We start from the raw sequence: 144179 nt of genomic DNA, 5'->3' as shown, positions 1-144179 counted from the left end.
AAGTCCAGACAAGACGTTATCGCATCACCGCACGTGCGCCCGATGAAATGGTCTATTCAACTAATTTTTATATATTGGTAATTTATTAGATCACAAAATTGGTTGTGTTTTATATAAATGAGAGTTAATCTTACGAAACACAGATAAGCACCTTGATTTTATTTTTGAAACCTCTTCAATATGGCCTTTTTTCTCAGCACTTCACACACTGACTAGTGCTTTATTAAAAGTTGGTTGAAATGTACTGCTATTGTTTTGAACACTCACCAGGTTAATAAGTTAACCAGATCCTAAATGTTTTAGTGTGTCAGCGCTGTTGAGTTAGTGATGAGAACCAGAAGCCAAAACAAGACCGCAACAGCAATAAAGGTCAGGGCCTTCGTAAACAACAAAGTTGAGCGATGTTATACTGAAATAGCCCTCCTCCGCCATCTTGAGCCTTTCTGTTGGACTTCCCTTTGATAAAACACAAGTCAATTCCTTGCTGTGTGTTCGATGTCTCTGACTGTGCTGAATAAGACACTTTAATTGTATTTGAAAACAGAACGCCGGATGGATTCAATGTGAAGCCCATTGATCTGTTTACGCAGTGGCATGCCCAGAATATCGCGTCCCGGCCGTGAGATATTTAAAAACGCAGGTATTGATCACAGATGGGAGTGAGCTGTGATCACATGACCTCTGAAACGATTATCTGAAACTGGTTTTCACACGATAGTTGCGGTTCTACAGGCATCAAAGGACGCTGTTCTTCAGGGAATGTCGTCAGGAAAGTGTCGTATTGCACCACAATCTTTACGTTTCCCGATATTACAATTATAACAAATCATTGACAAGTAATTGGTCAGGTTCAAATGCCTTTAATGGTTTGTTGATCATTGTGTGTTATTTTGTACACTTATACACAGCAGACCTGTCAATCAACATATATAGGTCTGTCTCTTGCTTTCTCTTTCTCTCTCTCTGGGCTACAAGGACATGTCAACCGCATGTTGGGATATATACATTACATTGGGATGTATTTACACATATCAAAGCAAGGAAGAGAGTAGAAAGAAAGAGCAGTTTCTAAAAGCTACAAGATGGGTCAACTGACTTTTGTTTAGAATTCAGTATAAGCTTTATTTTCTTTTATTTCTGTATAATAAGCAAACTTCCTGATAGGCAGTAAAAAAACATATTGTTTAATATAAAAAATAACATACAAATCTTTCCCTTGTGTATTCAACAAAATAATACAACATAAATCTCTTTATTGAGTTATTGACTTTTCAATTACAAAATGAGTCTAATGACAGACTGTTTCCAGCACGAGAGAGGCGGACATTATCGTAGATTGACTTTGACAGGTTAATGCCGATCACACAGTCAAATTGTTATGCTTTTGAACACAGCTCAGTTCATTTTCTGTTCAAAACTTACAATACACAATTTCCACAGTAAATAAATTATAAAATTGCTAGTTACAAATACAATTAGGGTCAACATCTATTTCTTTCTTTCTTTTTGAAGATCGATCCTTATGATGCTACAGCACTATTGAAATATCAGTCCTTTCTGATCCACCCATCTTTACTGAATACAGTTATATACACTGTAAAAATGTTATAGAAATTACAGCATTACTGTCAGCTGTTTGCCAGTAACTTACTGTAGATTTAAAGTTATGCTATTTACTACACTCTTATGCTGCGTTTACACCAGCCGCGGTAGTAGCGCAAGCGCAAGTGATTTCAATGTAAAGTCAATGTAAAGACACGTTGACACGTGTCTGGAAGTCTTTGAACTTTGGCGGATTTTTGCACTGCATTAACCAATCAGGAGCCTGCTTGTTGCTGTGGAGGCAGCCCCGCCCGGAGTCACTCATTCAGCATGAAGGAACGCTTGATATTGTCCATAAGCAGTCACCTGGAGCTATACGACACAAGTTCTTATTTCTATAGAGACAGGAATAAAAAGGACCTTGCTTGAAAGAGTGTCAGTGAGGACATTGGGCAATCTGGTAAGTTGTAAATACACATTTCACTTTGAGTCACGTGACGTTTATCGACGCGTGACATTCCTGCCTTTTTTTAAAGCAATAAGCCCCAAGAAGCAGTGGGTTATCAGTGCATTTTATAACAGCTAAGAAGCTGTTACCCCCTTAGCTGTTATAACGTTTTTTTTAAGTTGCCACCCAGTTTTAGTTTAATGCCTTACAGAAAAATTATCTTCTTTAAATAAACATAAAATATCAAATGAAAGAACAGATCCTGCGCTTAAAAAAAAAACAAAAAAAAAAGTTTCATCCTACCTTCATTTGTTCTCTTATCACCTCTCAAGTTTTCAGCTAAAAGCGGAGATAATTCCATTTTTGTGAAGAACTTTAGTAAGAGATCAGATTCAGAGCTACGAACAAAAACACAGTGTTTTTAGTGTTGAGTGAATGCAGTTGGGTAAGATTGGCACCCAGTGGATAGTGGAAATGAATTTAAGTTAGAAACTCCTTAGGGAAAGTTTTCTCTTTATTGACAAGATGACTCAACAATATTTTTTGACATTTATCTGGATATCCCCATTAATTGTGCAATTGTAGACAATAGCGTGCTGCATTCATCTTCCACCATGACAGTGGATTTTCCCTCTTGGACAGGGGATGTTCTCCGAAATACATCAAGATCTGTGGAATAGTTTTGACAACAACAAAAAATTAAAATTGAGTTTTGTTATTTATCTTTTGCAAGTCATTTTCAGTTTTTTTCTATTATGGGTAATGCCTTAGTGTGAAAATTGTTAAAGAGGACTAAAAAACTGCCTACCTCTCTCTGCACAGCTTGGTTTAACTGCTGCTCCTTCTCTTCTTCATCACTGGAGCTGGAGTCTGATGTCAAGGAACGATGTGACCCTCTTGGCATGAGCTTCTGGGGAGTCGTGTACTGTGCTGGATGTTCCATTTTCACTAGCAGTGGGCTGCTTTGGTTGCTTTTTGGTGGCAACGGCAAGAGCCATGGTTTGTACTGTGCTTTGGACCTTGAATACTTGGTCAGCAGGCAAGAACTTTAGTTTTCGAAACCTTGAATCCAGCGCCGCAGCAAGCAGGGTGATGTTTGGAGATTCAGGTGTAAACTCTGTCAAGCCTTGCCATCTTGCTGTGATCTGTTCTGTTGCATGAGCCTGGAATGACCTCACTGGTGCAGTCTCAAACTCTGGAGTCTGTATGTTGTTCTTAAGTTTGTGCACTAGCTGTGGAAGTGCAGAGAGTGTAACATAGTGCTGTCCGCTCAGAAACACTGTAGCTGCGTCAAAGGGCTGAAGGACCTGGCTCAGCTCCTCTATCAGGTTCCACTGTTCAGGCTTTAGATCAAGGTAGTGTTTCCCTCTCTGAGTCACTGCTGGGTCAGAGAGTGCACCAGTTACCGGCCATCTTTGTTCTAACAGCCTGGACAACATTTGATAGGTGCTGTTCCAACGTGTGCATACATCTTGCACCAGCATGTTTGTCTTGGTGCCCATTTGCTTCTGCTTCTCCTTCAACTTGGTGCAAGCAAGTTCACTCTTCTTAAAATGTTCAACAAGGCATCTCCCAGCAGCCACGCACTTGGATATAGCTTGGTGGATCTTTAGAGAGCTTTGTACAACCAAGTTAAGGGTGTGCCCTGCACATCTCACTGATGCCCATCCATGTCTTTCTTGCAAAATCTTTGCTGCTGCTACGACATTAGCACCATTGTCGTGCACAACAGCCTTGATTTTTTCAGGTGGAATGTCGAATTTGGAAGTTACATCCTCAACCCACTCTGCAATATTAGCAGCGGTGTGTCTCTCTTCAAGGGGCATCGTCGTCAGGCAGTGGGACAGCATTTCCCAATCCTCCCCAAGATAGTGACATGTCACTCCCAGATAAGCCTCTGTTGCAACGCTCGTCCAAATATCAGTTGTGAGTGCAATGCTGTCAGTCTCTTTCAGGGATTTCTTTAACTTGCCTTTAATACATTCATAATTTGTCTCAATCTTTTTCATGAAGAAGGGTCTTGAAGGAAGCTCGTACTTGGGATTGAAAGTGGAAATCATTGCTTTAAAGCCATCATCCTCCACCATGGACAGTGGGTGCATGTCTGTGACAATCATGTTTAAAATACTGTCTGAAAACTCAGCTGCTTGCTCAGTGGAACATGAAGTAGATGTCCGCACATATCTGTCCATACGAAGCTGTGATGATTTACTGAAAAAGAAGTTAAATATAATTATTGAAAAATAATTATTAATGATATTTATTACTAAAACAAAATATCATTATCATACAGTTAGTTATTAGTTCGTTATCATGACTGTGTAAATATAAACCTTATTGCAATCAACCTAAAAGACCTGTGCACGGTTGCATGTAACTCCTTAAATGAGGTGTTTACCTGAGGGAGAAAAAATCCCTCAGGTAAGGGATTAATTTAAGAGAGTTGTAACAAGGTCTTAACTGTCACCCTTACCTAAGTATTTATACTAAGTATTTTATGATAGTCTCTGCCAAAACACAGCAGCGGAGAAGCGGTTGCTATAGTTACAAAATTTCACAGTGTAAACAAATCAACGCACGCAGCTCAACAGACGGCGTATTTGTGTACAATGAAACATTGCAAACAACAAAGTGTATAAATGTATAAAACCTCAAAGTAATTCAAACTTGAAGCACTTTTTTTTAACTTGAAGCACTTTAGATTGACGGACGATCAAACCGCTATTCTCCTAATAAATGTGCATCACTTTTCTCTAAGGGATTATTTCGATCGTTAGAAATGCGCGTTTGTACTTCATTTTCTTAATTAACCATAAAATCAGCCATCGTGTGTGACGTTAAGGGACCTGTTATAGCTCCTTAAGTTTTTAAGGGGAAATGGAACTTAAGGACTTTGTAGCAACGCATAGCAGAACCTAAGATAATACTTTTGCATTTAAGGGTAAATACTTATTGACAGCCTTAAGGTTCACTTAAGGGTTTTTCTTGCAACCCATTTTTTATTAAGGGCACCCTTAACCTTATATTTAAGGGATTTCTTAGCTTAAGGACTTTCATGCAACCGGGCACAGCTGTATTGAAGCACAGCTTATTAACGTTATTAACGTTACAACAATGTATTATTCAGTATTCAAACAAGTATTCATCCAAGCCACTGTATTAAAAAAGTATCTAGTAGTATGTCTCATTGTAAGAGCCATTCCCAGCTTTTTCTGGACGTAAATGTATTTCTTTACTAAGTATCCTTGGTATAACTTAGGCTGTTAAATTCGTCGTGCGGTACATTTTCACAGAATTGCACTGGCCATTGTGGTTTATCCCTTAACGTTTCATAGCATTCATCTTAACTAGCAATCACATTTATTTAATGATACATAAAATTGACCTCGTCTCGGGTGATGGTCCTCCGGTCTTTGAGTAGAGTGGATGTTTTCTGTTTAGATGCTGCAGCATGGACGACGTGCTGTTGTGGCATGCTAGCTCGATCTGGCAATGGACACACGCCACAGTGTTTCTTTACTTTTCAATTTGAAATGGTCTCAAACCTTGGACATTTTCTGTCGTTTTTTCTTGTTTGTTTCTTCTCCTTGCTCATTGCCATCTTTATCGCTCCCTTCCATTTTGCAGCCCGCACTAGCACGTGCCCTCAAATCAAAACACCGCTACCCTTGCGTCTCCTTCCGCTTTGTGGGGGATGTAAGCGCGTTGTTTCAAAATAAAAGTAACCATTTGCACAAGAATTTTTAAAATGATTATGCGAATGCATTCAAACTGTTCAAGCGGCAAACTAGGCGCGGTAGACGCCTCAAACGTGGCTGGTGTAAACGCTGAAATGATGTGTCATTTTGTGTTGATTTTGTGTTAAAATATAACAAGTTGTATTAAAATGTGTTGTTTCAATAATAACTGATAATAAATTCTGGGACAATGCATTTAGTGTGTTGTCCCAGAATCAACACTATGTGTTGTTTGTTTTTAACACATTCGTTCTAAGAGTGAAGCAACAGTTTGCTCAAAGTTAAATGAACATTAAACATTAACAAGTCTTTATCTTTACAGAATAAAACTATAATAACAGCCTCATGCAAAGCATTCTGGGAACCAAAATCTAAAGGAAAAAAGTTGAAGAAAAATAAAAAGTTGATGAGGATTTCTGGTTCCCAGAGTGCTTTGCACAAGGATGTTATTTTATAGTTTTATTCTGTAAAGACAAAGACTTAATGTTCAATGTTCATTTAACTTTAAACAAACTGTTGCCAGTAAATAACATACATTTCAATATTTAAAGCTGCATAACTACAGCAACGTTTTTACAGTGTATGCTGCTTTTTGTAATTTACAGTTATTATCAGGGACGTGCACAGGAATTTTGAGGGGCAGTTGTTCTGACCTAAAAAAAAGGGCACCCCCCCAAAATAAAAATTAAAACTCACGGCCTATATGAAGAACTGAGAATAACAGATGTACAGAATGTCACATTTTATTAACCTTTGTTTATGTTTCAACACATACATGCTTTAAAGAACAACAGCATTTAATGCTGATTTATGTGTGTTGTACCCAAATGCACATAAGTGAATCAAACTGATCCTACACATTTATTGCTTTTCATGTGTGAATAATTAATGCATCAGGACACAGCTCATCACTTACACACTTCTTAGTCAATGGTCTCAATTTGCCCAAATTAGATAGGAGTATTAAAATACAAATGTGTTGTTCATTTGAGGTGGAATATTGTCTATGTTAAAACAGGTAAAAAATAAATGTGACAGATTCTGTACTTTTGTCTCATGTTCACCTTTAATGTTTAGACATTTCTTGACTCCACAGCAAACAGAGGAATTTTGCCTGTATTTTCCCAATACTTATGAAGGGCACTTATACAGTACAGTATGTATGTGTAAAACTGCAACATACACAAACAGTACAGAAAAAAGAATACAAACACAGAATAGACAAGCATTACAAATTAACTCTAGTCTCAATTTTGATGTAGCTTTTAGCTGAAATATCAGACAAGTAAACTGAAAAGAGAGTTTTGCATTCACTAAGTTAGAGAATCTCCTAAGATGGTCTGAGGACATCAACAGTTTACACTTACATGATACAAACTGATTTTAGACAAAACTCTTTTCCTGTGAATCTCACGTCACGTGTGTGTTGTGAGAAGCCCTTACATCATAAAGTACAGTATACAGCGAATCAGACGTCCCGGACAGCACGTTCAGTCTTACCAATGTTGGCAATTGGAGGGCACCAGCGACAAAGTATCGGAAGGGGGTTTTCCCCTACACGCAAAAATATCATCGATTGATTTTCTTCAATCTGTGCTACAATGCTTCTGGAGGCTGCGCGCGTTTAACTGTGTCTGACGACGAACAGGTCGCGTGTATGGCGGGTAGATGTGTGAAGTTTTGCTTTTAGTTAAAAGATTAGTAAATTCATATCCATGTCACCCAACATTGTTTATCACCCAACATTGTTATTCAGTTTTTGCCGCAATCTGAACAATTCATTCAAACTGATTTGCGAACCAAATCAAAACGTTTGGCCCATTTGCTTTGTGAAGAATCGACTCAAAAGACTCACTTATTTGCATTACTTCGTAAGGAATCGACTCAAACGAATCATTAATTCGCGAATGCCCCAGAAATACGGGACGGAAATTTAAAAATAAGATACACATTTTGTAATTAATTAAAATACAGTAACGAAGGAACGCCGCACAAACGAAGTAAGGAAGGGCAACTTGAGTTGAGAAGGGCATATGGGCAGTTGCCCGGGCAACCTGAGCAACCCCCCTGTGCACATCCCTGGTTATTATACCCAGCTTCATTAAAGCCTAGATTTTATAGATGAATTTAATTAATAGGTTTGCAGTGCATTTTCTAATATGCTATAAAATTTACTCTTCTTCCAGCAAGCTATTTTGCATTTAAAAAACACGTAAAAGCTGTCCAAACACAGTCCAGACATCTAGACTAAACCTACCCAAAATTTGCGTTGTCAGTGGAAATTTAATAGACGTCTAAAGCTTTGTTTATTCTTGCGCCTTAATCTGCATCTTAAGGTTTATATTTAATTCCTTATCCAGCAATACATTTTATACATATAAATGCTGCTAAAGTGCCGATATTGATGAGGAGCTTAACCATAGCTCAAAACTAAATGAAATTAATAAATAAATAACTAAACCTTGTAATCACTAGGCCTGGCAAACTCGACTCCTTTTAAGGATCCGGGTAATTGTGAGTCACTCACTAAAGTGATCCGGGTTGTGTGAGTCACTTGAATCACTTGAGTCAGTATTGCTAAATCGCCAAGGAAACTCAGTACAGACCCACTTGTAACCGGCTGATCCACGCGACTCGAGATTCTCAGAGCCGGAAACATTGCAGACTCGCAGACCATGGGACTCGCTCTACAGATCCACTAACCGGATTCGCGTGGATAAGCCGGAGCCGGTTACGGTTATTGGATCTATAGAGCGACTGAAGTCTCCTCAAAAGCAAATCCACAAAAAAAGCCTTTCACTTCTGAGATAACATGCTTATAGGTTTTAGGTTTGGTGTGTATGGTCGACCATTTAAAAAAAATAAACCTAATAATAGCATAATAATATAGAAAAAAACTGTGTCCTGCTTATGTAGCTCACAGAGCCGGAGAAACAGTTCGCGCGGATCAGCCGGTTATGAATCGAGAGATTCTCGAGTCAGAGCAGATTCGCAGGTCTCTCGAGTTTGCAATGTTTCCGGCTCTGAGTGAGAATCTCGAATCATTTCTCGTGCAGATCAGCCGGTTACGAGTGGATCTGTAGTGCGAGCGAAGTCTCATCAATAATGTTGAAAGAGGTTTGTGTGTGTGGTGGCGCTGTTTATGGTTTTACATTTAATTGTAGTAGGGCTCAACTGATCCGGGTTAATGGCACTAGAGACTCGCGACTCATGAGTTAATTTAAAGATCCGGGTTAAAGATCCGAGTGAGTCACGACTCAAACAGGTCTAGTAATCACTGTTGACTTTGCTCACATGATGGAATATCATTAGTGTGACCACCCGTCCCGCTCTGCATTGTACTGCACAAAATTTCGAACCTTTCTCCTGCACGTCGCATATTAGGAAATGTCCCACGTTTTATGTGTGTTGGTTTTTAATTGTCATGTGGTTTCGTTCAACCCAATAAGGTTCGTTCGACTTCAAGAGGTGCTGCAAGAACTGACATCAAAATACTGCGAGAGCGATTTCAAAGCAGACTGTTTTGTATGATTTCTTAAATCGCACTCTTGCAGTACTTTGATGCAGCGCCGAAACAACCAATTTTAAAGCCTGGCTTTTATTCAGTGGTTGAGAGGAGTTATCTTTATAGGTTACTGTATCTTTCAATGTTTCGATGTAATGTCCCACACAAACTTACTACTTGTCCCACATTTGATTTGTTAGGTGGTGGTGGTCACCCTAAATATCATAAAACTCACAAGTAAATTGGGCAAAAATGACATGTAAATAAGTTCAAGTTTATTTTGGCTAGAAGTGACTAGACTCATAGCCAGACTACATCGGGTCTATAGTTAACCTGTCATAGACAGTGAAATGACGGCTATTTCTTGCTGTGCTACGGCCCCACTTACTTGCTCACTCAAACACAACAATGTTAATGATGAAACAACAATGAAAAATGTTATTTGGTTATGACGCTTAAAATTTAAGTGTATTAAATGACATTCAATTTGCTTTGACAAACCTTTTATAATGCATTTAAAGTATATTAACAATTTTCTGCTGTGTAGACTCAATTAGTGAGTTGCTGCCATGTATCTTCCCAAAACGCAAGCCAGAAGTGTGTGTGTGTGTGTGTGTGTGTGTGTGTGTATACGTATTGGGGTAGGGGGTGGTTTACAAGATAAATCACATTGCATCCTCCTGGCGTATCCCAGCATGCACCTGTGCTTTGGGCGGCGTATAGGCATGGCTCCAAACAGAGAGTACCAGCACTTATTACATTTGTGATTCTTCAAAGAGTTTTGCCTAGTATTGATTTTGTGTCAAGGTTGGGCGCAGGTTCAGCCAGAGAACTCGGCTTTTTAAAGCAACTGGACCAACTTGAAACACATTGTGCGTAAACGGATAGCAGGCAACCTTGAGGTGAAGACAGAGAAAATAAAAAAGCACAGAAAATACAAAAAATAGACTGCAAGCGCTGTGAGGCCTCGTCTTGTGCTGAGTCGAGAAACACAAAAAAGGAACTAGATAACTAAATGTGGAGTAAATATAATTCAACCACTGGTTGTGAAGTAATTGGCCTTTTTCTAGTTTTAGCTGAGGGTGATGGGAAGAGGTTAAAGGTGGATGCTGCAGGGCCTCGGTTTCTCTTCTGTCTGTCTGAGTGAAGCGAGGAGATTACCGGCGCGTTCATTCTGGGACATTGTGAATACAGCGCTGATTGTGGGTGTGAGGCATTTTCTCAGTGTTTCAGGCCTTCTGGGGCTCGCGAGATTTACTCTGAGCAGATGAAGCAGGTCTGCGCAGCGCTGGCAGCATGTGAATCAGCTGTGTTTGTGTGAAACAGGTCCCAGATCAAGGCGGGAAACAGCACGGCTGAAGGCGCTGACCTGAAACCTCATCAACTCTCTGCCAATGTCAGCCAACACTTTTCAGAGGAGGAAAAACAGAGCTGGATGATTCCTTGACAAGGTAGACGATTATTTCCAACAAGAAAACTCTGACGGCTTTGTGTGTGGAGTTGACTGTCCGAAAGAACATTTTTAAATAGAAAATAACAGCAGTTGTGTTCTTCTTTAAAATTGAAATATTAGAAAGCTCTCGAGTGTAAAATATTCCAAATTAAAGACTCATAGTTTTAGTTTTCTAAACATGATGATACATGTTCATACTTAATGTTTGCAAAAGCATTGCAAAATAACCCATATATACAACTACAGTAAAACCACACACACACACACACACACAATCCTGAATAAAAAAAAGAAAGTGAAATTTTGCCAAGTGGTTGATGTCCGCAACATATTGTGTTGACTCAAGGACAACATTTTTGTAAACCATTTTTGTAACACCTAAACCTACCACAAACCCCAACCATAACCGAACCCTAAAATCAGAGGGACATGATAAAGTGAAAAACAATGCTCTAGAAGCAGCTAATCCTGGTTGTAAGCTTAAACTTGAAACAAACTGTAAACGTATTTCTGAAATCTGATTGGTTGATTGAAAGGTTGTCCCAGGGTCAACACAATGTTTGCAACCCTCATACTAAGCAGGGGAGAACCGGGGCGAAAGTACTGTGGGACGAAAGTAACAAAGTGATTTTCTCCAAGCCCTGATTTGCATTCCAAACTATGACAGCATCTTAAGCACACAACCCTTGACAGAGCTGAGAAATATTGCATTATTTCGTCAAACTTGTTACTTTGGTCCCGCTGCAATACTGTTGCATTGTGTTGAAAATGTTATTTGATTGAATTACATTTTTAAGTGGTCATACTGTTGAAAATGTGAATTAATTAATGAGAAATGACAAAATATGTTTGCAGTTACCTATCAACAACGTCATAGTCATGTATATTTACTAAAAACACAAAACATTTGTATAACAAAAAAATCTATCTAGTTCTATTGTGTTACTTTTGACCCAGCTGTTTGTACTTTCGTCCCAGCTGACACGGTCAAAAGTAACAATGAGCTGCTTACGTTCAAAGTGAAATTGTACTGAAGTCATTTTACATTGTTTTAGATCAAAATTCCACCTGGTATTGATAGAACACACTTGTGAGTTATTGACCACAGCAAAAATATATCTGTCTAAAACATTATCTTTTATTTTAAGTTTTTCTGAAAACCGACCCTGCTCTCCCCTACCAGAGAGACTCACAACTGAATTAAATAAAATGTCCCTGCAGCAATTACTCAAATAAGCAAAAAAAAAGTAAAATTGCTGCTGTCACCCCTGTACCAAAGACTAATAACATGAACTTTGATAATCCAAATAATTTTTGTCCCATTTCTAATCTTCCATTCCTCACCAACATTTTAGAACAAACAGTGGCTTCCCCACTGCTTTCTCATCTTTCCACTAACAATCTTTTTGAGCCACTTCAGTCTGGATTCCGTAAACTCCACAGTACGGAAACACCATTAGTTAAGGTCACTAATGTCTTGTTAATGGCTTCTGATTCTGGCTGTTTATCTATTCTGATTCTTCTTGATCTTAGTGCCGCTTTTGACACTATAGATTATTCTATTTTAATCACCCATATAGAGACTATATTTGGCGTTTCTGATTCTGCATTAAAGGGGTTTAAGTCCTACCTCTCGGATTGTAAGCAGTTTGTTGTGATGGGTGACTGCAAGTCTGAGGTCGTTATGGGGCAATCGGGTGTTCCTCAAGGATCACTCTTGGGCCCATTGCTTTTAACTCTCTGGGGTCGACCGCGGCGGGGGCACTGCAAACTCTTTATTTTTCAGTCACTCCGCAAAGAGACTTAGATAACTTTGCTGATTTTGGACATACATATATGATTTATACATCATTTAAAACGTTAAAGTGTCTAGTTTTTTTCTGTCCACCCCCAATAAAAACAGAATGTTGTGCTTTTCGCAAAATTAGGAAAATATAAGTAATGCGCGTTCTGTTCTCTCTCCCTCAGTGAAGTCCTTTCAGAAACACGTCAGAAAAATTTACTGTAACTTAACGAATACTTGTCATACAAACAAAAGATCAATGTCTGCATAATGCTTGGAATGTCTGTAAGTGAAATCGAAAGCAAATATTCTTATTCAGTGTAAACTGTATGAGAAGGAGGAGAGGTACCGTCTTTCTCCTGTTAGCTCATTATTTTAAATGAGCTGAGATCACCACACCCCGCTCCATTGAAGTGAACGAGCAGATACATCAATATGCATAACTCTCGTCTCCTGCCTGCAGTCAATCCTAAATCCAGTCTCTCCATTCCTTGATATGCTGAGTTGTTTCATCCGAGTGCACCAAACATGACATCTAAATCCTTATTTACTCCCTTGTGTTTTTAAAAGTTATCTCCAGACGCGAGTGTTTTCTTTGTGCTACCGTCAAACAGTACAGACGACGCAACGGGCACGCACATACACAAACACAAGAGTCAGGAAATTTGAAGCACTTTTTTGGTATTCTTATAAAAGATGCGATTGCATACAGCACATCTAAATTCTTATTTGCTCACGTCTATGCGTATATCTCTGCACAGCAAGTTTATTACACACAGGATCACTTGCATGTCCACACATTCCTTTGTGCTGCTTTCACGATCTACACGTGAGTAATGGCAGCGGCTGTAAACAAACATTGAAAAGTTCGCTCGTCCCTTGTTGTGTTTCTACTATAATGATTACAAAACCACAAATTATGAGTCCAGACAATGATAGGCAGTTCTTCTTTTGAGCTTTTACAGCGCAAAAGTAAAACTCGCTGGCCAACCAAACAACCAAATCCTAGTGTTCATTTTTATGATGGTCAAACAGTACTTTTTCCAGAGTTCAATAACACTACACTACATACCTTACTAGATACCATAGGTACTATAGTAGGCTATTTGTAGCCAAAAACATGGTTGTGAAATTAATAGAAAATATTTCAATAGCAAAAAATGTATATATAATGTGTATATATAATGCTATTATAAATTCACAAGTAAACCTCATCATGGTTTTACTACAGAGTAAGTTGAACATTCCTAAGGCTCATTATGTGGCTCATTATGCAACTCTTTTGTTCTCCAGCTGTCAATCACGGAATACTCAGGAGCTTTCACGCCTCTTCGCATACAGCCTTTCCCAGGAAAAAGTGTCTTAGAAATTTTAAATCAATATATTGTTTTTTGTGAATAGACTACTAGATCATGTTTTGAAAAGTCTTGGGAAAACATGTTTAGAATGAGTTTTGTGGACTTATATCAGTGACTTAAAAAAACATGCATAAAACATTATTCTCTCAAAAATACAAACATGTACATACATGTTGATCATATAATATTGTAGCCCAGTTTGTGCTGAACACAGTGTTATGAGACTTTTGCCATTATTATGTTTTTAAGCAACGGAAAAAAGCACAAATGTCAGTGCATGTCAAAACTTCCCCAGGGCCCTAAAACCCCCTTAGACACCAGAGGGTTAAGTATTTACATTTTACCACTTGACCAGCCTTTAAGATCACTTGGTCTCAACTACCACTTTTATGCCGATGATACTTAGATCTATATACATTCAAAACCAAATATCACAATGTCTCTGTCTTTTTTTCTCAATGTCTTATTGAGATTAAGAAATGGATGACTGACAATTTTCTTTGTGTAAATAGTGACAAGACTGAAGTGATGCTTGTTGGTTCACCTCATCAGTAACTGTAAAAACGTAATAATGCTACAATTAAATGGCTGGTCATGTAGGCCGCCATTGTTGTTTTGATTGTCAAGTACTCATGCACACTCTTTGACCGTTGAACTGCATTCTGGGATGGCTCCAATGCAATGCTGCCTTGGATTTCGCTCAAAATGAGAAGCTTAGAAAACAGATTGAAGACATTTGCTACATCTAAAAAAACCTTCACAGCATAACCGCACCTATTATAATGCAGTTATAAAAACAAAGCCAAGATGTCTTACAACCTTGTTTCAGAAACTTGGATTGGGTACAGGACCTCCGCGCCTAACTCTTCTTCTCTCTCTTTCTCTCTTTCTCTCTCTGTCTCTCTCTCTGGTATTTTCGATTCCACCCCCCAGTGATAGTGATAGATTTCCTGCAGGCTTTATCAGGAATAAAATAGCAACAGTGATCAAATAATCTCTTTGAGGCTCAGTGGGTGCCGCCTTTGAGTAAAGTACAAAAGCAAGTGTTCTTTTCTTTTAAATGCAATACATTCATCAGGAGGAATGCTGGGCTCACTAAACAGGTCATGAACATGCAACAGGTCATTTTAGATGTTTATACCGTGTGCAGTATCAGCTACGTTTAGTATAAGAGACCTGATGTCCTTAATGCATCATATGATCCACACTATCTCATGTTGATGTAAAGTATGTATGTGCATGTACACTTTAAACATGCTGGACATATGTCCGCTGCTATTCTCTTACTTTTCCATCTGGTTAATTGATCCCTTTAAATTTGATCTTTTTGACAATATAACAAAACCTCTAAACTGTGTTTACAGTACGCTCGTATGTATTGCCATCTACTTGTGAACCAACCACTCAAGTTAAATATTCATATAAAAGAACTGTTAATAACTTAATTTCTGATCTAATTGTACATGTGTACTCTTAAATCCAAGCACAAAAAATTATTAAACTATGAACGTCACTGATCTTGTGATCCTAAGTGTAAACGGGGCCAGTCGTGAAGATATCGCTGTCATGTGAGCTCATAGAAAAATAAAAACAATTCTGCAAATTCACCTTATCACGTAACGTGAGATATGAACGATTGTTGAGTGCATGTGCTGTTATTGACGTCTGGCGGGGGGATTTTGTAGAGGCTAAAATAGCCCCGGTGCTCCAGAACAGACGGTCTGTTTTGACAGGGACCTTCTGCTGGACTGAAAGACCCTGAAGCTCTTATGGCCACATCTGTGTGCGTGTTAAATTATTCATACCATGAAAGCTGGTGGTGAGTGTGTAAAAGGAGCGGAGCTGGGAGGGGGGCTTTGCCGGATGACAGCGATGTCAGAACATGCTCCACCGATACGACATGACAAGCAGCTAACACACTTCTGCTGCTCTGAAGACTGCGTGTGACCCGGCAGACAGGGAAGTCACGTGACAAATTTGTGACGTTGAAGATTTGCGTCGACGTGCACATTACAATGAATTTACAACAATTCTGACAACCTTACTTTAACTGCTCTGCAGTGTGACTTTGCGGAGCTAAATTGTAAACACACACAAGAATTACACGGGCATTCAGCGCCATGTACACACGCACACGCCCCTTTATTCTCACACTTGCTGGGTCGTTCACGCCTGTCCCTGGATCAATATGAGCAATTCTGGAAGACTACAATGTTGCCATGGCAACCAAGCCACAAATTTGGCACAAACGCAGGAGGTGTGCGGGGGACAATAGCTCGTGGTATTTATACTGATAAAGTCAGAAGACACACAGCAGATCAAATACAAAGACATGTACAAAATTTCTTCTCCAAAAACCAAAATACTTATATTTCTCACTGTTTCAAACCTGTATGATGTCTTTTTTCATTTGGGTAACACAAAATCAGAGGTTTCGAGGAATGCCCAGGTGTCTCTTTTCCACAAATCAACAGATCATAGAGATCACATCTCTGTCATATTTAAGTGAACAAGTTTTTATTTTTGGGTACACTATTCCTTTAAGACAGATGGTCGCCTGGTCCTCAGGTGTCACTGTGTTACTTTGATTACACACTCGTTACGGCCCTAACGGCAAGTCAAAATTTCGGTCACACCAGGACGGGAACACACAGTGGCACGTTCATTTGTCAGAATGAGCCAATTGCATGTATCTATCTCAGCCCGCTTGCTGCTCGGACACGATCCCAGAACCCCAAGGGATTCAGCTGAGCATCAAGCAATTTCTCCCAACGAGGCCTCGAAATGCACAGACTGCTTACTGCACCGTCTGCCTATAATGTACAGGCATTTTGCCAGCAAAACCAAAATCAGATTTATTGGTTAAAAAGGGAGATTTGAGATTTGATTAGTTGTTAGTGTGTGGCTGTGCATCTACGATTGAAGTCGTCCTCATCTGTTTAAGAGATAAATCAGAAGGTTTCATTTCATTCCACCAAAATAGACCACATTAGTGTTCGCTTACGCCTAATACTAGTAAAATATGAAGTTTTCACAGAAATGTTGATGAACCTTTCAATGCAGCTCATAGTCTGCCACTGTTTGCATCTCAAAAGTCCCACTTAAAGGGTTAGTTATTTTTTTTATCATAAATCACTTATGTGTCTTTCTAAACCACCGAGTCCTTTGATTATCTTCAGAACACTTTTTAGATATTTTGACGAAAACCAGGAGGCTTGTGACTGTCCCATAGACTGTAGTTTGATTTTCACAACATTTTTGTTCAACATCAAAATCTATCAATAAAAAAGTTCTTAATTCATAAGAATAGCATCTATACAGCAATAATAAAAATACAGAAGATTGATATTATCTGATGAACAATAAAATACTGACAGCAAATTCAAATCTTGATGTGTATAAGTGTACACTGTTAGACTTAACTGTAATTTCTACAGTTACTTACAACAAAATGCCCAGTAAAATATCATCATTTTCTTTTCCAGTTCATTACTGTAATATGCATTGCTTTATGGGTATTAACATTTAATTTACAGTGATTTACTGTATGTTTTGAATTTGTGGTAGACTGCTGTAATACAACAGCAGTAGTGCTATTGTAGTTGAATCAAACAGTGTTATAGAAGCATATAAAATGGAAAAATAAAATATATCTATGAAAGGAAATACATTTTGTTTGTTATGCTTTTAGCAGTTAAGCAAATTTCAAAATGTGATTGTTTTTCAGCAGTGTAAATAATTTATTGAGAATTGTAGATAGAAACAAGAAAGGCATTATGGATAAATGCTTGACTGTCAGATTTGAATTTGATCTCAAGACTTCAAAACACTAGTGACGCCAAGATTTCACTCCTCGGAGTGTCGGGAGAGTGACAGAAGAGGCTGCTTGGGGAGTGTAGCGAGTAACTTTTACCAAGTGACTCTGTGCTGCTGTGGCAGTGTTACAGACCTATGACATGGGTGAACTGGGTTAAAGGGAAACTTTACCCATTTGTATTAAGCTTGGTATCGTTAGAACCCCAGTCATGTTTTCATTTAAATGGTAGTGCATCATTCCCTCAGTTTCTCCTGAGACGGGAGAAATACTGATTTCAGTGAGGCACTTCCTTCTTTCAATGATGTAAAAATCGTCATTTTGCGTAATTGAAAGAAGGAAGTCCTGTATCTCTGTTGAGTGTGAAAGACTACAGACATTCATTCCTCATTTTTCCAAGGTGGGGGCTATGGGTGGGACCCACTCACGCTAAAGACCTATTACAGATCAGTGGGTGGGACTTACGAAAATATACGAACACAGACGGAAAAAAACGATCAGCCGCCATCTTTATGCTAAGCTAAGCTAAACAGACTTTGTGTTACAATAACAGCGGAAGTTAATCAACATGATATAGAAGAGGGTGATTTCGCAAGCGTGATGCTCTAATCCACTGTTCATTGCACCTTTATGAGCCACAATACAGCAAAGAGCTGAGGCAGATGGAGGAACAGAAGCCCGAGGAGAAGCCGGAGCCTGGGCTTCGGTTGAGTAGAGGAGCCCGGGGAAGATGCCGCAACCATCGGCCTCTGCTGCGTAGAGAAGCCCGGACTGATAGTGCCTGTACTCTCGCTGTGTGCTTTCTTTATAACATTTCTGCATCAGATAAGGATATGGGCGTTTGTTTGGTGAATGTTTCCAGGCAAGAGAGCAACTTTGCGCGCGTTTGGACATGTTTATTTCACAGACGTGTTTCAACTTACGAGCAGACGCTCTGCGGAGTATATGAGCTTGGACGGACTCTCGCTGTGTGCTTTCGGTTTTACATTTCTCCATCAGATAAGGATATAAAAGTTTGTTTTGTGAATGTTTCGGGGCACTTTGCACGTGCTTATTTCAAAGACGTGTTTCGGCTTACGAGCACAAGAGCTGAGGCAGCGCGTCTGTGGAGAAATTGTACAGGGGACGCGTTTATGTGCAGGATGCAGGGATAAACTGACGTCTGACTGTAAAGTGAGTGTTTCTATTTTCTTTGTTATACTAACGTGGCATTTATGTACACAATAGCAAATATGTTTTATATGTCTATGTGAAAGCAATGAGGCTGATATTACACAGATGTAATTACAGTAAACAAGAGACAAAAAGAAAATTGGTAAAACTAAATAAACACGTTGCCAGTGAGTTATTGCATATATACAATAAAAAGTCTAACAGTGTATGCTTATAATAAATATAACCGTTAGCATGTATTTGTGGGAATGCTAATAGTTATTGGTATAGTTATAGTAGTTGGTGTGATTGTGAACAGGACATCTGGATTGAGCCGTCTTACTAACATGTGATCAGTCATAGTTGTGTTACTCCATATAGGGATGTGATTGACTACCTTTTTTTCACAAAGCATCCGCCATTTTCTCTGTGCTGCATTATAGATGGTTTAGCAGTAACAACATAAACAAATGGACGCAAGGTGCGCCACACTGCAGTCCGGTTGTTTCAAACAACTGTAAAGCTCTGTCACCACAACAGAAGACCCGCCTCTTCCCTCATTCGATTGAACAATGGAAGAATGCGGATGACGTCGGGAGCTTTTCCGCTCTCAGCACTCCTCAAAAAAGGTGTGCTGCAGCAGGTGGCAAAAAACGCAAACAAACGCTTAAACAGCGCATATAATGCTCTCTGTCCATGCAACTGCCATAAACGCGTTTGGTGTCATTGGCCCCTTAGAGTAGTTTATTTCTGATAAAAAGCAAAATACACAACAAGTAGATTAACTTAGTTTAAATCATAGCTAAAGCGTATCAAAAACGACACAACATAACGTTACTGTGTAAAATGTGTATACAATGTTAACTACAGATCAGCTGCTAAACCTTCCCTCACAAAAAGCGGTGATCCATGATCCTCATCTCCCCTCGTCTTTAGGAAACCAAAACATTTGTTATTTTTGACGAGGTATTTGTTCCACAGATCCGTTTAGCAACTAGTTAGACCATTAAACAGAGACTGGAAGTAAAGTTAATGCCAGAAACATAAACGCGACAACGCATGTGCGTCCCATGAAACTGTCTATATAAAAGTAAACATAAAAGTCTGTAGACGTGCTGTCTGAAGCTACAGCTACTGAATGCTACCTGTGCTTTTAACTCACTTGTGCCGTAAAAGGCAATGACAAAAATATCCTTCCAGCTATATCAACACTATATCACAGAATGATAGACAGAGCGTCCCTCTGTATTCTGAGCTTATATCTCGAGTTAAAGCTACTCATTAAAGTTGCATGTTTCTAAATTGGATACGGGAGGCAGCAAACATCAGATCAGCTATGAGAGGTCAGCAAATCCTAAGAGTCCCAACAGCAGTCTGAAGATTCACCAAGCTTTCACACTGACGTTCCCGCTCAGTTTCTAGGCTTTGAAGTGAGTCGGGACGCCAGCGCCGGCTTTAATTCTTTGCTCTGTGACATCCCTCGCGCTAATGTATGAGAGATCGACCTATGTGGTGGTGTAGAGTCACAAATCTCCTTACGTTTTGTGTCATGTTGTATTGAGCAGTGTTACATGTGAGTCAGATGAAGTCATAATCACATATACTAGTTCTCTCTAATAAAGAGCATAAAGAATTGCTTTGCAGTATATCAGTCTTGTATTTTGGCAAGCTACATTTGCAGATCGTTTTTCCCAAATCTGCAAGAACATACACACATAAATTAAACAAAGCATTTCCAAATGTCACGGTTTCCTTCTGTAGTCTGTGTTCTTCTTTGATTAAAAACCACGATTAAGACAACCGAGCAGCAGAGTCACGGTTTGTTTAAAACACACTAAATCTGAAAGACAATAAAGCTCATCCCATAGGAACAGCCACCCTCTGCTGACTGCCCATTTATAGAAACGCTTCAAAACAATCTAGTTAAGACTCACTTTAGCGCTGAGCATATCTGGAGAGACGAAAAAGAGGTGGAGGGGCTCTTTGGCCCCCAGGGTCCCTAAGGAGGCGCCCTGTAGAGGTGAGGTACTTTAGAAAGCCTGTAATTCCTTGATGTGGTTTGAGCTCCAGTGATTTGAGATTAGCTCCGCTGAGAAATATGAAATATGTGCTCAGAATTCTGATGCCAGGCCAGGAAGTCAATCAAATTGGCCAGGACTGTTTGACTCATGCAGAAGGCACAGTTACTGTATCCCCATACTTATATATCTATGCTATATTTATTATTTTCATGACTGGTACATTTACTTATGTTTTAGTGATGTTTTTTCTTATACAGGTCTAGGGTTAGGGTTAGGTTAGGGTTAGGTTAGGTTGACCCTGACATTTAAAGTGATGCATGTACAGTACAGTGGACTATTGTCTATTAATGTTGAATGCTTTTTATCGGCAAAAATGTAAAGCTGTTGTAAAAACATTTTTAGTGATTATTTGAAACAAAAACTTTGATATTCGAGTGATTTGCATCATTCTGTCTGATTATGCATTATTATTTCTATTATTCCTGCTGTAATTTGTGTGGATGGAGCTATATGTGCATCATGTAATCTTCACAGGGAGATATATATACCTTTTGTTTAGTTCACACTAGGGTTGTGCCGATAGACGATAGTATCCTGTATCGACGATCTTCAGACATATCGCCAATGACAGGTTTTAATGGCGATAGTCATAACGATAGTTGGCGAATGTTTACTATTATTATTATTATCATTATAGTTTACATTAACACCCACATTGCATGCTTTTCCTCGCATGAGGGTTTGTGGGCTTCACTTTACGCGGAGGGCTTGTAAAGAGAGAATTCCTTCTTGCACTTACCTGCACCTAATGCGCGCGTCTTGGACTCCTTCTAGCACCCGCGTCATGACCAGCTGCGCTTCTCTCTGTCTCACGTGCATGCGCTCTCGCGTCTGTCCGAAGTCTAAACATAAACTAAAGTAGTAATCCTTATGTCTTTGTTCAGTTTAATGCGTTTCATGCGAGCTGAGGCAAACTTTACTTTTTGTTTAAAATATGACCCGCTGCATGGCGCCTCTCTCACTCTCGCGTACGTGCAGAGAGCTGCGCTCTGTCTGAAGTCAGATCATTAGGTATTAATCCTGTTTATGATATGCATTTCAAGGAGGTTGTAGCAATACATCCGTGTTTAATATATGATTGTGTTTAAAATATGATCGCGTTCCGCTGGACCGATGCGTTTAAAAGGCTCATCTGAGAGCACCACTGATTGACACGTGTAGCCTTCTGAAACAGCACTAAACAAATGCATTGAATTGTTTGTATGTGCGCGCACTTGTGTGCATGCGCAGATGCATGTTTTTACAGTTATTAAGTAATCATGGTTTGGGTTTTAATGACGCGCTCGCATTAATGGCATCAGTTTTAAGAAGGTTGCGAAGGTTGTCATGACGGTGTTGCTCTTGTTCTTTTTTGTCCACCCATCAAGTGACTTGTTATAATGAGTAAAAAAAATAACAAATAAAAAATGAGTAAACTACTGCCCCGCCCCCGATACTATCGTGTATCGCCGATCTCACAGGCTGACGATAGGACGATCTCAAAATGGGGCATATCGCCCAACACTAGTTCACACACATCATACTACAGACTGTAAATGACAGGAGTAGAACGGTTCACTATAACTTTACCCTGAACTAGAAACAGGGGAACATAAGCAGACACTATGGCCAAAAAGCAGGGACTAATAAACTTTAACAAGAACTGATAGGAAGTGAACTCAGGAAACTATATAGAGAAAAGAACACAAACACAAGCATTCACTAATATGTTAACCCATTTGCGCCTGATGCTGCGCGCACTGGTGGTAGATGTAATGTTTTGGCGCAGCATCAGGAACAAATGGGTTAAATATTTTTAAAGAACTGCAAGGGGATGAGACCGTAAAGTTGAATTTGTTTTGATAAAATATTTAAAATGTATGAAATCAAATCAGATCAATAATCAAATCAAATCATCACAAAGATTAAAGCACATATTCTATTTTTTTTAAACATTCAATGTTTAATGTTTTGTCAGGCTCAAACATCAATGTTTGCATTGAATAAAAACTACTTTTTTAAAGTGTAAAAATCGTGCAATACATATGCCAAATTCCACTTTGGCATGCATATGATACGCCAGTCCTTCCCATTCACTTAAACTTTTTGTTATATAAAAATTACATCCTAACCCAAACCCCAATTCTAATTCCAACTCCAAGCGACCATGGCTTAAATATAGACAAAAACATGAAGAAACCTGTATATTAAATAACCTCCTTAAGTAAATCTAAAATCTAACCCTAAACCCAAGCGAAAATGGTTTAAAAACAGAAAAAATTGAGAAACCAATAAATAGAACGACAAAGAAAGATGTGCTGTTTAAGTGAATGGGAAGGACTGACGTATCATATGCACGCCAAAGTGGAATTTGGCATATGTATTGCCTGATTTTTACACTTTGTGCTATTTATACGCATCTACATGAGACTGGGTCGTTTTTTTTTCATTTTGTATTCTATAGAAGACTTAAACAATGATTACTTTTTTATAAAATTACCCAGACTTCAGTTTCTTAGTAATAGGATTAGTTTGGGCACCATTGCATCCCAAGTCTATTCTGTCCATCTTTAATGTTGCTCTCTGTCTCTCTCTCTCTCTCTCTCTCTCTCTCTCTGACACCCCTGCTGCACAATTTGTCATTGTACTGTTTCTGTAGTGTGTGGCTTTAAACGACTCTCACCTGCACCGTCAGTCTCCTCAGGGGTGCATCCTTCACACACACAAACACACACACACACACGCACACACACTTCCTGTCGGGAGTCTGGCGGAAGGCCAGAGCTGAAATACTGTCATGGTTGACCGAACTGGCGACTCGCTGTGAAGGATCAGTGGACAGAAAAGCCACATAAAATATTTGCTGCTAAATATAAACCTTACGTAGCCTCTCTCTCTATCTATCTCTCTGCCTGTCTCTCTCTCTCTTTCTCACTCAATCACTTACTCAATACTTTGTATATCTGTTTATGCAACGGGCTGTTGGAAAATTGGCTGAGAAATGTTCCACGTGTGTTGATTATTCTTCTGTAAACCACACACCTAACCTGCCAAATGTTTGTGATAACCGTGAATTAAGCAGAGTAATTAACTCCGGTCCTTTAAATTATTTAAAAGTAATGCACACTCGTTATAAACTACCTTCCGGTAGCGCCACCATTTTAGAGTGATGCGCATTCAGGATGAGAGCTTACGCAGCGTACAGAGTTTCTCTGCTGCTGCTCTGTCCCCCCACCCTCCGAATTTGTCATACGTCACTAAGAAAAGTGCGTACACTACGCTAATACTCTCTCCTGAGTCTAAGATGGCGGCGCTACCGGAAGGTAGTTTATAACGTTAATAACATTTTAAATATGGATATTTCTACAACAACACCGCACAGATTACCCTCAGAAGACCTTTGTTTATCATCCTGGAGCCGTTTGGATTTAATTTGTGAAGGATGGACACACTTTTTTTGGACTTGAAGGTCGTGGACTATTGCTGGACCCCGTAACATTACATTTAATCAACAGAAAGATCTAAAATATTTTCAAAAATATCCGAAAATGTGTTTGTCTGAAAAACGATGGACATATGCAACTTGGACAGCTTGGGGGTGAGTAAATCATGGGTTTAATATCGTTTTTGGCCGAACTATCCCTTTAACAATGGCCTTTACTTTAAATAAGTGATGATATTAACGTTAGATAGCTAACACTATACCCAGTTGAGCTAACATTCTGTCTGGGTGGGAGTTTAATATAAACACAGACATAGGATATGAGGCGTATCTAAAGTATGTGTAAACAGGCAGGACAAAAAATATCGGATATGGTCAAAAGATCGGATCTGTGCATTAAGATTTGAAGTGTAAATGCAGCCTTAGGTTTGTTGGTCACATGCAGGACCGCAGTGAGGTTCTGTAAGCGCTGCCACATTTACACTGTCAACCAATTCAGATTGTATCTTGGATATCTGGCAGAAATGGGATCTTGTTGTGTGCAAGGACTGATTATGGTCCTGCCAGGTCCTGGAGTATCAGTCCCTCTGATGTCCTCTCTTCTCACATGTATGTAATGTATAACGAGAAACATGATTGAATTTAAAAATCACAAAATTTAGATTTAAAATCACACAATCTGTCCATGTTTGCATGTGCATCAACAGCGAAAATACATTTGAAACGAGATTTGTTTTTTGTAACCAAACTAGAAATGGGATGTGCAAAAGCTTTCTTCACATACAGTACATCTTAGATTAGACCAGTGACTATGTTTACATGGACAGCAGTAATCTAATTATTAACCTTATTTTGAACAAGACAATATTCAAATTAAAGTGTTTACATAATTTGCTCTAAAAATAGTCCTTTCATGCTCCCACTTTACACTGAAAAAAATTATTCATTGAATTTAATCTATTTTTTTAAGGTAAGTGGTTGCAATCAATTTATTTAAGCTACATTTAAACAAAAAAGATTAGTAAAGTAAAATAAAATATAAAACTTTTGTTTAAATGTAGCTTAAATAAATTGATTGCAACCACTTACCTTAAAAAAATTGATTAAATTCAATGAATCATTTTTTTCAGTGTACATGCATACATCAATTTTCAGAATTTCACGTATTAACATACAGTTAGTCTTCGTTATGATACCATATTGTACCAAACTTGTATAACTTTCCTCTTTTTGTAAAAAAATAAAAGTAAAATTCTGATTCCATTGACTTTCAGTATGTGTAGCCTACTCATGTGAGCATGAAGAGCATAAATCATGACAAAACTTTCATTTCTGAGTAAACTATTTTTAACAGAAGAAGTGGTTTGTTGATGTTTGTTATTTTCAGAGAGTGCTATTAGAAGCAGTTTTCAGATGGCAAATCCAGTGGCGAGCTGTAAAAAGTTATTTACGCGATAAACTTTCTCACGCCAGTCATCATTAAGAAACAACACAACCACAGACGCTCTATTGAAAACAACATCCTGAAGATATCCCACAAAAATAGAAAAACAACTACAAGTTTGATTGCAAAGAGCTTTTCTTCAACAGCATGAACAAACATTGAGAAAACATCAGAGGGATCGATCAAAAATCCCCTGCAACCATATGAACAATCACATTTGAGTTATTACGAAGCCATTCCTATAGCCACCTGTCAAGCATCACCCCTCCCAAGCCGTTCCAGATCTGTCCCTTTGCCAAATACACAATAGTGAATTACTGTTGATTCAAAACAAGCCAATAAATATGGATAAGCAAGACAGGCCAAACAGATCAGCCACCGGTTCAATATTATCAATAACACATTTATTACAGCTAACAAAAATATTCAGCCTCTCTCCGCAGTCATCTGTCCTCTAAATGAGGAAACATTTCCATTAGCTTTGTCTAAACACTTATTTAGCATGTGGCTGCATGTTTGCCAATGAATCATGATACTGCAGATACTTGCTTTCCCTTTGAGCAAATATCTTTGAGAAATCCTATTCGTGGATAACTATTGTATCTCTGTTGATCAGACGTATAGTATTCACTTTTGAAGGCCTTTGTTGGGCTGCATATGAGATTTGAAAACATCCTCTACATAATCGATTTATCAACCCAATATCACGAAATTACATACCTATAGTCACATAAACACTGACACGCTTTTCCGCCTTTTTGCGTGAACATGTCACGCATTTCTGTTTACGTGTCACTGTCACGTATTTGTTACTCAACTGTTTTGTCCTATTTTCTTTCCATTGTCGCTTCAGTTTAGGGTTACATTTACATAAAATGACATCCTTACCCAAACCCAACTCGAACCATAATGCCAGGTGACAATGGTTTAAAAATAATAAAATATAAAAAAATAAATCATGAAAAAAGTTCTAAACTAATACTTAAAGTGACATCCTAACGCAAACACCAAATCTAACCATAAAATGAAGCATCAATGGTTTGAAAATAGGACAAAACAGTTGTGTAACAAATACGTGACAGTGACACGTAAACAGAAATGTGTGGCATGTTTACGCAAAGAGGCAGAAAAACGTGTCAGTGTCATGGAAAAGACTCACAAATTTACGTGATACAGGGTTGTTTTTATACAACACACTAAAGAGATAAGAAAAAGCTATAAAATAAATTATTTGACTGAAAGGTTCTTTGAGCAAACAAAATGGTTATTCGATGGCATCGCTGGAAGAAACTGTTAAGCACCTTTATTTTTTTAAGAGTAATACATTTGGTCACACTTTACAATAAGTTCATTGTATTAACATTGGGAAATGCAATAAAATAACCTAAACTGAAAAATAAACAATACTTTCACTGCATTTCTTGATCATAGTAAATGTCATTTTGACTTACTAAAAACATTGGCTTTCAAATTGCATAAATTAACATTAGAGAGCATTATAACATATTATTATAATTGGTTTATTAACGTATTATTACATGAAATAAGAACAAGCTAAAGTTTATTTATTAATTAACAATTACTTATAGTAACTAAGGGTTAATAAATAAAAGGTTAGTTTACTGTTGCTTACTGTTCCTGATAAAAAATGCTTTATGTTAATGAAGAGTTTGGTTCCAAAACGCGATAAACGCCATTTAAAAAAATTTTTTACTGCCAAAATCATTATTGTATCAGGTCAGTATTAAAAAGTAAATTCTTTATTTTATGCAAAATCTGATATCCCCCGTGTTATTCTGTCATCTTTTCTTCCTTTTTTTCTAATCACGACCTTCTTCTCTGCAGAATGCAATAAATCCGCTTAACAAATCACAGCACACCATTCCACGCATTGTAAACAACAATGGTGTGCATTGAATACACACTGAATCCTAGTTTTCCTCATCTACTTTGTACTTCGTGATCAACAAACAAACAAAAACAAAATAATACTTAAATGGCAATGATAAACCTGTGATGGTTTTCTGTGACGGGAAAGAAACGTAAGCCATCAACATCTAATAATTTACGCAAGAGGCACTCGGGTGCTTGTTCTCCCGACAGCATCAAACTTCTCTCATGCAAAAAAAACCTAACCTTAATGTTTATTTTTTCAATGTTGATCAGTGTATACCACTAGTCAACTAAATGAATATAACATGGCAAAGATGAATGCACATTTATATATTTATTTAATAGATTTATAGCATTTTGAAAAAAAAAACGTCATGGATTTATTGCATTTTGTGTAAGGTTTCATATGAAACCTTATAATAAAAGTACCATATTTTCAATTGAATTAATTAATTTAGTTATTACCATATGTCCCGATAAAATGTTTTACAGCTCATGGCATTTAAACATGTAAGTTTTATTGTACATCTTCATGATTTTCTCCCATTATGAGGTCTAATTATTTCAGCCTATAAGCCGTACAATCTGAGGTATCATTTAAGTCTGGAAAATAAACAGTGCAGGATGACTTATTTACTAATTATTATTATTATGGGTTTGATCAATAGTAAGATTCTTGCCTTAGCAAACTGCACTACTAGTGACATTGTAATTATATGTAAGTTTCTGGATATTTCTCTTTTCCTCTGTAGGCCTTATGATACGTGAGGACAGCCTCTCTCCACCCTGCTGGTATGAATTTGTTGGCCGGGCTATTCGTCATGGCAACAGAGAGAGAGAGAGATGGACAAAAAGATCCCAGAAGAGATCGATACTCCAAAGCCCATCCCCCCGACCCGCGCCAGTACCTGCACATCTCATAACAGTTTAACGCAGGACAACACAGCATGGACCAATTCGTACGATCTTACAGCTTATGTCGCCTGCCTGTACAGTTTTGAATTATAATGCACATCGCAGCATTGCGGTACAGCGAGGGCTGGAATGAAAGAAAGGCAAATAATGTAAACTACAATAGAAGTTTAATACAGACAAATGTTGTGCAGTTTAGATTTATATGCAAACACTTTTAGTGTATTATGATGTAATAGTAGTTTAGTTAGGAAGTAAATACGGGGAATGTCATTGAATGGTGCTTTTGGGAATCTTGAGAAGAGAGATATAGTGAGCCGCCCTGGTCACAGTGAATGAGAGAACGAAAAGCAGGACAGCTTCAGTCTTGTTCCCTAGAGGTCAAAGTGCATGTGTGAATAATGAATGAGATATACTAACCCTTTGACCCTGCAGGGAACAAAGGTCAAGAACACAAACTAATACCCACAAACAAACATCACACCGGAGAAAAATGCCCTCGCAAAATGCATGACATGTGAATCTTTTCCACAGAGAATTTGATGAGCTAATAACGTTTTATTTTCTGTGTTATGCCATTACAGGAAATATAAACATGAACATTCAGAATCATGGTCAATATGATCACGGTTACATGCTGTTTTTAAGGCACATATAGGAGTATGACTTTAATCTTAATACAAAATCAATGTTGCCCCAGATGTGTCATCTATAATTAAATGATGACCTCTATGCATGTTATAAATATTGTGTATTATATTGACACATCTGGAATTTATTGACCAATTAGCATCCAGGACAGGAATAATACACTTTATCATTAACTTTATCACTGCTGCAGCAATTGGCAAGTAAGTTGCTGTTAGTTTACAGTAAACTTACTGCAGATTTAATCACAGTCAAAATTATATACTGTCATTTATAAAACGGCTAGTTCCAATCCTTGATTTTGATTGGTCAACAGGTGTGCTTTATTCACAATAAAACACTGCTATGACCGCTTTACCCAACGGTTCTATTTAATATCACTGCGCCCTTAGCAACACCCTTAGCAACACATAAACATATAATGAGACAAAGGCTGTTTCTCAATATGCGTTCTTCAGTGATCTTGCGTCCTCGTGTCCTCGCTCTACGTCATCATTAACGGTCGAAGTTCATTCCAATTCTCAAGAACGCAAGGACAGAGGACGCATGAAAATACCCGGATGTGTTCTTGATATCAAGGATGCATCGAGTGCAGACTTGCTGAAATCACTTTACGCCCCAGAAGTCATTGCGGCAAAACTTCCGAGTTCGTTCTTCCAAGGTCGCCTGGCAAGACCGATCTCCATGAGGACGCAAGTCCGTTCTTTGCGTTCTTGGAATTGAGAAACAGCCAAGGTCTAGAACAGTTTGTTGTTTTTATTTGAGATTTCATGTTGTTGTTCGCAGTCAGGCACTATTTTTTCTAGCGGAAGGAATGCTTTTATTGATTTAACTTCATGAAAGTTGCACTAATATTTTTTTTACTTTAATATTGTGTGGTAACCGTTTTATAAAAGCAATAAGGTACTCGAGGCAAGTGCTGTATCGTGAATAAGTAACGGCTGAAGGGGTTGCAGGCACTCCGCTTCGCGTCGTGCCTAACAACGCCCTTCAGCCGTTACTTATTCACGATACAGCACAGCCTCTCGTACCTTATTGCTTACTTATATTACAGTCATAACCACAGTACTGTAATTCAGTGGCGGCTGGTCAATAGGGGGCACTGGGGCGCCGCCCCCCTAAAGTTGGCCAGAGAAGAAAGCTACTTTACAAAAAAGTTAAATATATAATGCAAATTAATACAAAATAAAATAATTTAGCTGTACCATTTCACTGTTAGTCATGTTATCACTTATTAAAAAAAAATCAAAACTGAGTTTGTTGTGTGTGTGTCATGTTTGTGTGTCTGGGGCGCACCCCAAACGAGTGTGTATGTAGGTCAGTAAAAAGGGTAAAAACATGTGACCTGAGACTGAGCTCTAAATGGCTGGTTTTGGATCTGCCCTGGGGCACAGGACTGTGCGCCCCAAACCCTCCCACTTATGTTGTAAGCATATCAATACTGTTTTTGACCTCATGTGATTAGATCGTTCTTAGAGTCCCATAACCGCATTCCCGATTGTAACTGCAGTGTCCATGTAACTACCTACCCAGTCTCACAAAATTATGAACCTATAGTCATGAAATTTTTTTATTCTTTTTCGTGATACTGTCACAAATTTCCGCGGTTTTTCGTGATCGTATCATGTCATGTATTACTCAACTGCTTTTTCCTATTTTCAAACCATTTTCGCTTCGGTTTAGCATTAGATTTGGTGTTTGCATTAGGATGTCATTTTAAGTATTGGTTTATAATATTTTTTCAGATTTATTTTTTTATATTTTTAAAATGTTAAAACATTGTCGCCTGGCGATAGGGTTAGAGTTGGGTTTGGGTAAGGATGTCATTTTACGTAAATCTAACCCTAAATTGAAGCAAAAATGGTAAGAAAATAGGACAAAACAGTTGAGAAACCAATACGTGACAATGACATATAGACCTAAACAGAAATTCGTGATACGATCACGAAAAAATTCGGAAATTCGTGACAGTATCACGATTTTATGCTTACAAAATCACCCTTTACAAGACGTTTAGTTAAAGAATAAATAAAGGATTAAGGAGCTTGGACCAGATTGAGCAGCAAGAAGTGATCGAGGACGAGTCTGTGCGCTTTTTCACCACTTATGGCAAACGGAGTTGGCTAACGTTAGCTGCATACTATGTAAGTCCAATGCCTTTTATTATTACCCTGTTGCGGTTTGAAAGTCTGCGTGATATACTGCGCAAAATTTTGTGCCGCATTTGAGCTGCCTTTGCGTGGACATGATGCTCAGATAATCCGGTATTCTACAGTTATACATTTTCTACGGTAAGGTTTTGTTCATTTTACAGCTATAATGCTGTACAGTAAGGCGTTGCTATAAGAAACGTTCACTTTAAAACATTCAGGAACGAAAGCGCTTTTATTGTGTAAAGGGACCAGACTGCTTTAAAAACGTACAGTTGAAAACGTTGTGTAAACGCCCCTTGAAGAAGGAGATATTTACTGCAACTGTTTATTAATGAAACTCTGTGACATTGGGTCACTGTCTAATTGTCCTCCACACAAAAATTGTGGTAAATAGAAAACTTCTTCTCTATAAATCACATTATTTGTCTTTGGCACAATGAAGCTTGACAAGTTACGCACAGAAGTGCAATACCCAGACATAGCAAATAAACTTGCTCGCAAAAGCCCGTCTGTCCACTCTTCCATCAAGGCACCTCTGGAGAGCTGCCCAAATGTATTATGGGATATGAAGTGCCTTCGAACTGTTTGCCAAACAGAACGTGTGGAAATATCATTGGTAATCCCATTGTAAGTGTTTTAACAGAGAAACATGCAGACTTCGTATTGAAATATTGAACCAGCTGTGTTGATTTGAAATGTTTCTGTCTGTCTGTTGCAGCCGTGGAAGCCGTTAGGATGCGATCACCGCACACACTTCAGGACCCTGGCATCAATAATGAAAGCAAATTTACTTTTATTTGATATATCACAGGATACTTCATTCATAGTGGTCTATTCATCATTGCCAGCGTTTGCACTTTCAAGCATGTGAGCTGAGAGAGGTGCATTAGAAAGATGGAGGCGGTTATTAGATTACACCAGGCCTCTATGTCACCCCACTCTTCACAAGCTCACAACTTCTCTTCTATTAGGCCTGCATGCATTTATCCACTCACATTCCCATACGAACGCACACACACACATTTCCATCTAAATGCAGACATACTGCAAAGCAATGCAATGCAACTTTTATTTCTTTAATATAAACTGTACTTTTTTTTTTTTTTAGAAATGACACAGGTTAACACTAACTCTTTTACAAATTGTTTATCCAGGTTAATGTGTCCCAAACTGAGGATTTGTAAGATTTATCCCATATTAAGGAACACATCAAACCTACAGTATTAGTAATATTATAAATTAATCCCGACCGCCACAAACAAACAAATGCTGTAGCTCTATACCGCACATAGACTTCACTAAAAAAGTCTCTGCTAAGCACTTTAATATCCTCAAACTCATAAACACAACATTTTAAGATTTAATAACCCTCATATCTAATAATCCCCATGCCTAAATCGCAAACAACAGTCTTTAATTCATTTCTAAAGAGGCTGATGGTGTCTGATGTAACTGTGTCAAGTGAAATCAGTGCTGATGTGTGTGAAGGTCTGTCCGCCTGGCGTCTCTCTGTTTCTCATCCTACTGATTGCCTGATGCAGTGGTGAGCGAACTTAAGTGAATTGCACATCTTCAATCTTTTCCAATCACTTAGAGCCGCAGTGCAGCGAACAGCCATCCATCATCTGTGGCCTGAAACATCTGGTACATCAACAGCTGAATGATAGTAGCAAATATCATAGCATTCAGACCCAACGGATGCCCTGAGCCAAAACACTGATTCACAGAAATCCCGTTTGGCATGTACAACGCACCCAGAATATTCAAATGCATACTGTAAAGATTAGACAAGAAAGTATTAAACCAATTGGTTTCTGCAAAAAATATGCTCTTTGTTATCATTATTTGTTGAAGTGTTAATATGGAGAAATTAACTTTTTTGAGCTTTTCTGGCCTTTAAAGTCACCACAACCTGGTGTTCACCATTCTTTTTATTAACATGACAATAATATTATTAGTATTTTCTATTGAAATAAGCTGTTCATCAAGAGGAAATGTTGGCTAGCATGACAAAAATGTGTGTGTCAGATCAAAATGAATCCAGGTGGCTGGAGGGGAGGAGTCAGACAATAAGAGAGATGTTTGGTGGAGCTAAGAACTTTATTTTAATAGAGTTTTTTAATGAACGTATAAACTTGACAGTGACGCTCTGCCAAGATGGAGATAACAGCAACTTTGAGATTTAAAAATGTTGTTCATAAACCTTTGTGTGACGTCACAAACACTACAACCATGTTTTTGAAAGTCTATGGGGTCCAAGCAGAGTAAACATGATATTGATCCTAGTTTTATTACGGTCACGGTCGCTTTCTATTTTTGTTTCCTTCTTTTTATTTGTTGTTTTCCTAGCTCTGGTTGTTAACCGAGGAATCGGAAGTTTGTTAGTGAATGTTCTCTTCGCCATCACGCTGCATTGAATCCAACACACCTGTGAACTTCAGGTGGATGCATGCAGGGCCGGCGTCAAGGGGGGGCATTCGCGGGCAGGACCCCCCGAACAGGTTGTTGTGCCCCCCCTACAAAGTTTTTATTACTTTAATATATATCAAGAATAATTAAAATAAATTAAACATTGAATGTTTCATGACTTGTAATGTAATCAAATGAGGAAAATATAGTTGATATATGTTTTCTTTAATTAAAATAGACCAGTTTCTTTGATTGGATGTATTGCGCGTCTCACCTGTCTTACGTCTTTAGCATATTTGTGACTTGATACTAGCAACGTGTTTTTTCGCGGCATTTTATGGATTGTGTAAAATATGGATATTAGAACATTTAGAACGAACCAGCACCGCCTGCTTCATCTTCATGCAAACACAGACTGGCTCAAACTCAGAGATTAGAGGTCAAGGTGGAATTTACAAATCTACAGGACACTGTTTTAAGGAAGTTTAATGTTCTTACACGCCGTCTTCAGCTATTTTAAAGGTAAGTTAGCGTTGTTTTAAATTACGTAAGCTTAAATGTGAAGTGTGGCTATAGACCGTTAACAGCATTACGACGTGATTATGGTAAAGCGGCTTTTTTAAAGCTAGGACGCGGTGTGCGCTGCGCTATGAAACCCATTCATTGCAATGGATTGCGCCGCGCTATGAAACCCATTCATTGCAATGGAATGCGCCGCGCGAGGGCGGTTTGTTGTTGCGTCGAGCCAAGCGGGAGCTCAGCTTGTGTCACGCCGCGGTCGAAGTTCAATAGTTTTGCGCATAGTTTGTGGTCTTTTGCACTTTATACGGGAAATGAGCTGACAGTCTGTACTAGTATGAGTGTGTGCTTGCTGTATTTGTTGTTTTAATGTCTTGTTTTTGCAAGTTATTGTTGCTATTGCGTGCCCCCCGTTGGAAGCCGAGTGCCCCCCTGTTAGTTATGGTCTGGCGCCGGCTCTGGATGCATGTGATATTGTAACGCGCGAGGGGGATCTGTGGCGCGTGCAGGAACAGTGAAGGACAGGCAGATTTTACACAGCCCTGCGCTGATTGGACCAAATGAACCGGGAGTGGTGGATTTTTGCAAAACAAATAACAGGCTCTAGGTGGAGCTAGAAGCGCGGGTTTTTTTCTTAAACAGTCTAATTTTTATTGTTCTATCGGAGCGTAGTGTTGGTTTCAGTGAATAAGATCAAAAAAGTTGCCGACCGCAACTTTAACTTTGTGTGACCAAGATATGTATGTAAAGTCATTTTTTATAAATAAACATTTGCGTTAAGCTGAGTAAAGGAAGTCGCATACACCTGGGATGAATAAGAAGAGTAAATTAAGATAGAATTTTCATTTTGGTGAAATATTCATTGAATCTGGTATTTTTAATGCATCATGTGTTTGTTGTTTATGTGTAAATGCTACAGCCAATAACAAAGAACATAGATGTATAAGAAGGATAAAGGGCAGTTTTATCATGTGAGAAGAGATGAGTTGTGGGTCATATCTCCTGTCATTGTTTTATAGATCCCTGTCACAGCACGGGTCCGGGTACAGGGTTCTTGGCCATATATGACACTAGGACTACAGTGGCTTATTACTAAATGCTTGACCTGCGTCCAACCCCTTTTACAGGGTCCGGGGAAGCTATCTGCTGATAACTTGCTCCTCATTTCATGATGGCAGACGCATAGTAGATTAATATGTTCCATAAAAAAGAAATGAATATCACTGACATGTCAAGCGGTAAGATATAGCCGAGTTAAAACTGCTGAATAAAAAGAAGAAAAAGGTGACATTCAGCCAATGTTTTCTCATACAGTTTTTATTGACTTAAGTTATGCTTGACAGATGTTCTGCAATGAAATGCATCAATACTGAGATTTTAACTCTTTACATGATCTGATTTCATCTCAAAGGAAAATGTTATTGCTCAGAAGTTGCACTTAACAGATCGCTCAGCTACTGTATGATTCATTTAAAGGGCACCTATTATGCCCATTTCTACAAGATGGAATATAAGTGTTAGTTGGGCCCAGAATGTGTATGTGACGTTTTAGCTCAAAATGCTCCACAAATAGTGTATTATACAGTAGCATGTCCAAAATGTCCCTATTTGGGTGGGGGCAAAAATGTGCTGTTTTTGTGTCTGTACCTTTAAATGCAAATGAACAAATGCTGCTCACTACCTTACCAAAAAAAGACCGTGGCTATGTTTACATGCACAAAATTTTGTCAATCAGATTGAATTTAATACGGTTGAAGGTTATGACGATACAGTTTACATGCACCCTCATGATTGCAATCTGATTAAAATGTTCGTTTACATGTACATTCTATAGAAACCAAACCGAACGTCTGCTCGGACATTCACGTAACCCCGCTGTGCGCATCAAAAGGTTTTTACGGCGGCAGATGAAGGTGAGTAGTCGCGCAACTGACGTCTTTACCTTTTGAATCGCGCGATTGCGCTCACACCACAGCCTTCCGGGCCTGAGCCCAAGTAAACCGCGCTCCAGCCCACCTCTGCAGCCCGGCCATGGCGCGATTAACCAATCCACGCTTGGGCGCGGAACAGAGCGATCACACTAGTCAAACAAACCAGGCTTTGGGGGTCAAACGCGCCCGAGCGCGGTTTGGTTTGGAAAGTGTGAGTGCGCCCTTACACTCTGAGGCTATTTTGGGGATTTCCGCCTGGATTTGGCCTACCCAATTTCAAAAGCTTCTCATACCCACAAGCAAAGGTGCACATACAAAAGTTTGGTATCATTTTACAGAAAACCCTTTGAAATTACATAAAACACTGTTAAAAGTGCTCAACATGGTTGTATGTGATGTCAGTCCTCTAATAAACACAAAAATAAATAGGCGCTTTTTGATGTTTTTTTTTCTAAAGTCTGTATTTAAAAGTGTATAACTCTAGCCCTGAGTGGGAACGAAACCTGCAGACAGTTTTGTTTGATTCCAGCATTTGCCAGCTTACAGAGGAAAAAGAAATGTTTTCTCTATCATAATAAATGCAAAAGTTATTTTACTCCAACTGATGGTAGGAATAATACCCTTTTTGTATTTAATTTCCGCCTAAAAATATTTGAAGTGCTTCCATTACCACATACAGTGGAATAAATGCAATATCTTTATATCATTTTGCAGAAAACCCTTTGAAGTTACATAAAAAGCTGCTGTTTGTGACAAATAGTGTTATTTATGTTGGTTTTCATATGATAAAACACCAAATTTTCTTTTTTATGTCATAAATACTGTCTTTGATAGTGTATAACTCTGGTTCTGGGTGCTCTAGCAGACTGCAGACAGTTCTGGTTGTTTCTAGCAGCAGACAGTAAACACCCCAAAAAAAGAATGATCTCTTTAGCATGTCGCATTCAAAAGTTATTCTCATTTTACAGAAGGGTGCGAAAATACATTTTTCATATAAATATAATTTTTTTGTTTTGCACATATAATAAATAGCAAGAGATTATTCATGCACACAACCTAAGAAAATGCTGTGAATGGACTCATTTTTTAGAGTAGGACCTAAGATAAAAGACGGTGTATCATTTGTGGCTATCTGTGCTGTCTGAGGCAGTTCACACTCGAGTTTCCCATATGTTTACAAAAGACGATTTTTTTACCTCATTATCCATTCGACGATTGTTGGATATGTGATGATGACAATAGAACAAAAATAACGATGTAGCCTTATTCCTGAGAGTGAGAGCTTTCATTTGATATAAGACTTGCCCATGTTTGTCATACTTGAAAAATATGAAATATGTGAATATTAAATGATATTAAAAAATATGGGGGGGGGGTGATAATGTAAATTAAGTGTAACTAACTTTCTTACAGTAAAACATATCTCAAAGTGATGCATATCTGCAGAAAGTAGAGAGTCTAAGCTTTCAAACAGTATCTCATATGTGTTACTGGGGTCCATGACAGACCATTAAAAATTAAAGGAATATTTTATATTAAGTCAAAATAATTCTGGACCCGGTACAGGGTCCACCGAGTCAAACAAGTCAAAGCGGAGTTGGAGAAAGTTGTTCTGAAGAAGTTTTCAGATATAGGTGATAAAAACACACTATTTTATTGCTTTAGCCTAATGTTTTAAAAGTACACATAAACCCAGCAGAATGTACGTTGCGTGACCCCAGTAACCTTAATAATGCGTGATGCCACTGCCTTGCTATTGCGTGTTTCTGTGACGAGAATCATGTGATATAAGACTTTAATATAAGACGTGAACTTGAGCACAAATGTTCTGCGCATGTGCACAATGTATTTTTGTATCCGATTGAGAAAATACTTCAATTCACGCGTTTACATGCGTACTTTTCTCCTGTGAATCGGATCACAGATCTAAAGCTAGTTCATGCATTCTGACTTTTTAACAATGTAAAAGAGTTTGATTCCTCATGTTAAGCATAAGCAAAGTGTCAAAAAGCTGTTGGATGTATGACCAAGCATTACTGAGTATTTCTGTCCCGAATGCATTTCGCCAGGGTTCATACAAGTTAAAAAAATGTTTTCGAACATCAGAGATTCATATGAAACAATCTTGCTTTATTTTTTTATGGCCAATTTTAGTGCAAGAAGTACAGTGAAAGTCCTTATATGCACACTGAAATAACACGCAAATACCAACCAAGAGCTGACACAAATTCAAAATCACCAAAGAAGTGTGTTGTTGTTTGTGAGGGAAATTTAAGCTTGTTTAGCTTCCAGAATTATGGAAACAATGGATGTAGTTTGTTTATCCAGGGAAGAAGCGGAGTTGTGCGTGTGTTTGTTTAAAGCTGGATTTTGTTGAAATGGGACGGTCCCAAATGGGTCATGAGTCGCAGGCGGTAAGTAAAATTGCATCAAATATCTGTTTTGTTGGCAATCGTCGCATAAGGGCATATAATGTAAATGATACGAACTTGTAGTGAATCATAAGTTATCCAGGGATAATGTCTTGTGTGTGTGTTGCTTGTTTGTGACCCCCTCCAGGGATCTGTCTTTTATAAATTTGATAAAACTTAAGACTCTTCGGAGATATGAAGAATGCAGTACTACTCTATGGGTACTCAAGATAACAGGGTGTGTTATGTGAGCTTTAAATGATTTTAAAATCTAGATAAAAAAAACTTACTGTCAGTCAGTATAACTATTTTCAAGACATGTAAAAACTGTAGATCTTTTTTTATTTTACTCTGTCCTGTATGACTCACTTTCTTTAGCTCTTTTGTGTGCCTCCCAAAATGCCAAGATTTTGCCTCTGTTTGGCTTAAGCGTTTGTCACACACACACTTTTATCCTCTACACTCAACTGTTATAAACCACCATGAGGTCTTCTGTCAGACACAGTTAACACAGTTACAAAGAGCCGACACACTCTTGGCACCTGCACCCGCACTGACCCACATTGAGACACGCGTACGTGAGGCTTCCCCTACACACCCACAGCGCCCGCCCGGCCCCAGCCCGTGCTTCCACACAATGGGGTTAGTGGCAGCTGCTCCGATGTAAATCTTGTTGGAGTCAAATGGCAACTGTTGAATAGCACGCAGGCCGGTGGGGCACGAGGACGGGGGTGTTGCGGGTGGAGGCCCACAAGCAGTTCATCTTCTCCTCCTCACCGAGAGCTTTCGGCTCGTGCTGCTCCGGCACAATAGAACATAATGGCCGGCGTCCGCCAGAGAGCCAAATCACTGTTTCCTAATCTCCCTTCATTAGGCCCCTCTCGTCCAGCACGGGCCTTGTTCCTTTCATCCCCCATCGCTTCGTCCCGTGGCCGGACAATGCTGGAGCTTCTGTCCTCACAAAAGACGCAGCGGAAGTTCAGTTAATCTTGCTCGCCTTCCTGCTTGATAAAGAGAGAGAATGTGGCTTTATACCTCTCCAAGTCACTTTACAGATCAAAGGAGATGTTACTCTCTCTCTCTCTCTCTCTGAAAGAAAGATGTTCTTCTTCATTGACTGATACAGTGTTTCAGTTATGCTAAAATACTCAAAACGGACACCAACTAAGATGTGCCCTTATTTACAACTTAGAGATTGCAAAATAGCTGCAATGCTCAAATTTAATCACAAACTTTCTTGTCTGTTGTTGTTGAACACAAATGACATGGCTGACCTCACAGATCAACACCTAAACTTCTCATATGAGAAATGTGTGACATTGTGATTCGCTGGAGCAATTAACCATTGTGGCTTCGTGTGGTGATGAGTCTGCAATGATTCAATACAACACTGAAGTGAGCCTACATAAAAACTTTTGATTAAACATTCTGTAATACTTTTGTTATCTCCTATTTCTGTTTAATATATAGAGACAACTTTACACTGCAAAAATTGACTTTCAAGAAAAATTGTTTTCAGTAAAATATCTAAATACAAGCAAAAAAAATCTGCCAATGGGTTAAGCAAAAAAATCTTGAAAATTTTTCTTAAACACTAAATTCAAGAAAAATTCAAGAAAAATTTCCTTACCTCATTGGCAGATTTTTTTGCTTGTTTTATGCACAAAATCACTTAAATTTGATATTTTTGGTCTAAAAACTAGACTTATTTTCTTGGGTCGTTTTGCTCATTAAGAAAATACATCTTCATTTAAGAATTTTTAGATATTTTTACTAAAAACAAGACTAAAATACTAAGAATTTTTTTCTTGAAAATCATTTTTTGCAGTGTAGTACCTTTAAGGAAAAGCATTATGGAATAAGCTGTATTATATCGTACATACAGACTCTTTACAATTCAATGCCATGAACAGTGGCGGACGGTGACTTCACTTTCAAGGGGCGTGAATTCAAAATATGTGTTCGTTGCATCATGTGTGTTGCTCATCATGTCAAAATATGTGTTTGTTGAGTCATGCCAGCCCTGTGCATCACGCGTCATGTCAAAATACGTGCCCGCTGCACACGCGTCAAAACCATTTATCATATAAGAGACGCTTACATTCACAAAATACTCTCAAGACACTCCCTTAACAGTAAACTCTGATTACGCATGAGATTATGCGAGGATCTGGCAAATGCGAGTGTCTCTTTTATCATAAACCTTTAGACGCATCTGCAGCAGGCACTTATTTTGACATCACACGTTTTGCACATAAGTATAAATGACGTGCCGCACACATATTTTAAAATAACGAACTACACACATTGGGATACATACATGTTGTGACGAATTTTGAATCGTGCAGCCTCAAAAAAGAAACCACTGACCGCCACTGGCCATGAATATGTTTACAATGTAGCCTCTTGTTTTTTATTGCTTAATTAAATTATTATTTAAAATTAAGAGAACCTTGGAATCACACAAATAAAACCTGAACTGAAAATACGACAGAGAAATCTAGTTCAGTGACTATCCGTGGAAATTTAAAGCCAGTGTGTCAAAAAGCCCCCAGTTCTCTTCATCTGCACTCCAGACCGAACTTCCCAACTGATAGAGTTTCTATGAATGAGCCGTCCTCCCTAAATCTATTTGAGAGTATAGATGTATGTGAATGGGAAAGAGGAAGTGCGATGTCTCCAGCTTGCCCCCTTGTGATCACTCCTGCACACAGCACAAAATCTCTGAAGAGCCTCACAACAAACGGTCACAATAATGGGACAGACAAAAAAAAACAAGGGCACCCTGGGTGTGTGTGGATATGTTAGTATATGACTAATAGGAGGAAAGAAATGTTGGTATTACAGATTACGCATGCACATATTGCACAATGAAAACATGATACTGTGAATGTCCGTTATGCAGTTCTTAATTTAAAAACTATACATGATGAATTTTATGTGTAATACATTTACAGTAATGCGTTCAAATAATGAGGTTTTCACTGAGGGAAATAATCCAAACTATAATCTATATTAGTTAAACTGTATACAGTGAGTCCTTGTAAGTACAGGACAAGTTGCTAGCAAAAACTATTTTTAAAAAATAAGATTTTGAGAATAAAATAAGAAAATCATAGTGACGATGTTAAACAAGTTAATAGGACTAAAAAAATCTAAATCTTCACTTCAGAAATGATGCAGAAGGATGATAAAACAACTTATTTATTTTTAAATAAGTTCACTAAAATCAAGCATCTAACTTCAGTGATGAATTAGATTTCCCAGCAGTGTTGATAAAGTTATTACCTTTCATACAGTATGTTGGGAAGCCCAATTCATTTTAGTGAATCGATTAGTTAATTTAAATGAACCTGCTAAACATAAAACAATTCACAGATTTATTGTACACATTGAAACACTGACATTATTGTACAGTATGTGCACTTACTTAACAAAATACAGGTGACTAAATGTATTCAATACATTATCGAGTATTTGCACCATTATGTACTCGGTAGCACATACTGTAGTATCTACGTGTAAAACAAGACTTCTTAATAAACATTGCATTGATTGCAAAAATAAATGACACCACCAGCACACACAAACCAACACAGCATGTAAAGCATTCAGTGACCTTTCACCCCGTGTGTGAACTGCTGTTGTTGGCAGTCGGCTGGTAAATCGGCAGGTTTATTCCCTTTTATCTGCTACATTTGCACTCTGGTCGACCGCAAACTTGGCCAGGATGCATAATTAAATCCACACAACCCTTTAATGTTCAAAGACTGATTGCAGGACTTTTTGGAAGGAGAAATCTATAGGGACAAGCCGAATCAGAACCTAAAGACATAAAAGAGCTCATCTCCAGCTGGACTCACACCGAGCTTATTGAAGATTCACAGATGCCAACAGAGAGCTGGAAGAAAATAACAAAGCAAAAACTTCGGCTCATTGTGTACCGCAGTCTGCTCTGTCAGATTACTGAGGAGCCATTTTTAATGCTTTGTTTAACGGTGAAACGGTTTTTCGTTTGGCCGGCACATTTCTGGCTCTTTTGTGCATATGTAATTAGCTCTGTCAGACGCGTGGAACAGTATCCCAGTCCCTCAGTCAGAGAGACAAAGGTGGCGTCTCCACAATGTAATTTGGTTTAAAAATACACCCTAAATCTCATTTGCCCTGCATTAAAGGATCTTGTGTTAAAACAAATCATCTCTCTCTTTAACACGCCATATCATCCCTGCACAACTTAACCCGCTGATGTTACTAAACTCTGATTCTTCAGTTGAATGGTGTTTATAGAGAGCAGCAGGGATGATGTATTTTTGAAGGCAAAACCCAGGAGCGATTTTAGCACTTCCGGTTCCATCGTCCCAAAGTCAATAGGTTTTTTGAGTAGGGTTTTGGTTAAACAGCTTAAAAAAGATCTTGGGTTGACATACGCCCCAGATAGTTTCACATTTTATTCTATGACAAAAACACACCAGTAATACTCCCACTAATGACGTTTTAAAGCTTTAAAGGACAAGTTGGGTATTTTACACTTAAAGCCCTGTTTTCAGATTGTTTATGATGAAGTGGAACGGTTTTGACTGAAATTTGGACGTATGCGGCTGCCCCGAGAGTTTTCGGGTGTTTGTTGTGTCACCTCCCGCCTCTAGAATGGGTTTAATGGTGCACTGGAACAATCCTTCAAAAATGCATTAAACTTTCATTTACAAAGATGTGAAACTCACCGAGTGGTCGGGGGTGTTCACTGGTGTGCTCACACAAAAATCGCTGCAAAAGATGCTTTCCAACAGGTGTTTTAGCATTCGTTGTTAACTTGTGGACCTATTTTTCCAAACGCCTCACACCCGTATATTCTTCCGCTGAGAGCTTGAATAATAGACACTCCAGCCCAGGTGATGGTGATAATCCACCTTTGCCAATTGCAAGAATAGAAACAAAGTTCCCGGCGCGGAGTAATACCTCACAGCACATCTAATACAAGTCAATGGAGTTGGCAAAAACTACGATAAAACCTGTTGGAAAGCGTCTTTTGCAGCGATTTTTGCGTGAGCACATCAGCGAACACCCCTGACCACTCGTTGAGTTTCACGTCTTTGTAAATGAAAGTTTAATGCATTTCAGGAAGGATTGTTTCTGTGCACCGATACACCCATTATAGAGGTGTGAGGTGAAACAACAAACACCCGAAAATTCTCGGGACAACATCATATGTCCAAATTTCAGTCAAAACCGTTCATCATAAACAATCTGAAAACAGGGTTTTAAGTGTAAAATACCCAACTTGTCCTTTAACATGTCTTTTAAAGGGTGGTCGCTAACAAGTGAAGACTACAGAGGTTGTCTGGGACTTTAAGTGTCATCACGCATGAAGATCTCAAATACAATACAACATGGTCACAATTCCCAACAAACATTCATCCACAGATTTTTCCTAATTAGGGAACATGTTTTTAAATGTGTTTAATGAAGTTTGAAAGAGCTTTCAGAAGCATGGTGGTGATGACGTTGATGTTGAGAGAGCTGGTGTAGTTCACTTGAAGCCTAAGGTTTGCTTTTTATTAAATGTATTTAGGAAGTTGTGATCATCTGTGAAGATTATCTTGTTGGACAAAACATGTAAGTGTCAAACTTTTGTTAAACCCAGAGCTTATTTTTGAGATAATCCAAAAGGGTATGGGAAGGATTTTTGGCGAGGGAACCAGTGTCCCGGGTTGGATTACAAAATGAAGTAATTCCTGCAGAACTCTTTTAGATTAACATGTAAAACCACCTCATTTAAGACATTTACAGACCTGAGTAAGAAACTCACACTGTAAACATTCCTTGTTGCACATAAATGTTTAAGTTTAAACAACTTGAATTAATAAGTAATTTCAACTTTTTTAATTGTTTAGAAGTTGCTATAAATTATAAAAATAAAGTTCTAAGAACTTAAGATCATTCAACTTTATATTTTATTTAAACCAACTCCTCACCAGTGAAAAAAGTTGAAATTACTTGTTAATTTAAGTTGTTTAAAATTAAAAATAGAAGTGCAACAAGCCATTTTTTCAGACTGATCTGACGGAAAGTCGTGTTATAGTCATGCAGAATTATATTCATTTATTTGTGTCCATGGCACGAAATTCAGCTTTTTTCGTGCCTTAAGCACAAATGTCTTTTTTGTGCCACTGTCAGGATCCGTCAGAATCATGTCTTTTATATCTAGTCTTTGTGTGCGGGGTCCTGGCAGTACCATGTTCTATGTGGGAAATGTGTGGTTTTAGTGGTGTATTACTTTGACCACGCATTTCCCGGGTCTCGTCACTTTTTCCCCGATCCCTTACTTGTAATGATTTCCAGGTTTTTTTCTGTTTTTGTGTCTTTAATTAAATTCATCAGTGTTTTTGTATACTTCCGTCTGCGCCTGGGTTCTTGCATTGCCATTTCCTGACAGAACGCACAAGCCCACACCGAACCCAGCAGACATGCACAGCCGTCAAGCGAGGAGAGGTCGTGGTTTCGTCCTGGAGTGCGAACCGGGTCCAATCTGGTACGATCCACTCGTGTATGGACCCGGTGTTAATTCCAGGAGGAACCCGACCAGAGCCACTGAGCCTGTTCCGCTCCCTTCTGTCCCGGAGGGTCGAGTCATGGGAGTTCTGACCCTGGGCGGTCCGAGGCTCACCTCTCCCAACCCAGAGAATTCCTCTCCACCAGTCTCTCTCCGGGGAAAGCGAGAGAGGAGGATTTCATGGGAGTCGGCATCCGGTGGGTCCTCATCTGAGTCCGTTTTGCCTGCCACAGTGCCTCTTCTCCCTTCGCCACTTTCTGCCCCGCGACCCAGGAGAAAGAAGAGGAAGAAGGGAGCCTCCTGTTCTCTGTCTTCTCCTGGGCTCACACCGACGTCTCAGCTAGCGGCAGAGACCCCTGTCACTCCGCCGCAGCCGACAGAGCCTGCGCAGCCGCCGCACCCGACAGAGCCTGCGCAGCTGCCGCACCCGACAGAGCCTGCGCAGCCGCCGCACCCGACAAAGCCTGCGCAGCCGCCGCAGCCGACAGAGCCTGCGCAGCCGCCGCAGCCGACAGAGCCTGCGCAGCCGCCGCAGCCGACAGAGCCTGCGCAGCCGCCGCAGCCGACAGAGCCTGCGCAGCCGCCGCAGCCGACAGAGCCTGCGCAGCCGCCGCAGCCGACAGAGCCTGCGCAGCCGCCGCAGCCGACAGAGCCTGCGCAGCCGCCGCAGCCGACAGAGCCTGCGCAGTCCGCGCAGCTCCAACCAGCTGCAGCCTCCCCTGTCTCGGCTCTCCAGCCGGCCGCAGCACCTCCTGTGCTTCACCCAGGACTCCTTCAACCCTCTAGTCCTGCCCTGTCCCCTTCTGTTATGCCACCCTCTGTTGTTTACCCCAAGAACCATGTCAAGCTTCCCAGGTCTTCCACAAGACCTCCCCGGACTTCCTCTGCTTCACCCAGGACTCCTTCACCACCACCTTTGAACTCTTTTGTTCCCCCACCCCCCCTCCCTTGTTTTTTTTTTTTAATTGTCTCACCCCAATCCTGTTATTGTTATTGCCTTGTTGCCCTTGTTAGTGTTTGTAATGTTCTCATGGTTTTTGTCTTGTATTCAGTCTATTATGTCCCGTGTTTAGTGTTCCCCCTGAGGAGCGTCTGGTAGCCGCTCCTTAAGGGGAGGGTACTGTCAGGATCCGTCAGAATCATGTCTTTTATATCTAGTCTTTGTGTGCGGGGTCCTGGCAGTACCATGTTCTATGTGGGAAATGTGTGGTTTTAGTGGTGTATTACTTTGACCACGCATTTCCCGGGTCTCGTCACTTTTTCCCCGATCCCTTACTTGTAATGATTTCCAGGTGTATGTAATTTATTTTGTCCCTATTTAAAGTCCTTGTGTTTGATGTTCTTTGCTTGTGCGTTGTCTTTCTTGTTGTGAGTATCGTGTGCTTAAAGTATCCTGTCATGAAAGTATCCTGTCTAGTTTATTGTTATTTAGTAGAGTTTGTTTGTTAGTCATCCTAGTTTAGTCAGTGTTTTGTTATCTTGTATTTGTGATGTTTTGCCCCCTCGAGGGCTTTGTTTTTTTCTGTTTTTGTGTCTTTAATTAAATTCATCAGTGTTTTTGTATACTTCCGTCTGCGCCTGGGTTCTTGCATTGCCATTTCCTGACAGCCACTTGCACAAATTTTTACACTTTAAAAAAATACTTTGCTACCTTAAATTTTTTGTTGAATCAACTTGGATTTACAAGTCATTTTAACTTACTATTATTTATCTTGACTAGAGATGAGTTGTTATAACTACAGGTGAGTTGACTTTTCTCTGTTGACATAACTTCTAAATCTGAGTTGATTTAACAAAAAAGTTAAGGCAGCAAAGTTTTTTTTACAGTGTATGAATAGTTTTTCATGTTTGTGGCACGACTTTTTTTTTCATGTCATTTTACGTATTGTTTTCTTATTGTTTTTTCCTATTTAGTGGTGCTTGCATTTATGCAAAGCATCACTATTATTATTGCTTTCGGTTATTATTAGTGGTGCTTGCATTTATGCAAGGCATCACTATTACTATTCCTCATACTTATTTTTCTTATTATTCTTTTTCTGGACACTTTTTCGGCGCGTAACTCGTCCCGCACGGTTTGCCGTAATCCCATGAAAGAGGGCTCAAATCGACCGGATTATTGAGGAGAGGGGTGCTATGACTTTTATAAGCAATCGGGTGCAGGATTTTTGAAAGGGGGGCGAAAAACCACCCGAAAAATCCCATTGACTTAACATTGGGCCTAACTTTGACGGGTCATAGCTCCGCTCGAGGATTTTGTAGAAACATGTGGGTGATAACATTTGAAGAGGGTGGTAGACTCTGTAAGAACATTTATCACATTGGGGTGTAAGCTGTACCCCTGGGGTGTAAGAGGCACCCGAAAGTGCCCCATTGACTTATAATGGGGCAGGAAACATGCCCATATAAGGACATAAAAAAGTTCCAGATGGGATATCTTCGCTTTACAATGTCGTAGAGACAAGGGGGTGGGCTCATTTTGTTCAGACATCCAATCAGTCTATCAGGATAGTATCAGAGCAATTAAGCCACGCCCCTAGCAACCACTTTTAAGCACCCTAGCAACATAAAATTCAAACAGTTATATTTCGGCATCAGAACATCGTAGAGACACAGGGGTTGGACCGTTTTACTTGTGACTCAGAGTGTAATCAGTGGCCACATCATTGGCCACTCCCAAGCCACGCCCCTAGCAACCAAAATGAGCACCCTAGCAACATAATAAACACAGCCTTATATCTCCGCATCAGAACATCATAGAGACACGTGGGTTGGACCGTTTTACTTGTGACTCAGAGTGTAATCAGTGGCCACATCATTGGCCACTCCCAAGCCACGCCCCTAGCAACCAAAATGAGCACCCTAGCAACATAATAAACACAGCCTTATATCTCCGCATCAGAACATCGTAGAGACACAGGGGTTGGACCGTTTTACATGTGACTCGGAGTGTAATCAGTGGCCACATCATTGGTCACTCCCAAGCCACGCCCCTAGCAACCAAATACAGTACCCTAGCAACAGAGTAAACAAAGCCTTATATCTCCGCATCAGAACATCGTAGAGACACGGGGTTTGGACCGTTTGACTCGTGACTCGGAGAGTAATCACTAGTGGATGCCAATTTTTTCCCTAGCAACCACATTCAGTACCCTAGCAACAGAGTAAACAAAGCCTTATATCTCTGCATCAGAACATCGTAGAGACACGGGGTTTGGACCATTTGACTCGTGACTCGGAGGGTAATCACTAGTGGATGCCAATTTTTTCCCTAGCAACCAAATACTGTACCCTAGCAACAGAGTAAACAAAGCCTTATATCTCTGCATCAGAACATCGTAGAGACACGGGGGTTGGACCGTTTGACTCGTGACTCGGAGGGTAATCACTAGTGGATGCCATTTTTTCCCCTAGCAACCAAATACAGTACCCTAGCAACAGAGTAAACAAAGCCTTATATCTCCGCATCAGAACATCGTAGAGACACGGGGGTTGGACCGTTTGACTTGTGACTCGGAGGGTAATCACTATTGGATGCCATTTTTTCCCCTAGCAACCAAATACAGTACCCTAGCAACAGAGTAAACAAAGCCTTATATCTCCGCATCAGAACATCGTAGAGACACAGGAGTTAGATCGTTTTACTTTTGGCTTGGAGTATAATCATATATGTTCCCCAGAATTTTGCCACGGCAAGCACCACTCACATTTTCTTCAGGAAATGTACCTATCTAGTTATTCTTCTTCTTATATCTGGACACTTTTTCGGCACCTAACTCGTCCCGCACGGTTTGTCGTAGTCCCATGAAAGAGGGCTCAAATTGACCGGTTTATTGAGGAGAGGTGTGCTATGACTTTTATAAGGGATCGGGTGCACGATTTTCGAAAGGGGGGCGAAAAACCACCCAAAAAATCCCATTGACTTAACATTGCGCCCAACTTTGACGGGTCATATCTCCGTTCGAGGAATTTGTAAAAACATGTGGGTTACAACATTTGAAGAGGGTGGTAAACTCTGTAAGAACATACATCACATTGGGGTGTAAGTTGTACCCCTGGGGTGTAAGAGGCACCCGAAATTCCCCATTGACTTATAATGGGGCAGGAAACATGCCCATATAAGGGAATAAAATCTTTCCCGATGGGATATCTTTGCTTTACAGTGTCGTAGAGATAAGTGGGTGGGCTCATTTTACTCGGGCATCCAATCAGTGTCTCAGGATCATCTCAGAGCTATTAAGCCACGCCCCTAGCAACCACTTTTGAGCACCCTAGCAACATCTCCCATAGACTGCCATTATAAAATGCCCAGATGGATATCTTTGCACCACAGTGTCATAGAGACATGGGGGTGGGCTCATTTTACTCAGGCATCCAATCAGTCTCTCAGGATCCTTACATAGGTATTAAGCCACGCCCCTAGCAACCACTTTTGAGCACCCTAGCAACATAAAATTCAAACAGTTATATCTCGGCATCCGAACATCGTAGAGACACGGGGGTTGGACCGTTTGACTCGTGACTCAGAGTGTAATCATTATGGGATGCCAATTTTTTCCCTAGCAACCAAATACAGTACCCTAGCAACAGAGGAAACAAAGCCTTATATCTCCGCATCAGAACATCGTAGAGACACGGGGGTTGCACCGTTTGACTCGTGACTCGGAGTGTAATCATTATGGGATGCCAATTTTTTCCCTAGCAACCAAATACAGTACCCTAGCAACAGAGTAAACAAAGCCTTATATCTCCGCATCAGAACATCGTAGAGACACGGGGGTTGGACCGTTTGACTCATGACTCGGAGTGTAATCATTATGGGATGCCAATTTTTTCCCTAGCAACCAAATACAGTACCCTAGCAACAGAGTAAACAAAGCCTTATATCTCCGCATCAGAACTTCGTAGAGACACGGGGGTTGGACCGTTTGACTCATGACTCGGAGTGTAATCATTATGGGATGCCAATTTTTTCCCTAGCAACCAAATACAGTACCCTGGCAACAGAGTAAACAAAGCCTTATATCTCGGCATCAGAACATCGTAGAGACACGTGGGTTGGACCGTTTTACTCGTGACTCGGCGTGTAATCACTATGGGATGCCAATTTTTTCCCTAGCAACCAAATACAGTACCCTAGCAACAGAGTAAACAAAGCTTTATATCTCCGCATCAGAACATCGTAGAGACACGGGGGTTGGACCATTTGACTCGTGACTCAGAGTGTAGTCACTATGGGATGCCAATTTTTTCCCTAGCAACCAAATACAGTACCCTAGCAACAGAGTAAACAAAGCCTTATATCTCCGCCTCAGAAAATCGTAGAGAAACGGGGGTTGGACCGTTTGACTCGTGACTCGGCGTGTAATCACTAGTGGATGCCATTTTTTTCCCTAGCAACCAAATACAGTACCCTAGCAACAGAGTAAACAAAGCCTTATATCTCCGCATCAGAAAATCGTAGAGACACGGGGGTTGGACCGTTTGACTTGTGACTCGGATGGTAATCACTAGTGGATGGCAATTTTTTCCCTAGCAACCAAATACAGTACCCTAGCAACAGAGTAAACAAAGCCTTATATCTCTGCATCAGAACATCGTAGAGACACGGGGGTTGGACCGTTTGACTTGTGACTTGGAGTGTAATCACCAGTGGATGCCAATTTTCCCCCTAGCAACCAAATACAATACCCTAGCAACAGAGTAAACAAAGCCTTATATCTCCGCATCAGAACATCGTAGAGACACGGGGGTTGGACCATTTTACTCGTGACTCGTAGTGTAATCCCCAGTGGATGCCAGTTTTTTTCCCTAGCAACCTAATACAGTACCCTAGCAACAGAGTAAACAAAGCCTTATATCTCCGCATCAGAACATTGTAGAGACACGGGGGTTGGACCGTTTGACTCATGACTTAGAGTATAATCATATATTGTTCCCCGAAATTTGCCACGGCAAGCACCACTTCACATTTTCTTCAGGAAATGTACCTATCTAGTTTCTTACTATTGTTGCTTAGGGTTGGGGTTAGAATCACTTTCTGTTACATTTTTAGACATCCAAACCCCAAATCAAATTTTGCGTGACTATAACACGACTTTTTGTGAGATCATGTTGAATTTTTGCTAAAAAAAGGCTACAGTAGATTTTCTTTGAAAGATCTTATAACTTTCAATAGTAATATTAGCAAACATTATTATGATACATCTTGTAATGCAATACCTTATGTCAATCATAGAATTGTAACAGAAGTCCTGTGTTTGTCTGTCAGTGGGAGTTTTAAACCAATGTCCCGTTAAATATGATCCGAGCTCACTTTTACATTACTATCAGACCAAGCACAGGAAATCTTGAGCTTTTAGTTATTGCTAAAGTTTCTTTCACTAGGAGTTGGCTTGTATCTGCACAGTTAAGGTAACCCACTGAATGCTGTTTTGTGACTATCTTTATTGCAAATAAGGTTGATTTAAACCAATTTTCACTTAAGCATGTTCTTAAATATTTGAAATGACTTGTAGACAAATATAGTTGTGCCAACATATAAATGTGTTCAAAAAAATAAAAAGCAAGACTAAATAATAAATACAATGTAACATCATATCAAGGTAAATCCACAAGAAGCTGCTTTATAAAATGACAATAGTACATTTCTGCAAACTCAAGGAAAAGGGTAACTACACTGAATATTACATAATAATTTATAATAATATATAATAGAGCTTTGATTTATTTTTTAATGCTTTTGGTCGTAACATAATTGGCAGTTATAATTATGTTATTTAATAGTTTTGATGAGATTATTGTTGTTTTATAATGTGGAAAAAACATAAAGACTGAGTAAGTGATATAAAACTCTTGAACAGTAGTGTACAGTATTTCATTTGACTAGAAATTCTTACTGAATGGAGGCATGATCATTTCACAAGAAGATGATTGTGGATGTTTTGAAGTCCATATGGCTATACATACAGGGTTTTATCAACACAATCACAACAGTTTATAATAAAAGCTCATCCACTGATGGATCTCTTAATGAGCCTCCAATGAGAACCTCCATTAAGAAATCTTCTCTTTTCTTAGATTTTATTCTTTCAACCTCATCCTGTCCTTGGATGCCAAAGTAATCTGCTCCATCATACACTTCAGCTTCATGGTACTGCGGCCGTTCCTTTGAGTCCGAGGTTACGGTTCACGGACGACCGGTTTGCTGAAAGATCTGCGTCTGAGGCCCACACTGTCCCGAGGTTTGGAGGGAACACTCGTTTCTGTGCGTTTGCTCTGAAGGATGTTCATTCTCTCAAAAGCCTCTCGTATGACCCTGCACGGCGCACATGCAAACCATTGTGTCAAACGGTTCTCAAGGCTGCACGTCTTTAAGATTTTAGCTTTCGCTTAGAAGGATCATAAATGAGGGTTTTTTCTTGTCCTTGCTTGTTAAATCGCAAACAGTAGCTGGGTTTAATAACTTTTTTCTTGAAATGGAGTTACATGGCTTTTATCTTGACTATAGGGTAAAGTCTTTACTTAAAGCATTTAAAGAAGTAAAAAATAACAATAATATTCGTATAACGACATTATTTGTTGAAGAGAAATGTAATTAATTACATTTAATTACAATTTTTACAAATATTTACAAATATTGAACCAATATCTTATGTTTACTGGAAATACATTTTTCAGGGTTTAGTGTCAAGTAGCCCTGCTAGAGATTTGGATAGCACTGATAATGAATTTATTCATGAATTGGTTTGTTAATTTATAGATTTTTATTGTGTAAATGAATATTTATTTTGATACTATATTTTTGTGTAAAAGTGTCTCCTGTTGTGAGCAGATTTTGAAATGAGTTGATTATTCCCAACAACAACACAAAAGGTCGCAGGATGAGAAACAATGAACAGAAGACACTCGAGCTTTTAATTACTGGTGAGATTTTATAAAATTAAGTTGTGCTCTTCATTATTCAACACAGAGCTTCATTACTGTTGACGAAACTAAGTGCTTAGAGCAAATCCTCTGGCTATACGCCAACAGCTTCGGTCTCACACTCTCAATGCTGTATTAATAAGATAAGAGAGCGAGAGATTTGTGAACTACCTGTAGGAAAGCTGTTTCTAAAGCCGTCTGTATCACAATACAATCACACAATCACAAAAAAGAAAACAGCAAAATATTTCAAACCCACCACCTAAACTCTCTGGGTTTTCTCATTTAAAGCATTGGGAAGTTCTAGTTTTTAATGACTCATTCGGATGGTTGTTCGATACATTAAACCCGAGACATTTTAGCCTGTTATCACGAGTAATTTATGTCCATTTTGGATTTTACATGAGAAAAAAAAGAAATTTGCACGATTTCGATTATTAGATTGATAGTGTGTTGAAGCGGAATTTTTGAAACGGTCTTTGATAGACTCAATTAACCAGAATGCACTATGCGAGTCATTAGCTACACCCAATAACCGATGCAGCCTTCAAGTTTGTTCGACTTCATGCGGCGCCGCAAGAACCAACCATAGATATGTATCAAGATGTCTTGCCCGCGCTGCTGGCCAATTGAGTGGAACGTCCGCATTTGGCGGCCGTGTTCGGCATTAGGTGTGTTCGAGATCATCCGGCGCTGCGCAGACTGTCAGCGAGGTTTGCCGCTTGCAGTCGAGGGAGGAACTGAAGACAGAGCTGTCAAGCCGGACACCTGCTGCTTGCTGTAGTGACGTGTGCGCTGTTTTTCCTTGTTTTTAATCGCGAATGAAGTGAATTAGATGCTGAATTTGATAAAAACAAACCTTTTAACTCTTTCACCGCCAGCGTTTTTTTAAAAAGTTGCCAGCCAGCGCCAGCATTTTTCATGATTTTCACCAAAGTTTAATGCCTTGCAGAAAATGTTCTTCTTTAAATATATAAACATACAATATACCAAATGAGAGAACAGACCCTCTGCTTTCAAACAAAAAAAAAAACGTTTCATCCTACCTTATGGGGTTCTTTTGTAATCAGCTTTTGAATATGGGTAGGTTTCTGCAAAAACACCACATTTCAAGCAAAAAGCAGAGATAATTCCATTTTTGTGACGGACTTTTCATAGAGATCCCATTCAGAGCGATCTTTAAAACAGACACGGACATGCAGCAGCTTGCCATAGGGCAATACTTCCGGTTTTAAAAAGTTGCGGAAGGACGATATCTCGTCAATGGCGGTGAAAGAGTTAATAAAAAGTTACAACCAGAAACATTTTATATCGAATATTTTAATTGCTGCTTATACTGTATACCTGAAGATAAGGGAAAACAAGCCTATGTTATTCAAATACCAATAGAGTTTGCTATTTTCATTTTTATTTTATTACACGACACAATATAACATATTTATGCATACTAACATGTTTTTTCCTGTTTTAAAACATGAATTTATAATGTTTATTAGTGGAACTAAAGGTTGGATTAAACTTGAAACGCACGTGATCGTTGTCATCAGTGAGGCGACCAATCACGAAGAGCTGTGTCGTCATCACAACTTCGTGCAGCCGCTCTGGAGAAGCTGCACCGGCTGAGCTAGCCAGCTACTCTCGAAACGCTCTCGCCGTACTTAAAAACCATACGACACAGTCACGTGCCTGCAGAGCCAGCTGAAGTCGGACAAAATTACTAACCGGCATGCACTGCTTCAAGCCAGCCACCGATCGGTCTGCGCAGCGCTGCATGAAGTTGAACACACCTATTGCGTTTAATGGTGCAGGTACTTTTAAATGGCCATAACTTGCTTAATTTTCCACTGATTTTCAAACGATTTGGTTTGTTATAAATGTCAAAGATGTACCTATGACACTGCATACTTATACTAAATAAATAAAAAAATTCATGAAACATGTTCAAGCATCCAGAATTATAGCCACGTTATTAACATTTGTGAGAAACCAAACCGTTTAAAAATTGGTACAAAATTGAGCAAGTTATGGTAATTTAAAAGTACCTGCACCATTAAACTCAATGCTAGGAGTGAGCGAGCTGCCTGACGTAAGATGGCCGCCAGGTGATGACGTTAGAGACTCCGCCGTAACACATCTAGCCTTTATACATATCTATGGAACCAACAGCCGGATGACGTCAAGGTTCCGTGATAGCGATTTAAAAGCAAACTCCTACATATGGTTTCGCGAATTGCTCTCACGGTACTTTGACGTCATTCGACTGTCGATTCTTGCGGTGCCGCATGAAGTTGAACAAGCCAAATTACTTCTTTTACCGCTTAACCTGTTCTCAAATCAACGCAAGTCGACTTGAAGTTAGCCGGCAGACGAACCCAACCAAAGAGTAACAGTCTCTGAAGGGGAAATCATCAAAACCCTTGATAAAAGATGACTAGAACCTGTGCAGTATGTGGATGTAAGGACAACAAATTCAGGCCACCGTAAGTTTTTATTGTTTACATCAACGCGACCTTCAGCTGACACAGCATTACTCGAAAATTTAAATACCCTACTGAAAAATCCAGCAAAGCCCAGCATAAGCTGGTAGTTGGCTTTAGCTGGTTTAAGGTGGCAGTAGCTGGTCTAAGCTGGTTCTCCCAGCCTGGCAAAGCTGGTCAAGCTGGTGGGCCAGCTGGTCTTCCAACTGGACCAGCTAAGTCTAGCTAGACCAGCTTAAAAAGTGACCAAAACGCAACTAGACTAGCTTGCTACACCAGCAATACCAGCTAAAACCAAGCTGGGAGACCAGCTAAAACCAGCTCACCGATAGGGTTTTTCAGTAGGGTATGCATCCAGCACTTTCGTCAGGAAGATTTCGAGTACTGTTTTCAGGCCAGTTTTTCGGCGGACTCAGGTAATGTAAAATGGTAAAAATATCTAAAACATAATTTGGTTTAGTTGTTGCTTGTTTTGTGTAACTACTGTACGGTAAACATACTATGTAGAAAGTTATTATCATGTTGTTGTTATTATGAACACGAGCAAAGCAAGCTAACGTTAGCTCATACTGTGCAGCTGTCAATCAAAGAACGTTATCATCTACTGTCAATCATCTCGCCTCAAAACCCGCCCCCATTTAGAACGTTCAGAATTATGTAGTCATGCATTTTTCTTGCATTTAACTCCATATAAAAAAATTAAGCTTTTAACTGCTACAGTAATGGTGATTTGATGGGTCGTCAAATCACAGTTACTGTAGCAGTTAAAAGCTTTAATTTTTTATATGGAGTTAGTACATTTGACGGCAGCATAATCAACTACATATATGTGATGAAATATAGTGTTGGAGCATAATGTTGTTTTAGGGTGGACTTCCGCTTTAAGCCACTGCGCTTTTAAAATAAATATTACATTAAATGATGCTGTCGAATGGCTTTGCCCTAAAACTTAAGCATCTTTGCTGTCTGGTGCCTGCAGCATTCAAACTGAAATGTGAGATCTGCATAATAACTCTGTGCACCACACACATTGCCTTCCTCACCTAAAACACACAGGAGACTCATCTCACAGTTGATTCAAGCATTATCAATATACAATTTGCAATAATATTTTCCCATTCGAAACAATTCAACGTTGTAAAAAAAGCACCATAAATTTGACTCGACTTGGTTACAACATGGTACTGTAAAATATAAAATACATATCCCACAACAATCTGGCAAAATGGCCAATTTTAGTGAGACTAAATGATATAATTTGAAATCCTGAAGATGATGTGCATATTACGTGATCATTGATGTTGTTGCGAGCGTGTCAGTCTGTGTTTTACTCTACATTATGCTGTTTTAGTGTGACAGCACCGCACCCCTCAAGCACATTAACAATCTGTTGGGCAGGGGCCATGCGACCCCTCAGGGCCATGATCCATGACCTCTTTTCGGACTACTGTATATGACATACAAATGTGTGTTCATACGCATATCTGCTGGCAAACAAGCTTTGAGGTGTTGTGTACCTGTCTGACATGAGATTAAACAAGTAAACAAGTAAAAAAAAATGTTATCATTGTAAGTTTGTTTTCCTACAAAACTGCTTGAATGAGTTATTTAAACTGAAAAAGATCAACATACCATTTTTTCAACGTGATCTCACAAAGTTTCGTGGGATATTCACAGAATTTTTTGCTCATTTTTCTGTGTCATTGTCATGGATTGGTTACTCAACTGCTTTTTCCTATTTTCAAACCATTTTCGCTTCGGTTTAGGGTTATATTTGGTGTTTGCATTAGTATGTGACTTTAACTATTGGTTTATACTATTTTTATTTTATTTATTTTTTTATTTTTTCTAGACTTTAAACAATTGTTGCCTGGGGTTGGGGTTAGAGTTGGGTTTGGGTAAGGATGTCATTTCATGTAAATCTAACCCTAAACTGAAGCGACAATAGAAAGAAAATAGGACAAAACAGTTGAGTAACCAATACGTGAGAATGTCACGGAAAAAGACAGTCTATGGCAGGGCCACGGAAAAATGAGCAAATAATTCTGTGACTATCCCACGGAAATTCATGAGATCAGGCTGCAACGCTATTATTAAGTTTTACTTTTCAAGCAAACACATTTATTTCTTTCCCTGCCATTGACGAGTTATCTCGTCAATTAAGATAAAACATTTTAATGAAAAAAAAAAACGTGTTCCTGATGAGTTTTTATTAGGGCTGGGAAAATATGAATCGCGTTTAATCGAATACAAAATAAAAGTTATTTTTGCATAATATATGTGTATGTATTGTGTGTAATTATTGTGTATATTTAAACACACACACATGCATATATTCATGTCAGATTTTTTTATTTATATATACATTTTTTAAATGTAAATATAATATAGAATATATAAAAATATAAATAAATATATATATACACATGTAAAGGTTTCCTAAATACATACATGAATGTGTGTGTATTTATATGTACATAATGTGTGTGTATTTATATGTACATAATAATTACACACGACGCACACTCATATATTATGCCAAAAATCACTTTTATTTTGTATGCAATTAATCACAATTAATCTTTTCCCAGCCCTAGATTTTATGGTTATATGTAATACCACAACTTACCCAATTTATAAAAAACTGAAGCAAAAAATAATAAAATTTTAAACTCTGTTTATGTTTTGATAATTTTTCTGAATCAACTGATTGAATCTGAATCAAAATTCCTTTACAAAAATGCAATTATTTCAGCTTTTTGCAAAAAAATATATATATTTTTGAAGAAAAATACCCATATTTAAGGGTTTATAAGCAGAGAAAGAATTATAGAAACACTTTAAAAAAAATTGGTGCTAAATAGCACATAAAACTCATAGTCATAGGGAAACCATTTTAGTGCTATATAGCACCTGTAAAGCACCTATGAAGAACCATACCCGGGTGATATAGCACCACTATAGCACCACATATGGTTCCACATAGCACAATATGATTCTAACACAGGTACTACATCGGTGCTATATGGCACTTAAAATGGTTCCTCTATGATTATAAGCCAGTGAACCACTTTTAGTGCTATTTAGCACCATTTGTTTGAAGGCAGAGGGTCTTTCATTTGATATATTTGTATGTTTATATATTTTTAGAAGAGCATTTTCCTGGAATGCATTTTGTGAAAATCACAAAAAACGCTGGCGGGCAACTTTAAAAAAAAAGGCTGGTGGGGAATGAGTTATTATTATAATTATGGGTCCACGTTTGACTGTACAGCAGCTTTCATAACAAAAAAACAGATGATTTCAAAGTTTGTGGGTTTCTTATAGGTTTGTAATCAATCTGAATCTTTCTAGCTAATATCATAAATAAATCAATATCTATGGTGTCTTGGTAGAAACTATGGTTAAGCAACTTTTAAAACCTGCTAAAATTGTAATTAGTAAATTGTAGTAAGTCCGGTGACTACGTGATAATCTGGTGGCATCAGCATGGTCTGTATGATTTCTGATTGATTCTGTATTAGGCTAATCAGTGGTTGTAGAAGATCGAGCCAGCACTGCTAGTGTTGCAAGCCAATGCAATGACACATTGAACACATTGAATCAGCTGTGTTAGCAGCTACAACGTCAGCCTCCCTCACACTCCTCTCTAAAACCCTCATTTATCCTCAGCTTCTTTATATACATACTCATCCAACTCTACAAATGCTAATGCTAACACCATGGCGGTGATCCAGGCATGTTAATGCTAATAAACTGGCTGTAGCCCAACTATGCTAATGCTAACATGTTGGCTGTAACCCAGAACTGATAATGATTACATTCTGGCTCCAGCGTTCTTACTGGATCTCCTCACTTTGGCTTTCCAAAGTATGTCATTGCATTCAACATCAGGCTACAATTTAAAATTGTTTTATAGTTCGAGTCATCAAAAACTAAAATATTAAAACACCACAAATAGAAGACAGATAGTATGCAATTGGGATGCAGGAGTTTGCAATATTTTGGCAAATCGTCTTTTGTGTAAGATGGTCGTTTTCCTATAAATGGTAATAAAAATTAGACATCAAATCTTACAAATGGCTTTTAGGTCACATTAAATCACTAATGTGTTTCTGTTGCAGAGACAAAAATGGGGAAGCAGGCGCATTATACTGTACTGCACGTATCAAATCATCAGATCCACAATTAAAATAGGTGTAATAGGTAATATAATAAGCACCACGTCTACAGTTACAGTCCATTACCCTGCCAAGGACATATTGCTCATAAAAAATATGACACTACACAGGCAAATGAGACTCTTTATCTAACGTAAATAATTGAGGAAAAATATCCTCAGCACGTGGCGGACCATATTGTGCATGTGAATTAGTGATGGCTGTACCCAGATGTCCATTGCACTCAGCTAGCGGCCATAAGGTCAAGGGTCATCCTGACCTTTGTCGGTTAGGACGATCAGCTTGGTCACTGCTTTGGTGCCGTATCTGGGGGAACAGATGGACAGAACCCCCCCCCCCAAAAAAAAACCTCATCCCACTTAAAAATCAAGACAGATGAAGCTTTGCTTTCCTACTCTCATCCAGCATCTAATGTCATGAAGATGTACAGCAGGGAAACAGTTAAATAAACAGACCCTCAAGCACACATGCTTTTTCAGGGTAACTGCAATATTAATAAGTGTTAGCTTCAATATAAGGATCATTATGATATTAATATGCTAGTGTGTATGCATATCACTGAAAAAAATATTAATTTCATTTACTAAATTTTTTTAAGGTAGGTGGTCACAATCAATTTATTTAAGCTACATTTAAACAAAAGTTTTTTGGTTTGTTTTTCAAATTTTTTTGTTTAAATGTAGCTTAAATAAATTGATTGCAACCACCTACCTTAAAAAAAATTTAGTAAATTGAATGAATCATTTTTTCAGTGCCGTTGACAGAAGCTATTTCATTAAATTCAAAAATACAGAAAAAAAATAGAAACTTTCTTAAGGAGCCAAATTTAATAAAATAAATCTGGTCATATGAAATGCAAAGCAGAGCCAACACAGCTTTCAGGAATACTGGAAAAGTTTTACCATTAAAATACTAAAATTAAGTGAATTTGCAAACAAATTCATTCAATTTACTCTTTTGAAGTCCATAAGTGAATTTGCAGAAAAAAAACAATTAAGAGAAGATGCACAAATACACTGAAAAAAATGATTAATCCAATTTACTCATTTTTTTAAGATAAGTGGTCACAATCAATTGATTTAAGCTACATTTAAACATAAATAAAAAATTATATATAAAAAAAGTTTGTTTAAATGTAACTTAAATAAATTGATTGCGACCACTTAAAATAATTTAGTAAATTGAATTAATTTTTTCAGTGTATTTGTGCATATTCTCTTAAATTTTTGTTTGCAAATTCACTTATACACTTCGAAAGAGTAAATTGAATGAATAATTTTTTTTCAGCGTATATCTGTCTTTAAAAATGAACTTAAAAGTATTTATCAAGGTAGAAATAAAAAAGTAAAGCAAACAAAACTCCTTTGTCTAAGCAGACTGCAAAACATTTTCTGTGAAATTTTTTTTAAATAATGAAATATTTTTTACATTGTATAAATAATATTTTGGAGATTATAATTTCAGCAAAAAAGAGTCAATTTTAAATGTGACTGCACTAAATGTTTGTACATTATGTATACTATTGATTGTCTAAAGCAAGGAAACTGATTTTTTAAGATAAACATTAAATTTAGTTTTAAAAAGTAGTACTTGTTAACATTGCATGTGTGTATTGGATGTTTCGGTGCATTTAAATGCTCCTACAAAACATCTCTTTTATATTTTGCTATTACATTTCACTTAAATAGAAATATGTCACACATAATGAAAAATTCACTGCATTCAGCTGAAATCTGACAACGGCATCTGCAAGCATTTCTAGAATTTCGCTCAATATAACTGTAACAATTCATTTGTAAGATATGGATCTTAATGGGCCGATTATGAGTATCTGGTTGTCGATGTGGCTTTTGTGTGTGTTGACAGGTCAGACATCACAGCAACACTGTCAGAGACCTGCGAGTCTTTCACGGTTATTAGTGAAGTGTGCAAGACAAAACTATAGTATAAGTGACAATTTAACCAGTAGGGTCATTATCCTCTCACTTTTAACCCTCTTGCAGTGTAAGTGTGTGTGTACCTCCCCCCCAGGCCTGATAGCCATTGGAAAGCCTTAGGGAGCAGCTCCAAATCAATACTGCTCCACTCCTCCATCTTTCTCTTCATTTAATAACTTGCAACCTTTGTATCATTGTTCAGCTGATCTTTCTTCATCTACAAAACCTCATTGTCTCAGATTTAGCCTTTTCCCTCGCAAGACAAAAACGGTCGTCTTTCCTAGTGTTGACTTGATATTTTCTGCCTAGTTATTAAATCACTATTTGATGCATAACATGAACGTAGATTTGTTTTATATGAACTATTATATGAATGCGAAGAAGTGTATATTTTACAAGTCTGTCCCACGTTTAATCTAATGCTAATTAAACAGCAATATGCTGTTAAATGCATTACATGCACACTTAAAGCAAAGCATTTTTATATAGACTACTAGACATTTTAGTGTGCCACAAATAACTAGAAATAGCATCAGTTTAATAGAATAGGTTCATTTAGTATTGACAAAATGTTGCTCGCCAATTTGTAAGGTAAAAGCATCTGCTAAATAAATTTATGATCAAAATGATTTGAATGATTATTTATTTATCACATTTCAGGAACCTTAAAATTTATGGTATAGACGTTTCTCTTCTAGTAATAACAATTCTTGTATAGCTAGTTTAGAGTATAAAGCTTCACAATGTCATATGCTGCTAGTTGGAAAAATCATTGACTAATGCGAGAAACAAAATTCATTTAGTTTTTGAGGCACAAGTGGGTGAGATCAATAATAGGACACGTTTTCTTTTTAAAGAAATCATACAATGGACTTTATTTGAAAATATAGGCTTTTGCAATAAAAACCCTTCACAATGATGTTGTTTTGCTGGGGAGATATTTAAGCAGAAGGTGCCGAGAGCTCGTTTTATAGAAGCATTGAGTCTTTTTACACAAATGTGCTGCGTTCTTGCCATGGAAAAGGTTTTCTTGTATAAATCAGAGGAGGGAGAGACGCAGGAGTCTAGTATTGATTTCTTTTTGTGGTGCAGTCCTATTTAGCTGCTGTCAAAGCTACTTTCCACCAGCCGGAGTCAAATTGCCGTATTTACAGCAAGAGGCCTCGTGGAGTGGACAGCAAGCACGCGAACAATGAGCCTATTCAATCCGCGAGATCTGACAGAAGAGTGCGCGCCCCAAAAGATTTCGCCCCAACTTTCCTCTAAACAAGTGTATCATTACTATGCAAACATGAGAGAGAGAGAGAGAGAGAGAGAGAGAGAGAGAGAGAGAGACGCAAGCGAGAAACAAAGTGATGCGCGTGTCAGGCGCGCAGAAAGTTTGCACAAAAGGACGCGTGCGAGGAGGAAAGATTTGTCACGCCGCGTGAAAGGCTGTGACACGCGCGAGGAGAAGAGGACGCACAGAGGAAGCCGATGAGTGTGAAATCTTAGCACTCGACCATTGTCTCTCTGATTTATTCTGCACCCCTCCTAAACACACTTACACACACCCCTAAACACACGTTATGATGCAATAGCAAATATATAGTAAAAATGAATGTGTATATATGATCTATCACTATCACTCAAAAAAAATGGATTATTTTCAACCCAAAATTGGATCAAAAATGGACGAGCCAGCTCGGTGGGTTGTAATTTACCCATGCTGGGTTGTTTCAACACAAAATGCTGGATTGTTTTAATATATATATTTTTTAAGTTAATTTCAACCCAGCTGCTGGACTTGTCCCTTTTTGACCCAACGCTGGGTTGAAAATAACGCAGCATTTTTTTTAAAGTTTATATATAATAATAATTATTATTATTGAATATTATTATATACCAGTTACATTAAAGATTTCTTTCATTAAGTTTTCAGCTATAGATTTCTTGAAATGAAGTGGCTGCTGTTCGGTGGATTTATGTATATCATGCATTAGATGAGAGCTGGCTATTGATCCAGTGGTCTATGGGGTTCATTGTTGGTGCTTCTTTGTTAATGTGTAAAATGTAATTACAGAATCTCAGACTGTTGTAATTTACTTGAAATAATGCAGTAAATATCCCGCCGTATAAAAGTATCGAAGAGACACATCACATTTACAAATAGCATATACGCACTTTCAAAAGCATTTTTCTTGACTGCTGACGGTTTCTCTTTATTAATTTAGTGTTTTCCACAGAGAAATGTTTTGGATCTCTGTGTAGTTGCCAAACACAATTATATATACACTCATGAATTTCCCATGTTAAAAATGTTGCATTTTATTAAACTATATTTGTAAATCATACTAGACTAATATGGCAGGGTTTAAAGAGCAACTACAGCTTCAAAAGGGCAACTTTCAGGAGAGATCATTTCTTTATATTTCGCTATGTAGTGGAGATGTTTAGATATCAACATATTTGTCCCATTTGGCATATTATTATTATTACCAATTATTAGAAATTATTCTACTTTTCATACTCATTCAACAGTTCCTTTTTTGTACTGTAAACTCTACTCTTATATATGTGCACGAACAGATAACTGTATTAAAGCATATGTGCGACACAAAGACAAGTGGGCACAAACACACACAGACCAGAAAAATCATTGATCTGCACACACAGCCCCACATACACACAAAATCCTCATAACTCCTCCCTTCTCAACAGCATCACAGTATCTCTCTCTCACTCTCTCTCTCTCTCTCTCTCTCTCACACACACACACACATGCATAACCCATCATATTGAATCTGCAAATCCTGGCTGATTCGTACAGTATGTAGGTGTGTGCAAGTCATTACGGTTTTAGCATATTGTACACCAATGTCCTCTAAATCATCTAGAGTAAAAATAAAGATGCCATATTCTTACCTGAGCTGAAGGCTGCAGACGTGTGATTGTTCCTGTCGCCGCATATTGTGTCTCTTTATTTGCCTCGCTCTCTCTTTCAGTATAATGATGGTAGCCCACCAATCAATTAGCCCTGCCTTTGATTGATCAGGCCTTGTTTTGGTCACAGACACACACACACACACATTGACACTGGGATGAAATCAATGACTCTTAGTAATTCTGTGGTGTGACTAAGGGAAAATAAAGAAGCTTTATTTATGAGAACGGTCCCTATCGTGATTTCCCAATGACTGTTTAAATTTTGAGATATTTTCTTTCCCCTAACCTTTACACAAACCCTGCTTTTCACCTTTTCACTAAGAGATTATTTAGTATGTTTATTAAGCCATTTGGGTGATTCTCGTGAAATTAGACTTATGAGGTGTCATGAAACATTTTGATAAAAAAGTAAGTGCAAAGAAAGAGTATCAAAATAATAAGCATACAGTTACAAATAGGTATGTTGCTAAAATTTTCAAAATGGTTAATACTAAAACTAGTTGTTCAGATAGAAAGAGCTTGAAAAAAGCTTTTAAATGAATAACAAGAATCAAGAATAACAAAATACTGGCCATTTGAAACTCGAAAATCATCACTTCATTTTGTCCAATGTTTTCCAATAAATTTCAAGAAAATGTGTGACAAAATCATAAAAATTATAAAGTTTTTTTGCTATAACTCTTTTAATTTTTAAGATATAAAACTCAGAAATTTTGCCATTAACAAATTAACAGAAGCATTATTTTCCACAACACTGCGCGCCCGAGGAAATATTGAGTTTCGTAGAGCGGAACCAAAAAGTCAGCCAATATACCTATTACAAACATCTCTTCATGTACTATTTTGCACATAATGTCAAATGACATCATACAAACCAATTTTTCCCCACATTTAAGGGGAAAAATTTCATTACCGCAACGTGTCCGTGACTGGATTTGGGTTCTTTGACATGGAAATATTTATAATTAAAAAATCTAAAAAATAAAAAGCTTTAGTGCATGTAATACTATAAACATTTACAGTAATGAAACATGTGGTATTTGGTGATCATTGGTAAATGTAGATACAATATGAAGGAATTTGTGTCGAAGGAAAATTTTTTCATCCTCCGCAACAATTTTCAATCATTGTTTAAGCCCTCAATGGACTAACATTTTCAAAAAAAAATAAAAAATTGTTGGAAGGGACATAATTGACTGCGAAACTCAAGATGGCTACCAGGTAAGCAGTTCTTATTTTTTCTCTCTAGATAAAAGTTGAAATTTTGTTTGTCATAGTACATAGACAACTTTTTAGTAATCATTACCGAAACATGAGTTTGTAAATGCATATATTTAATGTAATATCATGGTGCGGTAATGATCATTTTTTATAATGATAATCTAAAAAATTTAAATAATTCTATAGGAAATATTTTTTAAATCCTCTATAAATAATGCTTATAGTAAGTTCAGATGTGCAAAAAAATGGCTTTTTAAAAAAATCTGATGCTGGACACCTTTTAAGACTGGATTTCATGAGAAGCACCCATTTGTGTTTAGCTACTGTCACGGAGATAATTTTGCTGAGCACGCTTGTTCATTTTTAGACATTGTCACTTCATGTTAGCTTTCTGAATGTAACACATTTGGTTTAATGTCTCGGATATTAAGATATTTACTGTACATCCGAACTCTGCCCTTATAATGCATTGGACATGCATTCACAAGTGTCCACATTGAGTCTGATTCTGGCCTTAAAGGTGCAGTGTGTAATTTTTAAAAGGATTTCTTGACAGGAATGCTAAATAATAAACAAAACTATATTATTAGGGGTGTATAAAAACCTTTTAATAATGAACCATTATGTTTTTATTACCTTAGAATGAGACGTTTTTATCTACATATACGAGGGTCCCCTTACATGGAAGTTGCCATTTTGAGCCGCCATGTTTCTACAGAAGCCCCTAACGGACAAACTTTTTTTACTAAATTGTGTCCATCGATGATATGTTTTCCTCTATGTAGCTCCTCTATGCGTTTTAAAAGCGAGGGAAGAGCAGTGGACTGAACCATGGGTTGCAATCTGCAACCTCACCACTAAATGCTGCTAAAATTTACACACTGCACCTTTAATACTCTTCGTTTCATTGCTTGAGTATATACAGTAAGTGTGTTACTTACCACAGCAGCATCATTGCAAAATCTTTTCTCTGTGTTTTTAATCTTTCATTTCACACTTTATTGTTTTGCTCCCACTATTTCTGGCCATTGATCGATTGTGAATGAGATCAATATCCCGCCACTCAGGACATTTGCAGTATTTTCAGGATTTATGTTGCTGTTCGTTCAGGTGCGATTGATACATCATAAAGCAGTAATAGACAAACACCCTCTTAATAAAGCAGATCTGCCGGAGAGAGAACACAGACCGCTCTCATATGAAGTAAACAATGCTGGATAGTGATTTGAACTCATGTTTGCTTTGGCAAAACAAAACAATACTACTTTCTTCTTTTCGTTATTATTTCCATTCAAATTCCACTTAGACTACAATCACAGACAGATGTTCAGTCAGCTTCTGCAGCGCTGGACTGAAACCTCACCTAACGGTGCATTACATCAGCTGACACGCTGGGAGACTGAATGTTACACTATTGTTGCATCATTTGAAAAAAATCTGAGCAAATTTCTCACAAATTACTTTGTAACTTTATTGTTTTCAATTTTGTATGAAGAGGACAGGAAATAATTAGTGCATTTATGGCATTAACAGCTTAATGTATCTGATCATGGGTCCAACTGAACTGTGGTTTTATAAATAATGAAAAGGGAACATTTGCACTTTAACCAATATTTAACTTGTGGGACATACAGGAAATTATAACACATGCAGATACAACAATAATATTAAATTGAACCGAATTTTCTCCATACTGCAATAACCTACGACACTGACTGACTGACTTGACACCCGCATGGGGTGTCAGCTTTGACCTTTCTGAGACCTTGACCTATGACCTTCAACAGGGAGGTCAGGGAGCATAATCAGGTTGTGTTTGTGTGTATGTATGAGAGACTTATCTTAATGTCACAGCGTATACAGACCACTGACCCTATCATAAACACATTTTAAATAATAAAATATAAAAATGAGCACTTGCACATACACAAATATTAAAAAGACCAAGTGTGTGTGTGTGTGTGTGTGTGTGTGTGTGTGTGTGTGTGTGTGTTTGTGTGGGAGGTATCATTTTTTCAATTTTGAAAAACAAAGAGAAAATTATGACAGAAATGTGCAGAATCCAACCCCAGGATTCAATCGAAATCATACGCACTTTGAAAGCAAATAAAACAAGAACATGAACATTTTTGGCCGTACGAATTAATACGAATTAGCCATCTTGTACAATCTGCTTCATTTCTATCTCAATAATGAACCGTAAAAAGTATTTTTCTGGTTTATGGTTCTACATTTGTTAATGATGAGCAACACTTACAGCATTTATTAATCTTACCTAACATTAACTTCAACATTTACTAACATTGCTTAATGCACAATGAACTAACATGAACAATGAGCTACTGCATTAACAAAGATTGTTAGTTCATGCTAACTAGTGCATTAACTAATGTTAAAAGTAGCACCACTTTTTTGACCTTTTTTACACACACTTGACAATAAAGAACATACATTATAGTGAAAATACATTCTTAAAACATGATTAATATGTAATTATTACAGGTTTGCATGAAAGTCATCTGAATTTCATTGTGAAACACACGCACACACGCACACACACACACGCACACACACACACACACACTCACGTACACACACACACGCACGCACACACACACGCACGCACGCACGCACGCACGCACGCACACACACACACACACACACACACACACACACACACACACACACACACACACACACACAGAGTGTGAGTGTTCGCTCATGGCCCTTATGCAGTAGTGTACATCAGTAAATCATTCTCATGTATTGATCAGTCTTAGCTGCTTTATGGCCTGATGTTGTAAATGTCATGTTTTAACTGTGCATGTTTGATATCAATCTGATTAAAGCAGTTACTTCCACAAAGAAATTGCGCACAGCAAATATTCTGAATCTGTCATCAGTGATTACTCAGTGATTAAATAGCATGTGGATTATTATATGGCCATCAATTTGTCAAAGCAAACATTTCTGTTTGTACTGTAGAGTTTCAGTAGCAAGAAAAGAATCAATTCGAAGAATCAAAGGACGAACGTAGCGAACACGCTTCTGTCCAGACGCTTTCACCGCCTTATGCAAAGAACAGCCAGAGATGAGGATGTTTACCGGGCGTTTCCCAAACATTGTTAAAGGAAATTCTTAGTAAAGACAATGTCAAATGTGACCCTGGACCAGAAAACCAGTCATAAGTCGCACGGGTACATTTGTAGAAATGGCCAACAATACATTGTATGGGTCAAAATTATTGAGTTTCTTATGCCAAAAATCATTAGGATATTAAGTAAAGATCGTTTAAAGGGATAGTTCACCCAAAAATGAAAATTCTGTCATTATTTACTCACTCTCATGTTGTTACAAACCTGCATACATTATTTTGTTCTGATGAACACAAAGGAAGATATTTTGATAAATGTTTGTAACCAAACTGTTCATGGACCCCACTTCCAGCATGGTGGCCTAAGACTTTTGCACAGTACTGTATATTTTTTTGCACCCTCAGATTTTAGATTTTTTTAATAAATGAATCTCGGCCAAATATTGTCCAATCCTAACAAACCATACATCAATGGAAAGCTTATTTATTCTTTCAGATGATGTATAAATCACAATAAAAAACCTTATGTGACCCTTATGACTGGTACTGTATGTGGTCCAGGGTCACGAACACTTACACCCACACATGATCTCTTTCAATTTTCAATTGTGTTTTATAACAGCAATGAGATTAAAAGAATGACTACATGGATGATACTCTCTAAAACAGGGTAGGGTGGCCATTTGTGCCAGTTCCGCCGGACATGTCCCGAACATGTTTTTGGGTTCGTTCTCCGGAAGTCGCGTTGGTCGACTGCATACGTCATCAAGGTTTAATATTTCGGGTTCGAGCAACGCGACTTCCGGAGAACGAACCCAAAAACATGTTCGGGACGTGCCTGGCGGAACTGGCACGAATGGCCACCCTAAAACAGGGGTTCTCAAACTTTTTTAGCGTGCAGCCCCTTTTGTGTGTGGTGCATTCCTTCGCGGCCCCCCAAAGACAATTTACAACAAATTTGTTCTAAAACGTAACATTTCAATTAAACAAAACATATTAACCTCTTACACTCTGAGGCTATTTTGGGGATTTTCGCCTGGATTTGGCCTACCCAATTTCAAAAGCTTCTCATACCCACAAGCAGAGGTGCACATACAAAAGTTTGGTATCATTTTACAGGAAACCCATTGACATTACATAAAACACTGTTAAAAGTGCTTAACATGGTTGTATGTGTTGTCAGTCCTCTAATAAACACAAAAATAAATAGGCGCTTTTTGATGTTTTTTTTCTAAAGTCTGTAGTTAAAAGTGTATAACTCTGGCCCTGAGTGGGAACGAAACCTGCAGACAGTTTTGTTTGATTCCAGCAATTGCCAGCTTACAGAGAAAAAATGATTTTTTTCTCTATCATAATAAATGCAAAAGTTATTTTACTCCAACTGATGGGAGGAATAATACGCTTATGGAGTTAAATTTCTGCCAAAAAACATTTGAAGTGCTACCATAACCACATACAGTGGAATAAATGCAAAATATTTATATCATTTTGCAGATAACCTTTTGAAGTTACATAAAAAGCTGCTGTTTGTGACAAATATTGTTATTTATGTGGTTTTTCATATGATAAAACACCAAATTTTCTTTTTTTATGTTGTAAATATGGTCTCTGATAGTGTATAACTCTGGTTCTGGGTGCTCTAGCAGACTGCAGACAGTTCTGGTTGTTACCAGCAGCAGACAGCAAACACCCAAAAAAAGAATGAACTCCTTAGCACGTCGCACCCAAAAGTTATTTTCATTTTACTGAAGTGTGCGAAAATACATTTTTCATATAAATATTAATTTTTTGTTTTGCACATATAATAAATAGCAAGGGATTATTCATGCACACAACCAAAGAAAATGCTGTGAATGGGCTCATTTTTTAGAGTAGGACCTAAGAGAAAAGATGGTGTATCATTTGTGGCTATCTGTGCTATCTGAGGCAGTCCACACTCAAGTTTCCCATATGTTTACAAAAGACCATTTTTTGCATCATTATTCATTCGACGATTGTAGGATATGTGATAATAATAGGACAAAAATAACACTGCAGCCTTATTCCTGAGAGTGAGAGCTTTCATTTGATATAGGACTTGCCCATGTTTGTCATAGTTGAAAAATATGAAATATGTGAATATTAAATGATATTAAAAAATATGGGGGGGGTGATAGTGTAAATTAAGTGTAACTAACTTTCTTACAGTGAAACATATCTCAAAGTGATGCATATCTGCAGAACGTAGAGAGTCTAAGCTTTCAAACAGTATCTCATATGTGGTACTGGGTCCATGACAGACCATTAAAAATTAAAGGACTATTTTATATTAAGTCAAAATAAGATAATTCTGGACCCGGTACAGGGTCCACAGAGTCAAAGGCTTTAAATTATACAATGTAGTGCTGTTGGTTAATAGCCTTATTTTTTTGGTTAAATTACACAGAATTCATGATAAATTAATGTATTTTAAAAATGTCATAAAACTGGGCCCCCCAGCACCATCTCGCGGCCCCCCAGTTTGAGAACCACTGCTCTAAAACATGCCGGGGTATTTTCAACACAGCATTGGGACAGAAATGGACAAACCTAACCAGTGGGTTAAAATAATCCAGAAAATGTTTATAATTAAACCCAACAATGGGTTAAAACAACTAGGTTGAAACAACCCTGCATACAGTACAGTAGGTTACATTACAACCCAATGGGTTTGGTTTTTCACTATATTTGACCCATTGCTGGGTTGTAAAATCCCAACATTTTTAGTATTGGCTCCACAAATATTTCAGAAAAAAAAAATCTTAAAATTTTAGTAAAGGTCAACTTCTCAGACAGGGCTCAGATTTATAAAGATAGCACTTTACATTTATTTTACAGCCCAGAACCCCTAAAGTATTTCAATAGCTGACTTATTTTTATTTAAGCCCAGACATTTTTTGAAAAACGAGATAAAGATTATATCAAAATGGCACATTTGTAAAGCTTCCTGTGTGGCCCTGTTTTCACACACTAGGGTCCCCATGTTTGACCTCCGGTTGGGTCAGGAGGTCTTATTGTGTGTAGTTTGTATGTTCTCCTTGTGTAAGCGTGGGTTTAGTCCACGTACTCTAGTTCAACATGATCTCACGGAAAGTCGTGTTGTAGTCACAAAAAAAATATTTATTTGTGTCCATGGCACGAAATTCAGCTTTTTTCGTGCCTTGAAGGTATAGCGGAGGATTTTTTTTCTTTCCGGGTAGATCATCAAGATTAATGGTCATCCTAATTGTCAATCATTCTGGTGATATGTTGACTTAAGGCCGTCGCACGTGATCATCCCTCGGTTCGCTTTAAGCACATGCGCACTTTCAGGTGTATATGTGTGGTGTGCTACGGTTTGAGACAGTCATTAAAGCTCGCGTTCTCACCATGTTTTTTAAAAATGTCTGAGGGTCGCAAGAGAACAAGTGTCTACGAATTGCATGACAAGAAGAGAAAAGGCGTCTGAAGAAAGAAACAAGACCAGAGTGTTTATGGGAGAATATTTCATACACTGGCGTGCGCTAAAAGCACAGTTTGGGCTTCCCACTGATGCCTCAGTCGGGAAGTTTCTACTCAACAGGTAAAGTTTGTCATGCTATTTGGAGAAATCCATTTAAAATCACTGCTAGTTAAAGCTGATGTAAGCTATGATTAGCGATGCTAGCCCGCACAGACACGGTAAACATCTAAATGTATGAGCCATGTCAGGCAACTTGTAAACAGAGCGTGCATGAGAAGAACTAGGCTCGTGCATGCTCTCTCTCGTGCACACGTTTAATAGGCGTTCCCTCTCGGGAGCAGGTAGAGTGTTGTGCATGTGCATTTTTTTCTAAAATTTGGGAAAATCTTCCACTATACCTTGCAAGCATGAATGTTTTTTTTTGGTGTCACTCACACAAATTTCTATAAAGTTTTTCGTTTCCATGGCACAACTTTCTTTTTTGTGTCATTTTATGTATTGTTTTCTCATTGTTTTTTCCCTATATTTAAATCATTATGGATTGGGGTAAGATTTGGGGTTTGGGTTAGTATTGGTTTCTACATGTTTTCTTCCACTTTTAAAACAATTCTCGTCTGGAGTTGGGGTTTAGGTTAGGATCTCTAAAAATGTAAAAATCACAGAAAGTGATTCTAACCCCAAGTGACAATGGTAAGACAAAAAGGAAAAAACTATGAATAAAATGCCACGAAAAAGAAAGTCGTGCAACTTCCTCTGTGTAGTTCTGTTGTAGGGGGTTGAACTTGAGGCTCAAGCCCCGGCCTCAGGTTCAGAGCTCCCTTCGAGGACAGCCAAGTTTGTTTACCTATAATCATTAAGATATGAATGCCCAGACAAACTACTAAAGCTGAATTTCGTGCCATGTACAAGAATAAATGTATCAATTTTTCGTGACTATAACTCGACTTTCCATTAGATCAGTGTACTCTGGTTTCCTCCTACAGTCAAAGACATGCAGGTTAGGTGAATTGAAATTGATAGATTAACCAGTTCTCACAATAAATCTTTGCTGGAATGTCTTTAAGAAACAAACAGTTTCCTGACTTACAAAAGCCAACGTTTTGTTGTGGAATTGCACATAAACACAAGTCAGAACATAAATCAAAAGCCTCAACTTCTCCTGTTTGATTTGCAAAAGATTCATTCAGTAGTGAAAGGGTGCCATACAATGAATCAAATCATTCAGGTCATGGCTGGATCTCACATTAATGAGAGTTTATAGTGTCACACACCTTAAGGCACGCCACATTACTGATACACACACACACTGTACAACAGCTGGTGTGCTAAGTATGGGATACTGATACCAAATCTCTGCAAACAAGTGGTGGGACTGCATCATTTAACAAATGATCCTTAAACAATGCAAACACATATATTAAGCATTAGGGGCTCTCACAGGCTCCTTCACGCTTAATAGGCAGGCTTAATTCAGTGCTTATCATACTAACATTTCCAGGTTATGTTCATCAGGCTTTAAGATAACAGACATGGAGCGTGAGCGCTATGTCAACAAGCTGCTAGTGCTCTTATCATTACGGCTTAGTGGCACCTTAATAGGGACAGTAAATGACCAGCGCTACTCCAGCATTGCATTGAGAGGCGGTAGAATATAGCAGAATAAAGAGCTTTGCCCTTCACGAATTTAAGAAAAAAAGAAACATTGGCTACAGGTTAATTGTTTTTATTACATTTCCCGTTCGAGCTGTGACCTAGCAATTAAGACCTAATGGCCGCAGTGTTCACGCTGGAAGTCAAAGTGCCCACTTTCAATTTTCTCTTCAATTTTTTCATTTCTTCATTTATGTGAAAAATTGATAATAATTTAACTTCCACCGTACAATTCGGTCCATGTTCTTTACGTTTCATAAGTGAGAGGACATTGAAGAGTGAAGATCATGCATATGTTCGGCGTCTGGGGTCAGTTTCATCAAAAATAAACGAACGGAGCAGCAAGAAGGAGACCCGGAGACGGCGGCTCGTAAATTAGGAGTCCAGACCGGGGACAGCGTGACCCCAGAATCTGTCACCGAGAGGAACGGATGGCAAGAGGTGCAGATATATTCTGCTGAAGGCCTTGTTTAGGTTCTCACTGACCTTGTGCTTGTGTTTGAGGCTTGACACTTTTATTGATTAGCGCGCAGCATCGAGGTTCTGCTCAAAAGACTTTTACAAACTCACTCCTGGTGCCCAATCCCTCAAAATGAACGATAATATATTGAGGTTAACTTCCTGTACTGGGATCGGATGACTGACTGTAACATGACAATCATAGCGTGACACAGACAGGAAAAGGCACCTAAAGAGGTATTTTACAAAAACAGATTTCGCTTCTAAAACCTTTGGAAATCTAGAAATTTCGTTATATAGTCACAGAATATTTTTTCGTGATATTATTTCCACGTTTTTTCGTGATCGTATAACGAATTCCTGTTAAGGTGTGAATGTCACGTATTGGTTACTCAACAGCTTTGTCCTATTTTCTTACCATTGTCGCTTTGGTTAAGGGTTAGATTTACATAAAATGACATCCCAACCCAAACCCAACTCTAACCCTAACGACAGGCGCCATATAAAAAAATAAATCAGAATGAATATAGTATAAGCCAACATATAAAGTGACAATGCAAGCACCAAATCTAACCCTAAACCGAACCGACAATGGTTTAAAAATAGAAAAAAGCAGTTGAGTAACCAATACGTGATAATCACATGAAAACAGGAATTCGATCACAGAAAAACACGGAAATTCATGATAATATCACGAAAAAAGAATAAAAAAATTATGTGACTAATATATCAAGAAACCTTGTGAGACTGGGTAGCAGCATCACACTGTAAAAATTAAAAAAAACGGCAGATGGGTGCCGGAAAAATGCCAGAAAATAACGGCCACAATAAATGACAGAAATTTTCTGTAATACAAAATACACACTGGAAAAAAATATTCATTTTATTGTAGTCAATTTTTTTAAGGTGAGTGTTTGCAATCAATTTATTTAAGCTGCATTTAAACAAAAAAAAATTAGAAAGGCAAAACAAAAAACTTTTGTTTAAAGGTGCAGTGTGTAAATTTTAGCAGCATCTAGTGGTGAGGTTGTGATTTGCAACCAATTGCTCAGTCCACTGCTGAAGGGCGATTTATAGTCGTGCGTAGGTCCTACGCCGTAGCTACAAAACAGCGCGTCAGATCTACGCTGACCGCAAGCGCTGTGATTGGTCCACCAGAACCCCTTCCGTCAGGTAAAAAAAACTGCGTCATAGGTATTTCCGTTTGTGACGGTGAAAACAAAGATGAGCCAAGTTGAGGAGTGATTTAACTCAAACTGCATCAAAAGTCGCTGTTTATTTACTTTCATCATTGCTGGTCTTCTCAAATTATACACAACAAGTTGCTGTTTCTTCTTCGTTTGTGGGTTAACTTGCTTAGCTTCTTCTTCTGTGACTTCTGCTGCTGCTACTGTGGTTACACGCGTGGTTACTGCATACCAGCGGTCTGCGGGGGTGTTTGCACGTCGACGCAGATTACGACGCAAAAGTATAAATGAAAACCGACACGGAACTTACGCTGTCGCGGCTACGCCGTAGGACCTACGCCCGACTATAAATAGCCCTTAACCCTTCGCTTTTGAAACACATAGAGAAGTTATTGTGTCCACCACCAGACAAACATGCCATCGTTGGAGACAACTTAGAAAAAACAGTTTGTTCGTTAAGGGCTTCTGTAGAAACATGGCGACACAAAATGGCGACTTCCATGTAAGGGGACCTATACTCTCATTCTAAGGCAATAAACACATAACAGTTCATTATGAAATGTATTTATACACCACTGATAATATAGTTTTGTATATTATATTGCATTTCTGTCAAGAGATCCTTCTAAAAATTACACACTACACCTTTAAATGTAACTTAAAGGGATAGTTCGGCCAAAAACGATATTAAACCCATTATTTACTCACCCCCAAGCTGTCCAAGTTGCATATGTCCATCGTTTTTCGGACGGGCACATTTTCGGATATTTTAGAGAATATTTTGGATCTTTCTGTTGATTAAATGTAATGTTACGGGGTCCAGCAATAGTCCACGACCTTCAAGTCCAAAAAAAGTGCGTCCATCCTTCACAAATTAAATCCAAACGGCTCCAGGATGATAAACAAAGGTCTTCTGGGGGTGGTCCGTGCGGTGTTGTTGTGGAGGTGTCCATATTTGAAATGTTTTGACGTTGTTGGCTACCTTCCGGTAGCGCCGCCATCTTAGACTCAGGAGAGAGTATTAGCGTAGTGTGCGCACTTTTTTTAGTGACGTATGACAAATTCGGAGGGCGGGGGGACAGAGCAGCAGCAGAGAAACCGCTGTATGCTGCGTAAGCGCTCATCCTGAATGCGGATGGCTCTAAGATGGCGGCGCTACCGGAAGGTAGTTCATTACGTTAATAAAATTTTAAATATGGATATTTCTACAACAACACCGCACGGATTACCCACAGAAGACCTTTGTTTATCATCCTGGAGCCGTTTGGATTTAATTTGTGAAGGATGGACTTGAAGGTCGTGGACTATGGCTGGGCCCCGTAATATTACATTTAATCAAATGAAAGATCTAAAATATTTTTTAAAATATCCGAAAATGTGTTTCTGAAAAACGATGGACATATGCAACTTGGACAGCTTGAAGGTGAGTAAATAATGGGTTTAATATCGTTTTTGGCCGAACTATCCCTTTAAATAAATTGATTGCAACCACTTACCTTAAAAAAATTGAGTAAATTGAATTAATCATTTTTTTCAGTGCAGTTTTTCCTGTAATTCTATACAGTATAAGGACACCATGCCATAACATTTATTTTCACCATTAGTCCATATCTGTTCATTTTAAAGCCACCTGTATACTAATGTACCCCTAAAAGTTGAGCAGATATACACAACATTGTATTTCTCTTCTACAAAATGAAGATAAAGCACTAGATTGTTTGGTCTAATGCCACCTGCCACACACCAGCAAGTAACACATCATGCTTTGTGGCTGTTTTATAACTAAAGCCTATTGGCTGATTTAAAAATGAAGGTCTTTCACACTGATGTCTGTGCTGTCTTGCAGGTGGGGGGTGGGTGGGGGTTCCAGAGAGATGAAACAGAAGAGGGACAGATGGTTTTTGCTTCCTGCGGTCAGGAAACACAGGATCACTCATGAGTCACATGTTCCCATTAGAGCCACACGCTTGGCATAACGCCATTCATTAACAGTTCGCCTTTGACAACAACAGTCTGTGATCTTCATGCATGAACTTTATAAACTGAGTGAGTGCTGTTGGATTTGCAATCACAGTGAACTGTAGAATAGACTCTGAATAGGTCTAAAAACACGATCTTAATCAAGGACTGCTTTTATTAATACAATTAAACTGAAGTCAAAATTGATGCTTTAAAACAGTTAACATGAAGGAGAAAAGATGAGACTAAGCTTGTTACACACTACAATCTAGTTGCTTAAGCTTATAAAACACTTATATTTTAAGAAATAAAAAACCTGTTTATTCTCTGACATAATTGCTTTGCACAAACTTAATTTTTCCAGATAAATATCCTTGATAAACACACTCTCTCTCTCTTGTGATGCATGCTAAGCAAGGAATTTAATCTGTAATGTGGTATTTTTGCGCCATCTAGAGGCAAACACAGCATACAGTTACAGTAGAGTTGTTTGCACTACAGACATGATTGATTACTAAGATTTTTGCATGCCAATAAAACTACATTAAATTAAAGTTGAAATGTTATGGCATGGATTCTTCAATGAAATGTTAGAATTGCCCCCCAAAAACAGGAAATTAATGTTTGATGGCCATTCATTATAATATTATTTTAAAATGAAATACAATGTCTACTATAATTTAGTAAATATGCTACCAGTGGCCTTTTTTGGTCTCTATAGGGTGAAATGAATATGCATTTCCCCGTTATGTAGGCACTGTATGTATTGCCATGACATAATTGTCCTATGGTTGTGTGATTAGTGATTATAGCATTTATGGCTCAGTTGCTTATACTGCATTGTTATTTCATGTAATTTTTATTGTATTTAACTCATATTGATTTTAAACAACATAAAGGGCAAATACAGAATGAGAGAAGTTAATTTTTGTGTGTGCACTGTTAAAAAGATTTTATTTTAAAATTGTGTTTTCTCTCATGAGCCTTTAACAGAACATTACTGTTTTATGATAATAAAAATTGACACATTTTCTTTTAACTTCTCAGTCATTTAAAGTGCACATATAAACAATGTTATTTTGTTTATTTGGTATAATGTGTTTGCGTGGTTTATAATAAAAAACCCACATTATTTTCATACCGTACATTTTTGTAGCTCCAGATTTTACTCTCTTCCTGAAATGCAACTAAGCTGTACATTGTGATTGGACTGAATTCCTCTGACGTCAGCCGGAAATGTGACCCTCCTTACTAGGGGTGTCACGATTAAATCCTCGATTTGATTACATTTTCGATTCTAAGGTCATGATTCGATTCTTGATTTTTAAAGGTGCAGTGTGTAATTTTCAGATCTCTTGACAGAAATGCAAAACAATCTACAAAACCATATGATCAGGGGTGCAAAAAGACCTTTTCTAATGAACCGTTATGTTTTTATTACCTTAGAATGAGACGTTTCCATCCACATACACAGAGGGTCCCCCCGCGTGGAAGTCGCAACCCTGCGCCGCCATGTTTCTACAGAAGCCAAACTTTTTTTTACTAAGTTGTCTCTGACGATGACATGTTTTTCCGGTGGCAGCTACCGTAGGTTTGTGGGCGGTACTTTACACGAGAGCTTGTAGAGAGAGGATTCCTTCTTGCACACACATGGAGATAATGCGTCTTGGCCTTTCTCTGTCTCACGTGCACGCGCTCTCGCATCTGTCCGAAGTCTAAACATAAACTAAAGTAGTAATCCTTATGTATTTGTTCAGTTTTATGTATTTCATGCGAGCTGAGGCAAACCTATCCCTTTTGTTTAAAAAAATAACCCGCTGCATCTTGGCGCCTCTCTCACTCTTGCGCGCTCTGTCCGAAGTCAGATCAGTGGGTAGTAATCCTGTTTATGATATGTATTTCAAGGAGTTGTAGCAACACATCCCTCGTTTTTTAATTATAAAAATCGCGTTCCGCTGGACAACTGTTTTTAAAGGCACCTTTGACAGGGTTTTTGGTGCTTGGCAAGCCGACCGGACGTGACATGGGGCATCATTGACGATCCCATTTTTTTATTCGAAGTTCGAGGTTGTGACTTAATTTTAAATCGAAATCGTGACACCCTTACTCCTTACCATGTTTGAAAGATTCACTCACAATGCAATGCTAGCAGGAGTTAACTTACAGGTTGTGAGTCCGAAGCGGGAGGAATTATGATAATGTCCATCTTGTCTACATCACCAATCCCAGGAAGTAAACTGTTGCCTACACTCCGTGTGTTTGTTGTAGTCCAAGAAAAGAGATTTACGTTGGAGACGATACTCGCGTCATGGTTTACTTTGGGGTTTATGTATCTTTTGCATATCGTTAACATGTACTAATACACACTTACACACCAAAGTAAAATAAAAAATAGTGAATCGGACAATAGGGGCTCTTTAAATAATCCTTTGCACTTTATATTGTATAGAGCAATTATCCTGCACAATCACAGCAATCATTTCTTCTTCTTCTTGCCTTTTTTAGGCTTAGATTTATCAGCTTTCTTAGGAGAGCCAAGTCCCCTGCGCACAACAGTTCCCCGCCACCACGACTGAATCTGAGAAGAGATACAAAAGAGATACATTTTGAAATGTGTTTCCCAAACCGTTTAGCACAGGGTTATTTAGCACTGCAAAGCTGCCTCACAGACTAGATTTTTATGATAAACTATATACAGTATACCGGTAGGTGTATTTAGGTGTGTATGGTTTAGTGGTTCACAGAGCCGCTTTTCCACAATTCTACTGCAGAAAATAACCACACACACACTAACATTACAGACAAAAATTTACAATTTGTAAACTGCCAATAATTATTTATTTAGCCCTTGCGATATCCAGAGCTATGTCTAGATAGAGATCTAATACTAACTTTAAAACTATAGTGACACATTTCTTTGATCATTACACCTCTTATAAAATGTGCCCAGCAAAATTCATATTTAGACTCTCAGATGATAGACTTTGGTAATTCTTCATCACACTATAGTAAAAATAATAATAAATAAATGCATTTTATTTCATTTTTCATTACCCTTAAAGGATTAGTCAGTTTTCTTAAAGAAAATCCAGATAATTTACTCACCACCATGTCATCCAAAATGTTGATGTCTTTCTTTGTTCAGTCGAGAAGAAATTATGTTTTTTGAGGAAAACATTCCAGGATTTTCTCATTTTAATGGACTTTAATAGAGCCCAACACTTAACACTTAACTCAACACAGTTTTTTTCAATGGAGTTTCAAAGGACTATAAACAATCCCAAATGAGGCATAAGGGTCTTATCTAGCGAAACGATTGTCATTTTTGACAAGAAAAATAAAAAATATCCACTTTTAAACCACAACTTCTCGTCTATCTCCGGTCTTGTGAAGCGCCAGTGCGACCTCGCGTAAATGCGTAGTGACGTAGAGAGGTCACGTGTTACATAATATATGAAACGCACATTTGCGGACCATTTTAAGCAATAAACTGACACAAAGACATTAATTATTATCATTCGACATACAACAACGTCTGAACGGTCCTATTTGTCCACACTTGTAAACACTGGGGCGTAGTTTCGCATACATCATCCGTGACCTCTTGACGTGATGATGTATTGCATTAGGTCGCGCTGGCGCATCACAGGACCGGAGACAGACGAGAAGTTGTGATTTGAAAGTGCATGTTTTTATTTTTATTATCAAAAATGACAATCGTTTCGCTAGATAAGACCAATATGCCTCGTTTGAGATCATTTAGAGTCCCTTGAAACTCAGTTTAAAAAAACATGAGTTAAGTATTAAGTGATGGGGTCCATTAAAGTACATTAAAATGAGAAAAATCCGTGAATGTTTTCCTCAAAAAACATAATTTCTTCTCGACTAAACAAAGAAAGATTAATTATCTGGATTGTTTTTAAGAAAATGGACTAATCCTTTAAAATAAAAAATAGATTTGGTTAGAGTGCCACCTACTGGTGAACAAATGATACATTTTATATTGGCATTGTATATATTGTTAATCTGTTCATATGTTCTGATGGGCTTGACTGTGTCAATGTAACAGTATGTATGTGTAAGTGTGTTTTACTTTAATCGCAGCATCTCTCTCCCTCTGCTCTGTCTCCAGCTGTACACGCATCTCTTCCTTCTGTCTCCTGTCTTCAATAATAACCTGCTGCATGTCTCTGCACTGTAGATTTGACAAGTTATTTACAGTTTTTCATTAAACATTTAACATTAATGGACACTATTGATCAATTTTTTATGTAATAACCTTCTTAGAGAGCTCGTGAAGTTGTGCCAGGTTGTTGGCTTTTTTGTTTCGTAAAGCAGTAAGCTCTTGCTCTTTTGTCTCCAAGTCTTTCTCGTATCGCGTCGTCCAATACTGCATCTGCTCCTGTAAGCCCTTAAAGCCATAGTCAAAATAATATTGATCATTAATCCTAAAAAATACTAAAATAATACAGTAATCTTAGAATTCCTGTAATGATAACTGTGCCCAACGTATTGCATTTCTGCATGTAGTTTAGCCCAAATTGATTTATGCACAGTACAGACTACTGACACAGTTCAAAGTTTTTGTTTTGCACATACAAAGGTTTGAATATATTGTAAATCAAACAACATTGCGCTCAACTCACTGCATGTTGACTTTTCAGGAAGGCCTCCGATTCCATAGATACCTTTTCTTCTTCCTTTGTTTTCTTCACTGTCATCTGCAACCAAAGTAGGAAAACATGATTCACCTTAAAGTTTGAACGTTGGGCTTTATGTAATCTATATTAGAAACAGCTTTAAGTGGTCAAGAGATACAGATGACAAACCATGACTTCATCTTCCAGTTCTTTCTCTATGTGACTGTTGGTTTTTTGTCCCTGACAGACCAGTTGTTGGGTACAGCTCTTCACAAATGTCCTCTGACATTCTGTTTTCATCCTCGTGTTTTCTACCTGGTGCCTCAGGTGAGCAATTGATTCCTTAAGTCTCTGGAGACAGAAAAGACAGAGTATAGCCCTTTTCACACAAAATCCATGACGATATGTATCTGATTTTATGTATGATTTTTTTGGGGGTAAAAAACTTTTCAATAACGAGGCAAGTAATTTATTTTTTAAGAAAACAAGGAAATGTGTTTGTAATAAATTGCATAATAAGACCAGAAATTTCTCCAGAATGTCCTGGAGACGATGTTTTGGAAGTTGATATTCCACATATGGGAAGGAGTGTAACATTTCCTTCACACACTTGAGGTATCTGGCCAATCACAATGCACTGGATAGCTGGCCAATAAGAGCACACCACACTTTTCATTGTTCGATGAGTTTTGTATAAATCAATGTGTTTTAAATAAGTGGGGCATAGAGGAGCAACAATAATGCACAGTATGTGTTTTACCATAAACTGCGTGAAAACATGTTTTTTTTTAGCAACGTCACATGACTTCTTTAAATATTTTGCTTTTTGTGTGTTACAAAATAATACATGTTTGTACCTCACACTCCTCTGTTTTCTCCTTGCAGATATCCAGTAACTGTTTTTGGAGAGTTTTGATCCTGATGCGACGTTCTTCATCCCTATATGTACAGTACAGTATATAATGTATGTTTATCGTCATATTACAGCACACTACATTTTGTAAATAATTCCTCAGTTCATCTTATGACCTCATTAAAATGTCGAGAAGTTGGGCTTTTATCTTCCTCTCCTCCTCCACTGCTGAAAACAAACTCTGGAAAGTGTTTTTCTCCCAAAGCTCGACTATTAACCCATTGATGACCTCTGAAACAAACTGCCTGTGGGAACATTTGCAAGCCATTGTATGTGATATTGAAATGTTTTGTAATACCACTTCAAACCTTTTTCACAGTAAAGATTTTAGAAAACATCAGAATATACATCAGTACTCTATTGCTTTTCTTGTAATATAGATAAATATTCATCCAAATTTGAACAACCATATTTGTTAGATGTGAATTTGTAAAGTGAAATGAAAAACATACTATAAGTTATAATATCTTAGATCTGGACTAAACTCATACCTGTCCACCTGCACTTTGACTAGGTCAGCAGGAGTAAGTGGGCTCTCAAAGCGGAGTTGTTCCTGTGATCTGATATCAGACAATGAACTCCCATCCTTCAGTCCTTGTTCAGCTGTTTTCAGGTTGAACTTCCTAATACTTCGCTGCAAAATAAAAAGGAAAGACTGGATAAAGCATAACAGCAAGACTATAGGTTGTCTAGGGTTGAAGGTTATTATAATCCTACAGAAAACTACGGTGACCTTGATCCCATCTTAGTGCTAGGGTTACAGTTCACACTTGACCTCTGAAGGACCATCCATAACAAATGTACTTGAAGTTGGGTCAGTCTAACAAAACCTAAAAATCAGTGTTGATTCTCAGAATTGTATGACGATTTAATTTATTTCAGCATAAAGACAATACAATAAATATTATTATTATTACCTTTTATTTCAATAACTAACATTTTCAATCAAGCTTTTTTATTTTTGCTTTTATTTTTGCTATGTGTGATTAAAGCAAAACACATCTTAGAAAAAACACATTAGACAAAAACAAACAAAATAATAATAATAATGATAATAAAATTCTAGTAGATAATTAAGGGAACTACATAGGGCACAAACATCATTAAAAAATAAATAAATGTGATATAGCAATGAGATTGAAGCCTACATAAACAACGGATCAGTTTTATCTGTAGATAGTAGAAATAAGTAGTTACATAAATTTATGACTGAGTTAAAGCAGAAGATGTGTAAGTTTTATGAAGTGAGTTTAGGCTACTCACAGTGTCGGCTCCGGGTCGCATGATATTGTCTAAAACTGACAGCTGATCAGCGCAGTCCTGCAGCACAGCACACGACCAAATAACATCTAAAGAAATCATACTAAGCACTTTATTATCAAACACACGTCAAAAAGGACAACTTTTTCAACAGCAAAAGATCAACATGTAGATCAAGCGTTAGAAAAAGACGCAAATCGTAATGTCATGACAACGGCGCATATGTTCGACCTCTAGACGTGGCATCGCAGACGGATCGGCGTGTGACATCAAAATACCGCGAGAGCCATTCAAAAGCTATGCAAGGTTACTGGCTGCTGTACATTATTCTTCCTTATTCGCCGTGTGAAAACCTCAGGAGACGAACGTGTATTGAACAGTGTTTACGTTACATTTGTTTCTCTGTGACAGGCCACGTGATCAGCAAACACGACATGGGTCATTATTAAGCGATCTTCTTATTGCTATATTCCCGTCCAGTGAATTTATTATTCATAATAATTATTGCTGAGTACTGTAGAGTGTAACTCATTTTCCTCATTTATTATTATATACACTTGATCAATTTTCCGAAAAAAAAAAAAAATACGCGTGTAATTATATATTAAAATACATACATATTATATTATTAATAAATGTGCATTGATATTGTGTATTACATTCACGTAATTATGAAATGTGCTTTTTTTTCTTTGTATCTGTTGTATAAAAATCCACCACCAGCACATCACATAAGATAGCATGTTTTCCATAACATACAGTATGTTTTGCACATATCAAGCTCACTGTGAATCAGCAGAGGGCAGCAGATGGCGAAATTAAAGACGAGTTTTTCAAGTCTCCAAGTATGTCAGACTGAACTAGAGGAACCCAGAGTCAAGCAGAGAAGCACGTGTGGTATCGACTGAGGTCAACACAGACACTTGGGCCGTTTTTAATCTAAAGGCTGCAGCCTCCGTAGGTCAAATATGCAGGCTGCATACGTCATCAAGCCTGGGTAATTTAAGTTAACTGAACATTACGTTCACAAGTCATCAGCATATTACAACAATATACGAATTACTAAGAATAAAAGTCAACTTTATAATTGTTAATAATCAGAAATAAGACCTACTTGATGACGTATGCAGCCTAGATATGCAACCTCCAGAGGCTGGAGCCTTTGGATTGAGAAACGGCCACGATAACAGCTGTACTTTCGAGCTCTGTAAGTACTTTTTTAATATTGCCTATTTTTAAACTTTCTTTAAACAATTAGGTTACACATATTTCACTAAACGTGATAAATAATTTAAGGTTAAACATATAAAAGTAGCCTACAAAGTAGTGTTTGCAATGAAGCTGAGCTATTAAAACTTTTATATGCTGAACTACTAAATGTTAGTGGTATTAATTGATTATCAGCATCAATTCCTAAATAAAAATATAATGCATTTCAAATGCCTGTTTACGACACTTAGAAAAGTTGTCAGCCAGCAGTTTATTTATATGGAGGCTTTCACACCTGTTGTCAAAGCAGCTGAATCCAGGCCATTGCTTTGCCACATTTAGGACACTAAACATTAAGAGCAGTTAAAATTACATTCAGAAATAATGCATGCAGACAGAATAACTATTAGTTAACATTTTTGAGTGTGTATTAGTTTATCTCTTGTACCCTTTCCATTGGGTGATTGAGAGACTAACAACCACTTCACCAGCTGGTGTAAAGTGACTGAGCAAATGGTTTGTGTTCTTAATATCCACATACTGTACAAACACAGCAGGGTTATGTCATCTGGGTAACACTTAAAGCAAATTGATTTACTTCACTGTAAAGTATTAAGTAAGAGGTTGCAGCTGTTCTCTTTCTTTCCCATGCTTTAACATTATCAATATTATATCAAAAACATGCTTAATACTACATTAAAATACAGTCTGATTCAGTCAATATGTATGTCATTGCATATTACATCAAATTTGTTTTAAATTATAATCCACTTAACTCAAGTAACAATTTTGTATTGTAAATATGGTTACCATGGTAATTTCATAACGTCGCTGCCTTCAAACTCCCTGTCAGTAAAGTCACCGCACTTGGCGGACATGTTTGCAATGTCTCCGGGCAGCTATTTCAGTCATACAAGAAGACCAAGTCCGATCTTGAATGGATGTAGACAGATATCTCTTAAGTCGTTAGCTAAGATCACACTAAAACAACACATTTCCGACGAACAATTAAACCTCATATCAACTGCAGGACACAGCTTGTTTCTTAACCTTAAACGGTGTTACTACACTTTACTGCGCATGCGCGGTATGTACTACACGACACCACTGCACAGAGCACCTCTCCCAGAGCATTTCTAGTCTTTAACGATTGGCCCATTTTACTGAAAGGCTGTACTTCGCTGTACTGCCGTTGCACTTTTCCCCGACTGTGGCATGTCGTTAATAAATATAGTCTTTGCTGTCATGTCAGAATCGAGTATTTTATCTCTTCGCTCGATTATTTAGGTCTTACTGCAGTGTCATAAGCAGCAGACATTCCTCCCGCAGCTGAAAGTGAGTGAGTGTGGAGGGACATGATAGCGACTGTCCGAGCTGCTCTTCCCAACATACAGCATGGGCTCCACCGCCCAGATCAGCCACAGCAGAGCTCCAGCCCCGCCGCGATCCCCTGGACTTGTTTTTGTGTCGTAGATCGGTTGTGTTGTTGAGATGTTTGAAGTGTAAAATGTGGGAGATTGTGCTATGGACTCGGGACAAGATGGCAGCAGTATGAGACACACACATCAACATGCTGTGAGTTCACTTGAAGTGTGTAAAATGAGCGAAGAAGACCTGGATTATATCTACTGTTACTTCGTGTGAAAGGTGAGACGTGGCTTTTTTACGCAAGTGATTTGTGAGCTTGTTTTGCTGTGGATAATGACACAACTACGGCTGTTTATGGATCAGTCAAACAGAAACACGGATCATCGCTTTGCCCGTGGCTCAAATTCAGATGGGCTGCACACACGTAACGTTACAGCACTTTGGGGGAACACGTGTGTTAAGTGTGTTGAGTTTTCCTATAACTTAATGGTGTAAATATTAATGCAATAGGGTATACTTAACGTACTTGGAGTGATTCCCTTAAAATGCTGTCTATGTAGGGAACTCACTGCTTTAGAGACGTGCACAATACAGACAGTAAAAATCAATTTAAAGTTAATTTCAACTCTCATTTCTTCATCATGTAACGTTACTTAAATCATTAATGTCAACTGGGAATGAGGATCCGGCATTTTAACTTTAATTTATAAAAGAATATATGATTGAAAGTGACACCATATGGTATCACTGTAGTACAGTTTTGTTTTGTTTTTGCACCGTAGTTACTACAGTTATTATCATTCACTGAAAATATGTTAATTGGTTCAAATTAGGGTATAAAAGTGCACATGATTTCCCACATAAACTGTCTAGATGGGCAGATAACTAGGTTTGGACAACCAACATGCAATCAGTAAATTCAAGGTTAATTTATACTTTAAAACTTTTTGGATATTATTTTTATCTATAAATTATTATTCAACTTTACACACAATTAAATTAGGTTTAAGATAAAAAAGCACTTAAAAGTTAAAAGAACACTTCACAATTGGAGAAATAAAATGAATGTGTTTAAATTCTATGCTTTATAACTAAATAGTTACCAAGCCGTAGTGCTTAGTAGGTCAATAGTACATTCAAGTAGTTCATTTAAAAGTATTTATCTTTTCCCTATTGAAAAATCCTGATAAGACAAGCAAACGCTGGTAGCTGCTTTAAGGTGGCAGTAGCTGGTTTAAGCTGGTCCTTCCTGCATGACCAGCTTAGTCCAGCTACACCAGCTTAAAAAGTGATTAGAACGCAGCTAGACCAGTTTGCTACACCAGCAAAACCAAGCTGGAAGACCAGCTTATGCTGGATTTTTCAGTAGGGTTATACTGTTATATAATTGTGTTTTTAGATCATGCACAATATATTAGTACAGAATTTTGCATATGAACTGTTGTTGTACTAACTGGTTCACAGTCCACAATTTGTCTAAATAAAGCTCAGTGAAAGTCAGACACATATTGAGATGACATGCATCTGCTGTTGGATAGGTCAAGTGTTAAATAAAAATAGACTTCTTTACTATGCATGAGAAACCCCATGTGTCTGGCGTGTTAACACCACCCGTAGTGCATTGCCAGGTGTCTTTGGGTTGTTTAAAAGAAATGCAGAAGCCACTGTGTCGGTTGTTTTGATTGTGCAAATTAGTTTGAAGGCAACAGGTTTTTAATCGCCACCATGGTTTTTGAAAGCGACCCAAGTAGCAAACTAACTAACTGCTTGTGTGTTTCTTATTGTTCTGTGGGTTTAAGTCTGACCGGATCTGTGTTTTTCTGAAGAATGAGCTCATTTAGTGCTATGGGCAGTTCAATAGAGAAGTCACACGATAGCCCGGCTGCCATTTGAGTATTGCTAAGTGTACTGCCACAGCCCGTATTACTCACTGCGGTGGGACTGGAGACTAAAATAGACCTGACTACAGTGAATGCTATGATCCCATTGAATTTACATTTTAAGGGACACCTCAGAAATGACCTTCTTTGTTTTTGCGTTCCGGGGCAGTTGGCACTTTCTATGATCTAAATTCTGGGAAAACATGCAAATTGAAACTTGTTTGTTTCGAGAACGTCCTGTGTGTGATTCAGATCACCAACTACTTTATGATTCTTGTTAAGAGATTCGACTCTTCCCCCCTCTAAGAAAGAGTGTTACAACAAATGTGTTACTTTTTGACTGCTTAAATCTGATTTGAAACTGTAACTTAGTAAAAAAATTAAACTTCACCACACATGTAGGCCTATATGTTATGGACACAGAAGAATGACACCTTAAATTATGTTGAATAGCATTTCTAATGGTGTATGTATGTACCCAAGCCATGCCTGGCAACCAGGGTATCACACGCGTCGCTTAAGTGTTGGGCGCTTTTGATTTTGGCCAGATATCAACCAGCCAGAACACCCCATAGCCTATAAAAACATCAGCAAACACCCACAAACACTTGCTCTGTGCTGTGGACTTTTGCATACAGAAACACCATTTACATGTTCTAGGTTTTATTTTGTCAGAATTTGGATGTAATTCTTAAAAACAGCAAATAACTTTTAAATACTTGTGGAGTTTGTGTACTTGTCTTGTTAATGGTATTTTTGGACTCTCTTAGTTTTTTCTTGTGTGTTGAAAAACAAAATTTGTGTTTTGCAACTTTTTGTGCATGTTTAATCATCAGCCTTGTTTACGTATTGTGAACATGCTCGCATGCAGTCTTGTAAAACTGATCCAACCCTGTTGAACTTCACCGGTTAGTACTGATTTAGTTTAGAGGCTTTCATTGAGTTGCCTCTAAACAAGCCTGTGACCACAAATCCTATAGCAATTTTTTTTTTACAATTAAAAGCACATAAATTACCCTGTTAATTTTTTAAAAGCAGCGATGGATTATACATCTATCCTGTGGGACTGGCAACCAGGGCCTTCAAACTCTATGGCTCTTAAAGTTGAGCATCGACCTCTGCACAGTGCAGGCTGATTATTAGGGTCCTCATCTAGAAGATGTCAGAATGTTAGGGTGTACTTGCACTATGCCTGCCCTGAGTATGTTTGACCCCCAAAGTATGGTTTTGTTTGGCTAGTGTAATCGCTCAGTACTAGGGTGCGGTACTATTGAGCGTACATTGGTACGCTTTGCAGAGATGGTTTCTGGTACGGTTTGATTGGTGCGCGGTACACAAGGGCTAACTGTGCCAAACTGTAAAATTTCAGCTTTCACTGTAAAACATTGATACGAACAGCACAATTACATGGATCTAGAGATGTCTTGAGACGATTGCCAAGATCGGTTTTATGGGCGATAAAAGCATATTTAACCCTCAAACGCGCCTCGTTTTCTGTTTACGCTACTGGCCCTTGGGGTCTGTATGACCCCAAAATTGAAAGCATAATTGTAAGAAAAATATACATTTTCAATAATGCAAATTATATATCTTTTGTTGTTGTTGTTTACTTCTCATCTATACTATAAAGCTGTGTTTTGAGAGATTTAAAGTACTTTTGTACCTGTTTGCCACTCAATTCCTCAACTACACTATTTGCTTGCCTTAAAAATATTACATTTTATGAAAATTCACATAAATTATGATCTAAATTTGATTTAAATAGTTTTTAGATATTGATCTAGGTGTTGAATTCAGCCATCTGTTTTTAGAAAAAAACAAACAAAAGAATTACAGTTTAGGAATTAAATCATTTCGACCAGCAGATGCTCATAGAGGCCCATTTATTTTACTGGATATGGGAAACTGCTTACATCACTACTTTAGTGATACATTTTGTGAATTTATGTTTATATAAACATTAGAAAGGACATTGAAAATAAATATTATGTCATATAGACCCCAAGGACCGTTTGAGGGTTGTGTGAATCGCCCGATCCTTTATTTTCATCAGCTGTCACGCAGGGTCTTTAACTTAGAGCGCACATCGTGGCTGAATATCCAGTCAAAACTGTCTGCTTTGTGCAAATCTAAAAGCATCACAACAACAGACACTTGTAATGTATGCAATGCAAGCATTTCGGGAGGCAGTAGCATTAAAGCGGCAACTAGTGCCTAATTAATAAGATACCCCAAACTGAGCGAATTTAATCTGTAATCTCTATCCAGGCATAATAAAGTTTATGCACTTTCTTGGGTGTCTGTGGTAGGTACATGTTTGCGCCAGTCTTTGGTGCTGTCAACATTACGTTTAATAATCCGGTGTACTGAAGTTTGCCTAATTCTGATGTCATTGATAAAAAAATGAATCCCGCTGTCCACAACCAAGACTCAAATTCTGACTTTACTTATTTTCAAAGTGTGATTTGTACTATGCAGATAAAGTGAACTCACTGACTGTATGGAGTGTTTACTTTTGAGGCAGTTTTAAATGAAGCTTGTACTCTCTAGTTGACCATAACCAAACCTTTACAGTGTTGTCAACAGATCGGTGATTAAACTCTCTAGTTGCCAGCATCACAAATGCCATCCTATTCTCTGTGAATCATGAAACCACATTATTCATAGGGTTTACCAAGGGATTTCCAAAGGTTTACGCTGGCTTTGTAAACGCAGACAGGGAAATTCAGGACAATTTTTATATAAACAGAGTAACAGACACAAGGTGAGGTACAAAGTACATAGGGCTCCACAATATTGAAGAAAAATAATGGTGTCAGTATAACTGCAATAAGTTGCTTAAAATGAAATATCACTATGCAATATGATAATGCTTTAAGTTTGTCAAAATCTATTTAAATGATTATAAAGCATATAATTTAAAAACAAACATTGTATGAACAACATATATTTTATATTCAAATTTGACTGAGAAATATTTTTCTTAATATATGTTTTTCAGCCCTGTCACATGTCATTGTCTCCTGACCTTATGTTTTTCCAAAGGATTTGTTTACTGTTATTGTGGAATGTTGTCATGTGCTTTTGGCTTTTTCTTGAAAACAGGGAACTCTTGTTGAATATGACTTCCGTTCCTTGTGTTTTCCCCTGTGTGTTTCTTATTTTAGAAAGATGAAGTTTTGGTTTTCCACATAAACTTATCGAAAGGCGTTCAGCATCTAATGTGTCAGATGTGTATCTGTTCTCAAAAATATAATCTGATGCTGACCGAGGACAAACTGCACTTAACCTTAAAATTTTAACTGATAAATAAGACTAAAGTTGCATTGGAAAGGACTTCACTGCAATAGCAGGTCAAAGGCCTTAACTTTGAAAGTATGCCTTCCAAATTTACATGTGATTTAAAATTGACTACATGTTTTGCCCCATTAATAGACATTCCTCCTAGTCTTACATTAAATCCATTAGTGCATTATTTTATTAGAAAGAACAAAATGTTTGCCTTCATAATTTGAAATAAAAATTCCTCTCTAACAACTTTTCTTTTTACTTTACTCTCCAAAAATCATATAGAGAATGTTTTTTACGTCAAAATTAACTTTACAACGTGTAAGCAATGCTTCTGTCAACTGGCCTGATCGGGCCAGTGTCAAACACAACTAATAAGCCATGAATGTATCATATGATTACCATGAACTCCATTTCATTTTTTCAAAGCTGTAATTTCGCAGCACTGTCATGAAGGGATATTTGCTCGTGTTTTAAGGGCCTTGTAAATTTAAATATTCAATAAACGAAGTCTCGAAAGCCCGGTAAGCCACATATCAAGGTTTACCCCGCAGTCACATTAGCTACAAGAGACGGGCTACCATTCATTTTCAATGGAAGTGGCCGTTTACCGGCGACAAGCTCGCCGCTGCACGAGCAAGATGGGGCCAAAATAGACAAGGCGGCTATTTTATGCAAATGCTGAGCGATGCAACAAAGCGACTGCGAATTGGAGTGAAGGAGCAGCGTGACGTGGGTCTGTGGTCGAGTCTGAGAAAATAATTTAAGATTGTGGAAAATGCGTATTTATGTATATATCTGATAAATTTTATCTCTCATATTTTGTTACTTTTATCGAGAAATAAATACTTTTAAATCTAAAAACACCGTTCTTGTAAATTAACAATACCTCTAAAGTGACTTTTGATACCGCTTTTAGAAACTAGCCAAGGAACGCCCATCAAGCGAGTGCGTGTCGCTCGGTGTCGTTCACTTTTGTAGCTAATGTGACTGTTGGGTTAGACAGCGCACAAATACTGAGTTCTTACATTTTCTTGCACTTGAGCGGACATATTAACAAGTTACAATTAACAATTTAGAAAAAATCCTTAGCGTTGATCTCTGAACACAGACACAGAGTCCCACTCCTGCTGTTTTGTTACACATTTGGGTTTGATCAGAAATTGGAAATATTACACAATGTTAGCTGACTTGGTGTGTGGCTGTTAATTGTTTGGCTTTTATTTTACCTCCACTGGCATTAGCTCCTCTATTAACTTCTGATATTCAGTCTGCTTTTCTTGTCTAGTTCATTTAAACTGATGCCAAAAAGGATTTAACCTAAGGTCATTTATTTTAATGGTTGATAAACAAAGGAAGTTGTTTTATTTGATGAGAAACATAAACTTTCCATAATACTTAAAAACAAAAAATGAGTCAAAATAAATTGTATCACCAACATTCTTACAGAAACAGCTGAGGTCTTTTCTAGTCATTTTCAGTATGGAAATCATTTAGATTACAATCAGTTCCAGGGTTTCCTGCAGAAATTTTGTTAGGTAAGGTGGTAGGGTTGGGTGGTGGGTCATGGCCGGGGACGTGGCAATCAAAGGGGGCGTAGGCAGCATGATGAAAATGAAAATATTTTTATTTAAAACACTCAAATAAATCTTAATTTTGAAAAAAATATGACAGAAAATGAACACATACTAGATTATTAATTAATTAAATGTTTTTAACAGATACCTCAGAGGTATTGCTGCGTGATGAAGTGAAACTAAAAAGTTAATAAACACAAACTAAAGCAGATGTTGTAGAACGTCTGGCGAACGATGATAGATAGCGCGAAGATTGTGAAAACTGATTATTTCCCACTATTAATTACATTATCTTAAAGGAGTGTAACTACAGTAGCATGTAAATAATGCACATAAATAACATGAGTAGAGCGCTCAACAATTATATCTAATCAACAGGCACGTGAAACCTAGCTAGCAGGTTGCTCAAACAACAAAATCACCAGCTAACTTACTTTAAATTTGCAAGAACTATAGACTAATACAATAACAGGCTTAAAAAACCCCAAAACATAAGTCCACTTTACAGTTCTCACGGACACGCGTTTTATCAACTGGCAATCCTCCAGACATGACGGACCATGTCTTTATCTCATTTCGGCTTGCGGTGTGAAGCGCGTCCGTGCTATTCTGCGAGGTGCGCTTGACGGCCTTTTGTGCAGTGAAATTGTTTTTTTTTTTTGGTACGACCTAGTTAAGGAGGTAGGGTTTCCCAGCTTAGGCGGGCCGCCCAAACTGCAAAGTGCTGCGGGAAACCTTGATACAATTTATTTAAAAAAACAAACAAAGCAAAATATTATTTTAATAATAAATAAATAAATAATCAAATAAAGCAATTTAAAACTGTGAAAAGCGCAACAGAAATAAGTTAATGAATAAAAATAAGAAGTTATAAGTTAAGAAAATGAATGAAAAATGTTTCTCCTGCAACAAAGCAACCAAATGCTTTTATCAACAGGCTATTTATTCTTTCAATCCTGATCATGTTTCAGCAGCACTTATATGTTTGTTTTTGACTCAAAATTTAAAATCAAAGGTTAGTGTTGTGACATTAATCTGTTCAAAATGATTCAAGTAGAGATCTGAATATCCAGGGATCAGAGGTCACATGTTCTGCATTGAGAAACAAGGAGTAGTAGCAAGATTTGTAATAGATAGTATTTTTTAGATGTCTTTGTTTGAAACAGCCTGTTAGTTTCAATATGTTGTAGTTGTTGTCATTGTTCTTCTTATCTTGATAGGCCTCTGTTGCACGCTATGGTAAAGTTGCTTTGAGTTTCAAAATTTTTAGTTGGGCAAGTCTCAACATATGTGCAGGATGTCAGCCAATGTAATCGTGAATATGAAATTGGCAGCCTGTTCTCAAAATTACCGTCATGCGTTGGCCTGTTGCAAGAAGCTTTTAGATCTAGTACTCTCTTATCTTGTGTCGGATCGTAACATTTTTGTTTTGGTACACACATTTAAAGGTGGTTACACAGTTAAAAAAAAATGCAACATGAAGTTAAAACAACTTCAATTCAACCTACTATTTTAAGTTTTGGCTTGTAAAAAGTTCACACTTCAACTTATAATCTAGTTGGAATTGTTTAACTTATTATAATTTTTTTTTAAGTTAAAGTAATATAAAATATTTTTTGATTTGACACAAATGCTGCATATTTTTAACAGTGTTATCATGTGTATTATCAGAGAAAAACTCAATGTAAAAAGCCTTTATTGAGTTACAGCAGCGCCCGTGAACTCAATGGTATTAGTGCTAATTTGACTTAACTTATTAGTTGTGCTTGGTAAGGCAAATATCGCCACTTATTTTGCTGCAACTTGGCTATTTGAAGAAATTTTCTTTATATTCTTATACGGTACTTAGAACATTACAGCTGCTCCAAAAAGCACATACATTCAATAGTTGCCTTGAAGTACAAACCTTTAAATCTCATTGGTTTTGATAGTCTTGTGACGAAATATCACACCCAATAGAAATATAGACACCCAAGATGTGTTACATACAGACAATGTGCCGGTATATGTAAATTTAGCATTAATATGTGTTTGTTGTGGTTTCAGTTTTGCTGAATAAGCAAAAAATATAAATCTTCTGAATATGAAAACATTTTGCTTCAGAAGGCACATTAACAGTCCTTTAAATTAGTTGAGTTCATATACTGGGATGAGAGTGAAAATAGTTTATCCCATTATTAGTATATCAATATTTGTCAAAATTTTGCATGCGTTTTTCTCCATGAGCAACAAAAGCCGAACATTTTTTGCTAAGTCTTTCTAGTAACCATAATATAATAGAGAATTGATTGTTTTGACTTTGGCTAATATGAATCCACCTGCTAGGAATGTTCTGGCATTCATCCATACCACCCTAGCGTTGTGCTAACAAGTTATGCTTAGGTAAGCACAAGAAACTTCAAAAATGAAAAGGTTATAAAACCACCTTGAAGTTAATTTGTAATATATAAATAATATTTTGTCTATTTTACCTTTTCTTGATTCGATTATAAGAGTCTTAACTGGTTATGGATAAGTAATGAATACTTTGATGCCTCTGGTGTCTCCAACTTTAACCCCATGCAGTAACGTTCACTTTAACAGCTGTTGCCTAGAGACCTGAAGAGTGGATTCATGAAAACTGATATGAAAAGGTCATCTGAACCTATGAGCGGTTAGCTGTTTCACTTTACGACATTAATGGGAGGACGGTTGGTGAGTGTTAAGGGGAACACGTCGACCTTCTGCCGCAGTATGCCATTATCCATACCTCTCGTCTGGAGCTCAAGGCAACCCGCTGTTTGCACACTACAGTGTAGGGTTAAAGGTCAAGAGTGATGTCAGCGTGATGATGCAAGCTGTTGCACGCAGGAGGTTCAGTGATGCGTGATCAGTTGTTTACAGTTAGTTCATGAACACTGGTGGAATCACATTGCCTGTAAATACGTTTTTGTTTTGTAAACTTTTTTTGATTTTGAACATTTTAATTTATCTGTGACATGTCTGTTATCAATCAATCACCAGCAATACTTCTGAGGCACTCCAAAAAGTGCAAACTGCTTAAAATGAAAATGTAGGCATTATTATTAATAATGATACATTCCGTTAATATTCATGTGTTTGTGCATGAGCAAGTACATTAAACACTGCTATAGTGCAAAAACTAGCAATGTTTTATTTCACATTCATGTAGCCCTGGTTGGATTATTACATTGCTCCCTTTGTCTTTCGTACATTGCAAAACAGTCTCAATCAATGGCCTTTGACCAACCAGTTAATGGAGACTTGGTAGAGTAATTGCAGTCCCTTGTAAGACATTTCACACCAGATTGTTTCAGGTTATTGAATAAAAAGCTTTTCAACTCGGTGGCAAATCAAGTATTACAATGTCATAAAAATAAGCGTAAAAATGTCTGCAAGGCTCGAGCTGAGCAATTTGGAAAATCATCTCTCTCTGTTTTTTTCCACAGGTATGGCCTCACAAGTTTTGGTCTACCCACCACATGTTTTTCAAACTCAGACAAGTGCCTTTTGTAGTGTGAAGAAACTGAAAGTCGAGCCCAGAAACTGTGTTTACCATGAGAGGGCCTACCCACAGACTTACTTGAATGGTAGAACCCTTGGCATTGCGTACCCGACGAAACTTACTGCTTCGTTCAAGACGCGAGATTTCGTGGTCTGCAGAAACCGCGAGCAGGATTTTACGTTGCAGACGGCTGCTGTACGAGGCGTGCGGCGACAGCATACCACCGCACAGGCACCACAGCAGAAAGAGGGCGTGTCCTCTCAGGGCAAGTGGGCAGGGCAACAGGATAAAGGAAGTGTTTGCCGCAGTGGAGCTACAGGGGCAGCCGGAAGGGGTAGGGGAGAGGGAAGCGACAGTCAAAAAGAAGGAGGAGGTGAAGAAAAGGGGGGTGGAGGTGAGGAAGAGGGTGACGGTGAAGATTGTGAAAGTTTTAACTTGCGAGACTGCTCCAACAGATGCGGGCAGAAACGTAAGAGCGAGGAGCTTGAGAACTTGGGGAGCGCCATGCAGATTGTGGAGGACCCATCAATGTTGCCTGCGATGTTGCAATCGAACGTTGGAAACCCGCCGGCTGCCGTCCCGGCTGCAGGCGGAGGGACTGCGAAGCAAGGAGTTGGTTCTGGAAGTGGGGATGGCGACTACCAGCTGGTGCAACACGAGCTGCTCTGCTCGTTGAAGAACACCTACGAGGTTTTGGACTTCCTCGGCCGCGGTACCTTTGGTCAGGTCGTGAAATGTTGGAAACGGGGCACCAATGACATAGTGGCAGTAAAGATCCTGAAGAATCACCCATCGTATGCTCGGCAGGGCCAGATCGAGGTGGGCATCTTGGCCCGCCTCAGTGGTGAGAACGCAGACGAGCACAATCTGGTACGAGCTTTCGAGTGTTTTCAGCACCGCAGCCACACCTGTCTCGTGTTTGAGATGCTGGAGCAGAACCTGTACGACTTCCTAAAGCAAAACAAATTCAGCCCTCTACCTCTGAAGGTCATCCGCCCCATTCTTCAGCAGGTGGCTGCGGCGCTGAAAAAGTTGAAGTCCATGGGACTGATTCATGCCGACCTGAAGCCTGAGAACATTATGTTGGTGGACCCGGTACGGCAACCCTACAAGGTTAAAGTCATTGACTTTGGCTCAGCAAGTCACGTCTCTAAAGCAGTCTGCTCTACGTACCTTCAGTCACGGTACTACAGGTATGTACAAACAAACCAGGTATTTGGTCATTAGCCGCTATGGGTTTTGTAGCTGTATTGGCGCTTGAATTGGCCAGGCCAGTATGTTGAGTCAGTATTGTTGAATGGCTTAAAACTGTTTTAAATCATTTATTCAGCTATTGCAGATGTGCTTGTGGTGTTAAAGTCAGGAAATGCCGCTGATGTAGAACAATGTATCCCTTGTGTTATAAAGCTACTCTGACCCTGTAGACGTGTTTGACTCGGCAGTGTAACTGGTGGTGGGGGGTGATTATTCTTGTCTCAATGCTGTGGGAAAGGAAATGGATTTGGGATTTGGAGTGAAAATGACTGATATTTGTGTTCCTAAAAATGATTCATTAATTTGTATTTACAGAAATAACTTCCTGAGTTTTTTTGTTAATTTGGGTTACATTTGTTAATACTACGAAAAAGAAATAATGACTACAAATTAGACATCCGTTTTGTCACGATACTAATATTTCTTAGTACTTCGGTACTATACCTGGGAAAAATAACGTTATTCCTTACTGTTTCTAGTATCAGGGGGAAAACTGCCACAGCATTAAGGCCTTACACTTATTAATATTATTTATAAGACAAATATAACAAGGCAGAATTTAACTAATTTACTATCTAGTAGTGCTGGGCAAAAAAAATCACCTTCGATTCTCATGCGCGTCTTATTAGTAAATTGCCATCTTCTGCTTTCAATACGGCTCTGTGTAGTAAATGCCACTCCATCTGAAAGCAGGTGATAGCCGTTTACTACTAATCACTGAACTGGCTTTACTAATGAGATGCGCATGAGAATCGCAGGCAAATTTTTTCAGCAGCTCTATTATCTAGTTAATGGTAATGGTCCATTTGTTCCAATGAAATATACTCTAAAGCATGTATTAATGTCATATTAATTTCAACTTTTTCTAATACATTTACTAATTAAAATCAAAAGTTGTTTCTTAATATTATCTAACGTAAACAGTTGTACAACAGTAAAACGTTAATACATAAACATTTATATAAATAAAAGATTATTATACAAAAAGATTGAAACAAAAACGGGACAACAAGCATATCAACAACATTTTGGGAAGTAATAATTAGCGATGATTATCAATCTCTTGAAATTTGAAAAAACTGAAAAGACACACACTTACCACTCAGAAACATCCATTTTATATATCTGAATAATAACTGTTTATTTCTCAAAATCTGTATCTGATAGGGATGAGCACGAGTCCTATGAACCTATGAGGCTCTTGACTTCATACAGCTTTAATGGGAAAACTGACGGCAAACTGACAGCAAAACATTGCATAATTTCTTTCGTCGTGTTTTACCAAAGTAAATGTCTGCTTCCAAGATGCTAAAAAATTTAGTTTTCGTTTGGCCTTAAAATCAGAGGGTGCCACTGTCTTAACGACTAACACGCAACACACACAAAAGCATCCACAACCACCAATTTGGTAGAAGAAACATCATGACATTGCTGAGAAGTTAACGTTCACAACGCTTAAAGTGTGTCTCAGTGGTAACATTGCATAAGAAAAAATCTGTGATCTTGCGGCACCTCTTTATTTTTTTTAATGCGATGGAATATGCAGGATATTTGTGCAATTTAATGCAATGAAATTGCGGGAACTTGCAAAATCTGTGGGAACTATTTACAGCTTTTGCAGCTTTTCAGTGATGTTCACGTCACATTATCACGTCACTTTGTAACGTTCCCATAGCAACAGGGGACATGGCTGCGCTTGTGTGAAGTAAATGCAACGTTTTTCAATTTTCTGCTAAGATATATGTGATTTCTGCTACAAAAATGGATTAGGAAATCATGCAAGCCCCACATATTTTGCGCCCGGAAATCTGCCATTTATGCTGCGAAAGTGTGGCGTACTTGAAAAAATGCGCCCCCGACTTTGGCTGATTATGCATTGAATCATGCGATCACATAATCACGTTTTTCTGGAAGGACTGACTGTATTGTTTTCTGGCCCGAGCGTGTCATGCTGGCAGTCCTTTTTGTTGAGCCTTGAATTGATTGCATAAAAAAATTTAAGTGAACCAACTTTTTAAAACCAAAAATTTAGTATTTATAAATTACAATTAATCGAAACTTAAAAGTTTACACTTATTTTAAATGTTATTTCTTTTTTATTTTAAACTATACCTAAAACTACTATTTGAAGGACAAATTCAGTATTTTACACTTTACACTGAAATTTTGACACATGATGCTGGCCCGAGAATTTTTGGGTGTTTTTTGTATCACCTCCCACCTCTACAATGGCTGCATAGGTGCACTGGAACAATCCTTCTTAAAATGCATTAAACTTTCGTTTACAAAGACGTGAAACTCACAGAGTGGTCAGGGGTGTTCACTGATATGCTTACACTAAAATCGCTGCAAAAGACGCATTCCAACAGGTTTTATCGTAGTTTTTGTCCAACTCCATTGACTTGTATTAGTTGTGCTGTGAGGTACGGTATTACTCCGTGCCGGGAACTTTGTTGGTATTCTTGCAATTTGCAAAGGCGGATTAGCGCCACCAACTGGGCTGGAGTGTCTATTATTCAAGCTCTCAATGGAAGAATATACGGGTGTGAGGCGTTTGGAAAAATAGGTCCACAAGTTTACAACGAAAGCTAAAACAGCTGTTGGAAAGCATCTTTTGCAGCGGTTTTTGTGTGGGCATGTCGGTGAGCACCCCTGACCAATCGGTGAGTTTCACGTCTTTGTAAACGAAAGTTCAATGCATTTTAGGAAGGATTGTTCCAGTGCACCTACGCAGCCACTGTAAAGGTGGGAGGTGAAACACAAACACCCGAAAATTCTCGGGGCAGCCGCACATGTTGAAACTTCAGTCAAAACCATGCATCTGAAAACAGGGCTTTAAGTGTAAAATACCCAACTTGTCCTTTAAAGGGATAGTTCACTTTAAAATGAAAATTCTGTCATTTACTCATCCTCATAAACCTGTATGAATTTCTTTTTTCTGATGAAGACAAAATAATATATTTTGAGAAATGATGGTAAAAACACAGCAGTAAGTGACCATTGACTTCCATAGTAGGAATAAAATATTTTGGAAGTATTGTGATAAATGACTAAGCAAATGTTTTGATAAATGATGGTAAGCACACAATTGATGGTACCCATTAAATTCCATCATATTTTTTTATTCCTACTATGGAAGTCTATGGTCACCATCTGCTGTGTTCATCATAAAAAATAAATTCATACAGATTTAGAACAACATGAGGACGAGTAAATGATGACACAATTTTCGTTTTAAAGTGAATTATCCCTTTAATTCAGTTTGTGGATCTCAAAATGGCGACTTGTTAAACACAAATATACCTGTGCAAATGTTTATTAAATTATTAATTTTAAATGACTCCATTGTACTGGTTGGGATTACAGTGTAGAATAGCCATATTTATGTTAATAATTAGGAAATGTATGATGGATAAAATACAGCCAATGTATCCAAATCCAAGGAACTGAAAATGATAATATGATTATGTATCTACAAATATATAAATTTGATGAATGTAAAATTAAATTTGTTTAATTGAGTTATCTTCTCTCCGGAATCAGTGATTTATAACATACACGATAACCATCATTACAAAAAGCCAGTTATTTCACTGGACGAGTCAAGCTTGACTGTGCATTAGTTGAATAGTGTAATAATGCTAAGTGCTGTTTTGCTTGTCAACCATAAACAACTAAACTCACATTTGCTATGTGTGCAACAAGCATCCTTTGTTTGAAGTCCTCCTTGGTATTAATGCTTTACTCCTTGTAGCTTTTCACTCAGCCAGGTGCAGGTAATATCTCACCAATAAATAGATGGATGAATAGCTGTATTGTGCTGTCTTTGTGCTCTCAGGGTGTTTGTTTTCTCTGCTCCAAATGAATTTATCAGATTAAAGTGATGTTTAATGCTTCTGTGGAGTTAAACACTATCAGCCCCTGTCATTTTTTTTTTCACTAGAAACTTTCAGTAATCATGAATGACTGGAGATGGAAATTCATTGCTCTTAAGGTGTGGGAAGTGTAAATCTTGATCATTTCTTGGCAGACTTGCAGAAAAGTCCACACAGGGATCTTCAATTTAGTCGCTGACTGGAGGAAAATTTGCAAAACTTGTTAAAACGTGTTAAGTGGTGCTCAATGTACTACAGTTTTATTGGTAGCTAAAAGACGTTATTGACTGTTCTTTGGATTCTACAGAGCTTGCTGTGGATTTCTTAAAGCCAGCGTTTGTGTACAGATCATTTCATCTTCAGATTATAACTCTTTACTATTGGAATGGATATGACTTTGCAAAGTCAGTTTAATACAGTCTGCTGTTGTTCATACAGCATTCAGACACTCCTAACAGATGCTTTCAATGCCCATTTTATTCTTGGATCTGGTGTGCTAAATTGTATTTGAGGATCCATCTTTCTGTAACCTCCATTAAGGAGAGCAGTTCACATGAAGGCGATCATGAACATCACAGTTTTGTTTTTTGCCGCTCCAGGGAGATTACTGTCAAACTCACAGCGGGGGCTGAGCGCTGAAGACCGCCACCTAAAATTAGCTCATGGGAGGACGGCCAACTCCGTTTGACTTCTATAGATGGTGAAGTACGCTGGCAGTCAAAGTGAAATAAGGCAGAGCAAAATGCTAGAGATCACTTTAGCGCTCATTCAAGGTCACTGTCTTCCACTGTCAGCTGTTTTGTTGCTTTTAGACGAGGGAATGCAGATCGCGTCTAGTTTATAAAAGGGGGCGCTGAAAAATCCATGATGCTTTTTTGTGTTTCAAACAACAGTGTATAGGGTTATATGGAGTAGTTCACCTAAATATGAATCAAATATGAATTCTTGTGCAGAATGCTGAAGAAGATATTTTGAAGAATGTATGACGTGTTTTTCCATATAATGGTGGCTAAAAGGAAGCAAACTTTTAAAGGGGGTTATTTCATGCATTCTGACTTCCTAACACTGTTAAAGAGTTCAATTCCTCATACAAAACACAGGCAAAGTGTCAAAAAAGCATTTGGACACATTACTGAGAGTTTCTGTGCCAAATGCACTTCACCAGGGTTCATACAAGTTTCTGAAAGTTTTTTTTTTTAGCATGAGAGATTCATACGTAACAATATTGCTTTATTTCTTTTATGGGCAATTTCAGTGCAGGAAGTACAGTGGAAGTCCTTATATGGCCTTTTTAAACGAAATAGCACACGCACACACCGCAGGCGGTAAGTAAATTGCAGTGAACAGAACCTTTATCAGTGCTGAAAATCAGTGCTGCCAATTTACCAGTAAGAGAGGTTGTAAGATTACCAGTAATTTACTGGTAAGCGCTATGTGTAAACCAAAAATATAGATTACTGGCATTTAGAACGGACGATGTCAGATCGGGCTGACAGCTTTGGGCCAATCATAACATTTTAATACAGATGACACGTTTACCCCCGCACTGTTTACGGACGTTTCCACACACATGCTGCTTAAAAGTCAAGCACACCTGAAGTTAACATCCACATTTCTTCACCAAAATTGTTTAAAACTACTTACCATCTATTTTCCTAATTGCCGACGCACACCCTCTGAAAAGCCTAATGTGCAAACAGTACTGTTGTTTAAGAAGCATGATCCGTTTGACATGGCCTAATGCAATGTTGTTTGGTTACGAGCAACTTCGCGACTGTCAGCGTTTGCCACAGATGTGAAAACGACAAAATGCGGACCGTGGATATAAAGTCATAACCCGCCATTGTTTACAAATACAACATAAGCTTGCTGCACGCCACAGGTAATTTTCAATTAAAATATGTGATCTGATGAGTTTAAAGCTCTGTTTTACCCTGTTTGTTTCTTCAGAGAGTGCCGCAAGGCACAAGCGCATCGTCCGCTACTGGGTCCTAAAGTACACCCTATTTCTCACAACATACAGACCATAGACAGACAGATGACTTGCTGATTTCTCCTGTGTTTATATGAAAATCTGATTTATTCACTTGTGTTTTATCTTAACTGGATTAACATTTATCTCACGGCCCCAAACGTGCCATGATTAATGTAAATGTTATTTATTTGATGTTTATGCGAACAGAAGTGCACGTACATGTAAAATCATTTTAAAATTAAAATTTTTAATTGTTTGCTAATGATTTAATTTACTGGGATTTGTGAAAATTACTGAAAATCTGTGGTAGTGTTATAGTGATATACATTTTTGATACCATTTCATCTAGTTTGTACTTTGTTTACATTTTGACTCATGCTTTGTGATTGTTTCACTACAATTGCACTTTAATTCTGCTTCTGCCACCTTATTACAATGGATTTAAACTTCGAATTAAGTAATCTGTCATCAATGACAGCTCATTGGATGGAAATTGCCCTTTCTTTTCCATAATTTTTTATACCGTCATAAATATCATTACCACAATAATTCTTAAAATATCATGATGATATAATTTTGAGGCTGTAGGATGAAATACTACTCTATATGAAACCAAGATTAACAGGAGATTAGCAATAACAGCGTGTGTTATGTGAGGTTTAGATGATTAGTTTAATGGTTATTTGGCTTAGGGTTATAAAGTCCATGCATTTCTTTTTTTTAATTAAGAAGAGACAAGATTATTATTATTTTGCTTATGTAACTATAGAGTAAACAAATGCATAACTTGATCTACTGTTTAGGAGGAATCACATTAAGATGAAAAAAGAAACCCCTAAAATTAACTCAGTCATTGCGCTGGTCAACATAAGGCTATATTTTTGTTGTATAACCATTCAATTCTGGTTTGTTCCTCACAGCAAGCTTATTGTGTGGCTTATTATTCAAATGTATTAAAAAGTTTGTAGCCTAATCAAATGGCTTTCCACCTCTTGCCTTAGGGGCGTGTATGTGTGTGTGGCCATGGACTCTGTGTACTGTTTGAGTTGGAAAGTCAGCAATCCTCATCAATCATTTATCAGCTGTAGTGTTGACAACATGACGCACAAAAAGGCAATCAAATGATGGCTTGTGTCTACTAAAGTGAAACAATATATAGTTTGTGTTGTCTAATTTACTGGTTTATTTAATTTCTGACATCAAATGCATTTGGTTCTCTGTTAAGTTTTTTTTTTTTAATTCAGTATATTGGATCCTTTAAAAATAAAACTTTATAAGTCTATAAAAACAAAACACCATGATTTTGTAGTTTTAAAAACTCAATGTCATGTAGGATTCTTCAAGGTCTGTTTGTGATGTTTTATCTATGACATGACAGATCGCTGTTCAACAAGGACACAGGAGACAGAAGAAGCATCACGACTACATTCATTTGAGCTTTTACATCTGTGTTTTTAAAGCTTCAGTAACACACAGGCTGTTTAAAGCACTGGATCAGAGAACAAGTTTGACAGAAACATTGTGTTCCTTGTGTATTAGTCCACTAACCATCTCTTTTAACCATTGCGTATGCTCAGATGTGTGATTTTGTCCCCATTTTTATTTATAAGTGACTCTTTAAGTTCAGCTCTGTATCTGGTTTAGGAAGCCTGTTTTTGACTGGAAATTTAAAATAGTGTCTCAGTGCCTTCCAGTGTAAACAAACATGCAAATGTAATTATTAAAAATTAAAACATGTTTACATGTCTGTTGCACGAACGGTGTCAGTTAGATTTCAGATAAAGAAGCAGATGAAAAACAAAGCTTTCCCAAACATATTCACACATTCTCCTGTAAAATCTTGAGCTGACTCAGTTAAAATTTGGTTCAAGTTTATTGCCTCTCAGGGAAGTGAAATATTGGCAAATGTAACTTACCCTTCTTGATCTCTGTTTACCAAATGCACAGCATAAGACTTTAAAATAATATCCAACTTTTGTTTTGTCTTTCTCGTACTGTAACTCTTACAGTATTTTGACGTCTATGACGTTGAATATAATGTCTGGTGCTTTGTGTTGTCTCTGATTTGATTTCCTTCAGCTAAATATTTAGACTGCACAAGCAGATTAAGAACATTAGCATATCTTTTGTTATGTATTTTAATCTGTTTATAATTATGTACATTTACATTAACTCATAGCCTTGTTTATTTGACCTTACTGAAAGCAGTGGTAACAGTGCAAAGTGAGATTTTAACAGTTAAGTAAAGGATAAATTAAAGTAAAGAAGATAAATTAAAGCGATCATGTTCTTTTTTTTTTTTTACAAATGATCACTGAAACAGAATTGGATTTTACATTGGTAATATTTTTGCTGCCTTAAGTGAAATCAAATTGTCCTTACAAGTAAATTCAACTTATTTCAGAATATTAATCTTTTGCATTACTTTTACTCATTAAATTACGTAACTTGTTTTTATGTTGCACCAACTCACCAAATAAAAATATTAAGTTCAAATGACTTGTGAAGCCACTTTGTACTTTAAATTATAAGACAGCAAAACATAGACGTAACTAACAATATTTTCATACGTGATTAATCAAACGATTATAATAACTGATAAAAACCTAAACTTCTATTTTATTACATTTTTCACTTCTTACAACTTAATAAATACAAGTATTCAGTTAGAAGTGTACTTTAAAAGCCACACATTGAGTTTTACTAATATAATTTTTTATTTTTGTAGCACCTGACTTTATAAATCCACATCTCATGCTGTATGAACAAAAAACGTCTGACTGAGACAGATGGTGATGCGGGAGCATGTGACGTCACAGACCAACTAATCCATAATAATATTCATAGACAACTATTTTCATTAGTTGTTACAGCCCTAAACACATGTTTACAGTGAAATATTTTTACATAACCAAAATAATTCAGTTCTATATATACCTAGCAATGAGTAAAAAAGAAGTAATTTATTACCATTTTTATTGATTACTCTACTTTTACAAATTATTTATATAATCACATAAACGTCGCACACCTGTGTGTGATAGGTGCGTAGGAGAGCAGGACTCGAAAGCCCAAATATTGACAAATAGAAAAAGAGAGGTCCCGCACACTATCCACTTGCAAAAATAGAAATTATTTTATTGCAACGTTTCGATCTCTCGATCTTCTTCAGGCATCAAACTATATATTACACATAAATATATATAAACATAAATAAGATGCATGTTTGATGCCTGAAGAAGATCGAGAGATCGAAACGTTGCAATAAAATAATCTCTATTTTTGCAAGTAGATAGTGTGCGGGACCTCTCTTTTTCTATTTGACAACTTACATCACGTGGTATTAGTACAAATTCTTCATCCACTGATATTTTCACTGAATTGTAGCTGGACATTCCAGTCAGATGGTTAGATTTTAATATTATTTAGTGCTGGTAGTAATTCAGCAATTACACAGCAAAATCACCTAAATATGTTAGATTTTTGGGACTCTCCACAAGGTCACTTCAGTTCAAGATCCACCTCCTCAGTCTGTGATCTGTTTCTTTTTTGTCTTTGTCTATTTCCCAGAAATTTTCCTCAAGGTAGAACTCTGATGTAACTCAGAAATATCTGGATTTTCTCTCTTAGCATTATTGAATAAAGAAATGACAAGAAGATAATTAATAGGTTTCACTTTTGTAATGTTTCAGAACTGAAGTCACATGGTCTTTTCAAAGTAAACAGATGACAGTGCACATTAATATATCAAGATTTTCCAACCATGACATCGACATTAGTTAAAGAAACTAACTGTGCCTTCATAGTGTTTAAAAATCTAGTTTTTAAACCCTTTTTGAGACCATCCCCATCTGCTCTGTTTAGCAGTTTTAAAACTCCCCATTTAAAAGCAAAATGGCTAAATACTAAAATACAGTTTTCTCTGTTGAAATTGTTTGACATTAGGCAAATTAGTTCAACAGTTGAAAGTCCTCTGTGACACTTCAATGATATTCTCACTAAAATTACTGCTGATAAAACACTGCAGGGTTTCCCGCAGAAAATGTGTTAGTTAAGGTGGTAGGGTTGGGGGTGGGCGGGGCTGAGGGCGTGGCAATCAGAGGGGCGGGGCGTATACGCCATGATGAAAATAAAAATATTTTGATTTAAAACACTCAAGTGAAACTTAATTTTGAAGAAACTATGACAAAAAATGAACACATACTAGATTATTGATGAGTTAAATGTTTTTACCTCTAATGGGAATAGCTGCGTGGTGAAGTGAAACTAAAGGTTAATAAACACAAACTAAAGCAGATGTTGCAGAACGTCTCTGTTGAACATTGATAGATGGTGCAAAAATTGTAAAAACTGATTATTTCCCACTATTAATTACATTATCTTAAAGGAGTGTAACTACTGTAGCATGTAAGTTAAATAATGCACATAAATAAAGTGAGCAAGAGCGCTCAACAATTATATCTAATCAACAGGCACCTGAAATCTAGCTAGCAGGTTGCTCAAACAACAAAATCACCTGCTAACTTACTTTACCGCACGACCTACTTAAGGCAGTAGGGTTTCCAAGCTTAGGCGGGCCGCCTTAACTGAAATGTGCTGCGGTAAACCCTGCACTGATACAGGCTTACCAGGCTTTGAATGGTTGTACAGTGTTACAACAAACATCATAAGTTTCAGTCCTGTGATGAAATCTTGATCTGAGCAAGTTGGCTGTTGGCTCATGTTAGATACCCTGCATATGAACTGGATACAGGAGGTTTGTCACATTGTCTTACTTTTTATACCTTGGCTCAGATATTGGAGTGATTCTCTTATACTCTTGAGCTCAGATGCACATTTTTAAGGATGTATTATATTTTCAAGTGTCTGGTTACTTTAAAGTTTAGAGATCTGCTTTCTTAAATTCTGGACATATTGTTGATCAAGTCATCTCTATAGATTTTATCACAGTCTTTCCCTGAAGCCTTCACCTGACCAAGCGGTAACTTGGGAGTGAAGCTATTCCTGGCAATACTGTCATCTAGTCCCAACCTGTCTGTAAAACAGCTTTATCAATAGTTTCACATTACAGGAAATGCTGGTATTTTTTCATTATTGTATGAAAACGGCTTTAAGCAGTCATGGATATGTTAAGTCTGACATGCCAAGATGATATTTTAAGGATTATCTGATGCGACTTAACACAGTATCAGAGAGTGTTTGGTTACAAATCAGCTGATCTTTGAATCCTCAGCTAATAGCGCTGCTGGACTGCAGTTTTTTTGTAGCGTGAATCTCATGAAATAAAATGAAAGGATTGTGCTGAACTGTAGTACGAGCGGTTGGCTCGTGTGAAACTGAATTGCCGTTGGTCATGTAGGTCCTGTGTCTCTGGACGCGAGAGATGCAAGTAAATGTCCTTGTTTTGCTTTTGTGTGTGCTGGTATTTCAGTGGCACGCTGGCTATTGTTTCTCATGCTGTTGTGTTAATGGAAAGCAACATTGTGAGGGTATATTTAATGTCAGTGCAAAAATAGTTGAACACTGATGGCATCATATAAGCTATACCGTACTGAGAAAACACTCTGTAGCTATATGGGCTGAATTTAGATCAGCATTTGGTTTGAGACTAACTAAACCCACCCCAGTGCCATCCAGAGTAGTCCAGTTTTCATGTATGCAATCACTCTGGGCAGATAATATTTTCATCGCTTTGATTTAACAACACTATGGCTGTCGTAGACAGATCAGATATATCAAATGCCATTATTTGATGTGTTTATGATATACAAGATATATGGAGGAACATCAGCCAGCAGCTGGTGTAGAGAATGAGCTGAAAGATCTCTGAACGCTTTGGACTGAGCTTTGAGTTCATAATGGATATTTTTCAGTCTGTGTATTTATATGCATGTATCACATTGTTTTTGCACCAAGCACGCTTGCATATCCTAACCATGATTGAAACTCACAAGTGACTCAAATACAAATACATGCTCATTACAAATGATTGACCCAGCGCTTTTTCATGTAAGGCACTTTCCAATAGAGTCTAATATTATCATGTTGACACATAGAAATATAACACTTCAGGACTGAATAAATTATTTCTTCATCCACCATTGAGAATTAAATTGCAGTGCATTTTTCATGCCTAAATTATATGCAGCGCTACCTTAAATTTTGGTTAAAACCGTGTCTCAGGCAGGGTTCCCACCATCCTGAAATAAACGTGGAAAATACGAGTTTTTTTATTTCCAGCCCTGGAAAAAGACTAAAGATATTATGGAACTTCCCAGTCAAACGTATAACATAGTGTATAACTAAACATAAAACTGTATAATTATGTAAAGGTACTCACTGTGAAACTATTTATAAAATCCTGAACAGTAATTTTCAATGACTACAAAAGCTCTACACTAGTACATTAATTGTAGTGGATACATTTAGTGACGCAAGTTTATTGTTCAGAAGCTGGTGGATTTCTGTTTAAGACACGACACATCAGCTCTGGACCTGTAAGCTTCAGTAATGTTATCTAGATAGACAGCTTAGTAGGTTTTGGAGCAGAGCTTATGTAAGCAATAAGGTTCTTGAGGCTGTGCTGTATTGTGCATAAGGCCCAAGTGTAGTTGGTTATTTACGAACACACAGCCTTGCAAAGTATACTTTACTTGACACGTACACAGACCTTCGACAAATCACAATATCTTTTGAGTTAACTTCAGATGTGTGACCTTAAAGGGTCTTTTTAAAAAAAATATGCTCATTTTCCAGCTCCCATTATAGTTAAACATTAGATTTTTACCATTTTGGAATCCATTCAGCTGATCTCCGGGTCTGCACTTTTAGCATAGCTTAGCATAATCCATTGAATCTGATTAGACCATTAGCATTGCGCTAAAAAAAATAACCAAAGAGTTTTGATGTTTTTCCTATTTGGGGCTTGACTCTTCTGTAGTTACATCGTGTGCTAGGACCGACGGAAAATTAAAAGTTGTGATTTTCTAGGCAGATATGGCTAAGAACTATACACTCATTCTGCTGTAATAATCACGGACTTTGCTGCTGTAACATGGCTGCAGGAGGCGCAATGATATTACGCAGCAGCAGAAAATAGTCCCCAGGGCTCGAGACTAACTTTTTTTACTGGTTGCACTGGTGCGCCTTACTTTTTTTCTTGGGTGCACCAGAACAAAAGTTAGGTGCACCCAAAATTTTGACCATCGCGTTTAACGCCACAGTTTTACAAGCATCCAACCCTGTTACCTGCACGAGGATGCTGGCATCCTAAAGAGTTCTTTATTTACATTAATTCAAAGTTACTGTTAGTTTAAATTAGAGATGTTCCGATGCCATTTTTCTCTTCCCGATACCGATTCCGATACCTGGGCTCAGGGTATCGGCCGATACCGAGTACCGATCTGATACCTGGGTGTGTCTCTGTATAATATACAGCTGTACATACTACTAGCCCTGTATGAATGCATATAACTGTTTTATGGTGTGCTTCAGACTTTTTCCTTTATAAAACATTAACAAATACATACAGTGAACTAGTATTTTTATTATCTGAAAGACATTTAACAGTAATATTTATTTTTCTTATGAGAAAATCAGCCACAAATCTAACACTGTAAACTGAAAGGCTGTTTTAGTTTTAGAATAATTGGAAAAATCTGTGGAATTCTTCGGGATGGTTTTAAATTAAAGAATTTAAGCTATTAAATAGTACAAAATTGCATCTAAAATAATTACTTTTTAAAGGCTTACAATTAAAATGAATACACCAAACCAATGAGTCCTCTGAATTAAACTGGACCAACATGAACCAGATAATGTGCTTGTCAATATAGAATTATAGTTTGTAGCCTAAAATGACATATATTATTGTTAATATATATTATAGCAAAATAAAAGCTTGTGTTACTACGTTCTTATTATGAATTAAGCACGTATGAAGATAATTTCATAATTTTTACAACGCAATGTAAACTAACAAGAGCAGTCTTGTAAACTGATTTGAAATGGTAATGTGTGCTGACTTTTGCGTCACGTAGACGACAGAGACAAGTAAGATCTGCGGTTAAACTCAGTGGTAAGTTTTATTTCATCTCATATATCAAACGGTTCATACTCTTATCATTAAAAACAATCACAGCAAACAGCACACGCAGGGTTCATGTACTTGTCAATGCCGCTCACAAACGCATAATGGTATGTGTGCTTGTTGTCAATGACATCTCAAATCTCAAGCGCGGGGTATGTGTGCTGGTCAATCACGGGCATTAAATCTGCGGAGTTCTCCGTGGAAATCTGCGGGCGCGGGTTCCGTTGAGACATGTCAATGTTTTATTAGTCTAAAATACTTAGAAACAGCGGACATACGGCTGCATGCTTTCATTCCTTCGCCGCTCTAAGTAAACAATGGTTGCGTCACGCGTGTGGTAACTTCCTGGTGTTCGCATTCAGAGCAGCGAAGAAGAAATGAGTGTCGCTTTGCAGCGTTAGCTTTAGTGTTAGCTATAACGGGCATAACTAGGTTTATTAGGAAAATGGTATCGGATTGGTACATGGGTTCAAGTACTCGCCGATTCCGATGCCAGAATTTTTTGTGGTATCGGCCGCATTTCCGATACTGGTATCGGAATCGGAACAACTCTAGTTTAAATGTACTTACCTAAAAAAAACTATATGGCATTAAAAAACGTTAAGACTTAAGGTTCAGTTTTTGACCTTTATTTTATTCAGAAAATCCTATAGTAACAGTGATGTCTTCATTTTTGTCCGGAGTTATGAATTTGTATTTAATTTTTAAGTATGACCCTTAGTTGCTGTCATTGAGAGAATTCTGTACTGTATAACGTTAATGTTAAACGTGCTGTTAGCGTGCTCTGTAAATATAAGATATGTTTTAGGAATAATTTCGACAGGTTAAGCGTCTTTTTAGGTAAACTTAAGCTTCTTTTTGAAAGAAAGGCGTTTGATACAAAGAAATGAGGGATTAAAACCCTGAATAGAAATTTGTGAGTAATAATAATAAAATAATAAACTCTTTTCAATGTAACATTGCTGTACTTTGGGTTGTAGAGGTTTTTAATCCGTCGAACGGCTGGTGGCACCAGTGCAATCTAATATTTTTTTAAGGCGCACCATTGAGAAATTAGGGCTATATTGGTCGCACTTTCAAACCCTGGTCCCCTTAGTAACTTTCAATGGCAGGGGCCTATTTTCGGGCAGTGCTTGTACGAAACTTATACAAACTCTGGCGAAGTGCATTCGGCACAGATATACTCTGTAACACATTCAACTGCTTTTTTGACACGTTGCCTATGTTTAGCATGAGGAAACAACTCTTAAACTGTGTTAATAAGTCAGAATGCATGAAACCACCTCTTTAAATAAATGTGCACGGTGCAGCATGCGCTGTATGAAGAAACCACCCCTGACTTATAATTACCGTATAAGCGCACAACAAGGTTGCTCTTAATAAAGTGGACGCGTGTTCGTGCTGCCCGGCTGTGAAGTCACAGACCAACTAATCAATAATGAAATTCTGTGACAACACATTTCATTATCGATTATTATCGACTAGTTGTTGCATTCCTAGAGTCAAGTGAGGGATACTTTGCATTTGACACAGTGTACGCTCACTTGGGCATAAAAAAATTATACTTGGGCCTTATGCACATGGGCATGAAGTCAGTGCAACTCCTTTAGTCGTGACTTATTCATGATACAGCACTAGCCTCAAGTATCACTTTTATAAAGAGTTTATCTCACAATACAAATATTACAAAAATGTATTAATTCAACTTTCATGAAGTAAAATTACTAAAAGCCTTCCTTTCGCCGGTAAAAAAGTTGGCTGTGACCGACAGTGAACAGTAACAGAATATGTTTCATATACGTTTACATTGTTGAGGATGCTGTGCAGTGATACACAGAATCGTTGAGTGCTACGGTCCTAGCTGTGTGTTGTTATTATTAATAAAACACAGCTAATGATCAATCAGAATGAAGCACTGACACCACACATGAATCTGTTACTGAAATGTATAATGGTTACTGTATGTGTGTGTTTGTACTCAAGTAACCTGAGTTCTGGTAATCTATCAGACAGACTTATTTAAATGAGCGTTGACTGAACCTTCAGCACAACCTCACACAAAGAGACATTAATGCCGTTCAATGAGATCACCGCAGCCATTTGTAGCTAAGCAGCCACTTGGACTTCCTGCGTCCCCATGGCAACACTCCGTAAGCGGTGTTCAGTGACCTGGTAACCCGTGTAACCAGGACTGATGTTAAAGCAGAACGCTCCTCCTGTGAACTTTTTCAAGTGATGACGTAAACAAATCATTTGAATCATTGTGTTGATCACGTGCATTGCAACGATGCTTACTTGAAGCGCAGTATTGAAGAGTTCCCAACTATTCTGGACTTTTATTTGATTTATTATTTAAAATGTTTCAGTTTTGTAATGAAAGCGAATAATATGTTGGCACAGTTTTATTTCTGTGTATTTAAAGTCATGCATTCAACATACTCTTTCAGATCCAGGGTTTGAGTCAAGTGATCCTAAATGTTTGAGTAGATCTGATTAGCTGAATGGAAATTCACAACTATTTTTAGAGATACCTTCCTGGAAATTATTTTGTGGTTATATCTTAAGGGTTTGAAATAGTGACACTGTTGTTTTTGTCTTTAGGGCACCAGAGATCATTCTTGGCCTGCCTTTTTGTGAAGCCATAGACATGTGGTCGCTGGGATGTGTGATTGCAGAGCTCTTTTTGGGATGGCCTCTCTACCCAGGAGCCCTCGAGTATGATCAGGTAACAAACATACCCACTTTTCTTTTATCATCACTCCCTCCTGTCCTGTCACCTTTCTGACTAGGCTTTACAGAGCATGTCTCTGTCATATTTTCCTCCAATTAAAAGACAAAGTTGTGTTTTTTTTATTGTGATTGGTCAACAGGTAATGTTATTTTTTTTTTAATTTTTTTTTTTGATAACAGGAAGTGTGGCCGATGGCTGATATAATTTTGATGCACTGTAAATAATTTACTTCAATAGAGAAAAAATTTGATATTGGTCATTCCAAGTTGTTTTTTTAGTGTTTGAGTATATTTAAAGGGGTCATATGATGAGATTTTTTTTAAGATGTCAAATTAATCTTTGGTGTCCCCATAGTATGTATGTGAAGTTTTAGCTCAAAATACCGCACAGATAATTTATTATAGCATGTTGAAATTGCCACTTTGTAGCAAGGTTATTATAGTTTTGCATTTTTCATTAGTTTTTATTTTTATTTCGTTTTGACTTTTTGTTTTCAAATTCAGTTTAGTTTTAATTAGTTTTTGAAGTGGGTTTGCTAGTTTAGTTTAGTTTTTATTTTTTCGAAAATGCTTAGTTTTAGTTTAGTTTTTATTAGTTTTAGTGTTAGTTTTTAGTCTTTTTTGTAATTTGGGTTATTTGTCAGGGGCAAGATTCAAAAAGGTCAGAAAAAGAATTGTGTAATATTAACTCAACAAAAACATCATACAATTTTAGAAAATATTAATTCAAAAATAAAACCAGTACATAAAATGTACATATGGGCACAAATATGTAAACAGTCTCAAGTTCAACACTCCACAGTAAGTGCAAAATGTGATGTGTGCCAGTAAAAAACTTAAAGAGCCAACAGACTAAAGACATACATGAACCGCATTTATGCAACCCATTTTTGAGCCACAAGAAGACATTTCTGTCAGATTGTCAGAGAGTGCAGTCTGAGACAAGACCATGACAAATAACCAGAGGTGAAAAGAAGTAATCTAAAGAAATAAATACTCAAGTAGCGAGTTAATAGTTACTCTTGAGAAAAAAAATACACACATACATGCACACACAGTATACAGTGCACACCATAAGTATCAGGACAGTAAAGACAAAAGTTTGCTGTGGAGACCAAAAATTGGTAAGATGAATATCAGTGTGTCAGAAGTACAGAAGTCACATTTGATCAACCTTTGATTATGTTTAACACATGCTTTAACAACAAAGAAAAACAGCCTTTAATGCTGACTTGTATGTTGTACCCAAATGCAAAACTCAAAAGAAATGGATCAAACTGACACTACATATGTGTGTGAACAATTAATGCATTAGGACACAGTTCACTTGAACACTTCTGAGTTAATGGTCTCAACGTGGCCACATTAGATAGTATTAAAATACAAACGTGTTGTGTTATTGAGTTGGAATAGTGTGCATGTTAAAACAGGTGACATTTCTGTACTTTTGTCTGTTTATCTTTTAATGTTTAGACACTTCTTGACTCCACAGCAAACTGAGGATTTTTGCCTGTTTGTCTGAAAACTTAATGTTGATGTATACAGCTTATAGCTGAAATATCAGACAAGTAAACCGACAGTGTTTTGCATTCAGTTATGCATATTAAAGTTCACTCAGAGAATATCCTAAGATGGTCATCGACAGAATACAAACTGATTTTAGAAAATAACTCATGTTTTCTTATGTTGTGAACCTCATGTCACGTGTGTGTGTTGTGAGAAGCACTTACAGTACAGTAGACAGCGACGTCAATCATCGATGGACTTTCTTCATTCAGTCACGTGTTCACAGTGCTTCTGGAGTATCCTTAAATGTTTCTGACGAAGAACAGGTCGCGCGTATATAATGGCAGTTACACTTGTGAATTTTAGCTTTTAGTTAAAAGATTAGTAAATTCATATTCACGTAATACAACACTTTATGTTTGCGTGTTTAGACACAAGCAAAACCGCATCAAACGATTCAGTTGTTGCAGCGATCTAAACAATTCATTTAAACTGATTCGAAAACCAATTCAAAACGTTTGGCCCGTTTGCTTTGTAAAGAATCGACTCAAAAGACTCATTTATTTGCAACACCTTGTAAGGAATCAACTTAAACGAGTCATTGATTCGCGAATGTGTGTATGTGACACTGCGTGAATGAGAGACGCATGGAAAGGAATTTGAAGTGTTTTTTGCTCTATAAAAGACAAAGACGAAAACTAAGGACATTTAATCTATATTTTTATTTTATTTTAGTTAGTTTTGCCAGACACACATTACAGTTTTAGTTAGTTATCGTTTTTTTGTGATGACTCGTTTTTATTTTTATTTCAGTTAACGACAATGTTTTTTCCCATCTAGTTTTCGTTTTTTCGTTAGTTTTCGTTAACGATTATAACCTTGCTTTGTAGGTACGAGCAAAAATGTGCCATTTTTGGATGTCCTTTGAAATGCACATGATCACCATGATGGTAAAAAAATCTAAAGTTTAGTTTCATGTGCTCATGTGAAACTTTCATGTGCTCACGGGAAACCTTCATGTGCAGAATTTTTTTTAAGTTAAGCTTCGTGTGAGCACGCGAAAGATTCACGTGAGCACGTGAAACTAAACGCGGTAGTTTCACATGGGCACACGGTAGTTTCACATTGGCACGCGAAACTAAACTTTATTTAATTTTTGCTCCATGTCCCCTTAGGGGCTCCGTAGTGATTTGTTAAAATTGAAACTGTAAATTTTTTTCTCTCTTAACTATATGGCAGTACCATGGTTGCATAGTGCAGATTAATGGGTGGTGGTGTTGTAATTATACTTGCTACCTACGTCACAAAATAGGCGAAATCTGAAAGACCAAATTTTTCACATGGTTTACCAAAACAAAGTTACTGGGTTGATCTTTTTCAAGTTTTCTAGGTTGATAAAAGTACTGGGGACCCAATTATAGCACTTACACATGGAAAATATTTTCACACAAATTACCCATTTAAGAGGACATTTTTCAAATGTTTTACTTCTGTAGGATTATGTAGGAATTAGGGATGCATATCAATTAATCGCGATTAATCTATAGCAGAATAAAAGTTTTTGTTTACATCATATATGTGTGTGAACTGTGTATAATAATTATGTAAATATAAATATGCACACATGCATGTATAATTTTAAGAAAAAAATATATTTATATATTAAGTATTTATTTTTATATATAATATAAATTATACACAAATATACAAATGTATATACACATGTAAACATTGCTTAAATATATACATGCATGTGTGTGCATTTAACTATACAAAGTTATTATACACAGTACACACACATATATGATTTAAACAAAAACTTTTATTCTGCTATAGATTAATCGCGATTAATTGATATGCATCCCTAGTAGGAATGATGCAGATTAATGTTGTGATAAATTAGTTATATTTTTATATTTAAATTTTTTGTTTTTATTTCTTTTGATTTTAGAAAGAAGGTGTCATGTTTTCAAGAGTCTTTCTTTCCTTCTCTCTTCTTTAAAGTCGCCATGAAACGGAAGTATCAATTGCCTAATTTTCCCCATGGTGACGTGTATCCGAGTAAAACCAGCCTCTGAAATGAAATAAGGCAGGGCTGGATTTGAATTTGTCCATCGAGCTCTGATTGGGTCATTTGAAGTTTTGTCGTGTTGCTAATTGCTAATCGCAGCGATATTCTCCCGGACCCCCCCCACTTGCCATACTTTATGACCGGAAGTAAAGAGAGATCGTTTTTAGGAGGGGAGGAGATTTACATTTTTGATTAAAGATTATGAGGGCACATGAATTTTTAAAAATTAATGAAGCTCACAGATAAATCATTTTTAAAAAAATACCACAATATTACAAAACAAATTGCCGTTTTTTAATTTTACTTTTATTGCGACTTTAAGTCTTCTTTTATAGTCTCTTTGATATACACGAGCACACAGTGAACTTGCTTGCGAGTTCTCTCATATTTCTCCTCTTGACGTAATCTGTTTAGCACAGAGTCGTGGTATGTGCTCTCAGACCCAAACAATCTCCAGAAGAATCTCCACGGCTCTGTTTTCAGCAACTGTTGGCACACAAGTGTCAGTATGTGTTTATTTGTGCACACTGCTACTGTGCATGTCTTGAGCATGCATACTTCATGATCCACGCTTTCTTGTAGGCTCCAAGCCTTTCCCTTCTGCTGCCCGACCCTTTAAATGCCCCGGGGTGAATCTTAGAGGAGGGGCAGCTGGACACCAAGCTTAGTTTAGAACACTGTTTCTGAGGAGGGTTTGAAAGAAGTCCCAGTCGCCTCGCTCTTGAAAGGAAGGGTGCGCGGGAATGTAAGGGCTTTGATGGGTTTCCCGTAATCTCTTTGCGCTTTTGGATCACTAATGCACAAGGGTTGGATGATCCTAGCAGGTACATGTGCTCCGGTCTTAAAATTAAGAGCCCCTTAACATCCCATATGTAACTCGTTATTATGCCAGGTGTCATTTTTCATTATTACCACAACCATTTAAATGTGTCCATGCGCTAAAAATGAGCCTGTTTAAGCCTGACAATGATTGAGATTGAATAAGTTCCTGTTGTGAGAATCCATTAGAAGACCGCTTAATATCCAGATCCATATGGAAGGGTTTTTCCTGGTCTCTCAACTGGATAATAGGAGCATATGTATTTTTCATAGTTGCTGTGCAATGTGCTGTACATAGAAAGTAGCTAATTTTGTTTTCCAACATCAAAAGACTTCCTCTCTCCAACCCCCCCCCCCCCCCCCCAACTAAAGCAATGGCAAATCCAGACATTGCGAAATAACTGATGGACAGAACGCTGGACTTTCTTTTTACTACAGCAGGTCTTTAAGCACATCAAATATTGTTGCTGTTTATCACTGTATAGTTAACTCTTTCCCCGCCATTGACAAGTTAACTCGTCAATTAAGTAAAAACGCTTCCCTGCCAATGACAAGTATTTCCGGCAATCTATAATACCGCTATTATCACCAGGTGGCGCGCTTCTGCAACTTATAAAACATGGAAGTATCACCCTAGGGCAAAAAGTTTTGAGGATCACTCCGAATCTGATCTCTACCAAAAGTCCTTCACAAAAATGCAATTATCTCAGCTTTTTGCTCAAAATTTGGTGTTTTTGAAGAAACCTACCCATATTTGAGAGGTGATATGAAAAGAGAACCAATGAAGGTAGGATGAACACAAAACACTTTCATTTGATATGTTGTATGTTTATATATTTTAAGAAGAACATTTTCTGCAAGGCATTGAACTTTTGTAAAAATCTTGAAAAATGCTGGCGCTGGTTGGCAAATAAAAAAAACGCTGGTGGGGTAAGAGTTAACACTGGTTTAAATAGTTATCTATTTGTTTGTTTGCTCAGAGGAAACCTCTGAAAGTCTTTTTATGTTGAATTTGTATTTGAGATTCATGTGTTAGATCTGACAACCGATGGATCCTGGGTCTATGTGTGGGGTGTCACCTCTCTAACTTAGGTGTGATTCCAATATAGACACTAACATGTCCTGTGATTTCCCTTCCCGTGTACACATCCACACTCCTACTTCATGAGGGTGTTCAATTTAATCCCACACAGCAGAAGATATTTATAGGCAAAATGAACGCCCCATTATGGCACCAATAGCAGGGCCTTTCACGGGGCACATCTCACAGTCACGTGAGACCCTCCTTCAGCAGTGCCCTTATATTACAGCAAGTGTCTCTTAGATATCTTTAATGTTAAAGGTGCCGTAGAATATAAAACTGTATTTATCAAGGCATAGATGAATGATAAGAGATGTGTACATGGTAACGAGTCTCAAACGCGAAACATTAAATTAATTACAATGTTGTTACAATGCTAAAAACAAGGTTGTTGATTGCTGAGTTAGCATTATATGCTAGTTAATCCTATATGCTAACATTTAGGCTGAAGTTCTACTATTGACGTTACAGTTACGTTTTGTAAGTCCATACTGAGAAAAAAACACAAACTTACCACTCAGAAACGTCCATTAACAATCTCCAAACAATTCAAATTTTGTATCTTCGTCTGATAGAGGCTCAAACATAAGGTCTGTTTACACACACACACAGAATTAGTATTATGAATAAGAAGTATTATGGTGCAAACAAAAACAGATGTGATGTCTGTATGTCGCCTCACCAGGTTTTAGGAGGTTAAAGGAGCTGTTTTTAACCTTGACATCTAGAAGTTTAACATTGTACTGCAGTCGAAATACAAAATATTGGAGACATTTTTTCCTCTTGGGGTGCCAGACACATACAGCAGCACAACTGACAACAGAAAGCAAAAGTTTATCTGCTCATTTTTTACATTTGCCATGTTTTTGTTGTCTGGAAATTACAAACCCGCTCATGTGGATTTTTATAACTTTGCGGCTCGTAACTGAGGTTGCGTCCACCGGAGGTCGCGTTTATGGGTCATTGCTGTCTCATTTAAGCGACCGTGATGGCTGGCAACCGAGCTGTCGAAATACACTATTGGGTAAGTTGGCAGTGGGCAGAATCACACAGACCAAAGCAAAATGGTCATTCTGACACAGAGGACTCGTTTTAAATAAGAAAATGGATGGTTACAGCATTGTTTTTCAGAGAAACAGATTTGTTTATTTGCTATGTTTTCTTACCAGGGCTTAATGCAAATAATTTTTAATACTGGTCCGGTCGGGCCAGTGGTTCAGGTTTTCACTTGCCCTGCCAAATTTTTTACTGGCCCCAATAAAAAAATGTCAATGGCTATGTTAACATGCACAAAATTTTGTCAATTCGACAAAATTTAATGCGATTGAAGGTTACGACGATACAGTTTACATGCACCCTAAACATTGCAATCTGATTTAAATGTTGCCAGGGTTGCCAGATTCGAGTATCAAAACCATCCAAATGGACGTTCAAATCTAGCCCAAAAGTATCCCAATGACTATTCACAGCCCAAATACCAAAAACTAAGCAACAAATTCATTTAATCTTTAACCCGCAGAAAAACAACAACTGGTGGAAACAGTTTGAACAGTAGCCCAAATCTAAACTCGAAAAAAAGGACTTTGGCAACGCCTCGCTGTGGACAGCATCTCTCGTCGAGTTCAGGCTTTATCTCTGGATAAATAAAGTCCAAACTGAGTTGAAGAAAGTTGTTCTTAAGAAGTTTTCAAATAATATATGTAATGAAAACACACTTATCAAAAGCCACAATGCTATTTTATTACTTTAAGTAGCCTAATGTTTTAAAAGTACACATAAACGCTGCAGAATTTAGTACATTGCGTGTACAGCGCGTGACCCCATTAACGTTACCATAATTATTCGTGATGCTATAGCCTTGCTATTGCGTGTTTCTGTGACGAGAATCATCTGAGGTAAATATAACACGTGAAATTGGAGCTCAAATGTGCACAAGGCATTTTTGCATCCGATTGAGAAAATACTATGATTCATTCACGCGTTAACATGCGTACTTTTCTCCTACGAATCGGATCACAGATGGGAGTACACCACCCCGTTCAATACGATCCAAATTTGCATCCGATCGTCCTCAATCGTTTTGATTAAGGTGTTTACATGAAGACTTTTCAATATGATTGAGCCATCAATACGATTACAAACAGATTATTTGGTTGCATGTATAAGTACCTAGTGTCACATATTTAAAAAGAATACTTCAAAAGTCAAATAAAATTGTATACAACAGACATGTTACAATGAAAAAAGGCATCCAAGTTTTCTGCTTTATCTGTAAACTGTGCAAAATATTACATAGATTCTTTTGTTGTGTTTTATCCAAGTAATCCGATGTCTGCTTCCAAGATGTTAAATAATATACATTGATGAAAATATATTTTAGTGACTAAGGGTGAAGCACTGGCTCGATCGGGCAAGTGACAATACTTTTTACTGGCCCAAACATCTCTCACGCTTGCCCCGGGCCACAGGGCAGTCCTTAATGTTGAGCCATGCTTACTATCTACAAATATATTTTTTTAATCAAAAACCTACATACAGCTCCTTTAAATATCTAAATACTCTCTTATGTGCACACATTTTAGTCAACTCAGTTGAAGTTTATTACCCCAACAACAATTATTGACCAAAAGAAGAGATTTATTCATCATTATTATGTGCAGCTCTGTCTTTTATATGTGTATATATCTCTGACTCCTGTGAGCATGACTTATTCAGACCGTCAGAACTGTTATGGAAGATATTAAAGGCGGAGTCCACGATGTTTGAAAAACGCTTTGGAAAAGGAGACGGGCCGACTACCAAAACACACTTATAGCCAATCAGCAGTAAGGAGCGTGTCTACTAACCGACATCCTTGCCGGGTTGCGTATGTGTGGGGCGGGTCTATCAACAGAAGGTCCAGATTCTATTGGGGTAGGGGCGTGTTTGTTTAGGTGATTTCAAATATCAACATTGGCTTTCAAACATCGTGGACTCCGCCTTTAAAAAGCAAATTAGGAAAGCTCTTATCAGGCATTACATGATATTGTTAAACAAAGCCTGATTGTTTTCTGTTGTTTGTGCTGATCTCAGATCTGTTTTCCACCCATGACCTCACACAAATCTTTTACTTTATTTCCATATCCAGCCCTTTATTTCATCACACTGGGGTTAAATATGCTTTTTCTTCCTCTTTCTCACAAGTGGAATTCTTAATGTTTCTAAATCTTCATACTAAAACTTTTTAAGTTCTATTTCCTGATTTTCCCCCCAAAGTAATTGTTTGTATATTTGTTTGTTTATCAGAAAGGGGGGGGGGGTTCCCTGTTATTATTTGTTACAGTTTTAGCTGTTCATATTCTATGGAAATTCTGCTAAACTGTTTTCATTTTTGGATGAACTCGTAAGATGTTTTGGTCTGAAACATAAAGATGTCGAGCTGATGGGGTGATGATGTTCTCTACTTATATTGCTTTTTTATATTGCTGTATGGGTATGCCAACATGCTTGTGTGATACCTTGGCATGATTTATGAGATCAGAAGGTCATGTGATGGGACTGTCAGAGATGCCAGCGTAGTTCTCGCACCTCTAGAGTCTCTCTGTGGCACTGAGCATCTAATAGATCTTTCTCTCTCACACCAGTGTGCCGCTGACGTCAGAGCGAATTCAGTTTCACCCAAACATGACTTCATGAACCGCTTGTTTTCTGGGTGTTCCTCTGAACTCGTGCTGGGTTTAACATGTTATTGAGAACACATGCTTTTGTTGATGTATCTGTTTTCACTGGACGGTGTTAAAACGCGATCGACGCTCACTGTTTTGTTCTTCTCCCTCAGATTCGCTTCATTTCTCAGACGCAGGGGCTGCCAGGGGAGCATCTGTTAAATGTTGGGACGAAGACGTCACGGTTCTTTTGCCGCGAGTCGGACTCACCGTATGCGGCCTGGAGACTGAAAGTGAGACATGATGAAAAACATGATGCGGACACGTGCCATGCACACGTCTCCAAAACCACTCCTGTATTATGTCCATTAAGAAAAGTGACACATTTATGAGTGAAACATCAAAATATATTTTTTAAACTCACTCTAGCATATTGACTGGTGTTATTGGTATTTGTTTAATTTAATTAGTTTACTTACATTGGTCTTTATTGACATTATATATGAATGTAGTTTATAATAAATAAGGTTGATTTTATTGTGATATGACTTTAATAGCCGCACATGTTTGATTCAGTCCACAGAAGAACATGAGACAGAGACGGGGCTGAAGTCAAAAGAAGCTAGGAAGTATATCTTCAGCAGTTTGGATGACATAGCGCATGTATGTATATAACCAGCAAACCCTTGACTTTTCTTTTAACAAATGACGAGTGTGAATAGAAATAAGTGTAAAAAAGGTCAGATGTTAGATATAATAAAATGTACCGTACAGGTTTTATATGTAAGCAATAAGGTACGAGAGGCTGTGCTGTGTCGTGAATAAGTAACGGCTTCAGCGTCGTGCCTGCTACCCCTTCAGCCGTTACTTATTCACGATACAACACTTGCCTCGAGTACCTTATTGCTTTTATAAAATGGTTACCACACAATATTAAAGTAAAAAAAATATTAGTGCCAGTTTCATGAAATTAAATCAATAAAAGCATTCCTTCGGCTAGAAAAAATAGTCCCTGACTGCGAACAATCACATGAAAGCTCAAATAAAAACAACAAACTGTTCTCAGACTTTCTCATTATATGTTTATGTGTTGCTAAGGGCGCAGTGATATTAAATAGATGAAGCGGTCATAGCAGTGTTTTATCGTGAATAAAGCACACCTATTGACCAATCAGAATCAAGGATTGGAACTAACCGTTTTATAATACTGAATACTATTAATGTTACTCAATTAAGACATTATTTCTGAATTGAGGTGTGAAAATATAAAATATTATATTAGTTAAGATGTCTGGAATGCACTAATGAACATTTTGCATTGCACCTATTAAACTTTAAATCCTAAAGCGGCAGTTATGCTTTTTTGGATGTTGCTGCGATTATGGGCGCACTTACAATTTGGGGAGCGCTTCGTCGATATTTGTTTTTCAGTAGAGGTGACGTAGCATTTTTTTTCACTGGTCACATGTCTCCATGTGATATGATTTCGCAGGACAGAGTTCACCAGACTTGAAAGTTGGTATGCAGTGAAATGTAGCCTACAATATCTTCTGATGCATTCGCATGCGTATGAATGGAAGTCAATGGAGCGTAAAGTGTAATGTGACCGCCTCTTAACTCTACAGTTGGATTATAAAAGCAGACTGATTGAACTAAATCAATAAGATCTTGTTTTACTCAACAAAATTTAATTCTTTACTCATACAGGATATTTACGTTTACATTTTAAGAGAGAGAACATTAAGGGGCAGTTTCCCAGACAGGGTTTAGATTAATCCAGGACTAGGCCTTAGTTATATTAGGACATTTTAAAGGGGCCATGTCACAAGACTTTTTTTAATAAGATGTAAAAAAAATCTTTGGTGTTCCCAGAGTGCACAAGTGAAGTTTTAGCTCAAAATACCATATAGATAATTTATTATAACAAGTTAAAATTGCCACTTTGTAGGTGTGAGCAAAATGTGCCATTTTGGGGTCTGTCCTTAAAAATGCAAATGAGCTGATGAAGTTCAAACACTGATCGCAATGATAATGATTTGTTGCAATTGAAACTCAATTGTGCTGTGAATTATTTTTTCTCTCTCTTTTTCTTTCTACACTAAATGGCTGTGCTGTGGTTGGATAGTGCAGATAAAGGGGCGGTATTATTATAATAAGAGCTCCTTATGACATCATAAGGAGAGCCAAATTTCAATGACCTAATTTTTCACGTGCTTGCAGGGAATGGTTTACCAAAACTAAGTTACTGGGTTGATCTTTTTTACATTTTCTAGGTTGATAGAAGCACTGGGGACCCAATCATAGCACTTAAACACGGAAAAAGTTAGATTTTCATGCCATGGCTTCTTTAAGTAGGTTTTACAAACATACCTTACACAAAAGATCGAAAATCAGAGCTTTTGAGAAAGGCAGGGATATCTGGAGCTACAAAAATGTACGGTATGTGGAAATATGTTTTTTGTACCATAAACCATGTGAACAAATTGTATTATACGAATGCACAAAATAACTGTTTTTAGCAGTGAAATAGGTGCTTTTTAAAGGCGGGGTGCATGATCTCTGAAAGCCAATGTTGATATTTAAAAAATTACCTTAACAAACACGCCCCTACCCCAATAGAATCTGGACCTTCTTTTGATAGACCCGTCCCACACATACGCAATCCAGGCGACTATGTTGGTTAGTAGATGTGTCCCTTACTGCTGATTGGCTAAAAGTGTGTTTTGGTTTCAAAAATCATGCACCCCGCCTTTAAGGACCTCAGTCATGAGCTTCTCCACAGTGTCGTCTGTCTTTTCAAATGCACGTGCACATGAAGTTCAAATAGATTTGATTGGCTGTCAATGGTTTATCGTTCATTAGTCTAAAAAAAATCGCTCAGGAAGTGATCCCATCGATATTGTTATAGTTGTGGTGTGAGCAAATATAGATTTTTAAATGGATATCATTATAATGTGAACGGCCCTTAAGTCTATGTTTTGCCTTAGGAACAAATGATGCAACCAAATACAGTACAGATTTAGTCACAGACTAGGTAGTAGTTACTAAGGCTTTAGATGTGGACGTTCCAATTTTACAAATGGCTGGTGCAACCCTACACTGTCTTTTTATTAATAGATTTAACATGGCTGTGTTATATTTTGATTCTGTAGTGTAGGACATTAAAGAGTTTCACACACAAGCGTTTATTTCCCCTTTATTATTTCTATATCTTACAGTGTCGATTGAACTTCTGTATTAAAACAGACACAATGACATTTTTAACAAACGTGAATCTTCCTCAAGCAGTTGTAGTTGAATTCACTGAATAGGAAATTGACTGTGCTGTCCTTTGACTTTTGTCTTTCTCAGGTGAATCTAGTGATGAATCTTGAAGGCTGTGATTTATTGGCCGAGAAGGTGGACCGTGCAGAGTTTGTAGGTTTGCTGAAGAAAATGTTGTTGATAGACGCAGAGGAAAGAATCGCCCCGAGTGACGCTCTCAGCCATCCCTTTGTCACAATGCAGCACCTGTTGGATTTCCCTCACAGCAACCAGTGAGCGCCTTTTTTGTTTATTCTCAAGCCGTGTGATTTTTCTGATGTGTCCACAACTCCAGATGTTTTCTCTAAATTCTCTCTTCACTGTTTTTTTTCTCAGTGTTAAATCGGGTTTTCATATTATGGACATGTGCTGCTCACGGCCAGCCGGTTACGAGTCTCTCGGTCGGAGCAAAGCTCCGTTTGTCAGGACGGCCCCGAGCACCAACGCGGCTCCCGGCCTCACGCTGCCCTTCTGCAAGATGAGCGGCATTCACACTCAGGTACAGATAGCATCGCCACTACTGATTGAATTAAACTGTGCTAGAGAAAGATTGCTCTAAAAAAATTTAGGCATCCTAGATAAACATCTAGTGGTGAATATTGAACAGCGGTAAAAGTCGATGGAGGGCAACATCTTTGACTGTGGTCTTTCCATCACATATAGGTCTTCCTCCTGATTATTATTTAGTTTCTCAGCTCATTGGTACTGGAATGAGCTTCATACCTCTGTCTATATTCATTTAACTAGACCAAAAACCGAAACATTTCCTATTTATTTATTTATTTAAAAAAACTTCCCTTGCTCTTTAAACTTTGTAGGTTAACATACTACATTATGTACTATACTATACTATACTACTATACTAATATTATAACTTACAGTGAGGAAAATAAGTATTTGAACACCCTGCTATTTTGCAAGTTTTCCCACTTAGAAATCATAAAGGGGTCTGAAATTGTCATCGTAGGTGCATGTCCCCTGTGAGAGACATAATCTTAAAAAAAATCCAGAAATCACAATGTATGTTTTTTTTTACTATTTATTTGTATGATAAGTATTTGAACACCTGTCTATCAGCTAGAATTCTGACCCTCAAAGACCTGTTAGACTGCCTTTGAAACGTCCACCTCCACTACATTTATTTTCCTAAATTAGATGCACCTGTTTGAGGTCGATAGCTGCATAAAGACACCTGTCCACCCCATACAATCAGTAAGAATCCAACTACTAACATAGCCAAGACCAAAGAGCTGTCCAAAGACACTAGAGACAAAATTGTACACCTCCACAAGGCTGGAAAGGGCTACGGGGAAATTGCCAAGCAGCTTGGTGAAAAAAGGTCTACTGTTGGAGCAATCATTAGAAAATGAAAGAAGCTAAACATGACTGTCAATCTCCCTCGGACTGGGGCTCCATGCAAGATCTCACCTAGTGGGGTCTCGATGATCCAAAGAAAGGTGAGAAATCAGCCCAGAACTACACGGGAGGAGTTGGTCAATGACCTGAAAAGAGCTGGGACCACCGTTTCCAAGGTTATTGTTGGTAATACACTAAGATGTCATGATTTGAAATCATGCATGGCACGGAAGGTTCCCCTGCTTAAACCAGCACATGTCCAGGCCCGTCTTAAGTTTGCCAATGACCATTTGGATGATCCAGAGGAGTCATGGGAGAAAGTCATGTGGTCAGATGAGACGAAAATATAACTTTTTGGTCATAATTCCACTAAACGTGTTAGGAGGATGAAGAATGATGAGTACCATCCAAAGAACACCATCCCTACTGATAAGCATGGGGGTGGTTGCATCATGCTTTGGGGGTGTTTTTCTGCACATGGGACAGGGCGACTGCACTGTATTAAGGAGAGGATGACCGGGGCCATGTATTTCGAGATTTTGGGGAACAACCTCCTTCCCTCAGTTAGAGCATTGAAGATGGGTCGAGGCTTGGTCTTTCAACGTGGCAATGACCCGAAGCACACAGCCAGGATAACCAAGGAGTGGCTCTGTATGAAGCATATCAAGGTTCTGGCGTCTCCAGATCTAAACCCAATAGAGAATCTTTGGAGGGAGCTCAAACTCCGTGTTTCTCAGCGACAGGCCAGAAACTTGACTGATCTAGAGGAGATCTGTGTGGAGGAGTGGCCCAAAATCCCTCCTGCAGTGTGTGCAAACCTGATGCAAAACTACAGGTAACGTTTGACCTTTGTAATTGCAAACAAAAGCTACTGTACCAAATATTAACATTGATTTTCTCAGGTGTTCAGATGCTTGTTTGCAGCTGTATCATGCAGATAAATTGTTTAAGAGAGTCATACATTGTGATTTCTGGATTTTTGGATTATGTCTCTCACAGTGGACATGCACCTAGTGTACGATGACAATTTCAGACCCCTTCATGATTTCTAAGTGGGAGAACTTGCAAAATAGCAGGGTGTTCAAATACTTATTTTCCTCACTGTATATATTAAAAAAATATGTATGCACCTCGGTTTTGGGTGAAAAGGGATTTGGGTCATTTCATGTTGGATACAGTTTTTTTTTGGACCCGTGAAGACATCTTACACAAACCCAGAGCAGTGGGCAGCTATCACTGTGGCGGGGAGCAATGGGGGACCTTGGGGCATGTGCCTTGCTCAAGGGCATCTCAGTCGCAACATGTCGGCCATGAGTCTCGAACTGGCAACTCTTGGGTTATAAGCCCGACTCTATGACTGCCCCACTAAGATGAAAAAGAGCTGGTTTTAGCTGATGAAGCAGGCTACGTTTAGAGGGGTTTTGGCCACTTTATCAGCTGGAAGACCGGTTGAACCGCCAGATAAGACCAGCTTTGCCAAGCTGGCCAAGCTTCCAGCAGGTTAGGGTGGTTTTAGCTAGTATTTTCAGTGGCGTAGGCTGGTTTTATCTGGTCTTTTCAGTAGGGTAAGCTAAGTTTAGCTGGTCTTTTCATTAGGGTAAGCTAGTTTTAGCTGGTCTTTTCAGTAGGGTAAGCTAGGTTTAGCTGGTCTTTTCAGTAGGGTAAGCCAGTTTTAGCTGGTCTTTTCAGTAGGGTAAGGTAGGTTTAGCTGGTCTTTTCAGTGGTGTAGGCTGGTTTTAGCGGGTCTTTTCAGTAGGGTAAGCTGGTTTTTAGCTGGTCTTTTCAGTAGGGTAAGCTAGGTTTAGCTGGTCTTTTCAGTAGGGTAAGCTAGTTTTAGCTGGTCTTTTCAGTAGGATAAGCTAGGTTTAGCCGGTCTTTTCAGTGGTGTAGGCTGGTTTTAGCTGGTCTTTTCAATGGCGTTGGCTGGATTTAGCTAGTCTTTTCAGTGGGGTAGGCTGGTTTTAGCTGGTCTTTTCAGTGGTGTAGGCTGGTTTTAGCGGGTCTTTTCAGTAGTGTAAGCTAAGTTTAGCTGGTCTTTTCAGTGGTGTAGGCTGATTTTAGCGGGTCTTTTCAGTAGGGTAAGCTGGTTTTTAGCTGGTCTTTTCAGTAGGGTAAGCTAGGTTTAGCTAGTCTTTTTAGTAGGGTAAGCTAGGTTTAGCTGGTCTTTTCAGTGGTGTAGGCTGGTTTTAGCTGGTCTTTTCAATGGCGTTGGCTGGATTTAGCTAGTCTTTTCAGTGGTGTAGGCTGGTTTTAGCTGGTCTTTTCAATGGCGTTGGCTGGATTTAGGTAGTCTTTTCAGTGGGGTAGGCTGGTTTTAGCTGGTCTTTTCAGTAGGGTGCTAAATGCTTGCTATTACATCACCTGTTATTTAGTTATCTGTAGCTCTAAAGGGAAGTTATGGTGTTGTAAGAGGAAGGATTTTTCTCTTTTGTGCCATTTGTTTGCCTGTAGACATGTGCGAAGTCACGTTGAATCATTCCTCCTGATGCATTCAGGTTATGATGGGCTGTCAAAACACGGCCGTTGCTGCGTGGCTGTGTCACAACACTGACTACATTATAATCATCTTCAGTAGATCTTTTGCTCTTTAACACTGTCATATATAATCATTCCAGCTGTAGTATGCTGCACTCTGTGAATCGATGCATGACACCGATCACCTTGACGTCGTGGTCTTTTTAAGATCCCACAAATTTGCAGCCTTATTGCCTTACTGCCGTCGTCAAGGCAACACTGCTGACATCATGGCAACGTGGAAGGAGCGTTTGGTTACCAAGGAGAGCCACGTCAACTTTCTACCCACATCACTGACCTGACTAACACTCACGCATTGTTTTAATTGATTTTTCATTAGCATTTATCTAGCATGTTTCATGACACGTTGTTTGTTGTTAACAACACAACGCGGCTCTCATTAAGTCTGATCTGTATTATTAAATTTGCTGTAAATAAGTAACGTACAGTGCTGAAGCACGTAGCCAGCATCTCACAGCTACGACTGGATCACGTTCACGCTGTTAAAGCACAAGTCCTAGTATTCAGTAGCCTGGCATTATGCTTGTGTTGGCAGGAGTGAGTGAACTTTAATCCTCAGGTCTTTATTTTCTATTTGTGAGGGCACAACATACTGTATATATACACACACACCGTCTGTTAATGACACACTGCCACCTGCAGGACATTGAAATGAAGTGCAACAGTGTTCTGTGCAGTATTCCCATCACATATTATAACTCTGTATCATTCTGTAAGTGTTTGATTGAAAGATTAAAAAAAAACATTCCCACAGATTTTCAAAGGACCTGAGCCATACCTAGTGACCTGAATATTGTATAATACATTGCACTGGATTGTTTTATTTGAGATTGTGCAAGTCTTAAAGGGGTGGTTCAATGGTATTTCAAGCATTCTGACTTATTAACACAGTTCTAGAGTTGTTTCCTCATGCTAAATGTAGGCAAAGTGTCAAAAAAGCAGTTGGACGTGTTAGAGTATTTCTGTGCCGAATGCACTTTGCAAGGGTTCGTACAAGTTTCTGAAAGTTTTTTTCGATTAGGGGTGACGTTTCAGGGGTTTCTATGCATATCACTTCTTTATATGGGCATTTCCCCCGGAAAACCCCGCCCACCCATCAATCAGCGGGAGACGCTACAACTTGCAAACATCACATCACACGACACAACTTTGTTTAATTTCAAAACTCAACAATGGCACGAAAGAAGAAGTGTGTTTTTGGATGTGAGGAGAAGAAAGCCAGCCTTATGGAAACAATGGATATAGTTTATTTATCCGGGGTAGCACCGGAGTTTTGCGTGTGTGTTTGTTTAACGCTGGATTTCATTGAAAAGTCCCAACTGGGTCATGAGTTGCACGCGGTAAGTAAGACTTCTGTCTTATGTTGGAAATAGGCGCGTGCATATTAAATAAATGACACGAACATGTAGTGAAGTATAAGTTATAAGTGTTGTATAGTGTTTCATGACTCGTACTCGCTCTTCCCACGGTAGTAACTCCTTTTTCTTCATTTTATCGAAAAGATTCGGTAAAGCTAATCTTTCTTTTATAAATCTGATTAAACGGCTTCGGAGATAAAAAGGATGTAATACTACTCTATAGGTACTCCAGATTAACACCAGAAATGCAGAAACAGCGTGTTACATGAGCTTTAAGGCATCACCTTTGTTGCTTTACTATTTTAAAATGGGGGGAAATGTAAAAACACTAAATACTGACTAAATACTGAGATTTTTTGTATGTATGACTTTTCTTGGCACTAAACACATCATGAACTCTTTTGATGAGACTGAAGTAAAATGAGATGTATTTTTGTATAATTTAAACTGCTATGATTTAGACATTTACATGCATTTCTTTTTCTAACTTTATAGGCTTTGGCATCATCTGCCCCCTCGGTGATGCATCCTGGGATACCCCTCCAGACAGGAAGTGCTCAGTTTAGTGACTCGTTCCAGCAGGCATTGATCCTCTGTCCCCCTAACCTACAAGGTTCTTTACCTAAAGTCATCTGAGCCAATATTAGATTAACTATGTTTGTTTGTTATAATATTACTGTTATGTTCTGTCTAGTTATATTATTGTTATTTACTCGATATAACAGGTCTCCCTCCCAACCCAAATAAGCCAGCAGGTTTTCCAGTGTGCATAGAGAACACAGTACCACTGGTGACGCAAGCTTCAACCATCCAACCTCTACAGATTAGACCAGGAGTTATTACCCAGGTTAACAGCTCTTGGAGGTTCCTTTATTGAGTTTGATTTATGGACATATGTGTAAATATTTAAATCACTTACAAATCATGTAATATAGTGAGACTTTTAAGGATACCTAAATGATCCTGTCATTCGTTGTGCGTTTGTTATCTACAGCAAGCGTGGTCGAATCATGCCCAGCAGATCCTGGTGCCCGCCTGGCCTCAGGTGACACCCGTGGCCCCCTCAGCAGCCACACTGGCTTCAGATACAGTGGCAGGTCCACAAAGACTGGCAGACTGGGGGTGTGTGAAACGAAATCCTCCTTCGTTGTATTTACTGTATGCTGCCCTATTTATCAATATCTCAGCGTGAGTCGTCTTTCTTCACACGCTTTACACCACAGTGTTTCCTCCCGTCTTTTGCAGGAAAGTTCATTCTCACGGTAACCATTACGGCTCAATGATGCCCCACCATCAGCCACTGCTAACCAACCCGATGGCCATGTCAGCTCACCAGCCAATCAGCATAGGGATTGCTCATGTGGTGTGGCCACAGCCAGCAGCTAACAAAAGAAATAAAGCATCTTTAAACAGGTCAGTTTTCACATTGCGTGTGTATGAAGGACTAGCGATGTCAGGTGACTGATCGACTATCATTTTTTTCCCCTAACAGAAGTAACAACTTTATGCACAGCACAAACTCCCAAAATTTAGCAAGCCGGTCCCCAAAGATGGTAGATGGTGCCAAAAACACAGGGGAGGCGGAGTGTGTTGTTGAGGCGGTGCCGGAGGAGGAGCCTGTGTGCTGTAAGGCAGAGCCGGAGTACCAGGACTCGTGTGTGTCTCAGAAACAGAGAGATACCGTTGTGATCGCTGACTCTCCGAGCCCAGCAGGAAGTGTGATCAGTATCAGCAGTGGATCAGATGAAGAAGAGCCTGGGACTCAGAAACACTCAAAACTTGAGTAAGTTGACAGCCAAAATCTGATAAAACTGTGATCGCCCCAAAAGAAAATCTTGTATCTAGATTATTTTGTTCTGTGGATGATGGGAAAGCTTTGTGTTTGAGATGTAGTTGACGTTGTTTTGAAAGTAAAACCACAAAGAAGATTTTCAGCTAAAACTTTCCATTGTGGGAAGAGGACACAATATGAAGGGTTGCCAGATATTTTGAAAACATCTCCCTTCAGACTTCCCACTTAAAGAGCTCTGCCATTTTAACAGTCCCTCCAACGCAATTTAACCCAACGCAAAATCAACAAAGTGTTGCTTTTTTTTGCGATCCTGCAAAAAATCGCAAAAACTAAAAATATCTCATAAAAATAAATAAAATGATTTACAGGGAAGACAACTTTGTGAACATTTTTGGCTTAATTTTACGAACACACATGCACATCTCCTTTAGCCCACTATATAGGACTATATTATGAACACACAATTCAGAGTCTTGCATGGGACAAACTCATTACCAGGGTTTCTGCGGGGTTTTAAAAAGTCTTAAATTTCAAAATTAAATTTAAGTCCTTATAAAGTCTTACATTCGCTAATCTGGGTAGGTCTTAAATAATTTTAAACAGGCCTTAAGTTTCTACATCTGTGTAACGCTACCTCTAATTCTGTTGGAATGTTTTATCTTTTTTTAAATAATTTCTTTCACTCATCCCAGTGTATGCGTTTAACCGCAGTGATAGTTGAGACGCCATATACATTACTATGGTTATAAACCTACATTTACTGCCGCCAGCTAATAGATGATAAATGAGAGATGTCCCTCCTCTTACACGTTTGCCAGTGCGTCCTCCCTTAAGATGTGTGCATCAAATGCAGACACATCAAATACAATCCTGCATATGAACTAAATGAAGCCTTTTCATGTTTACACAAAAAGTAATCATTTGCTGATTAAATCTACCAGTTCTGAATTAAAACTGAATTAAACAAAGCTTTTAATAAGTTGTTCACTCTGTCTATTTAAGTATTATATAATATAAGAATTTATTGGTGCTGTCTCTAACTCTGCACAGCATGAAAGCCCACAGCTCGCGTATCCTGTGCATTAGATGCTCCTCAATTTAATTATTTCTATTTTTTGCCATAATATATATCACTGCAATTGTTTTGTCTCAAGATGCACACCAGTAATGTATTTTGTAAGGTATGTTTCAAAGAAACCCCTTAAATGTCCTAATGTACATAAGACCTAGTCCTGGATTAACCTAAACCACCCCTATATATTTTAATATTTTGTTGTTTAATAAAACCATGTTTATTTGGTTTTGATACTTTTATTTGGACCAGTTATTATTATATCATCATTTTTGTTATTTTAAATGCTTTTTGCCACTTAGGTCTATTTTTATTACCAAAAAATATCAGATTACTTGATCATCATCAATTACCAAAATAATTGTTAGTGAAACCCTAGATTGGTTAAAACATTTTAAAATGTTGTGATTTCAGCTAAATAAAAGGCTATTTTCTATTCATATATTTTATTGTTAAGGATTTCTTAAAACCTAGTCCTGAAGTCTCAAGGTCTTGTAACCAAGGGCGTAGGTTTGATCCTGGCATTGGTGGGGACATAAATAAAATGGTCGCATTGCAAAAACTGTTTATCACCGTTTACTTGACATAAACAACATACAACTCAGTATGCAGTTTACTCAGTGACATCTGACTCGCCACCCCCGGTGCCATCCCAAATTTAACTATACTATAATAAACAATTCATTATGTCCTAGAGCCTAATAAACAGTAACTGTTTAAGTCTTTGTCAAAAAAGAAAATCACATTGTAACATATATGAATCCATATTTACTTTATAACATTGAAGAATATGCAATTAATATTTAATTCTTAATTTAATTTTGCCAAAAAAATCCCAGTGTTGAAGTAGGTATGTATATCATGCTGTTTCCTGAACAACATTTATTAATGTTTCTGTAGTTCACATTAAATCTTCTTTTCATTAACAGACAGTTAATCAGTGCGAAAAAAATAGTTTAAGTTTAAAAACCAACCTTATTATGTCTACATCTGTGCAAGTAATGACCACAGTGCAGTAATGTAAAGTATTCAGCAATCATGACATGAATTCATGTTTTTACCATGTTGGGGTTATTTTCTTTCATGGATTAGGGACCCCCTAAATAACCTTGCCACCCCATTTATAAAAGGTTGACACAAGTTTGCAACTCCTCAGGTTAACATGGGATTGTCGTGTATTGGTGAAAACGCTGTCCTTGAATCATTATGTGACACAACTTGTCCCGTATTTTGTGCATGAAACAGTTACAGTGGGTATAATAATACTTTCTTCCTCACTTACCTGTAGCCCGAATAATCACGCGCGTCTTGTTGAGTGAACTTTGGCGCGTTGTACAAAGTGAAACCATCCTATCACACGTAGCGAGTAAAGAGTGATGTGAGTTAGAGAGGCGGGACTAAAGAAATGCAAAGCCAATCATATTAGCAATGTGAGTTACGGAGGCGGGCACTGCAGAGAACGAAAGCTGTTAACCGATTGTGTACCACATAGAGCGTCATTTTTACAGAACGGGATTGCAAAAGATTTCTAATCTCATTTAAATGATTCCTGAAAAAAATATAATAAGTAAAAAATAGAAAACACAAGAATAAGACGGACATCAGTGGTTATATATAAATACAGATTAATGGTTTGGTCGAAATTGTTGCTAGGGACAATTCAGTCTTCCCTGAATATTGGTAAGGACATGTCCCTAGCGTCCCACCCTAAATCTACGCCCACATGCTTGTAACATCAGCAAAGTGTAAAAATCTTCTTGTCTCGTCTTATTCTTGTGAACCCAATCCTGTGTCTCGTTTCGTCTTGTGGGTTGTCTTGTCATACCCTGAAAAAATACATCGTGTTTCTTAACATGAAAGATTAAAAGTCTTAAAGGGGCCATGGCACAAGACTTTTTGTAAGATGTCAAATAAATCTTTGGTGTCCCCAGAGCACATATGTGAAGTTTTAGCTCAAAACTCTATAAAAAAAAATTATTATAGCATGTTAAAATTGCCACTTTGTAGGTGTGTGCAAAAATGTGTCGTTTTGGGTGTGTCCTTTAAAATGCAAATGAGCTGATGAAATTCAAACACTGATCACAATGATGGTGGTTTGTTGCAATTAAAACTCAATTGTGCTTTTCTCTGCACTAAATGGCAGTGCTGTGATTGGATAGTGCAGATTAAGGGGTGGTATTATTATAATAAGAGCTCCTTATGACATCATAAGGAGAGCCAAATTTCAACGACCTATTTTTTTCATGTGCTTGTAGAGAATGGTTTACCAAAACTAAGTTACTGGGTTGATCTTTTTCACATTTTCTAGGTTGATAGAAGCACTGGGGACCCAATCATAGCACTTAAACATGGAAAAAGTCAGATTTTCATGCCATGGCCCCTTTAAAAAACACATGGACCCATGCACACTGGACTAAAAAAATGGATTTTATTGCCGTGAGATAGGTCTTAAATTTCATTCATAATGGTCTCAAAAATTTTGACTTTGTGAAACCTGCAGAAACCCTGATTACTAACAGAACACCCCGTTATACGACAGCATCATTAATTTAGTTGCGTAACCTACCTGACCAGTTTAACTCGTACCCGCCAATCGCCCTGTAATTAGACCTGTAACGCAAATGACACGTTAATATTATTCCACCCGTTGAATCATTTGGGATACCCGCCCAAATACAGGACTCTGGCACACATGCGCATGCCACCTGTCAACGCATGAGGACAGTACTCTTTTCAGGAGAAAGCTCACATACACACAGGTCAAAATGTCCGTTGGCGAAAATAAGTACACCAAGAGGATTGTATAACGGACAGTTTAGGGAAAGGATAGTTTTGGAAGTGTGGTTATTGGATCCATGTATTACTGTACTGTATAGGTTTGTAAAGTGACAACTGTCAGTGTTCATCAAAAAAACAGTCAATAAAAAAATGACTTTAGCTGGGTTTTTACAAATGATGCTTGAGTATATGTTATAGTAGGGCTGTAACGATATATCGTGTGTCCCATTAAAAAGACCTGCCTTAAATCGATTCTGCATCGCGATTCTGTGTTTCATGCACAGCTTGTGCATGTACTGTGGCGTTTTGGTCAGTAAGAAGTCCTTATCAATCTAAAATCATTATGAGTCAGAGTCGTTTATAACATGCATTTAAAAAAGCAACACTCGTCAAACACAATCATTCAAAATATTCTTTATTTTCATGAAAATACCTGAAACAATTCGAAGAACTAGGATATACATATTACTGTAGACATTTCCTGGAATAGTGTTTGCAGTGCTACTTCTTCTGTGGCACAAAGGGAGTTTCTGCACGAGAGCGCCCCCTGGCTTTTGAATGTGGCGGCATTTCACCGTAATTCATTCCAATTCATTTATTGAGAAATGCGCATTTGCACGATAAATCGTTACAGCCCTATGTTATAGTGAGTGTGTGTATGTGTGTTTGTTTCAGGTGTAAGGGTAGTCCAGAGTGTGAGGCGTGTCAGAGTACACTGAATATGGAGCGAGTTTGTTCGTTGAGCAGTCCTGATTCAACCCTGAGCACAAGTTCATCTGCATCAGAACAGTCCAGCGCTTCACCCTGCAAGAGACCCAACAGGTCAGTCCTTTACAAAAACACTCACTAACTATCTATCTAAAAGAGGCCACATGCCACAAACGTCTGTTATTTTCATATAAAACTTATGTAGTTCAATTAGTAGATCATTACATTAGTACTGGTGTTAAGGTCATGGGTTCGATCCCAGAAAACACAGGTACTGATAAAACAAATTTAAGCTCTTGTGTGTGTTTGTGTGGTGTACAGTATGTCGGATGATGAGCGGGAAAGTGGATGTGACACAGTGGACGGCTCACCAGCCTCTGTTTCCTCCAGTCACGCTGACAGCCCCTTCCTACAGGACACTTACATTAATAACAACAACCAGAACTGTAAAGCCGAGGAAAGCGTCAAGACCGAGTCTGTCAAGCTGCCCGTCCGCACCATGGTGGTGCCGCCCATGAGGGTCCCACGAAATGAACCAATGGGCCGCACAGGTAACCTCCCTGACTCTCTTGAACACACATTGATGTTTAATTCAGTGGTTATCAGGAGATAAATGACAATATAGTCATAGACTGAGCAGAACATCACTGCTGCTGGTGTTTACTTTTACTATAGGTCACATGTCTTGGAAAAATGCAGCGTCAGTAGGTAACAGCTACAGCCGCAGGTGATTATGGGTGCTGTGATGATCAGTACTTGATCGAGTGTTTCCTTTTCTTTCTTTCTCTTTTTAAACCCCATCATCTGTAGACTGTTAAATGTGGGAAGAGAATTGAAGATTTGGCTTTATTTCAATCATGAGCGTGAAACTGATTTGCCTCAATTCAAATGTTAGGAAGTCTTACATTTTATCTTATGGCATTCTGGGAAATGAAGTAGTGTTCTACATTGGCTCACTTCGATCTATTTGTCTTTTTTTTAACGCCTATAAGACCTCTAAAATCAGAGATTTTAAACAAATCTCACTGTCAAGTCATCTGTGTTTATCTTGACAAACTTTTCATTTTAATTCAGTTGAATTTAGCTTTCTTGCGTCTAAAAATCTACACAAATGTAGGCGTAGTGAAAAAGATGCAGACAGAAACGTCTCACAGAGTGACCTAAAACTGTTGCTGTGAGCTTAGATCTTTATTAAGGACTCATGTTGCATTTGTATTGGAGGCAGACAGACATTAGGCCATGACCTTTGCCCTCTTTGTTAGAGAACCTGACTTCCATGCCCGACAGATTGCCGGTTCGAGTCCCGCTCCGGGCAGGATTGTGGAGGCCTGGTTCACGCCATATCCTAATAACCATAGTCTCGAGATAACAACAAGTGACATTAAACTGGGAATTGAACATTTCCATAGCAACAGTAACAATGGCAAAATAAATCTGATTGAAAGAATATTGTTGGCAGCTGTAAAATACTTAATAAATGCAATATTAAATGACATCTTAAAGGTGTAACCATTAGTGATGCGCTGGCCCCGCGGGCCGGGTTGGGGCGGGTAAAGAAATTGTAACTTTATTGGGTGGGACGGGTCATTAAAAACAAAATATAAAAACATGTATGTTGCGTTTAATTCCCTGTAGCATATATTAAATATTTGGGAATATATATTTTCATGTTTTATTAGATTCTTAGATAAGGTTAAATTACGTAGGCCTACGTGGCAACGTAACTTGGGCAACGTAACTTGATATCCCCAAACCTTTGGCGTCACGTCATGGAAGCGCAAAGTAGCTCCCGCTGCCAGCCACAACAAAAAAACAAACGGAGAATTAAAGCAACACCGAAGAGGTTTTTTTACCTTAAAATAACGTTTCCAAAAAAGTTTTAGTGGTTCATCCACACAAAACAGGGTGAACGGCACTTTCACATTCGCTTTGCAGCCCTCTGTCGGCCAAAACCGCACTAAAGAAGTTTCCAACCGTCGGTAGTGGTCCTGTAGTTCGAGTGAAAACTACAAAAACTTGCTTTACGGCAGACCTACAATCCAATCAGAGCCAGCTATGCTGCAGTATTTACGACAGTGGTAATGAACAATTACGCTTCTAACCTGTAGGGGGAGCAAAGAGCAATAAGTCTTTAGTGTTGCTTTAAAAGATGAAAGACGATCTGCGGGAGAAATGAAGGTTGGGAATTTGTGAATAGATAATACAAACGCTGCTTTGTAAATGTTGAAAATGTTTATCATTCTCCTATCTCTATATTAATATGACCATGCTGGTTTCTATGGTTCATTCGCGTATGTTGTGGCCAGTTTACAGGGCGATGTTACCTAATGGCGGTTTTTTCACTTTTAGGCTGAAATAAAGCCACTTTTATTTACATTACAAATGCCTAGTATGTCTATTTTAATGGTCGCGGGGCGGTGCGGGTTGTAAAAATAGATACAGTGGTGCGGGGCGGGTTGGGGCGAGCCAAATATTTCATAAAAGCGGGACCCGCGGGATGGAAAAAACGCAGACCCGCGCATCACTAGTAACCATGGGTTCACACCAACTGCATTTGAGGCGTCAAAATCGTGTGTACCGTGTCTAGTTTGCCGCTTAAACATTTTGAATACCTTCGCGCGTCTAGAGAGTACCTTCGCATTCATCGAGAGAGTTACTGGTCAGCAATATCAAGCATTCCTCCATGTTGAATGAGTGACTCCGGGCGGGGCTGCCGCCACAGCAGCAAGCAGGCTCCTGATTGGTTAACGCGGCCTGAAATCCGCCAAAGTTCAACTTTTCTAACTCGGGGGGGTCAGCCGCAAATTCGCATCAAATGCAAAAAGCACCATTCGCGCATACCAAAACAGACGCTCAATTCACGTTATTCGCGCGAACTAGACGGAATCGTGTCTACCACGCTGAACGCCTCATTCGTGCCGCGATATCTCCAGACATGTTTCAACGTGTCTTTACATTGACTTAACATTGAAATCACTCGCGCTTGATGCCTCTACCGTGGCTGGTGTGAATGCAGCATAATGTGTATTTTTAGCGGCAACTAGCGGTGAGATTGTGAATTGCAATCAACCTCATTTTCGAAACGCAATGAGAAGCTACGGTAGCTGCCACAGGACAAACATGTCGTCGTAGTGATAAAACACGCTCTGTAGAGCAGTTGTCCGTTTAGGGCTACTGTAGAAACATGACAGTGTCTTTCATGTAAGGAGAACCGCGTTGTATGGAGATAATAACGTCTCGTTCAAAGGTAATAAAAACAATGCACTTAATTATGTAAGGTCTTTATACACCACTGATAATATAGTAGATTATATTGCATTTCTGTCAAAAAATCCTAGTTACAGTTCTTCTGCGTGAGGTTACAGCGGTCACAAGTCATAGCTCGCAGAAAACTCCCACTCTATAAGCTGTAATTATGAACTCTTTGAGGACATGGAGGCTTTTTACATGTTGAAATATTATAATTACGGTAATTAAGATATGGCATGAATAGACCTTTATTCTGGCATTCAGAAAGGTGATTGACCAAAAAGGGAAGTAATCTCTCCACCTCCAAAAGCCTTTAGCAACAGACATTACCGACAGTGGTACCCTTACTTTTCATTGGTTGAAGTGATGCTTCCTTTTCATCAAGAACATTTTTCTTGTCTATTTTCATGAGACCTTCAAGGAATGTTTGGCTAATATTGCTTTTGTTTCCCATGGCTGTAGTTGTAGAGTCATGCCCACCCAAAGGCCGCAGTGGATCCATCAGACAGCCACCTTACTCCACGTTACTGCTGACCCGGCAACAAAAAACCACACCGGCTTTCCCGCCCCTCCATCATCAACAGCAGCTCGGTTTTGGACAGGTCAGTTTCTTCTCCTCTCCCTCTGAACCTGCTGAAAATAATCTGAGCAATGTTTAAATGGTCCACCCTTATGAAAATGCCCTCATAGAAATGGGATATAGTTGGGATCTGCAGTTCGTTTTTTCATGTTGCTCCTGATCTGAATAGGCCTTACCACTTTTGAGTCCATTGTTATTTTTATAGTTTTGAATGAAATGACACGTTTTAAAATAAACCAATTTGTGCTTTAGGTCCAGCATTTTGGCTCCTCCCATCAGGAATGGAATGGCAACTACAGCCACCGCAGGCCACAGGCGTTTATCCCACCCACTGTGCATGGCCACACTTTTACTCTTCCTCACGGCAGCCCCACCCACACTACGGCCCACCCTCCTCAGTCCCACCTGGGTGTCCACCACCATACCCAGCCCACTTTAATTTCTTACCCCCCTTCAGGCCCCCTGGTGACAAACGCCCCTATGGCCCACCTCCTGGCTTCCCCGGGGGCTACACGGACTCACGTCTTTCAACCGCCTTATGGCCTCTCCCATCCGGCGGGCCACCTCGTGCACCAGGTCACCATGGGGCTCAACCCCCGTCTTTTGCCCTCTCCCACCCTCCACCCTCAGGGTCAATTCAAAACCCTCTTCCCCCCGCACTCCTTCATCGCGTCGCCTGCGTACGCAAGCTTCCCTCTCAGTCCCACCAAGATAAATCAGTACCCCTACGTCTGAGACTCGCTTCGCAACCCTCTCGAGTCCGGAAGGCAGGCGGTCCCGGGCGGTTATCGCTCGGCCGTGGGCGTAACGCCGGGTTCTCCGTACCAACCACCCACAACCCGGCATCGTACCCAAAGCCATGGCTCAAAAGGGAAAGCGAGCAATTTTCCAAATCACGTAGGCTCGAGTGCAATTACAATGAGCTTTAAAAAAAAATGTTTAGCAAGTAGATTAAAAACGCTTCAGGTTGAAAAGAATTTAAGAGATTGAATGAATGAAACTGTTTTGCACATGCGACGCATCACTTTATTATCGAGCTCTCCTCTAACAAAAATATAGACAGCGGGTGGTGTCCAAAATCACGTGATGGTCAACTTATTTTTATACATTGCCTTTTACCTTGT

General features: G+C 38.2%; 3 protein-coding genes across 8 annotated transcripts; 1 reads left to right on the top strand and 2 right to left on the bottom strand.

Moving 5' to 3' along the window:
• Nucleotides 1-2844: 2844 nt before the first annotated feature.
• Nucleotides 2845-5662, bottom strand: LOC141349804 (E3 SUMO-protein ligase ZBED1-like). Its single transcript, XM_073853971.1, has 2 exons — nt 5376-5662; nt 2845-4201 (listed from the first exon to the last, which is right to left on the bottom strand). The coding sequence occupies exons 1-2, from the start codon at nt 5441-5443 to the stop codon at nt 2845-2847; spliced, it is 1425 nt and encodes a 474-aa protein (XP_073710072.1). The 5' UTR covers nt 5444-5662.
• A 74391-nt stretch (nt 5663-80053) lies between these two features.
• On the bottom strand, nt 80054-86703 carry drc9 (dynein regulatory complex subunit 9). 4 transcript variants are annotated; one of them, XM_055173575.2, is made up of 10 exons: nt 86473-86701; nt 84457-84542; nt 83685-83827; nt 83310-83438; nt 83138-83219; nt 82470-82631; nt 82287-82361; nt 81920-82051; nt 81734-81835; nt 80054-80218 (listed from the first exon to the last, which is right to left on the bottom strand). In XM_055173575.2, the coding sequence occupies exons 2-10, from the start codon at nt 84475-84477 to the stop codon at nt 80117-80119; spliced, it is 948 nt and encodes a 315-aa protein (XP_055029550.2). In that variant the 5' UTR covers nt 84478-84542; nt 86473-86701; the 3' UTR covers nt 80054-80116. The 4 variants fall into 4 exon arrangements, with proteins under 4 accessions (XP_055029550.2, XP_073709399.1, XP_055029552.2 ...); XM_073853298.1 differs by lacking the exon at nt 86473-86701 and adding an exon at nt 85958-86015; XM_055173577.2 differs by lacking the exon at nt 84457-84542 and having other exon boundaries at nt 86473-86703.
• Nucleotides 86704-86891: 188 nt separating this feature from the next.
• On the top strand, nt 86892-143933 carry hipk3b (homeodomain interacting protein kinase 3b). 3 transcript variants are annotated; one of them, XM_055173570.2, is made up of 16 exons: nt 86896-87309; nt 97225-98473; nt 115075-115198; nt 124498-124617; nt 124901-124987; nt 127676-127860; nt 127964-128126; nt 133372-133489; nt 133602-133723; nt 133871-134034; nt 134122-134289; nt 134369-134659; nt 139194-139340; nt 139548-139777; nt 142938-143077; nt 143308-143933. In XM_055173570.2, exons 2-16 carry the CDS (start codon nt 97227-97229, stop codon nt 143788-143790), a joined length of 3789 nt encoding a protein of 1262 aa, XP_055029545.2. In that variant the 5' UTR covers nt 86896-87309; nt 97225-97226; the 3' UTR covers nt 143791-143933. The 3 variants fall into 3 exon arrangements, with proteins under 3 accessions (XP_055029547.2, XP_055029545.2, XP_055029546.2); XM_055173571.2 differs by having other exon boundaries at nt 86898-87309; nt 133871-133998; XM_055173572.2 differs by lacking the exons at nt 142938-143077; nt 143308-143933 and adding an exon at nt 139902-140026 and having other exon boundaries at nt 86892-87309.
• The last annotated feature ends 246 nt before the right edge of the window (nt 143934-144179 follow it).

Source organism: Misgurnus anguillicaudatus, chromosome 15 (genome assembly GCF_027580225.2).
Source record: "Misgurnus anguillicaudatus chromosome 15, ASM2758022v2, whole genome shotgun sequence".
NCBI lineage: Eukaryota > Metazoa > Chordata > Actinopteri > Cypriniformes > Cobitidae > Misgurnus > Misgurnus anguillicaudatus.
The sequence above is the reverse complement of the archived record's forward strand: the minus strand, read 5'-3'. Positions and strand labels throughout refer to the sequence as shown.

Bases quoted from the DNA above. Each gene is read 5' to 3' on its own strand.
- LOC141349804 (XM_073853971.1), bottom strand. From the start codon at position 5,443: ATGCTGCAGCATCTAAACAGAAAACATCCACTCTACTCAAAGACCGGA. The intron at 4,202-5,375 runs GTCAATTTTATG...CTTCTTTTTCAG, and splicing joins GGACCATCACCCGAGACGAG to TAAATCATCACAGCTTCGTA.
- drc9 (XM_073853298.1), bottom strand. From the start codon at position 86,000: ATGTGGCAAAGCAATGGCCTGGATTCAGCTGCTTTGACAACAG. The intron at 82,362-82,469 runs GTTTGTCATCTG...CTTTGGTTGCAG, and splicing joins AACTGGAAGATGAAGTCATG to ATGACAGTGAAGAAAACAAA. The intron at 82,052-82,286 runs GTGAGTTGAGCG...TATGGCTTTAAG, and splicing joins TCCTGAAAAGTCAACATGCA to GGCTTACAGGAGCAGATGCA.
- hipk3b (XM_055173570.2), top strand. From the start codon at position 97,227: ATGGCCTCACAAGTTTTGGTCTACCCACCACATGTTTTTCAAACTCAG. The intron at 124,618-124,900 runs GTGAGACATGAT...TGTTTGATTCAG, and splicing joins ATGCGGCCTGGAGACTGAAA to TCCACAGAAGAACATGAGAC. The intron at 139,778-142,937 runs GTAACCTCCCTG...CCATGGCTGTAG, and splicing joins TGAACCAATGGGCCGCACAG to TTGTAGAGTCATGCCCACCC.